General features: G+C 38.9%; 7 protein-coding genes and 1 long non-coding RNA gene across 17 annotated transcripts; 5 read left to right on the top strand and 3 right to left on the bottom strand.

Moving 5' to 3' along the window:
- Positions 1-13,705: 13,705 nt before the first annotated feature.
- LOC149851416 (uncharacterized) lies at positions 13,706-18,001 on the bottom strand. Of its 2 annotated transcripts, XR_016433411.1 has the most exons (11): positions 16,764-18,001; positions 16,588-16,663; positions 16,383-16,480; positions 15,675-16,242; positions 15,499-15,574; positions 15,294-15,391; positions 14,831-15,148; positions 14,583-14,740; positions 14,407-14,482; positions 14,202-14,299; positions 13,706-14,062 (listed from the first exon to the last, which is right to left on the bottom strand). It is a non-coding gene; the product is annotated as an uncharacterized LOC149851416 (long non-coding RNA). The 2 variants fall into 2 exon arrangements; XR_016433410.1 differs by having other exon boundaries at positions 14,583-15,148.
- Positions 18,002-19,144: 1,143 nt separating this feature from the next.
- LOC149851417 (protein VERNALIZATION 1-like) lies at positions 19,145-85,118 on the top strand. 4 transcript variants are annotated; one of them, XM_090000642.1, is made up of 3 exons: positions 19,145-19,902; positions 39,501-39,573; positions 85,062-85,118. In XM_090000642.1, exons 1-3 carry the CDS (start codon positions 19,718-19,720, stop codon positions 85,101-85,103), a joined length of 300 nt encoding a protein of 99 aa, XP_089856768.1. In that variant the 5' UTR covers positions 19,145-19,717; the 3' UTR covers positions 85,104-85,118. The 4 variants fall into 4 exon arrangements, with proteins under 4 accessions (XP_089856768.1, XP_089856756.1, XP_089856762.1 ...); XM_090000630.1 differs by lacking the exon at positions 85,062-85,118 and adding an exon at positions 78,194-78,606; XM_090000636.1 differs by lacking the exon at positions 85,062-85,118 and adding an exon at positions 78,200-78,606.
- A 5,239-nt stretch (positions 85,119-90,357) lies between these two features.
- Positions 90,358-100,563, top strand: LOC149851418 (uncharacterized). 6 transcript variants are annotated; one of them, XM_090000601.1, is made up of 2 exons: positions 90,358-91,075; positions 91,308-91,707. In XM_090000601.1, the coding sequence occupies exons 1-2, from the start codon at positions 90,706-90,708 to the stop codon at positions 91,376-91,378; spliced, it is 441 nt and encodes a 146-aa protein (XP_089856727.1). In that variant the 5' UTR covers positions 90,358-90,705; the 3' UTR covers positions 91,379-91,707. The 6 variants fall into 6 exon arrangements, with proteins under 6 accessions (XP_089856727.1, XP_089856745.1, XP_089856741.1 ...); XM_090000619.1 differs by lacking the exon at positions 91,308-91,707 and adding an exon at positions 100,427-100,563 and having other exon boundaries at positions 90,359-91,075; XM_090000615.1 differs by lacking the exon at positions 91,308-91,707 and adding an exon at positions 92,463-92,600 and having other exon boundaries at positions 90,360-91,075.
- On the bottom strand, positions 94,530-94,736 carry LOC149851419 (uncharacterized). Its single transcript, XM_090015021.1, has one exon. It carries the CDS (start codon positions 94,734-94,736, stop codon positions 94,530-94,532), a length of 207 nt encoding a protein of 68 aa, XP_089871147.1.
- LOC149851420 (uncharacterized) lies at positions 99,338-99,788 on the top strand. Its single transcript, XM_090001750.1, has 2 exons — positions 99,338-99,358; positions 99,519-99,788. The coding sequence occupies exons 1-2, from the start codon at positions 99,338-99,340 to the stop codon at positions 99,786-99,788; spliced, it is 291 nt and encodes a 96-aa protein (XP_089857876.1).
- A 3,163-nt stretch (positions 100,564-103,726) lies between the features above and the next one.
- On the bottom strand, positions 103,727-104,292 carry LOC149851421 (uncharacterized). The gene has a single exon (XM_090015034.1). It carries the CDS (start codon positions 104,158-104,160, stop codon positions 103,951-103,953), a length of 210 nt encoding a protein of 69 aa, XP_089871160.1. The 5' UTR covers positions 104,161-104,292; the 3' UTR covers positions 103,727-103,950.
- A 2,616-nt stretch (positions 104,293-106,908) lies between these two features.
- LOC149851422 (uncharacterized) lies at positions 106,909-107,166 on the top strand. Its single transcript, XM_090015046.1, has one exon. It carries the CDS (start codon positions 106,909-106,911, stop codon positions 107,113-107,115), a length of 207 nt encoding a protein of 68 aa, XP_089871172.1. The 3' UTR covers positions 107,116-107,166.
- A 26,625-nt stretch (positions 107,167-133,791) lies between these two features.
- Positions 133,792-134,001, top strand: LOC149851423 (uncharacterized). Its single transcript, XM_090015056.1, has one exon. The coding sequence runs from the start codon at positions 133,792-133,794 to the stop codon at positions 133,999-134,001; it is 210 nt and encodes a 69-aa protein (XP_089871182.1).
- Positions 134,002-144,179: the final 10,178 nt, after the last annotated feature.

Raw genomic sequence — 144,179 nt, forward strand, 5'->3', positions numbered from 1 at the left:
AACCAAACCTCACTCAAACCCATAACCAGCTTATCCAACACCAAACCTACCCACAACCAACCTATGTTTAAAACTTATCATATCCATTGAACCCAAGACCCATCCAAGCCTACTTCAATCCATGAACCCAAGACCCATCCAAGCCTACTTCAATCCATTTAAGGTATACTTGGGTCTAATTGATTCTAAATGGATCTATATGCCTCTTAAGTTGGATCATCATACTTTATATCATGTCCCATATGAAGATCTGTTTGTTTCTCTGCTACACCAATCGCTCGCTAATTGGATTATCATTTAACACTTGCTTGAGTATTCTTTGGATCTGATATCATCATTGTTTATGGATCTGCATTCTTTAAAGTTGCAACAGTTGTTCTCTACAAGTGGAGCCGAATTGGAAGAAGAGGAAGAGAGATTCAGACTTGAGGGCAAATCTTCTCAAATTGGGGGAGAATGATGCAGGAGCAGAATAAGGGTTCTCATAAACTTAGGTGATGGATTGATGGCCACCATTCCTTGAAAATTGAAAGGGAAAATCAATCGAGTCAAGATAAGTGTTCTCATAGACATAGGTGCTACACATAATTTCATCCAAGATGAATTGGCTCAAGATCCCCAAAAAGGTATTATGGGATTTAAAGAACATGAGTATATCCTTCCAAAAGGGTCAGGGGATGATCACTTTAGCAGCCCCATGCCCTACGTCTAAAGAGAAAAATGAATAGAATTTGATTCTGGACCCCACTCTCTCCCGAATTTCTCTCTTACATTGTTTTTTTATTAGAGGGCCATTAGGCTCAAGCTTAGGCTGAGCTTTGGCTAGAATTGGCAGATAAATCCTATCAAACAAGCTAGATCTGCTAGCTCATTCAATTAGGTGGCTAGAGGCCAATTGAACATTCCTTTGCCACAATTTGCCTTCCTAGTAATTACAGAGGTTATCTTGGATGCGCAACAACAACAGGATCAAAGGCGCAACGTTCAAAGCGTGAAGCAATTGAGCACCCAATTTTTTGGCAGTCATGCGATCATCAAAATCCCTATCGCATTAACGGTGAGCTTCCATTCTCTTTTCCTGTGCTCAATTGCCTAGATCACATGTTTAGTGCCTTGATCAGAGGTCTGGTCACCTTTATTGTTGTTTTGGCATTTATTTGAGTGTGATACTCTATCGAATCTCACTGATTGTATCAGATACATGTTGCAACATTTGCTAGAGTAACCAGAGGCAATTATGATCTTTTGATCATAATTCTAGCCAACTTTGGCTGTGTGAATATGATCAAACCACAGATCTATGATCTCTATCATTGGAGCTTTACGATCATGATCATAGATGAGTAATTGCATGATGTTCACAAATCGGCCTTTTGCACACTTATGGCACAAAGGCGCAGGCATGTGCCAGCAACCAGTGAGCTTCCTATGACTTTTTTGGTGAGTTCACCAGTGGACTTCTCAGATCTACTGACAACTGGGCATATATGAATCCTTTGGATGCAACTCTGATACATGTTACAACTCTGCGCACAGTAGATGCAGCCTGTAGCAAACTGTCGCATGAGCGACATGGCGCATTCGACCTTCCTATCATTCTTCGGCCATCTGCAAGATTTTCACTGGTAGTGTTCGGAGATCTGCCGACAACCACGTCGTTACACACCTTTTGGGCCAGGGAGCGCTGGTGGATTCGTAACCAATAGCTCTAGCGTCGATGACCCCTTAGCACACACGCACAACCATATACGCAGTAGTAGAGTCACAACCACCGATGGCAAAGCCTTTGGAGGCTTCCACCCTCTACTTCAATCGATCAACACATATTTCATGTGCGTTCTCTTGGCAACTAGCACCTTTTGGTGCTTTTAGACATTAGATCGTTGGAGGAAGACTATTGTGCAGGGCGGTTAGTATTTGTCCCTCGATGCACCAGAGTAGGCGCAACATCCATCGTATTAAGTGCAACATCCTGAGCATGGAGCGAACACACTCCACAATGAGGAGTGATCTTGATCCGCTGCAACAACTCCAACCCGCATGCCCGATGTACTGCAACCAGTTATGGCACACTCCATGCACAACAACATTAGCACCACAGCGTGCACATCATCACGTCATGCACAACATGCATGTCATCACACAACACTCATGCTACTGAGCACCACAACACGTGTCACTGCACACATTGTTGCACACAACACTCTACAAAGGGGGCTACAACCCCTGTGTGTGCACTGCGCATAATGTGTTTGTGTGCAATGAATGTGGTGTGCGCAATGCATGCACTCTGACATGCACAACACAACAATAATTGTTGAGACATAGTCCTATGATAGGGTGACCCAAGCCCACTTAGGAGCCCACTCAGTCTGTTTTTCTCATGTGCTTTGAGATATGTTTCATGTGTTCTGTTGCTTGTTGATTAGTCATTGTCGAGGTTCATTTTGGCCCATAGAAGGTTTGTAAAATCGGGCATGCGAGCCCATATAATTTGTGTTTTTACCTAACCAAAGGCTAGCCAAGTGCCCCTATTTTGACTTTGTATTTTATTTTTGTGTTATGTGAGGCCACCTTGTTAGGCTAAACCTATTCTCTAGTGTCCTACGTGCGCTAAGGGCACAAGTACACATTTGAAAGATTTTATATTGCTTTGGCCTAATGTGGTCTATCAAACTATAGTCATGCTAAATGACAAGCATGCACTCACGAACATGGTCCTACCCATCGATCCTAGTGGGGTCCTACGAGTTGGTATCAGAGGCAATGAGGCCTCAACCTCCCATAGCATGTATGAGGAGGAAACGAAGGGACTATATTACTGAAGGATTCAAAAATAAAGAAAGTATGACTACCATGGACCAAACTTTTACAAGAATAATGGATGGCATAGAGACCAGCCTTACGTAAAATATTAAACCCTCTTGGATAAATCCAATGAGAGGGACACTCCAAAAGCTTCACATAAGCCGCCCCCTACACATGAGGCAAGATGAAGCCTCTATACTTGGCGAATACCCACTTAAATTATATATACAAATATTGTATATATATGTGTATATTATATATATGTATGTGTGTATCTATATGTATACATATTCATGTATGTATATCCATGTCCCCAGTGCCTAGGCAAAAAAATAGGGTCCTAGGCCATGGCATTGCATAGTTCAGATTTTGACTATTAAGATCTTTGTCACCCATTTAGGACTTTCTACATGTTTGTTTTGATCCTTTTTTCTTTTTTTGATGCATGACCTTGATTTCTTTATGGTGGTAATGCATCTTCTATTCTTTACAGTCTCACAATATGTACTTGGTTCTTGCTTTTTCACTGTCTCTTTTGAGGACATATATACCCATTGCTCAATGGGTATCAAATTTTTGTAATCTTTTAACCAACTTGTAAATTTAAGTTAACTTTTTCATTTTGCTTTTAGGATTTCTTTTTATAATTATACAACTAGATGGGTGGATACTTCATTTTGATGTCTTTGAGTAGTTTTTGGCTTTCATCACAAATTCATTGGATTACATTCATTCTCATTGTATTATTGAATACATTACTCAAGATGTTTTTTGTCATCTTCAAAGAATTTTAAGTTCCTTTATAGGATTTTTTGGGACGAGTGTCATGAGATACAAGCTAATTCCTTGTAATGAAAATTAATTCAAGCTTATTACTTCTTGATCTTTCATTACCCAGATTTCTTGCATTGAAAGACTTTTAGAGGATGGTAGAATTTTTTTTCATCAAATGTAATATCCTGAGAAATTAGAACTCTTATAACATTCAAAATATCCTATAAATATATAAGGTTTAAGGCTAAAGGACAAGTTTCTCTTTTTAGAAGTTGTTAATACAAACATAGCACATGCATCCAATGTTTTTTAGGTATGGTACTCTGATATCTTTTTAATAAGATGCTTATATAACAATTTATCATAACACATTGAAGGTAATCTATTAAGATATATGTCAGTGTAGAATGCTTTAGTCCATATGAACTTGGGTACTCCACTGTGATATACCATGGCCAAACCAATCTTGGTTACATGTATATTCTTTTTCAACAAATCCATTTTGTTGTGGGGCATTGGGACATGAAACTTGTTACTCAATCCTATTATGCTTGAGGTAGTGCTGAAAAACATAGGAAAACATTCTTTCCACCATCAGTTCAAAGAAATTTAATGGTTTTTCCATAATGCTTTTCAATGAAATTCAGATTTATTTTCAAGTAAGCCCACGAATATCTCAATAATCATCAAGAAACACTACCCAATATCTAGTTCATCTGATATCTAGTTCCAATGAGGTTTGCAGTGAAGGGGGCCTACCAGTTGGTATCAGAGTCAATGAGGCCTCTACCTCCCATAGCAAGTATAAGTTGAAAACTAAGGGACTATACTATTGGAGGATTCAAACATAATGAAAAGATTACTACCTTGGACCAAACTTTCACAAGAATGATGGAGGGCATAGAGACCACCATCAACAGCCTCACCTAAGCTATTAAACCCTCTTAGATAGATCCAATGAGAGGCACTTCAAGAGCTTCACATGAGCCGCCTCCTAGACACATGAGGCAAGAGGATGCCTCTATACTTGGTGAACACTATATTAAATTATATATACACATAATATATATATATATACCAAATCCAAGCCAAAGAAGGTTATACAAACTATGATGATATCATAGAATGGGAGAAGAACAATGCTAAAGTAAAATCATGGCTCCTGAATCTAGTGGAGCAAATATTGTTGTCAATATTATGAAGTATGAGGCAGCTAAGGATGCATGAAGGTACTTAAGAGTTAATAAATGTTGCCTACCCCATTTACACTCATTGATGTTTGGAAGGTTGATTTTGGGAGATGAGATTGGATAGGTGCCTTTTTCAACTAACAACTCCACTCTCATCACCCATTTTCTTCTCCACTCCCATCACCCTTCTCATTTCCTTTCCAACACCAACTCCCAAATAGAACCAGAGTTGTTGGCCATCTCATCTCCCAAGTATATCATGTCTCTCTCTTATTATGAATTTTATTTTTGTTGGTCAAATAATCAAGTTAATTGTAATGTCACATTTTTTCTTGTTGATTGTGTTGTGCAAAATTAGTTACCAGGGAGAAGGATTGGGATTATCCATAGAAGGGGAGATCTGAACTAGCTGGATATGAGTTCACAAAGGAAACCTAGAGTTAGTCTTCATAGATGAGTCTTTGTGGCACCAAAAGCGTGGGCATATATCTAGCTCTAGGTTGCAGTAATTGGTGTCCTTAGAAAGTCTAGATGGTTGTGTCGAGTTATGTACAGGAGTGTGAAAGTTGTAGATGACTTTGAGTGTAAAGATAAAAGAGACTGGTAGTCCTTTTGATCTTGTACACTCGGATGTGAGGGTCCCTAACTAGCTTTCTCTAAGGGTGGTTTTGCATATTTGTCACTTTTATTGATTATTGTGTAAGATATATTTGGGTTTATTTCATTAGAAGTGAAAATGAGTTCACAAGGGAGACCTCACTCTACTATATTAGATCACATGCCAAAAAAAATCTATTAAAAAAACAACTGGAGATAGTCCAACACAAATTCAGTTTAGATCTACTCTATGTAACACAGACTCTTCTAGCAAGGCACTGCATCACACTTGGACACGACATCCTTTATCAGGTGAAGTCAGCCACACTGAGGTCCATTTCTATCTAAAAATAGATTCAGTTAACCCTAACCAAGTCTGCTGTTATCTATATTATATAAATAAATACATAAATTTACACACATACACGTAGTGTTAACTTAAAACTATTAAAATATATATATACCCTTCTTGTACCCCCCACACCCAAGTTTTTTTAAAGTGATGCATTGCCACATTCGCACCCGCATCCGCACCGCACCTACGTGACATAGGATCTACTTAACAAATTCCATACTTTGAAACAAAAAAGAATATTGTTGATCAAATACTTCACATTTTAATATTTATGAATATGATGTAAATGGTGAAGCAACTATGCCGAGTATGAAATCAACACACCCAACTACCAATAATTAACAAATAGATTTGTTGTAACATATTATAATTATATACTACTAAATACCATTGTAAGCAACTGACTAATGGTTTTATACCAGCCAAAACCTCTATTGCTATCTAAATACTAAACATAATAATATCCAAACTTCTTGTTTAAGCTAATCATGTTACACAAGCTGATTTAACTGGCCTTAACCAAGGAAAAGCACTTTGGTTAATACTAACATAAATATTACATCACAATGTCACTCATATTGTAACTTATCAAGTTATTTTCGTTTAGAGTAAATTGACATCCAAAGTGCATATGTTTGCTGTTTTTTTTAGGGCACAGTCAAATCCATTCATAGTTGAGGAGGGAAACCTTAAATTTCCACCTATTAAAATTGTTGATTTCTAACAAAAAAATTATTTTGCTTATAAATGGCTTGTATATGTCTCTCTCAGAATCCATGGCTTGTATATGATAATTAGGGTTGCAAATGTGCCGGATACAGGAAGAGGAATTTTCAAAATTTGGCTGTCCCAGATCCAAACAAACACAATTCCCCAATGTATTTTGGGATCCGAAACCCGACCCATTTACATCCTTAATGACAATCGATGGAATATATGACTCATGCAACCATGATCCTTTACGTTTGTTAAATTCCATGGGTTGTGTAGCAATAGAGATCAATGCAGTCAATTATGTCTCTCTCAGAAGTTGGTTTGCTACCTTTCATGTTCTAGGATTCTTCTTTTTTTGTGACCCATTTGTGGAATATACGTGCCTTGTTTATCTAGCTTTGTTTGTTGGTTTTGTTACCCAGAGGGCATTGGTTTCCTCACTTGGAGTCTTTAAACAAAGCAGATCTGTAATAGTAATGCATTATGGTGATATTAGCTTGGGTAGGAAGGGGAAAAGGAGAAGAGAATTAAGCTAGGGCTCGGAATCAAAAGTTCAACCTTCCTTTCTCTTTTATTACTATCTCTTGACGTCTTTTAGCTTGAAAAATATTTTTCCCTTAACTTTTTAGTTACACCCTTGTTAGGAAAACCACGAGCAAGAGACAACCAAAAGTAAACAAAGAACAAGAACGATCAAACAAAACACAAGAACACAGATTTACGTGAAAAAACCTCTCCTCAAATCCAAGAGAGAGTAAAAAACCACGGCCGCCCAGAGAGAAATATTATTGCGCTTAACAGACAATTACAACTGCGGAAAGAAAAGCGAGAATAAAACAAGGCAAGGGCGACAACCCTAACCCTAACCAAATCGGGTCGGATCCACTAAAAACAGGGACCCACGCCGGGGGGAGCCCCCGGACCCCCCTTCCTGCAAAGGCAAAAACAGTGAATCAGGCTCCACAACTCATCAACCCTACCCTTGCTAGTCAATAAAAATAGTCACCAAGATGTGGTAAAACTTTGCTTCGATAGTCAAATCCCCTTCAAGTTGGGGTGAAGACATCAATAATCTCCAACTTACATAGAATTTTAGTGTTTGGTCTTCCAACTGATTTGGTAAAGTCACTAGCTATATGCAGCTAGGTCTGATTTTAATACTTCCTCATCAACAGCTCTTTACAAACTTTTCTTTCATCTGCTTTTAATATTTGATTTATTGGTGCGGATGTAGACATCAGCCGACGATCCCTCTTTCTAGACTTACTCGATAAATCCACTGCATGTTTCTGCTGAGACAGAAACATTCTTTGCTTATTATTATCCAATTTCACTCCTGGAAATATTTCAATTCACCTAGGTCCTTCGTCTGAAACTCTCTTATTTAACTTATTTTATGGCTAAAGCATGCATGTGTCCATTATCATAATGTCATCAATATATACGAGAAGAATAGTTATGCAATGATCTCCAATACAAATAAATAAAGAATAATGAACTTGGCTTCTTTGGAACCCAAAGGCCTTGATTTCATTTTGAAACTAGGTTTTTAAGGTTTGTTTTAATCCATATAAAGATTGTTTTAACTTGCACACCTTTTTTTACCGGATCACCTTCCACATAACCTAGTGGTTGTTCCATATGGACTTCTTCCTTAAGGTCTCCATATAAGATTGTGTTCTTTAAATTCATTTGAAGCAATGGCCAAATCATGTATTATGGCTAATGATAATACCAACCTATTTGTCCCCCATTTTGTTTATAAGGTTAAAGGTTTCGTGTAATCTAGACCCTATTCCCAAGTATATCCTTTAGCCACAAACCCATTTACACCCTGCTACATTTTTTATCATGGGTCTACTTACTATATCCCAAGTATTAGATGAAAACACAAAGCAATACACATCATATCAAAGGCTTTTTGACATAAGATCCAAAGATTCAAATCTAAATGGATTGGGTCAAATCAAAGGCCTTTCTACATAAGATCTGACATCTATGTAACACGGACTCTTTTAACAGGGCACCACACCCGCACCCAAGTCATCGGCAATGAGGTTCATTTTTGTCCAAAAATAGATTCAGCCAAGTCTAATTTTATCTATATTATATGTATAAATACCTAATGTGCACACACACATACATACATATAGGGGAATGAAAACCTCCCCTACAAAAACGGTCCCAAACATACCAAACAGAGTTTTTTGGTGTTTTTTTCAAAATTATGACCATACAAATGTGTTTGATTGATTTACTAGAAATCAACACTTGGATCATGAATTTTGGATAGAAAAATAGTATTTGGAGCCTTGAAATTATAAAAACCTATTCTTGTATCATAATCAAATGCTCCAAGAATTGATTCCTATACAAACAAGCATATAGATCACATTTGTACGGTCAGAATTTTGAAAAAAATACCAAAAATCCAATAAAATGTCCATTTGGTAGGTTTGGGATGTTTTCCATCATGGAGGTTTTCAAAATCCTATATATATATATATATATATATATATATATATATATATATATATATATATATATATATATATATATATATATATATATATATATATATATATATATATATATATATATATATATCCACACCTTTGCAACAATGTGGTGTCATTTTTTTATTCATGAGGAATATCAATGGTAGATTGTTAATTTGATTTATTGCATGAATTTATGCATGATGAATTGATGATATGATAATTATTTTTATTTTATTAGTGTTAACTTTTTCTTTCCATTGCTATATATATATAGCAATGGTAATGTACTTGACCCGTACCTGGTGGTTTTTTTTTCTGAAAATCCAACCTTACATATGTGCTCATCATGATCGATTCACTAGAAATCAACTCTTGGATCATGCATTTTTGGATGAAAAAATATAGTTTTTGGAGCCTTGAAAGTTTTAAAACATTATAGATCATTGATTTTGAAACCGTATAAAAACCTAGCCATGCAGCAGAATCAAATGATCCAAGACCCGATTCCTATGAAAACAAACATGTAGAACACAAGAATTTTGAAAAAACAGTTTTTTTTTTAAAAAAACCCATTTGGTAAGAGTCAGGCATGGATGGCGTCGGGTAGCTTCCCAATTTCACACACACACACACACACACACACACACACACACACATATATATATATATATATATATATATATATATATATATATATATATATATATATATATATATATATATATACACCCTTCCCGCACCCAAGTTTCTCAACCTCTTTATTGGACCCAACCAACTGATTCCGGTTTTGTGCCTCAGATCCAAACCCAAACTAAATATTATCGAATCCAAACGAAACTCCAATTCCAAATCAGACTGGGTCTAGACCAGACCCATATACATTTTGGATTTGGATCGAGACTAAATCGAACTTATGCCCCTCAAGTCTCAATCTAGTATTTGATCCAACACATTATGGGTCCAACAAATCAATATATATGTTGTCGATCAATTGTGATCTAATCAGATCTTCACCAAACCTGAATCTGATCCATGAACCAAACATTACTTAAACCCATAACCAGCTTATCCAACACTAAACCTACCCACAGCCAACCTATATTGAAAACTTATCCTATCCATTGGACCCAGGCCTCAGCCAAGCCTACTTCAATCCATTTAAAGTATATCCGGGTTTAATTAATTTTAAATGGATCTATGTGTCTCTTAAGTTGGATCATCATACTTTATTCGAGGTCTCATATAAAGATCTGTTTGTTTCTCTGCTACACCAACCACTTGCTGATTGGATCATCATGTATCACTTGCTTGAGTATTCTTTAGATATGATCTCATTAGTGTTCGTGGATCTGCATTCCTCAAAAGTTGAAAGAGGCTGCATGTTGTTTCCTACGAGTGGTGCAAAATTAGAAGAAGAGGAAGAAAGATTTAGACTTAAGGGCAAGTCATCTCCAACTGAGAGAGAATGATGCAGGAGTGGAGTGATGCATATCTATGTCAACTTTCTTTATTAGATCATTTAAGATCCATTTTATTTTAGTTTGAATATCTTATTTTTAGATCATTGTGTTTGATATTCAATTTTTATGCTTGATTTATATTTTAATTAAGATAAGTTTTATTTTTTCAAGAGTTTATCAAATTAAGTAGTTTACTTAGATTGGGATTTAGGAGACCTCATCCATAAAAAGATAGAGCCCCATGTAGAGAGGACAAATAAGAATTTATGAAAATTGTTATTTTCAGTTATTTTTTGTTTTTGTTAAGTTTCAATAATTTTTTATTATTTGCAATGATTTTTTCTGTTTTATGGTTATTTTCTCGTGTTTCCTAGCTTTTCCTAGATATAATCATATTTGATAAATTTTTTCGTCAATCAAGACCCCTGATTTACACCACCCTCCCTACGACGACCCCATGCTCTCTTTCTCTCTCTCTTTCTCTCTCTCTCTCTCTCTCTCTCTCTCTCTTTCTTGAGAAGGAGAGGTTGGTCTGTGCTTCTCTTCCCTATCTTTTGATCCAAAAAAAATAGCAAATTGCAGGTAATATTCTGATGCACATCTACTGATTCATGTATGTTGCAATTTTCTTCTTACTTCTCGGGTTGTTTTGTTGCATCCACCTTTTCTTTAATATATTCTTGTAAAAATTCTATTTGAGGTTGTCTTTTATGGAATTTTGATATTAAAATCCAAAATTTTGTGGTAAGCTTATTTCTGTCTTTGATGTATTGTTGTTTAAGATAGAACTCATAGCTCCATTCCACAAGTTTCATTTTTTTTGTTGGAAATTATTTTATGTATTCAAAATAAAATTCCTTTCATTTTGAGGTTTGTTTTTCATTCACCGCTTCTTTTGATTACAAATAGCACTTGCCTTATTTGGTGGAAATTATGCTTATTAGTTGTTATGTAATATATAATTTTAAAATTTATGGTTGAATTGAATGCTACATTGTAAGGTCATTTTGGGCCGTTAGGAGACGATGCTTCGACCTAGTGATGGATTGAAAAAACAAGCATGAAAAAACAAAAGATAAAAAACAACTATACATAAAACAAGAATTTTACATGGTTCAACAAGAATTTCCTATGTCTATCATTGCACTGAGCCTTCTTCTCTATTGATTGGGATACATGATATAGAGGAGGGGGTGTCTTCTTAAATAGGACGAGTCTACAAATTTTACATGGAGTTTACTATTTGTGCATTAAGCACCTGATCAATCTTCATCTTGAGGACATGGCCTGTCAGGTGTGGAGCCCAAGACCTGATGGAAGGCGATTGGGTGCTTAATGCATAATTTTTGTACAATCATATTGCACTCGATCCAGACTTTTTTAGGAGTGTCATCGTGTCAGGTTTGGTTCGGACCAAGGTGGAACCAGACTTGAACCAGATTTTTTGGTATGGTATTGGTTCCGGACCGGGTCGAATCTAGTCCACCATAAGAAAAAACCATACCTGGACCCAATAAGAACTACATGAACCAAACCCAGATCATACCCTGTAAAACCATACTTTTTTGTCATTTTTATATTGAAAATTTGTGGGTCTTAATCGAAACTTGGATCGGGTCCGAGTCTGGTATGAAATTTAACAAACTATACTTGGACCTCAAATTTACTGAAGACTTTGGACCTCCATTCCTGCCCCATCTCAAATTTACTGAAGTCTTCGTCTCCATCCCCATCTCAAATTTCCTTAGATCATATTTTATCAACATGAATGTATGAAATTATGCTACATTTTGGGTCATTCATGCCCTTGAAAAACTTATATATTACAATCAAAACTTGTTTTCTACTAAACCAACTATCTGGATCACATGATAGTATCTGGGTTGGACTCAAAGGGTGGCATTAATACATGGATCGGGATATGATTTGTGAAATTTCATAACAGACCTGAGCCTGTCCTGAGTTTCGATTAAGATCTATAAATTTTCAATGTAAAAAAAGGTTAAAAATTTATTATTTTATCAGGTCTAGTCATATAATCCTTATAAGATCCAGGTACGGATTTAAATTGGACACAAATCCAGACCTGGTATCGACCTCAAATCAAATCTGGGTTTGGTCTCACCTGGGTCTAAAGCAGATCCAACCCGTTGACACCCCTGAGCTACACACAACGTTTTTATCTATAAACCGAAATGGATTTGAATCAAATCCTGTAGACAAAAGGGTTTTAGTTCGTATTTGATTATTTTAACATTCAACTCGGAGTCATTTGATTTTTTTATTTATATATTCAAATTTAAATCCTGATTGAGACATATCCAACCGGAGCTTAGCTAGTGCACATCACCTTGTGTTGGGTTCAAATCCCTATTTGGGTATCCATCGGGTTATGTCATATATAGGTCATGAATCGATTGACAAGTCCAATACAATATCTTGATTTCTGGTAACAAGGCATCGTAAACCCAAAATAAACATTGTTTGCTAATAAGCGACCTATCAATGTTTATGTTTGGATAAAAATTCTTTTCGTTAAGCTTAACCCCAGCTTTCTCAAAAAAAAAAAAAACTGTCATTTGATTTTTTTATTTGCATATTCAAATATAAATCCTGATTCATTCATATCCAATTAGTCAGACAGAAAGAGACAGATAAGTAATAAATATCCACTTGTCAGGCAGACCCTTAAAAGTTAAACAATACCGCATTGGGTTTTGAACCTGCCACATCCCAAACAAGGTGACGTACACTTGCTGCTCCTACCAGACAAGTGGAGCCCCAAGTTGGTAAGATAAAGCTTTTTTCGTTGCACTCTTCTAGAGCAAACCTCGTAAGAAAAAATGATGCTTACTTGTTAATGTCCCACAAGGGCTCCCCTTGTCTGAGGACAACTTGTTAATGTCCCACCAAGTTGACGGGACGTCACAAGTTCGAAACCTACCCACGGGTGGCGAACCTGCCTCAAGGTCGACTGGGCAGAGGCCAGTCAAGGTGCGGTCTGTGATGAGTTTTGCCCATGGATTATCAATTCTTCACCAGTCTTCAAGATAACCAAGGTTATCAACCAAAGTGTCCAAGTTCCTACAGAAACCAGAACAGGAAGTGGGATTCTTCCCTTCCCTCAATCTCAGCCCGAAAACTTGCCACATTCATTCACCAAAACTGCCACCAAATGATGGATGGTGATGATACAAACACGAGTTACAGGACAAGTCATAGCATTACAACGGCCGAGTAACAAGATAGATTTACAAGACAGATTATATACAGAAATACATGACCCCTCAATGTATTATATCCTAATGAATGCATAGAACCCCCTCTACAACAAGTTACTCCAGCTACATTTTACATTACATGCATGCTTATTCCGCCCCTCAACAAAGAAGGTTGAGGGACAACTTTTCTTGTGACTAAAGAATTGAAGAGAACAGATGTACGCCACCATTGTGTTCATATACAGTATTTACATATCACTACAAAAATAAAAATAAATAGGGGGAAGGATCAATAACAACACTTGTTCACCAATCCTCAGAAGCCGACTGAAAAAGGTTCACTGAAATTTCAGCAAATTTCTTGCCTGATCTAGCTTTTCCATACCCACGTCGAAGCGGAGCATTTGGAGTTTCAATGCCATCTAATTTGGCACCATAAATGCTGAAACAGGAAAAAAAAAAGAGTTAACTCTATGCTATGTTCAGTGCATAGTGCAATCACATATAATAAATCAAAAGCAAACTTTCAAAATCAGCATAAACCGTCTAATAATCAACAGAACAGGGATCAAATTACACACCCAAGAAAGTCTGAAGAATTGGACGGAAACAATCGCGTCTGATGCCATTTTGATTTGGGAGTACTAAATGCAAAATGGTGGTCCTTAGCAATCATGGTCTGCAGATGAATTCCAATAAGAACTGAAATTTTCAAAAAAAAAAAAAACAAATGTCCTGAACGGTAAGAAATTTGATAAGAAATGCATCATTGGTAAGAGTTCTTACAGCGTCTCTGATTGTCTTAGAGACAAGATACTAGCTACTTCAAATCATCATGTTCCACCCCGCACAGAATCCTCACCTAAAACACGCAAACGAAAACAAATTAACCAATCAATAAGCATGCTACGGAGAAGGCTCAAGCAAGGCAAATAAGAGAAGTCAGGGAGGACAAAACTCACTAAAATGTCCATAGGCAGAACTGCAAGATGAAAGCTTTTCTCACTGTATACCGAAACCCCGCATGCCTTCGAATGAAGGCGCTTGAGCGGACGAATTTCACAAGGACGTCCAATGAGAAATATGTCTAATCGATTTGAAATGAGAATTCTCTTCTTCCCTATCGTTCACATACACCTAGTCAGCTCTAATCCATCATCCTGGCTACTGATTTCTGGTAAACACGAGGAAGTTTTTGAGTAATTCTGACCATACTCTGCGAAACTCCAACTCCTTCCCAACAGCATCTTATTTCACTAGGAAAAAGCCCCCTTTTTTTTTAACAAAACCCAACTTCAAAGCCCTGAGAAAACAGAGCACGACTAAATGAGGATTCAATCAAACTAAGAAGTACAAAAACCCCAAACCTGAACTTTCTGGTGAATCCAAACAAATAGAGGAGTTCATGTGGTCTGGAAAAGGGTTCACTGAAATTTCAGCAAATTTCTTGCCTGATCTAGCTTTTCCATACCCACGTCGAAGCGGAGCATTTGGAGTTTCAATGCCATCTAATTTGGCAGCATAAATGCTGAAACAGGAAAAAAAAAGAGTTAACTCTATGCTATGTTCAGTGCATAGTGCAATCACATATAATAAATCAAGATTCAAAAGCAAACTTTCAAAATCAGAATAAACCGTCTAATAATCAACAGAACAGGGATCAAATTACACACCCAAGAAAGTCTGAAGAATCGGACGGAAACAATCGTGTCTGATGCCATTTTGATTTTGGAGTACTAAATGCAAAATAGTGGTCCTTAGCAATCATGGTCTGCAGATGAATTCCAATAAGAACTGAAATTTTCAAAGAAAAAAAAAACAAATGTCCTGAACGGTAAGAAATTTGATAAGAAATGCATCATTGGTAAGAGTTCTTACAGCTTCTCTGATTGTCTTGGAGACAAGATACAAGCTACTTCAAATCATCATGTTCCACCCTGCACAGAATCCTCACCTAAAACACGCAAACAAAAACAAATTAACCTATCAATAAGCATGCCACGGAGAAGGCTCAAGCAAGGCAAATAAGAGAAGTCAGGGAGGACAAAACTCACTAAAATGTCCATAGGCAGAACTGCAAGATGAAAGCTTTTCTCACTGTATACCGAAACCCCGCATGCCTTAGAATGAAGGCGCTTGAGCGGACGAATTTCACAAGGACGTCTAATGGGAAATATGTCTACTCGATTTGAAATGAGAATTCTCTTCTTCCCGATTGTTCACATACACCTAGTCAGCTCTAATCCATCATCCTGGCTACTGATTTCTGGTAAACACGAGGAAGGTTTCGAGTAATTCTGACCATACTCTGCGAAACTCCAACTCCTTCCCAACGGCATCTTATTTCACTAGGAAAAAGCCCCCATTTTTTTTTTAACAAAACCCAACTTCAAAGCCATGAGAAAACAGAGCACGACTAAATGAGGATTCAATCAAACTAAGAAGTACAAAAACCCCAAACCTGAACTTTCTGGTAAATCCAAACAAATAGAAGAGTTCATGTGGTCTGGAAAAAGGTTCACTGAAATTTCAGCAAATTTCTTGCCTGATCTAGCTTTTCCATACCCACGTCGAAGCGGAGCATTTGGAGTTTCAATGCCATCTAATTTGGCACCATAAATGCTGAAACAGGAAAAAAAAAAAGAGTTAACTCTATGCTATGTTCAGTGCATAGTGCAATCACATATAATAAATCAAAAGCAAACTTTCAAAATCAGCATAAACCGTCTAATAATCAACAGAACAGGGATCAAATTACACACCCAAGAAAGTCTGAAGAATCGGACGGAAACAATCGCGTCTGATGCCATTTTGATTTGGGAGTACTAAATGCAAAATGGTGGTCCTTAGCAATCATGGTCTGCAGATGAATTCCAATAAGAACTGAAATTTTCAAAGAAAAAAAAAACAAATGTCCTGAACGGTAAGAAATTTGATAAGAAATGCATCATTGGTAAGAGTTCTTACAGCGTCTCTGATTGTCTTAGAGACAAGATACTAGCTACTTCAAATCATCATGTTCCACCCCGCACAGAATCCTCACCTAAAACACGCAAACGAAAACAAATTAACCAATCAATAAGCATGCTACGGAGAAGGCTCAAGCAAGGCAAATAAGAGAAGTCAGGGAGGACAAAACTCACTAAAATGTCCATAGGCAGATCTGCAAGATGAAAGCTTTTCTCACTGTATACCGAAACCCCGCATGCCTTCGAATGAAGGCGCTTGAGCGGACGAATTTCACAAGGACGTCCAATGGGAAATATGTCTACTCGATTTGAAATGAGAATTCTCTTCTTCCCGATCCTTCACATACACCTAGTCAGCTCTAATCCATCATCCTGGCTACTGATTTCTGGTAAACAAGAGGAAGGTTTCGAGTAATTCTGACCATACTCTACGAAACTCCAACTCCTTCCCAACGGCATCTTATTTCACTAGGAAAAAGCCCCACCTTTTTTTAACAAAACCCAACTTCAAAGCCCTGAGAAAACAGAGCACGACTAAATGAGGATTCAATCAAACTAAGAAGTACGAAAACTCCAAACCTGAACTTTCTGGTGAATCCAAACAAATAGAAGAGTTCATGTGGTCTGGAAAAAGGAAAACGCAAAATGAGGAAAAGAAAAACACCAAAATGCCTTCATAATGGGAAACCAACCCAAAATTTTAAAGAGAAAAAAAAAAACATTAACGCTCCAGAGGTAAAGAGAGAAAAAAACTTGTTTTCTATGGGATTTTTAATTACAAAATGACCAAATATGAGATAATAAAAAAAGCCTATTTTCAGGAAGTTATACACCAAAAAGCTCAAAAATAAAAAGAAAATAACTAAATGGAGAAAATAAAGAAAAGAACAGATCTTAGAACGAAACTACGAAATTACGAGACAAACACAACAAAAAACAATTCGATTTTTGCAATAAAGAAACACAAAAACTCCAATATTTTCAAGATTTACCCCAAAACAAGAAAGAGGGCGAGAGAAGGAGGTGGAGGAACCGTGTAGGGCTTGGAAATGGGGAAAAAAAGGAAAAGCTTTAAGGGGTTAACATGGGCCGTCTGATCATGATACGATCGAACGGTCCAGGTTCATTTAGCTCCATTTGCACAAACGCCATCGATGGCGGAGAAGATGGAATCGTAGTCGAGAAGATCAATCTGGTGCTTCTAGATGCTTTGTCTCCCGCTCGTCCTCTGAAAGATTAGAAGCAAGAGAGAGAGAGAGAGAGAGAGAGAGAGAGAGAGAGAGAGAGAGAGAGAGACGAAAGAAATTCAACATTACCACTCATGAAGATCAACAAAATGTTGAACCCATGAACTGAACAAGAGCAAAACCCAAAACAAATAAAGAAAGCAGAAGAGAAAAGAACATCAGACAGACGAGTGCTAGCCCTAGAAGCACCAGATTGATTACCACTTATGAGAGAGAGAGAGAGAAGCAAGCCCTGCACTGCCGGAGGCGGTGGGTCGTCGCCGGAGGCGAGAGAGAGAGAGGGGGGGGGAGGCGAGTGAACAAAGCCATGCACCATCGATCGTCCTCTTAAAGAACAGAGGCAAGGAAGAAGAGGGTGGGAAAAAGTAAGGGTTTTAAGGGGTTAACCTCTCGGCCGTCTGATCATGATACGATGGGAAGGCTCGGCGGGTTCATTTAGCAGGTTTTGCACAAACTCCATTTCAGCACTCGTGTGTCAACGAAGCATTTGTGGTAAGAATTTTTGAGTCATCCGTTTGGAATCTGTCAGTACAAAAACTGAACTTGACTTACCTGACCTACCTGTCCTATGTCCACTGAGACCAACTACTCAACCCGAGCCAATCAGGAACTTGTCCGCCTTTATCTTCGAACCGAATATCAACCGACTTCAGAGTTGGGAATCCACTTCCCTTGTCATTTGTACACGAATCGACAAGGACAGTGTGTACATCGGACCCAAGGTTGGGTCCAAAACTTTGACCCGAATAAAAATTGGGTCTTCAAAACCCACTTTGCCCCTAGCCGAATAGTCATACTAGGTTCGAAACGGTGACACACATATGGGATCCGACCCTAGTTGGCACGTCTAGAAGTTGTATCCGAATCCGGTCTGAATTTGATACAAATCTGTCCAGGTAGGATCACTTTCAAAATTGGGTATGCCTAAGATCCGGGTCTAGCTCGTCCTAATTTGTTAAACTATATCCCTCACCTGTTTTCAGCAGATCCAGTACTATACCATATCGTAATCGATTCCGGACCTATGCCATGAGGTTCTAATAGAGACACGATCCAGATTCAACCACTCTTGAAATCCAGATCCAAAAGCTGGTCATACCCGACCCATTTGCATCATTTGATTCCAAATCCAGCTGCAAAGGCAAAGGCAAAGGCGCCTTTCCCAACCGCACAATCACACCTACGATGCTGATCGGGGCCAGCCACGGGGAGTCGTACTCGTGGTCGCGCTGCTTCAGGAGGAGATTAGGTGGCGTCCTTCCACTGGCTTATAAAAAGGGCACAGAGGCGGTAGCACGATGACAAGGAGGGCTCGGGCACACGACCAAGCGCGCGAGGCGGTGAGTCGGTCACCCGTGGTCGCGTCGGTGCCGCTTCCGGGGTGAGAGTAGGTGGCGACGTCCCAGTGGTTCTTGGGGAGCGGGGAACAGAGGCGGTAGCACGATGCCAAGGAGGGCTCGGGCACAGGACACGAACCCGGCCAAGGGCGGGGCGGTCGTGGTGCCGCTTGCTGAGGAGAGTAGGTGTCGTCGTCCCACTGGTTCGTGGAGGCGGTTATAAAAAAAGGGAACGGGAACAGAGGCGGTAGCACGATGCCAGCTAGGGCCCGGCACACGACGCGAAATCGGGCAAGGTCGAGGCGGTGAGTCGGGCCGAGGGTATAAAAGAGGGCAGCGGTGACTGGTGAGCAGGCATGGAGAACGGAGGTACCACTGATGGGACGGGTCAGGGGGAGTACGTTGGCTAAGCGCGAATCCATTCTGCGTGCTTATTTAGAGGCGGTCCGTCCCTCTCCCTCACACGCGCTTGCTCTCCTATTGCAAGGTACAGACACTAGAGACAGAGAGAAAGGGACGATTTGCCGAGGGTTTGGGAGGGAGAATGGCGAGAGGGAAGGTGGAGTTGAAGCGGATTGAGAACAGGGCCAGCCGGCACGCGACGTTCTCCAAGCGACGGAACGGGTTGATGAAGAAAGCCCACGAGATCTCGGTACTCTGCGACGTCGAGGTTGCGCTTATCGTCTTCAGTGGCAAGGGCAAGCTTTACGAGTTCTCCAGCCGATCCAGGTATGTTCCCGCTCTAGAGTCTCTTCTCAAGGGGTTCGCGGTGAGACCGGGGGTTGGTTGGTGTTCTTTTCTCCTTTTTTTGTTTTTTTTTGGGGGGAGGGTTTGGCGCTGGTTTTATGGCTTCTAGGTCGGTAGAAGGGATTTTCGAGGGTTTTCCGTACGATTTCTTGGAAGAGGAGGGTGAATTTTGTGTAATTCTAGCGTATCTTGCTTCATTATCCGCGAGGGGTGCTTAATCGGTGAAATCTTGGGTGTAGGTTTCGGACCCGGAGGAGTTTTTCCGAAGAGAATCTTGCGTTTATTGTGTTTTTTTGTTATGTGATGCTTGATCGCATGATTCTTCCGAGATGATCCGGGTTTTTTTTGTAGATCGGTCGCGTTTCTTCGTTTTCTTCCTTTTAGCTTTCTCTTGGTGAGTCTCTAGTGAGGTTTTGCAGCAAGTTCTCCTAGAAATAACGCGAATTTTTGTTCCCGATTTTTGTAGATCCATCTGATATCCCTCTAATTTGGTCGATTTGTCGTTGTATTGTGTCATGTACAAGGAACAAGAACTTTGCGGGGATCTGTTTGGGATTCTTTAGTTGGTATGCCCTCTCGCGTCAGTGTAAATCGTTCCTCGTCCTCTTGGGTTCCGTCAGTGTAAATCAATGGCAAATGTCCACCAGGAATCTGACGGATATACCGTGTCTTTCGTAGAGCGCCGTTTGGCTGGTCGAGCCCACGGAACGCCCTCTGCCAAGTTTTATTACACCGATCCAAGAGCCTACGCGGTTTCTGGAGTGACTATGCGTGCTTGAGTTTATATTTATCTGCTGGCTTCGTGTCAACGCTCTTTTTTTTTTCTTTTGTGGTTTTTCTTTGATGTGACGCTGCATATATCTCGTCGTTGAGAATTGTTTTCTCTGGTTTCCACGTGGAAAATCCGGAGACGACTCTCCAGACTTCAGTTGGTGCGTAGCTATAGATTCGCGTTTTCCCGATTGGGGAACATGTATAGTTTTAACTTTTGAGAGAGAGAGAGAGAGAGAGAGAGAGAGAGTCCTTCACGCCTCAAATTGTTTGGGAACAAGGATATGAGAAGTCCTGAAAAAATATTCCGAGCCTCAGAGCGGTCGTTGCTAATTCCAAAACAAATCTCTCTCTCTCTCTCTCTCTCTATATATATATATATATATATATATGTGTGTGTGTGTGTGTGTGTGTGTTTGTGTGTGTGTACACACACACACGCTTCCTGTTCCATCTCGAAGAGCTTGCCTTGCTATGCCATCAATTGTTATGAAGGTACCATGAATTGCTATAGCCAGAGCTCTCCCTATCAAGTGGAGATGAGATGAACTTGGGGAGCTGACTTAAGCAAGAGCCGGTGGGATTTCAACTATGCAAGAATTGTAGTACAACAGTAGCCGTGAAAAGAAGCCAAGACAACAATGGGCAAGGGCCCAACTCACATCAGCTGTGGTGAGGTTGTGACTTCGTTTTAGTCAGATTTGGTACGGATCGGATGTATTTATGGTTTTGATTTTTGGCTGCCATGCAAATTTGATGGATATCCAAATCTGATTACATGTAAAAAGGCATGGTATGAGATTTTCACCATTCGAGTCCGTATCTAAATCCATGTAGGCAATATTTGAACTGTTTACATCCCTACCACTACTTTTGTATTGTCTCATCTGGCTACCACCTCTCACAAAAATCATTTCATGATATTGTAATCATTGAGAGTGATGAAGCACATGTTTCAATCTGAAAGTTTGTTGCATGGCATGTTTCAGGTGAAAGATTTAAGGTTGCACTATTTCTTGGAATAAAAGTTGACAATCCACACATGCGCCTGGAGCCTTACTTTGAAGCATATATGCAAAAGTATGGCCTCATCTGGTACTATTCATTCACGAGTGACTGCTGTTGCAGATTTTGATGTGAGTTGGCAACTCCAAGGCAAGTTTTTCAGTGTATAAATGTTGTGTACCGTGGGACTGACCAAAGAAACAAAAAACTAATGGGAATGCAAATAAACAAAAACTTCTTATGGTTGTATCCTCCAATGTTTTGACATATCCATTTAAACATTAGATTATAAGCCTTCTGACTTTATTTCGTCGGAGGATTAAAAAATATGTGTTGTGTTGTGATAAAGTGCAATTTAGATATCCTAAAGTCCATTGCAAATGTAATAAAGCAATTCACATTGAAATAGATGAGCACTTCTTACATGAACAAATCAAGGATCAAGAATTAGGGCATTGCACATTGAAGCACAAAACCCACCCTAGATGGCCTCGGACCATGCTTGATTTGTTGGGGGGTTGGTGTATAATGAAAAGTAGCATTAGGAAAAGGTAAGCTATTGTGTAACTAGGAGTCTAGCTAACTTGGTGCCCAAGTAATCTCGATTTGTAAATAAGATTGTGGTGCACCTTGCCTCCGTATAGCCATTTATTCTCCTCTATTTTAAAAATTTTTCATCTTAATTACACAAACATACAAAAATTCTCTTCATAGAATTGGTTCTTAGCAAGTGAAATGTTGACATCATGCCAAGGCAAGGCCCCATATCAGTGGTGTGTACAGTGTAACCTTGCAGCTTGGCAGCAAAGGCAAACCTACCAATTAGAGTGGTACGACCAAACCCATTGAATTGGATCCGATCTAGGAACCGCTCCTCACAGGACCTATCACATAGAGAAACCAGGTCAACCATGTCACTCCTTAATTCAAGTCAATTGGATCTATATCCAAAAATGATAAGCCCTGCTACTTGGCACCCCCCTCTAGTTGGGCGCCACTTGACTATATCCAAAAAGAACAAACCACCTTGATGCTTTCCCAAACCTTCCCTAACAAAAAAGGGAAAGAGTTGCCTGGCACCAATGGGGGACTTCTTGCCACCCAAAGGAGCCAAGCCAAGTTGCAACCCCTACAACCCAATGAGACAAAGAAAAAGGACTAGAATGTCATCCTATTGGACCACTCACAATCAGCCCCCTCAATGATCAATATGTAAGAGTCACGTCAAAAGGAAGTGGCGCCCAAGCTAGATCTTCTTGCCACTCAACTTAGCAACTAGAAGAAGCTGCCAACATCAAGAATGTTTTGTTTGAATGAAATTTCCTCTCTCTCTCTCTTCTTTGTCTCTCTCTCTCTCTTCTTTGTCTCTCTCTCATTCTCACTCTCAATTCCTCTCTTATTCTCTCTCTCTCTCACAAAACTCTCCAAGTTGATGCCTTCAAGGAGGAAGTCTTTCAAGTTCTCAAGTGGACACCTTCTAGCTCTTACGGATCCAACTTGCGAATTAAAAGAATCTTAAGGCCATTCTAGATCGTGTATGCATCAGCCACCATTCCTTGGATTAGGGAACTCACACAAGGGTTGTTGCACAAGGAACTCATCCAGAGTGCTCATCTAGTGATCCAACCAGGAAACTGCATACAACAACAACAACTACGCCTTCATCCCAAAATAATTGGGGTTGGCGATATGAACCAAAAAAGAAAATCATTATGGGTCTTCCATATGAATCCTTGTCCTCCAATCATTTCTATCCATTGCCATGCCCTCGGTGAGGTTCAAAGCATTCATATTCTTTCCTATCACCTTCATCCATGTCTTCCTAGGCCTACCCCGACCTCTTTTAACTAATATATTTTTTCATTTCTCCATCCTTCTAACTGGAGCATCATTAGGCCTTCACCGAATATGTCCAAACCACCGTAAATGATTCTCTCTCATCTTATTTTCAATGGATGCAACGCCTACTTTCTTACGTATCTCGTTTCGAATCTTATCTTTTATTGTATTTTCACACATCCACCTAAGCATACGCATCTCAGCTACACTCATTTTTTGAATATGATGTCTCTTGGCAGCCCAACATTTCGTACCATATAGTAAAGCGGGCTTAATAATCGTCCTATAAAACTCCCTTCAACCGCAATGGCATTCTACGATCGCACAACACTCCAGTTGCACTTTTTCATTTCATCCACCCAACCTTTATCCTATGATTTACATCTTCATCAATTTCTCCATACTTTTGAATGATAAATTCCAAATATTTGAAACAATCATCCATCGGTATTTCTTGCTCACCAAGCTTCACTACACTCCCATCATTACTTTGTTGCTTACTAAACCGACATTCCATGTATTTTGTCTTACTCTTACTCAACTTAAAACCTCTTGCTTTCAATGTCTGTCTCCATAATTCTAACTTAGCATTAACCCCAACTTTAGACTCATCAATCAAAGCAATATCATCAACAAACAACATACACCACGGCACATTTTCTTGAATTGATCTCGTAAGCTCATCCATCACTATAGCAAATAGGAAAGGGCTTAAAGCAGATCCTTGATGTAACCCAACCGTTATAGGAAAATTGGTTGTCACCCCTCCACAAGTGCGGCCATTGGTTACTACTCCTTCATATATATCTTTAATTATTCTAATGTACTTGAGAGAAACATCTTTCTTCATCATTGTCCACCAGAGAACGTCCCTAGGTACTCTATCGTATGCCTTCTCCAAATCAATAAAAACCATATGCAAATCTTTATTCCTCTGTCTATTTCTCTCGATAAGTTGTCTAAGAAGATGTATAGCTTCCATAGTTTATCTTTCAGGCATAAAACCAAATTGATTCTCTGATATCATGGCCACCTTCATCAACCTAGACTCAATCACCCTCTCCCAAAGTTTCATAATACGACTCATGAGTTTTATACCACGGTAGTTTGTGCAATCTTGTATATCACCCTTATTTTTATATAGAGGCACCAAAGTACTCTTCCTCCACTCATTAGGCATCTTATTTGTCTGTTAAATCTTGCTAAAAAGATTTGTCAACCATTCCAAACCTTTCTCTCTCAAGCATTTTCAAGCCTCGATAGGTATACCATCTGGGCCAACTGCCCTTCTTGATTTCATTTTCTTCAAAGCCTCTGCAATTTCTTTCTTTTGAATCTTGCGCATGAAGACACGTTTCAGCTCATGAAAAGGAATAGAGAAGTCTCCAAGATCCTGAGCATGACTTTCATTAAATAGTTTATCAAAATAATCTTTCCATCTCTCCTTAATCTCCTCATCTTTGACTAAAACCCTTTGTGTTTCATCTTTGATACATCTAACCATACCCAGATCCCTCGATTTTCTATCTCTCATCTTTGCAGACCTATAAATATCCTTCTCGCCTTCTTTGGTATCCAACTTGTCATAAACCTCCTTATATACCTTATCTCTCGCGTTTCAAACTACTTTTTTAGCTTCCTTCTTTGCTATCATATACTTCTCCAAATTCTCCTTATCAAGACTCTTACTTAGATTTTTATAACACTCTCTTTTAACCTTAATAGCTAATTTGACACCCTCGTTCCACCACGATGTATCCTTACCTAGCGGTGCACCGCCTTTAGACTCACCCAATGCCTCCTTAGCCACCTTTCTTATGCCACCCACTATCTTATTCTACATTGATTCTGAATCCTCCTCGAGACACCAATCAGCTTCCTTAACTACCTGCTCTACAAACATTCCTTGTTTAGCTCCTTTCAGTGTCCACCACTTAATTCTAGGATCTATCCTATGTCTATCCCTTTTGCGGCATTGTCTAATTCTAATATCTAAAATTAAGACTCTTATGTTGTGTAGCTACACTTTCTCCCGGTATAACCTTATAATCGATGCAACAATCCCTATCTCTCTTTCTAAGTAGGAAAAAATCTATCTGACTCTTATTAACCCCACTTTTAAATGTTACTAGGTGAGACTCCCTCTTCCTAAACCAAGTGTTTGCTAAGATCATATCATAGGACAAACCAAAATCTAAAATCCTTTCTCCACTTTCGTTTCTTTCTCCTATACCATAGCCTTCATGGATACTCTCAAAACCATCTCTACTAATGCCTACATGCCCATTACGGTCACCGCCGATGAAAAGCCTTTCTCCATACGATATCCCTTATACTACTCCATCTAAATCTTCCCAAAATTGACGCTTAATGAAATCATCTAAACCTACTTGAGGAGCATAAACACTAATAATATTAATAATATATGTACCTAATACTAATTTAATAAGTAAAATCCTATCACCCTTCCTACGGACCTCAACTACATTATCTATAAACTCACGACTCATAATAATCCCTACTCCATTCTTATTCCTATTTATTCCTGTATACCAAATCTTATATCCCCAAGGTTCTATCACTTTTGCTTTCTCACCTACCCATTTGGTCTCTTGTAGACTTAAAATATCAATCTTTCTCCTATACATAACATCTACTAGCTCTACCAACTTACCAGTTAAAGACCCTATGTTCCAAGAGGCTAACCTAATTTTATGGTCTTGGACTAACTTCTTTACCCCCACCCGTCCAACAAAGTGAGGGAACCCTTGCCTATTTGACACCACACCCGGGCGTCTGTGTGACGCGTCGCTTCCGGGCGACTATCTAGCAATCCTTGCCCATTTATCACTGCCTTCGGGCCTATAGAGTACAGCGCGTCGCTCAGTAGGGAACGCCCCAACGAAATTCTCATATTGGTTCATATTCATAGGGTATGACTAAGTTTGTATGCTGGTTGTCACAGGCCTACCGCAACCCTCCTCCTTTATCCGGGCTTGGGACCGACAGTGTATAACTAAACAATTATACACAGGCGGAGTTAACCAGAAATTTATCAACTTTAAAATTTTTGAATGCCCAAACCACAAGGAGTTGTCCCTTTCACTTTACCACGTGTCTTCCCCTACCTTTACCCATCTTTGTCTAGTCATTTGGGAGAAACAAAATCTTTTTTGTTAAATTGATTGAAGTCAACCCAAACCAACGTACTAGTCAAAAACATATCTCTGCATCCCTTTGTCCAAGTATTGAACTTTGTCATAACCCAATCCGCGAACCAAAAATTGAATCCATCGCGTCAATGTGTATCCAGTCTCATTCAACCCATCAGCTCGTACCCTGCAATCCACATCCTCTATTGTCTCCCAAGAAGAACCAAACCCCTGAGGTGCCTCAAAGGTTGAGAAAACTTTTAAACCTCCGAGTTGGTAGGCCAACACCTACAATGATTGTCAATGGTGAAACATTTGATGACTACTATCAAGAACCAATTGGACTTGGTGTTGCAACAACCTCCCATGCCTGACCCAATGATTCTCTCATGGAGTAAGACGAAGCGGGCAAAATGTGCATTGATGTTACCTCTTGCGTCTGGATTTTAGAAGTGAGGTTGATTCTTGGAGCTCCCCTACGCCACAATCACTTGTTCACAATTAGAGAACTTGAAACCGGTTCAAGAGGCATCAAATCAAGCCTGAAAAGATTCCTTTCTCTGTGTTTTCAGGAAAGGATCCTCTGTATTGAATGTATAAGGCTAAACGGTAATTTGTAAGTCAAAATGTGAATAATGAAAGTAGACTAGGCTTCATTGTAGCCCATCTTGAAAGTGAGGCTCTTAGGTGGTTTGGATGGTGTGGAGTTCGTCATAGGCACCCAAACTGGTTTGAATTCGAATATGAGCTCTCTAAGTGGTTTGATTCATCTCCCTAGACTAACCATTAGTGTGGAGATGAAGATCATCAAATAAAAGGGGACCATATCCGAATACCAAGCCGAGTTTGAAGATTTATACATTGTGTATGGGGATTGGTATGAAAGTGCTCTAATCAGTGCTTTTAGGGGATCTTCGTATCAAGTTGTTGTCTATGGATACTTTGTCCTTAGAAAGTTGGGGTGTTCGAAGAGCGAATCAAAAGGTTGTATTTTGCAAATAAGTTGGATTGATCTTTCGACAGATATAGTGGGTGCAAATTGGGTCTAGACCAGAGTTGTCAGTCGATGAAGCGAGAAGCGATTCAGAAAGTAGAAGCGGGGAAGTGAGGTACTTCTAAAATTTTAGGAAGCGAGAAGCGTATGATGATTTAGAAGTGAATCGAGAATAATCTCGGAAGCGAGAAGGGAAGTGAATCAGAAGCGCCACCTAGGAAGCGACCTAAGAGGAAACGAAGAGGGAAGTGACCTAGGATTCTAGTGGGAAGTTAATAGGAATAAAGTTTTTTCAATATTGGACAAATAAAATTTTAAAAGCTTCAAGCCCTCCAAAAAAAGAAAATTCAGTTTCTGATATTGGTAAGCGAGCGGGAAGTGAGTAGGAAGCGATTGGGGAAGTCTGTGGGATGCAAAATGGGAAGCGCACTTCCCATTTAAAAGGGTTGCTTCCTGCGCGTTTCAGAACCCAAGTGTTTTGCGCTTTTGAAATGTGTTTCGGGGCCCTGAGTGCTATAGCTAACCGTGGATTAGACCAAGGTTGTCAGACAAGGAAGCGGAAGCGAGAAACAAAACGGGAAGCAGAAGCGAGAAATGATGCATTTTAAAATGTATCAGAAGCAAGAAGCGAGAAATAATATATATATATATAAATATAAATATATATATATATATAAGAATTGAACGAGAATCAAAATAAAACACAAATAAAATCTAAAATGTGTATTAAATTTCATGATTTTTTAGTGTAAAATAAATTTTAACAAAATCTAAAAATGATGACTAAAAACACATGAAAGTGAGAGAAGAGAGAAAACACATAAAAAGTTAAGAGAACATATAAGAAGAACAGATGAAGTGTGTGAAAAGCATAGAAGCGTGGGGAATCGAGGTTTTCATCAAGTTTCAGAAGCGAAGAGTACCATTCTTCGTAAGCGAGTTTTCGAGGAGTGGCTTCCCACCTATCTACGAAGCTTCCGGTAACTCTAGTCCAGACAAGGATGTCATGCTCAAGTGGGATGCTGGTATTCATGTTAAAACTGATTACATCTCCAATGCACAAAATGTCGAGCGTAGGAAGAAAGCTTAATGCTTCACATGCAATGAAAATGGGCCCAAGCCACAAATGCGAAGTCCTAAAGTTGTTTGTGACTTGCAAAAGTGATAAAGAAGAAAAAGAGGAACCGGTCTACAAACCAGATCCGTAAAGGGGTTGGATCATGACATTTCGTACTATGTTTTGACCGGTGCTTTAGTTTCGAAATCCATTAGGGTGGACAGTTTTTTTAAATGACGCAAGGTTAATGTGCTTGTGGACATGGGATCACTTCATAACTTCATTAGAGAAGATCTTGTGCACACGCTCAAATGTGAATACAAGAAACATCATCTCTTTGATGTGATGGTGGTCAATGGCAACCACCTCAAGAGCACTCACATGTGTGCTAATGTAAATCTCAATCTCAAGGGGTCCAAGTTCAAATTGGACTTGTACGTGCTGCCCATGAAAGCATATGATGCTGGTCTAAGAGTCATTGATGCAAGAAGGGCACCCCATGGCGTTTCTCAGCAAGCCCCTTTCAAACAGGGCCAAGGCATTATCAACTTATGACAAAATGCTCGCCATCATGCTTGCCTTAGAGAAGTGGAGACCATACTTGTTTGGCCGCCACTTTGTGGCCCAAACTGATCACAACAATTTGAAATGCCTTATAGACTAACACATATCCACTCCACTTCAACAAGTGGGGCAACCAAGATGATGGGGTACAAGAGTCCTAAAGATGTCTGTGACTTGCAAAAGTGATGGAGGAAGAAGCGGAACCGGACTCCGAATCAGATCCGAAGGAGGATGAAGGGTTGGATCATGACATTTCATACTATGCTTTGACCGGTGCTTCAGTCTCAAAATCCATGAGGGTGGACAATTTTTTGAAATGAGCGGACTCCGCCTAGGCACGAGGGTAGTTTAGTCATTTATTATTCTTATATGTAATTTTATGTTTTTTCATATATGTATAATTACATATATGTGCATGTGTGATTTGTTATGTGAAATCATGAAAACATGCTCATTTATTATATACACACACGTGTGTGTGTGTGTGTGTGTGTGTGTGTGTGTGTGTGTGTGTGTGTGTGTGTGTGTGTGTTGCTTTGCTTTTGGGATTTTTCTAATTTTAATTGATTATTTTTTTTTATGTGTGTGTGTGTGTGTGACTTTGTTTCGGATGAATTTTTCTAAAAAAGCCTGAAAGCATGTTTTGTATTATGAATTATGTAATATGTTATTTATATATGTATGCATTATTGTTCTTCTTAGAAAGGTTGGAAGCATATTTTGTTGATTATATTGAATATGTTTTGAATATATATACTTTGTGTTTATAAGTATATATATGTATATTATGGTTATGTATATTAATATATTTTGTGAAAGCATGTGTAATTTTGTACTTGCGTAATGAAAACATCTTATTAGTAAAAGAATTAAACATATTTTTATGTATATTTTGTGTACTTTTTTATATTTTAATTGGGGTACCGACTAGTCCCACCTAGTCCTCGACTAGTTTTTTTTAGGGGTCTACAAACTAGGCTCCACTTAGCGCTTTTTTATTATATAGGGCGCACCACAACCTACCTACGTAGCATCCACCTCACCAACTTTTGCACCCCGCGTGTGGAGCGAACACACTCCATAGCGGGGAGTGATCTCGACCCACTGCAATAGCTCCAACCACACGTGCGACATACAGTAGCCAAGTAGCCAACCACGCTAGCTACGACACAACATGCACAATCGCATTGGCGTCAGAGCGTGTGCGTCATCACGTTGTGCACAACCACAATGCCTAGGCTACTGCACACCATAGAGAGCGTCATTGCACGTGTTGTAGCGCGTGATAGAACCCACACACCACCTTTGCACACACATGCATAACCCCACACACACGGCTATAAGCGCACACACATGAGCACCGCACAGGCACAATGCCCACGTGCGTGCACTTGTGCGCCGTGACATGGCGCCTTGGGTTATTTCCGCACCACCTTGGATTTCCATCCAATAAGGCTTAGTTGGCCAAGTTGTTAGATCAAACCACACTCCATTAGTGGTTTAGATCTAGTGGTTTTGGTTGCATGGTTTTGACTTTTGGAATGCCTATAAATAGGCTATAAGCTCACGCACATGAGCGCACAGGCACTATGCCCACGCACGTGCACTTGTGCACCGTGACATGGTGCCTCGAGTCATTTCAGTGCCATCTTGGATTTCCATCCAATAAGGCTAAGTTGGCCAAGTTGTTAGATTAAACCACACACCATTAGTGCTTTCGATCTAGTGGTTTTGGTTTTATGGTTTTGACTTTTGTAATGCCTATAAATAGGCCTCTCTAGTTCATTTTGTATGATATAGAAATCTTTGAAATTGAATTGAATATTTTACGGAGTCTCTCTCTTAGGCTACTTAATTAGAGTAGAGGGCTTTCAAGCGTTAGGCCAGTCGAACTGGTTGGAGAAGTTAGCTCATATTTGAGCTACCTTCCTTTGCCTAAGGGAGGCTTGTAAACCGGGCCTGCGTGCCCTGGTAATTTGTGTATGTACCTAGCCAAAGGCTAGCCGAGTCCCCCTATTTTGGCCTTGTATTTTATTTTTTATTTTTTTTTGTCTGTGAGGTCACCTTGTAAGTCTTAACCTATTCCCTAGTGTCCCACGTGCTACAAGGACACAAGCACACACTAGGGAAGTTTTACACTGCTTTATCCTAGTGTTAGTTCATCAAACAATAGCCGAGCAAAACGAAGAGCGTGCACTCATAAACATGGTCCTAGCCATCGGTCCTAGCGGTATCCCACCAATTGGTATCAGAGTCAATGAGGACTTTGCCTCCCTTCACAAGTATGTGGAGGAAACTAGGGGACTGTTTGAGGATTCAAACATAAGAATGATGGAAAAGATGGCTATATGGATCAAACTTTCACGAGAAGGATGGAGGGCATAGAGACCATCCTCACCCAAGCTATGCAAACCCTATTAGATAGATCCACTAAGAGGGGCACTCCAAGAGCCACCACCTATACACGAGTTAAGAGGAAGCCTCTATACTTGGTTAACACCCATGGGAGCATGATGATTTTGGCTATAGCCTGTGCAACATCCATCGTACCCTGAACATGGAGCGAACACACTCCACAACAGAGAGTGATCTCGACCCACTGCAGCGGCTCCAACCACACTTTTGACATATCGTAGCATACATTGTGTCAGTCGGGGCACATCCCGTGTTAGCCGCGGCATATCCTGTGTGTGGCAACACATCGCACATGACGACTTTGGCACCACAACATGCATGTCATGATACTGCTCACCCGCAACATCCAATCTACCGCGCACCACAGTGTGTGGCACCCTACAAAAGGTGTTGTAACCCCTGTGTGTGATTGCACACAGCGAGGGCGCGCTCTGTCATGCATGGCATAGGACACCACAAGTCCAAGGTTGTGACTGGGTGACTATAGCCTAGTTTGGATGCACCTAACTTGTTTCACTCATGTATTTTGAGATCTGTTTCGTGTGGTGGGTTGCTTGTTGATTGGGCATTGTCTGAGCCCATTTTTTGCTTAATGGAGGCTTGTAAACCGGGTCTGCGTGCCCTGGTAATTTGTGCTTGTACCTAGCCAAAGGCTAGCCGAGTCCCCCTATTTTGGCCTTGTATTTTTTTTTGTGTGTGTGAGGCCACCTTGTAAGTCTTAACTTATTCCCTAGTGTCCAACGTGTGCCAAGGACACAAGCACACACTAGGGTGGTTTCACACTTCTTTATCCTAGTGTTGGTTCATTAAACCATAGCTGAGCACAATCAAGAGCGTGCACAAATTAACATGGTTTTACCCAACGGTCCTAGCGGTGCCCCATCACTTTGTATCAGAGACCATGAGGACTTCACCTCCCATAGCAAGTATGTGGAGGAAACTTGGGGTCTATTAGAGGATTCAAACATAAGAATCATGGAAAAGATGACTACCATGGAGCAAACTTTCACAAGAAGGATGGAGGGCATAAAGACCACCCTCACCCAAGTTATGCAAACCTCTCTTGAATAGATCCAATGAGAAGGTTACTCCAAGAGCTTCACCTGAGCCACGTCATGGACACATGAGGCAAGAGGAAGCCTCTATACTTGGTGAACACCCATGGGAACATGATGATTTTGGCCATATGACCATGCATGAGCTCTTCACTTTTGGAGGTGGAAATCCGCGAGAATGGTTGTATAAGTCCCAACACTAGTTTATGTGTCATAATGTCCCCATGGACATGCACGTGGATGAGGTCATTGCCAAGTTTGAGGGTAGTGCACTAAGGTGGTACCATTGGGTGGAGTTGATGAAGGGAAAACCCACATGGCCCCAATTCCAAGGTCTTTTATCTTGTTTTGGCCCCACCCCAATGATGAACAATGATGTGACCCTCAAACAACTCAAGCAAAAAGGGTATTTGGAAGACTATCAAACTGAGATTGAGGAGTTATGTGCTCTCTTGCCACGTGGATCAAAACACACTTTGGATCCTATGTGGGTGGACTTTGAAAAGACTTAGCCACAAATGCAATAGTCTATGTATTTTCCAAGTGTTTGATTTCGAAGAAGAGCCCAATGCTCTAAGTCACACTGATTTCACAAGTGAAAAAGAATATGACGAACCAAACAGAGAGTATAATGCCTTATCCTAAATTTTGGGACCTCATTCTATGAAAATTGGAGGGAAAATCAATGGAGTCAAGGTAAGGGTTCTCATAGACATGGGTGCTATACATAATTTCATCCAAATGAGTTTGCTCAAGACCCTTGGAAAGGTATCATGGGATTTTAAGAACATGAGTGTATCCTTCCAAAAGGGTCAGGGGATGATCACTTTAGGGGCCTCATGCCCCATGTCTAAAGAGGAAAATGAATAGAATTTGATTTTAGACCCTTCTCTCTTACGTTGTTTTTTTATTATTAGAGGGCCATTAGGCGCAAGCTCAGGCTGAGCTTTGGCTAACGTTGGCCGATCAGATTGATCAGACAAGCTAGATTGGCTAGCTCATCGAATCAGGTGGCTAGAGGCCAATTGGATATTCCTTGGCCACAATTTTCCTTTGTAGTAATTACAAGGGTTATCTTGGATGCACAAAAGCAAGAGGATCAGAGGTGCAGTGTTCACAGTGAGGAGCAATTGAGCACCTAATTTTTTGGCGATTGTGCAATAAGTGGAATCCCTACCACATTAATGATGAGCTTTCGTTCTCTTTTCCTGTGCTTAATTGCATAGATCACATGTTTAGAGCTTTGATCGCATTTATCTGAGCATGATACTCGATCAGATCTTAGTGATCATATCAGATACACATTGCAACATTTGCTACGGTGATTAGTTGCAATTACGATCTTTTGATCATAATTCTAGCCAACTTCGATCGTGTGAGTATGAACGAACCCCAGATCTATGATCTTCATCATTGGAACTTCATGATCACGTCCTTAGATGAGTAATCACATGGCGTTCACAAATCAGCCTTTTGCACACTCATGGCACAAAGGCACATGCGCGTGCCAGCAACCATTGAGCTTCCTACAACTTTTTCGGCGAGTTCACCAACAAACTTCTCAGATCTGTCAGCATTTGGGCACATGCATATCCTTTAAATGTACCTCTAACACGCTACAACTTTGCGCACAACAGCTGCAACCTGTAGCATAAGGTTGCCAAACTAGGAAGCGGGAAACGATACGAGAAGCGGAAGCGAGGCATTTTAAAATTTATACGAAGCAGGAAGCGAAGTTTCAATTTAAAAGCAAAATATGAATAAAAAATGAAGCAATATGGAATCAAACAAGAAACAAATAAAAACTAAAATAAAATTGATCATTCTTATATTTCATAATTTTTTTGTAAAAGAGTTAAATTTTTTGTTAAAATCTAACAATGTTGGTTACCAATTTAAAGAAAGTACATGGAAAGTGAGTGAAAGCGTGAGAGAATATATATGAAAAAGATGAAAAGAAATGTGAGAAAAGTATATAGCATAGATAGACCATGGATATGAGAAGCATAGAAGAAGCGTGGGGGAATCGAGCTTCCCATGAAGTTTCGGAAGCGAGGAGTATCGCGCTTCCGAAGCGAGTTTCGGGGAAGCGGGCTTCCCACCTACTTAAGAAGCTTCAGGTAACTCTGTTGTAGCATATTGTTGCATGAGCAGCAAGGCGCATCCGACCCTTCCTAGCGCTTTTTAACCATCTGCAGGATTTTCACTGGAAGCGATCGGAGATCTGCCAACAACCACACTCTGGAACACCTTTTGGGACAAGGAGCGTCAGTGGATTCATCACCAATTGCTCTAGCGTCAGTGACCCCTTATCCCACACGCACAACCCTGTGCGCAGTAGCAAAGTCACAACCACCTGTGGCAGAGCCTTTGGAGGCTTCCATCCTCTGCTTCGAGCAATCAACGCGACTCTTCAATTCCTCCAACAACTAGCACCTTTCAATGCTTTGACATTGGATCGTTGGAGGTCGACTATCGCGTCAGGCGGTTAGTATTTGTCCCTCGACGCACCACAGTAGACGCAACATCCACTACACTAGCTGGAACATCCCGGGCATGGACCGAACACACTCCACAATGAGTGATCTCGACCGGCTGCAACAACTCCAATCCGCACGCCCGACGTACTGCAGCCAGTTATGGCACACTCCGTGCACAACGGTGTTGGCGCCACAACATTCTTGTCATCACGTAATGCCCATGCTACTGTGCAGCACAACACGCGTCACCGCACACATTGTAGCACATAATACCCTTAAAAGGGGGCACTCTGCCATGTGCGACACACCAACAAAGTGTGTGCACAACAACAATTACAGGGTTATAGTCCTATGATAGGGTGACCTGAGCCCACTTAGGATCCCACCCAGTCTGTTACTCCCGTGCGTTTTGAGATATGTTTTGTGTGTTGGGTTGCTTGTTGATTGGGCATTGTTGAAGCCCATTTTGGCCCATAGGAGGCTTGTAAAACAAGGCTTGCGAGTCCATGTAATTTGTGCTTGTACCTAGCCAAAGGCTAGCCGAGTCCTCCTATTTTGGCCATGTTTTTTATTTTTGTGTTGTGTGAGGCCACCTTGTAAGGCTAAACCTATTCTCCAACATCCCATGTGCGGCAAGGACACAAGCACACACTAGGGAAATTCTATGCTGCTTTGGCCTAGTGTCTCCCATATCTAGTATGAGTTGAAAACTAAGGGACTATACTACTGGAGGATTCAAACATAACGAAAAGATGACTACCTTGGATCAAACTTTCACAAAAATGATGGAGGGCATAGAGACTACCCTCAACAGCCTCACCCAAGCTATTGAACCCTCTTGGATAGAACCAATGAGAGGGGCACTCCAAGAGCCTCGCATGAGCCGCCTCCTAGACACATGAGGCAAGAGGATGCCTCTATACTTGGTGAACACCATGTTAAATTGAATATATATATATATATATATATATATATATATATATATATATATATATATATATATATATATATATATATATATATATATATATATATATATATATATCCCCACCATCTAGGCAGGAAAATAGGGTCCTAGGCAGTGGCATTGCGTAGTGCTGATTTTGACGATTAAGGTCTTGCCTTGAATCCTTCTATGCTTTTGTCACCCATTTAGAGCTTGTTACATGTTTGTTTCGATCCTTTTTTCTTTTTTTGATGCATGACCTTGATTTCTTTATGGTGGTAATGCATCTTCTATTCTTTAGTCTCACAATGTGTACTTGGTTCTTGCTTTTTCAATGGACATATATACCCATTGCTCAATGGGGTGTCAAATTTCTGTAATCTTTTAACCTCCTTATAAGTTTCAGTTGACTTTTTCATTTTGCTTTTATGATCTACTTCATCTTGAAACTTGTGTGGCATTATCATAGTCATCCTTTCTTCTTATAATTGCACAACTAGATGGGTGGTCCCTTCATTTTGATGTCTTTGGGAGGTGTTTGGCTTTCATCACAAATTCATTGGATTACATTCATTCTCATTGTCTTGTTGAATATAATACTCAAGATGTTCTTTGTCATCTTCAAAGAATTTAAGTTCCTCCATAGGATTTGTTGGAACGATTGTCATGAGATATAGGCTAATTTGTGTTGCTGATGTGGTCATCATTTGTATGACTGGTAAGGGTTTGGTTGATTTAGGGTTTTGAACAAGCTCGATTTAAGGAGTTGTTTGAATCAAGAATCATGACGGTCAGTGAAGATTTGGATTTATTACACATTCTTCTTCTTTTTTTTTGGAAATGGTATGAAGATTTGGATTTATTACACATTTTTCTTTGATTTTTTGGAAATAGCGCTATTTTGGCATCAGATTTAGATTTCTGCTTGCTGTGACTAAATTGGTAGTTTTTTATGGCTGCAACTTGATGCAGTCAGGTTGCTTTTGTTTTTGTGTAAGGAAGCCTTTAGAAGTGGTATTTTGACCTAATTTGGTGATATGTTGATATTTGGTTGAGTTTTTGAAGGTGTACGTGGGACGTTAACTGCATTTTTTGGGTATCAACATCTCTTTTGATTACTGTAGTCATATTGCCGGCATAGTTTAGCCTTTGTTCTGTTATGAGAGACTGTGAATCTGAAAATAGTTGTGCATATGTGTGATTTTGGAATTTTCTTGCATAGGCATGAATCTTGAAGTCTTTGGTATATTGATTTGTGCCTTTCAGTATTGTGATATTAGGACAATGTGATAGCCATTATTCTTGGTTATCTCGCTGCTGTTATTGCTGGTTGTGTGAAGGGATTTGCTTTGTAGTTTAGGGGTTGGTGTGAGATGGAGGAATCTATCCAAATTATCCCAATTAAACTAAATGAAATAATTTATTCCTATTGGGCTAAGTGTTTGGATGGTACCAAACCCAAGCCAAAGAAGGTTATACAAACTATGATGATATCATAGAATGGGAAAAGGACAATGCTAAAGTAAAATCATGGCTCCTGAATCCAGTGGAACCAAATATTGCAGTCAATATTATGAAGTATGAGGCAGCTAAGAATACTTAAGAGTTAATAAATGCTACCTACCTCATTTACCCTCATTGATGTTTGGAAAGTTGATTTTGGGAGATGGGAGTGGAGAATAGAGTGGAGATGGGCCTTTTTCAACTACACCCTCACAAGGATGTAGTCGACAACTCCACTCCCATCACCCATTTTCTTCTCCACTCCCATCACCCCTCTCATTTCCTCTCCAACACCGACTCCCAAATAGAATCTGAGTGTGATTGCTATAAAGAATATGGTCATATGTAGATTTCATGTCCTTTGAAGAAGGAAGCAGGAGCCTTTGTGGTATCTTCTAGTGGAGAGGACTCTAAACCTATGGATGGTGGTAGTGGTACTCAAGGCACCACTTCTTCTATGGCAAGCTCCTAAGATTACAGATTTTGGAGCAAATGCATCAGTAATCCAACAATTACAGCCCTTGGCTCAGTCAGCTATTGTTACCCCTTTTTTTGCACCTACTTCCTCCTCGGGTATTGCCTGTGCAGGTATCTCTGATATCTATGATGTGTAAATTTTCGCATTTCTGTTGGGTTATTCATGTATCAAAGGTTGGATGCATTGGATGCATTGTGTTTGCTTCATATCTTGAAAGTAAACTCCCCTACTTCTTTGGTAATGCGTATGCAGGTTTCTCTGATAGTTTTTTTGGTTGGCTGATAGACTCAGAATCATCATGTCATATGATTGCTCATGAGTCTTGACCTAATCAATTGCTATCTATGCAATGGCCCGTTATGAGAAGGAAAGTTGGATGTATTACTTTCGGTTCATATCTTAAAATATTGTGTTGTGCAAAATTAGTTACCAGGGAGAAGGATTGGGATTGTCCATAGAAGGGGAGATCTGAACTAGCTGGATATGAGTTTACAAATGAAACCTGCAGTTAGTCGTCCTAGATGAGTCTTTGTGGCACCAAAGTCTTGGGCATATATCCAGTTCTAGGTTGCTGTAATTGGTGTCCTCAAAGAGTCTAGATGGGTATAGGATGGTTGTGTCGAGTTATGTACAGGAGTGTGAATGTTGTAGATGACTTTGAGTCTAAAGATAAAAGAGACTGATAGTCCTTTTGATCTTGTACACTCGAATGTGAGGGGTCCCTAACTAGCTTTCTCTAAGGGTGGTTTTGCATATTTATCACCTTTATTGACTATTGTATAAGATATATTTGGGTTTATTTCATTAGAAATGGAAATGAACCTTTTGAGATCTTTAAGAAATTGTGTTATGATTGAAACTCAATTTGCTGCTAAAATCAAGATTCTTCGCACTGATTTTGGAGGTACGATTCATGCTTAGATGAATTAGGAAAATTCTTGTTCTGTCACACTTCCAGCCATATGGGAGCTTGATCACTACTTTTTAGTGGCTATAATGATTAAGTGTCTTCATAATGGTTAATTGATGAGGATAGTAAACAAAAAACTTTGTTATGTTTAATTGATGAACATTGTAATTAAACCTTATGGTTTTCACATTAATAGTTCATGCATGGATTGATTGGCCTTTACCTGTATAACTTTCAGTTGCATTATATATCCTATTTGCGAAGAAATTTCATTTCATTTGTGTGAATATCTACAAAGCGCCTTTTTTCCCTATGTTTACTTTTTCTTGTTATTTTGTTATACCATTATGGCTCTAGAACTTATCGACATAAAATAATTGAGAAGCTAAAGATATACTTCTTTTGTTACAGTATAGCAAAGACAATGGAGCGTTATCAAGCTTACATAAATCATGAAAAGGATCTGATCAACAATGAAGAAGAGGTAAGACTTTAATAGCGGTGTTGCTTTGTAAAATAGCTTGGTCCCTTAGTATATTCTTATTTCAATCTGTTATACTCAAAAGGAATTATTAAATTATTATGGTTACACAAAGAAGTGTTTATTAATACATTCAAAACTACATGTGTAGCACAATTCATGATTACCAGGTTAGGTGGATTATTTGATCTTAGGAGTTTAATCATTTCTTGATGTGTGTGTTGCAATATATCACCACCATAGTAGCATTGTGGTGCGCATTTAGTACCTTTTATATGCATTTTGATGAATTTGTGCTTGTCACATGAGACTATTAAACATGCCTCCCTAGAAAACACTTTCTATTTGCTAATTAGTTGTCATAAAATGTTAAGAAGAACCATGAAAAAAAATTGCAGAAGTGAGTTGACTGAGTCAATGTCTTTAAGGCTGTTAGTGTTCTTCAGTTCATTTCTTTGAGCACAACATTATAGTCTAAATTTGGAAGTAATGCAAAGAGTGCTTTTTTACTATGTGCACAGGTCGACTTCTGTTACAGTTTATAATACGATTAACCGAAAGAAGAATGTTGTTTGTAGATAGAGGAAGCTTTTGTCTGTGGCTATTGTTTGAAAAAAGAGACCTCCTAGACTTAAACACGTGAGTAATATATATGAAGTTGCCAACACAAAGATAAAGCATCATAGCAGTGTATGACGTTTACTGTAGTTGGCATAACACAACACAAGACATCATAGTGCTGTGTGTAGGCACGGAGGAGAAAGCTAAACAACCAACCTTTTGTGTTGATTGTAATATAATGTCTATTGCTCCTTTTATAGTGAAGTCAAGTAGCTTTCTAAGAACAATGTCTAGTTATTGTAATGGATTGCTTAAACTATTTTTTAGAAATTAGCTCAACTTTTTGCAGTGTTTAGGTTTCACATGTCATAAGTTATGTCAGAGCAATGACTCACGACAACGCAAGTGGGCGGATTAGAAGTTGTGGGTCACAACCATACACGCCTTGAGGATGAAGCATGCAAGAAACATATCGGAGTGTTAAGATTAAGATAGGAAGTGGCATGCAGTCTGTAAGTGGTGGATCTGTTCCACATGGTAGAGGGTTTGGGAAGAGCAGAATAACAGGATTTTCCATGGCCTTACCTCCCAAGACACAAAGGTCTTGTGTGCGATAGCACCGATGTCATGTTGACCATCAAGGCGGTGTGGCCGTGGTTACAGGCCATGAGTGGATCAATACTCATAGTCGCCATCATCTGTTTAGACGAGATGTGGAACCCGATTCACACATATTTTCTTGATGTTTCCCTGCTCTTGTATAAGGAATCTCATCCTTATACTTGAATCATGTGTGATTCTACTACTGCTGCTTACCACTCTTTAATGAATTCTTTTCCTTTCCTTTCTTTAAAAAAGAAAAGATTAAGATAGGATTGGAGTTATGCCAAGTTTGATACACATAATGAAAAAGCAAAAGGGGAGCCATTGGGGGCTCCCACATGGTGTCGTTGGGGGTCCCAACGACTCTATGTGGGACCCCTAATGCATGTACGAAAATATTTAAATAAAAAGAAAAGGAAAAAGATAAAAATAAACTATCTATTAAAATAGTTGTTTATAGAAACAACTATGTAAAATAACCAAAATACCCCTATTATATATATGCATATATTTTAACACCCCCTCAAACTTTACGGGGAGATGATCAAAAGTTTGCTAAGAAGAAAAATAAAACGGGGAGTAGGAAGAGCTTTTGTAAAGTTCGCCAACTAATAATATGATGTGACATATGGCAGGGTAATTGTTCCTCTCATATATTCATCACTCATAGTGGCAGTCCATCTCTATATGTTTGGTGCGCTCATGGAAGTTGTAATTGCACTTTTGTTATCGTAGCATAGCTGCGAAGGATCAGAGATGACTACAGATATCTTTGAGAAGGCTTCGTAATCAAACGAGTTTCATAGTGGTAGTTGTCATAGCCCAGTATTCAACTTCGGTAGAGGATAGTGAAACTTTTTGTTGCTGCTTGTATCTTCAGGCAATCAGAGAATCTCCTACAAAGACAAAAATCAGTAGTTGAGATTCTATCATTAAGGTTGCCTCTCCAATCAACATCAGTATAAACTAGTAAATTTAATTATGAGGATGAGGATAAAAATAGCCCTTTAGTGATTGTATTTTTTATGTATCTGACGATTCTTAGCACCGCACTCATGTGAACAATTGTAGGAGCATGTTGAAACTGGCTAGCAGAGTAAACAACATGAGCAATATCTGGTCTGGTAATGAACAGATAGGTGGGAGAGTCAATGAGTTGTCTGTAGGGTGTAGGATCTTCTAGATGAGTCACATCCTCCAGTTTTAATTTAACATTGATCACTTTAGGAGATTTTACCTTTTTATCATTTGAAATTTCAGATTTAGTACATATATCTGCAGCAAGTTTCATTTGAGAAAGTATATATCCTCGGGAAGAGTATGCAACTTCAATTCCTAAAAAATATCTTAAGAATCCTAAGTCAGACATATCAAAATTATCTTTTAACATATTTTTAACATTACAAACACTAATTTGATTATTCCCTGTTATAATCATATCATCTACATAGAGGAGAAGAATAACAATACTAGTTCCTGCATTTTTCATAATGAGAGCAGTGTCGGTATGGCATGAACGAAAATCATGACATCACTAAATCTATCGTATCAAGATTTGGGGGCTTGCTTAAGATCATACAATGTTTTTAAAAGTTTAAGAGTTTTTTTTTGTTCAATGTTAAATCTCGGCGGAGGATCCATATAGACTTCTTCATTTAGTTTTTCATTAAGGAATGCATTTTTAACATCCAATTGATATATAGGTCATTTTTTAGTTGATATCACAACGATTAGGGTCCTGACACTAGTCAGTGTAGCCACGGGTACAAAGGTTTCCTCATAATCAATACCATATTCTTTTGAGTATTCTTTAGCTACTAATCTTGCTTTACATCGTTCTAAAGTTTCATCACTTTTAGTTTTAACTTTTAACCCACCAGCATCCCGTAGGTTTCTTGTTGGGAGGAAGTTTAACTATGTCTCAAAGTGTTAGCTTTCTTAAGAGCATCTAGATCTATATTCATGGTTTCAATCCAATGTGGTATATTTTTGGCTTGATTATAATGTGCGGGCTCATAATGGGAGTGTAAAGTTATTGAGCAAGCCTTATAATTAGGTGTTAGTGTTTTATGGGACACAAACCTATTCGGTGAAATGGATTATCTAGTAGACCGTCTAAGCGAGGTTTCTTTTAGAAATTCATTGTTTTGAGAAATTTTTTTTAAGGCACTAATAGGTTTATATTGCTCACGCCGAGTATAAACTTGAAGGTTTTTATCAATGATGTCATCACTACTTGGTGATGTTTCAATATTCGAGTTTTCATGATGTATGTCATCTATTATTTCAAAATGATTCAATTAATCATCAATAGAATGCATATCTTCTGTTGGGAAAAGATCATATAAAAACATATAGTCAATTTTGTCTTTCTTATCAAGACTTTCAAGACCATTTTCACCTTTCAAGAATGTCACATCTTTGGAAACATAAAGTTTGTTATTTTTGAAATCAAAGCATCTATATCTTTTTTTATATTCACTGTATCTAAGAAAAACACACTCAATTGCTTTTGGAGACAGCTTATGTCTTGTTTAAAAAAACAAAGCATTTGCAACCAAAAACAAGTAAGCGATTAAAGTCTGGTGTCATGTTGAGCATACAATTTATAAAATAAGTTGAGGTTAAAACGGCTTCGGCCCAAAAAATTTGGGGATATTTTTAGAAATAAGTAATGTTCTAGCAGTTTCTACAATGTCTATGTTTTCTTTCCTCTAGCTAGTTTGTTGAGGTATTGTAGGACACGATCTTTGATGACAAATTTCATTTATCTTTAGGTAATTTTAGAAATCATTAGATAGATTTCTCCACCCGAATCGGATCTAAGAATAGATATATGGCTTTGAAATTGATTTTTAACTTTTATGCAAAACTCTTTAAAGGAGAAAACCTCCAATTTAAAATTAAGAAAATAAATCCATACATACCTAGTAAAGTCATCAATGAATGTTACATAATATGAATAACCTCCCTTGGACACCTCATGCATCCGAGTGTACCAACTCAAAAGGTCTTGTTGAAACAAAGGTTCTAGTTGAAAATGGAATAGATTTTATTTTTTTAAGAATACAATCTTTTTAATTCATATCTTTTTATTTACAAAACTTGTTTCTAAAAGGAAAAAGATACATTTTTGAGTAGCTTAGATGTCGAAGTCTTTTATGCCAAGTTTCAATGCTCTTGTCTTGGACATATATAAAAAATGAGTTTGAAGGAAAAGTCAAATAATCCATAATGTAAAGGTATCCCTTCCTGTGGCCTTGCCCAATCCGCTTCTTGGACTGGAGATCCTGCACAAAGTAACCATTAGATGAGAAAGATATTTCACATCCATGGTCGGTAATTTGAGAAACTGAAAAAAAATTAAGTTTAGTTTTGGAACAACTCTAACTTTTGGGACAATTTTTTTGAGAATTTTTGGGATCTAGTGTTCCTATACCTTTTATTTTTAAAAAAGTTTCATCGGCCGTAGAGACACAAGATAGTTTTGAATTGGTGCATACATTGGTTAAAGCATTTTCATGGGGAGTCATATGAAAAGATGCACCCAAATCTAATATCCAAGAATACGTACCGGGCGGCGATGTAGAGGCAATGGCGGCACCCGATGTAGAGGAGGTAGCTTTGAGAATTTGTTGAAGAGCCATGAAAATTTGTCCAAGTGTATGTTTAAGATCTCCACTCTTGCCTTCATCTTCCTTTTTGGTAGTTGATTCTTTAACAGAAGCAACCTTAGGCTTGAAAGTTCCATTCAATTTTGGGCAAGCGGGTTTAATGTGACCCGACTCATAGCAATGATGACACACAATCATCTTTCTACCTCCACCATAGTTATTATTGTTGGTATAGTTACCTTGCCTCCCAAAATGTGGAGGTTTATATGTTTTAACATTGTTGTCGGGTTTAGACACAACTAAGACCTCATCAACATTCTTAATCATGCCAAGCCGAGTTTCTTCTTGAATAATTTCGGCAATAGCATCCTCCAAATGAGGAAGAGTAGATATATGTAAAAGGGAGGATCTAACTTGCTCAAACTCGGGATGAAGCCCAAATAAAAATTTTAAAAACCTTGTTCCATTTGCTTTTGCCTAAGTTTTACGTCCTCAATAGCAACCCAATTAGGATCTAAAAGTACTAATTTATCTCATAGAGGATTTAAAACATTATATTAATCTTGAATGCTTAAATCACCTTGTTTGGTGGTTCTCACTTTTTCTTGTAAAAAATATGCTCTTACAAGATCTTTTTGAGTATACATACCCTTCATAAAGAACCAAGCCTCATTGGATTTATGAAATTTGCCAATGTTAGCACGTACCTTGAGTTCTACATTGTTCATGAACCATGCAAGAATCTTTGCATGATTGCTCTCCCATTCTTCTACCCTTTTTTGATGTTCTTCAATGGCCTTGAGGTGAGCATCTCCCTCAAGAGCCTTCTATTGACCTTCTATCTTGGTGAGTTTTAGTTGAGGTTCGGAAATAGAACCCATTACATAACCCCAAAGTTTTTTCCTTTGAGATTATTCTCCATTGCAGATACCCACATCATGTAATTTTTGTCATTGAACTTGAAGGAAGGATAAATCTTGGATTCCATTGTACAGACAAAAAGAGAAGAGAGAGAGAGCGTTGTCATGACTTCAACTCTAAGAATCGTATGGCTCTGATACTATGTAATGAAGTATGCGAAAATATAATACAATAATGTTAATGCATTCACAATGGGGTCGTCGATATGAACAATTGGGGTGAAGCCCCTACTTATACAACAACAACAACTACGCCTTCATCCCAAAACAATTGGGGTCGTCGATATGAACCAAAAAAGAAAATCATTCTGGGTCTTCCACATGAATCCTTCTCCTCCAATCATTTCTATCCAATGCCATGTCCTCGGTGAGGTTCAAAGCATTCATATACTTTCCTATCATCTCCATCCAAGTCTTCCTAGGCCTACCCCGACCTCTTTTAACTAATATATTTTCCCATTTCTCCATCCTTCTAACTGGAGCATCATTAGGCCTTCACCGAATATGTCCAAACCACTGTAAACGATTCTCTCTCATCTTATTTTCAATGGATGCAACGCCTACTTTCTTACGTATCTCCTCGTTTCGAATCTTATCTTTTATTGTATTTTCACACATCCACCTAAGCATACACATCTCAGCTACACTCGTTTTTTGAATATGATGTCTCTTGGCAGCCCAACGTTCCGTACCATATAGTAAAGCGGGCCTAATTGTCGTCCTATAAAACTTTTCCTTCAACCGCATTGGCATTCTACGATCGCACAACACTCCAGTTGCACTTTTCCATTTCATCCACCCAACCTTTATCCTATGATTTACATCTCCATCAATTTCTCCATACTTTTGAAGAAGCCCCTACTTATACACAAAATGAAAAAGGAAAAGGGGAGTCATCCCAATGACTATGTGGGACCCCCAATGCATGTACATCAATATTGAAATAAAAAGAAAAGAAAAAAAAGATAAAAATAAACTATCTATTAAAATAGTTGTTTCTAGAAAACAACTATGTAAATGACCAAAATATCCCTATCGGGTATATATATATATATATATTAACATTTGACTCGTAGAGTGCACGTGAAATAGGCTCCTGTGATCCGAACACAAGCAACAGTTGTTCAGCTTGAGTCGGTTTGTATAGGTCCATTAACTAGTAATTTTACATATATTTTATATCATATAATGCAGATGGTTGAAGTGTTTGGCTTATAAACCATAAGTTTAGATTTCAAATCTTATTGCTTACAATTTGAAACAATGTATTTTGTAAATGGGCCAGTTTAAGCTTGATTTAATAGGTTTAGAGTCCAAATTCTATCATTTTTAACTTCAAAAAGATGTTTTTGTATGTGAGCCAGCTTGAGCTCAGCTGGCTTAACTCAGGCTCAACATGAGCTCGAACCTGGCTTGGCTCACCACAAAACAGAGCCAAGCTTGAACACCCTTTGTTCAGTTTGTTCAGATCATTTACCATCCCTAGCTAGAGCAATTCAGAAAAGGAGGCCAGGGTTCCTCAAACCCCCCAAAGCACTCTTCTCTTGCTTTCCTCAGTATGATTCCTGAGATCATAACACCATCCATGTCAACCTCGCACTCTACTGATATTAGATCACATGCCAAAAAAATCTATCCAAAAAACAACGGGAGATGGCCCAACACAAATTCAGTTTAGATCTACTCTATGCAACACAAACTCTTCTAACAGGGCACCACACGCGACACTTGGACACGACTTCCTTTGTCAGGTGAAGTCAACCACACTGAGGTCCATTTTTGTCTAAAAGTAGATTCAGTTAACCCTAAGCAAGTCTGGTTTTATTTATATTATATAAATAAATACATAAATGCACACACATACACGTAGTGTTAACTTAAAACTGTTAAAATACATATGTATATACCCTTCCTGCACCCCGCGCACCCAAGTTTTTTTAAAGTGCCGCATTGCCACATTCGCACGCGTATCCGCAACCGCACCTATGTGACATATGATCTACTTAACAAATTCCATACTTTGAAACAAAAAAGACCCAACTACCAATAATTAACAAATAGATTTGCTGTAACATATTATAATTATATACTACTAAGTCAATACCACTATAGGCGACTAACTAATGGTTTTATACCAGCCAAAACCTCTTTTGCTATCCAAATACCTAACTCAATAATATCCAAACTTCTTGTTTAAGCTAACCATGTTACACAATCTGATTTATCTGGCCTTAACTAAGGAAAAGCACTTTGGTTAATACTAACAGAAACATTACATCACAATGTCACTCATATTGTAAGTAACTTATCAAGTTATTTTGCGTTGAGAGTGAATTGACATCCAAAGTGCATATGTTTGCTGTTTTTTTTAGGGCACTTTCAAATCCATTCTTAGTTGGGGAGTGAAACCTTATATTTCCACCTATTAAAATTGTTGATTTCTAACAAAAAATTTATTTTGCGTATAAATGACTTGTATATGTCTCTCTCAGAATCCATGGCTTGTATATGATAACTAAGGTTGCAAATGTGTCGGATCCAGGGAGAGGAATTTGCAAAATTTGGCTGTCCCGGATCCGAACTGACCTGACTCCCAATGTATTTTGGGATCCGAAACCTGACTCGCTTGCATCCCTAATGACAATCGATGGAATATATGACTCATGCAGCCATGCTCCTTTTGGTTTGTTAAATTCCATGGGTTGTGTAGCAATAGAGATCAATGTGGTCAATTATGTCTCTCTCAGAAGTTGGTTCGCTACATTTCATGTTCTAGGATTCTTCTTTTTTGTGACCTATTTGTGGAATATACGTGTCTTATTTATCTAGCTTTGTTTGTTCTCATATATAATTCTACGCATATGTTTGTTGGTTTTGTTATCTTGGGGTTTGGGGTGCATTGGTTTCTTCACTTGGAGTCTTTAAACAAAGCACATCTGTAATAGTAATGCATTATGGTGATATTAGCTTGGGTAGGAAGGGAAAAAGGAGAAGAGAATTATTTATGACCTATTTGTGGAATATACGTGTCTTATTTATCTAGCTTTGTTTGTTCTCATATATAATTCTACGCATATGTTTGTTGGTTTTGTTATCCTGGGGTTTGGGGTGCATTGGTTTCTTCACTTGGAGTCTTTAAACAAAGCACATCTGTAATAGTAATGCATTATGGTGATATTAGCTTGGGTAGGAAGGGAAAAAGGAGAAGAGAATTATGCTAGGGCTCGGAATCAAAAGTTCAACCTTCCTTTCTCTTTATTACCATCTCTTGGCGTCTTTTAGCTTGGAAAATATTTTTCCCTTAACTTTTTGGTTACACCCTACCCTTGCTAGTCGATAAAAATAGTCACCAAGATATGGTAAAACTTTGCTTTGATAGTCAAATCCCCTTCAAGTTGGGGTGGAGACATCAATAATCTCCAATTTACATCGAATGTAAATGTTTGGTCTTCCAATTGATTTGGTAAAGTCACCAACTATTTGAAGCTAGGTCTGATTTTAATACTTCCTCATCAACAGTTTTGCACACAAAATTACTTTCATTACTTTTATTTTCTTGGAATGCAGGATTTGATGCATGCCATCAAAATAGTGGATGATTAAAAGCTTTTGCATAGCTGCCTCACTATTCCTTCTTGGCTCATGGCTAGACTTTGTCTCTACATTCTTTTTTTGTGCTTGACCAAAAGACCAAGTTGCCTCATGTTGGACCTTACAAAGTCTCTAAATTGCTCCACAGGTGAACCTGTTCTTTCTATGATGTGATCCTTTGAGCTTTTCCTTGTCACTAGCACTTAAAAATTATCCTCACTCTCCTCCCTAATTGGCTTCACTGAGACCAATAATAATCAAAGGATTATCGTGTCTTTTGTTGTACTTTAGCCAGTCATTTAGTGTTCCTTTGAGATGTATCATAATACACTTTACGACTTTCATGTCCTCTCTTGGATCATGCACAAACTATGATACTTGGTTAACAATATATGAAATGTTTGGGCGAGTGAAAGTTAGATATTGCAGTGCACTCACTATGCTTTTGTAGGACCTTGGATCTTTACAAACTCTTCTTTCATCTGCTTTTAACCTTTGATTTATTGGTGCGGGTGTAGACATCAGCTGACAATCCCTCATTCCAACCTTACTCAATAAATCCACTACATGTTTCTGCTGAGGCAGAAACATTCTTTACTCTTTGGAATCCAAAGGCCTTGATTTCATTAGAAAATCTCTGAAACTAGGTTTTTAAAGTTTGTTTTAATCCACATAAAGATCTTTTTAACTTGCACACCTTTTTTTACGGGATCACCTTCCGCATAACCTGGTGGTTGTTCCATATAGACTTCTTCCTTATGATCTCCATATAAGAATGTGTTCTTTACATTCATTTGAAGCAATGGCCAATCATGTATCATGGCTAATGATAATACCAACCGAATTATCCCCAATTTGATTATGAGGTTAAAGATTTTGTCGTAATCTATACCCTATTCCTGAGTATATCCTTTAGCCACAAACCCATTTACGCCCTGCTACATTTTTATCATGGTATCTACTTGCTATATCCCAAGTATTAAATGAAAACACAAGACAATACAGATTAGATCAAAGGCTTTTCGACATAAGATCCAAAGATCCAAATCTAAATGGATTGGGTCAGATCAAAGGCCTTTCAGCAAAAGATCTGACATCTATGTAACACGGACCTTTAAGAGGGCACTATGCCTGTGTCGCACTCGCACCCAAGTCAATCACATTGCGGTCAATTTTTGTCCAAAAGTACATTCAGTTAACCCTAACCAACTCCAATTTTACCTATACTATATATATAAATACACAAATCTGCACACACGTACAGAGTTTTTTGATGTTTTTTTTCAAAATTCTGACTGTACAGATGTGTTTGATTGATTTACTAGAAATTGACACTCGGATCATGAATTTTGGATAGAAAAAATGGTATTTGGAGCCTTGAAATTTTTAGGCTGTTGATTTTTGAAGCTTATAAAAACCTATTCATGCATCGTAATCAAATGCTCCAAGAACTGATTCCTATAAAAACAAGCATATAGATCACATTTGTATGGTCGGAATTTTGAAGAAAACACCGAAAATTCAATAAAACGTCCATTTGGTAGGTTTGGGATGGCTTTTCATTGGAGAGGTTTTCAAAATCACACACACACACACACACACACACACACACACACACACATATATATATATATATATATATATATATATATATATATATATATATATATATATATATATATATATATATATATATATATATCCGCAGCTCCACAGCAGTGTGGTGGTATTTATTTATTGATGAGGAATATCTATCTATTGTAGATTGTTAATTTGATTTATTGCATAAATTTATGCATGATGAATTTATATGATACTTGTTTTTATTTTATTAGTGTTAACTTTTTTTTGTCTTTGCTATATATATATAGCAATGGTAATATACACGACCCGTTGGGCTTTTTTCTGAAAAAAACCTTAAAACACAAAAAATTTCGAAAAACCCCACCTGGTGCGGGTCGGGCATGGATGGTGTTGGGTAGCTTCCCATTTTCCTCTCTCCCTCTCTCTCTCTCTCTCTCTCTCTATATATATATATATATATATATATACTTTCTGCACCTAAGTTTTTTTAAAGTGCTGCATCCTATGTGACATAGTCTGAGACTCTGACATCTACACTCCAATATATTCAATATTGAAATCCAATAAATATAAATGGTTCAAAGGCCTTTCAATGTAAGATTTTGGCCCCAAGGAAAGGTCTAAACAGCCACAAATCCAAAGAACCAAGGGTCTTTCTCTCTCTCTAGAACGATCTCAACAGTAGAGAGGAAAAAGCCTACTGCTGGAATAATGGCATAAAGAGAACAAGGGGATCCAGATCTGGTACCGGAAAGTAATATGGAGAGAAAAATCAGATCTAATTGGATTGGATCTGATATAGAAAAGAAAAGTGTGACGATGAGGGAAACATATCAGATCTGATTAAATCAATTCTGATTTTCAAGTGGAGTAGAAATGACGTTAAGGAAAGGAGGATCAATAGATCAGATCTGATAGGACTGCAAGGATATGAGATGGAGAATCGTCAGGATTAAGAAGTTGATGAATGGATCAGATCTGATGCAACCACAAAGAATAAAGAACATATATATCAGATCTGATATAATGAGAAGGAAAGTAGATGGAGAAAAAATGAGGTCAGATCTGATGCAACGATAGGGAGAAGAAGAAGGACATATCAGATCTGATATGATAAAGAAGGAAACAAGACGAGTGGAAATGAAATCAGATCTGACACAAATAAAGGGAAAGAAGGAAAGGAGAAGAGGAGAGAAGAAAGAAAAAGAGGTGGAGAGATCGGATCAATAGAAACACCCGAATAAAAGAAGGGGGCTATGATACCGTGAAAGTTTTCCCCATTTGACACTAGGGATGCATGCAAGTTTGAGCTGTGCTTAGGCTGGCTCGAATAAAAAACTAGTTGTTCAATCTCTTGCTCGAGCCGAGCCTGAACAGCTTTTGTTCAAACTCGGCTTGAGTCGAATCTGAGCTTGGCTCGGCTCAGCTCAGCTCGAGCCAAGCATTTGTATATGTATTTTGAAAGGAGGATGAATAGATCAGATCTGATATGACTGCAAGGATATGAGATGACATTAAGGAAAGGAGGATGAATAGATCAGATCTGATATGACTGCAAGGATGTGAGATGGAGAATCGTCAGGATTAAGAAGTTAATGAATGGATCTGATATGATGCAACAACAAAGAATAAAGAACATATATATCAGATCTGATATAGTGAGAAGGAAAGTAGATTGAGAAAAAATGAGGTTAGATCTGATGCAACAATAGGGAGAAGAAGAAAAAGGATGTATCAGATCTGATATGATGACAAAGAAGGAATCAAGATGAGTGGAAATGAAATCTGATCTGACACAAATAAAGGAAAAGAAGGAAAGATGGAGAAGATGAGAGGAGAAGAAAGAAAAAGAGGAAAGAGAGGTGGAGAGATCGGATCAATAGAAACACCTGAATAAAGAAAGGGGGCTATGATACCATGAAAGTTTTCCCCAGTTGACACTAGGGATGCACGTGAGTTCGAGCAGAGCAGGCTGGCTCGAATAAAAAACTAGTTGTTCAATCTCTCAGCTCTAGCCGAGCCTGAACAGCTTTTGTTCAAACTCGGCTTGAGTTGAATTCGAGCTCGACTCGACTCGAGCCAAGCTTTTGTCTGTGGCTATTGAAAAAGGAGACCTGCTAGACTTAAAACACGTGGGTTATGTATATATATATATATATGAAGTTGCCAAAACAAAGAAAAAGCAGCATAGCAATGTATGACGTTTACTGTAGTTGGCATAGCGCAAGACGTCATAGTGCTGTGTAGGCACGGAGGAGAAAGCTAAACAACCAACCTTTTATGTTTAGAAGTTGTGGGTCACAGCCATACGCGCCTTGAGAACGAAGCATGCTAGAAGCGTAGTGGAGTGTTAAGATTAAGATAGGAAGTGGCATGCAGTCTGGAAGTGGTGGATCTGTTCCGCATGGTAGAGGGTTTGGGAAGAGCAGAATAACAGGATTTTCCATGGCCTTACCTCCCCAGCCACAAAGGTCTTGTGTGCGATAAGCACCGATGTCATGTTGACCATCAAGGTGGTGTGACCGATTACAGGCCATGAGTGGATCAATACTCATAGTCGCCATCATCTGTTTAGACGAGATGTGGAACCCGATTCACACATATTTTCTTGATGCTTCCCTGCTCTTGTATAAGGATATCTATTGATGAATGCAATAAATACTAGCACTGCATTGTGTTTTCAAACAATGAATATAGTCCTTTCTCAATCTAGAGTTAGGGCTGGCAAATGAGACGAGATGCTCATGGCTCAGCTTGTGCTTGGCTCATAGAGAGCACAGGAAATAGGCTCCCGCGATCCGAACACAAACAACAGTTGTTCAGCTTGAGTCGGTTTGTATAGGCCCATTAACTAGTAATTTTACATATATTTTATATCATAGAATGCATATGGTTGAAGTGTTTGGCTTATAAGCAATAAATTTAGATTTCAAATCTTATTGCTTACAATTTGAAACAATGTATTTTGTAAATGGGCCAGTTTGAGCTTGATTTAATAGGTTTAGAATCCAAATTCTGTCATTTTTAATTTCAAAAAGATATTTCTGTAAGTGAGCCAGCTTGAGCTCAGCTGGCTTAACTCGGGCTCGCCATGAGCTCAAACCTGGCTTGGCTCACCACAGAACTGAGCCAAGCTTTAACACCCTTTGTTCAGTTTGTTCAGATCATTTACCAGCCCTAGCTAGATCAATTCAGAAAAGGAGGCCAGGTTTCCTCAAAAGCCCCAAAGCACTCTTCTCTTGCTTTCCTCAGTATGATTCCTGAGACCATAACACCATCCATGTCAACCTCACACTCTACTGACATTAGATCACATGCCAAAAAAATCTATCCAAAAAACCACTGGAGATGGCCCAACACAAATTCAGTTTAGATCTACCCTATGTAACACAGACACTTCCAATAGGGCACCACACCCGCATGGGTGCGCCCATGTGGGTGCGACACTTGGACACTGCTTCCTTTGTCAGGTGAAGTCAACCACACTGAGGTCCGTTTCTTTCTAAAACTAGATTCAGTTAACACTAGCCAAGTCTGGTTTTATCTATACTGCATAAAATTATAAATAAATACACAAATGCACACACATACATGTAGTGTTAACTTAAAACTGTTAATATATATATATATAGAGATAGAGAGATAGATACTCTCCCTGTACCCCTGCACCCAAGTTTTTTTAAGTGCCGCATCGCCATATTCACACTCATATCCACACCTGCATCTGCAACCGAACCTATGTGACATAGAATCTACTTAACAAATTCTATACTTTGAAACAAAAAAGAATATCGTTGATCAACTACTTCACATTTGAATATTTTTGAATATGATGTATATGGTGAAGCAACTATGCGGATTATGAAATCAGCACACCCTATTACCAATAATTAACAAATAAATTTTCTGTAACATATTATAATTATATACTACTTAGTCAATACCACTATAGGCGACTGACTAATGGTTTTATGCCAGCCAAAACCTCTATTGCTATCTAAATACCTAACACAATCATATCCAAACTTCTTTTTTAGGCCAACCATGTTACACAAGCTGATTTATCTGGCCTTAACCAAGGAAAAGCACTTTGGTTAATACTAACATAAACATTACATCGCAATGTCACTCATATTGTAAGTAACTTATCTGGTTATTTGCGTTGAGAGTGAATTGACATCATATGTTTGCTGTTTTTTTAGGGCACATTCAAATCCATTCATAGTTGGGGAGGGAAACCTTAAATTTCCACCTATTAAAATTGTTGATTTCTAACAAAAGATTTATTTTGCTTATAAACGTCTTGTATATGTCACTCTCAGAATCCATGGCTTGTATATGATAATTAGGGTTGCAAATGTGTCGGATCCAGGAAGAGAAATTTGCAAAATTTGGCTGTCCCGGATCCGAACTGACCTGACTCCCCAATGTATTTTGGGATCCGAAACCTGACCCATTTGCATCTCTAATGAAAATCGATGGAATATATGACTCATGCAGCCATGCTCTTTTTGGTTTGTTAAATTCCATGGGTTGTGTAGCAATAGAGATCAATGCAGTCAATTATGTCTCTCTCAGAAGTTTGTTCGCTACCCTTCATGTTCTAGGATCCTTTTTTGGTGACCCATTTGTGGAATATACACATCTTATTTATCTAGCTTTGTTTGTTCTCATATATAATTCTATGCATATGTTTGTTGGTTTTGTTATCCTGGGGGGCATTGGTTTCTTCACTTGGAGTCTTTAAACAAAGCCGATCTGTAATAGTAATGCATTATGGTGATATTAGCTTGCGGATGCAGGTGCAGATATGAGTGTTAATATATATATATATATATATATATATATATATATATATATATATATATATATATATATATATATATATATATATATATATATATATATATATATATCCTTCCTGTACCCCTGCACCCAAGTATTTTTAAAGTGCCGCATCGCCATATTCACACTCGTATCCGCACCTGCATCCGCAACCACACGTATATGACGTAGAATCTACTTAACAAATTCTATACTTTGAAACAAAAAAGAATATCGTTGATCAACTACTTCACATTTGAATATTTTTGAATATGATGTATATGGTGAAGCAACTATGCGGAGTGTGAAATCAGCACACCCTACTACCAATAACTAACAAATAGATTTTCTGTAACATATTAGAATTATATACTACTTAGTCAATACCACTATAGGCGACTGACTAATGGTTTTATGCCAGCCATAACCTCTATTGCTATCTAAATACCTAACACAATAATATCCAAACTTAATCGCAATGTCACTCATATTGTAAGTAACTTATCAAGTTATTTGCGTTGAGAGTGAATTGACATCCAAAGTGCATATGTTTGCTGGGTTTTTTAGGGCACATTCAAATCCATTCATAGTTGGGGAGGGAAACCTTAAATTTCCACCTATTAAAATTGTTGATTTCTAACAAAAGATTTATTTTGCTTATAAATGTCTTGTATATGTCACTCTCAGAATCCATGGCTTGTATATGATAATTAGGGTTGCAAATGTGTCGGATCCAGGAAGAGAAATTTGCAAAATTTGGCTGTCCCTGGATCCGAACTGTCCAGACTCCCCAATGTATTTTGGGATCTGAAACCCGACCCATTTGCATCCCTAATAACAATCGATGGAATATATGACTCATGCAGCCATGCCCTTTTTGGTTTGTTAAATTCCATGGGTTGTGTAGCAATAGAGATCATTGCAGTCAATTATCTCTCTCAGAAGTTGGTTCGCTACCTTTCATGTTCTAGAATTCTTCTTTTTTGGTGACCCATTTGTGGAATATACACATCTTATTTATCTAGCTTTGTTTGTTCTCATATATAATTCTATGCATATGTTTGTTGGTTTTGTTATCCTGGGGGGCATTGGTTTCTTCACTTGGAGCCTTTAAACAAAGCCGATCTGTAATAGTAATGCATTATGGTGATATTAGCTTGCGGATGCAGGTGCGGATATGAGTGTTAATATATATATATATATATATATATATATATATATATATACCCTTCCTGTACTTCTGCAACCAAGTTTTTTTAAAGTGCCGCATCACCATATTTACACTCGTATTCGCACCTGCATCCACAACCGCACCTATGTGACATAGAATCTACGTAACAAATGCTATACTTTGAAACATAGAAGAATATCGTTGATCAATACCACTGTAGGCGACTGACTAATGGTTTTATACCAGCCAAAACCTTTATTGCTATCTAAATACCTAACACAATAATATCCAAAATTCTTGTTTAATCTAACCATGTTACACAAGCTGATTCAAGGAAAAGCACTTTGGTTAATATTAACATAAACATTACATTGCAATGTCACTCATATTGTAACTTGATATGTTATTAAAATTGTTGATTTCTAACAAAAAAATTATTTTGCTTATAAATGGCTTGTATATGTCTCTCTCAGAATCCATGGCTTGTATATGATAATTAGGGTTGCAAATGTGTCGGATCTAGGAAGAGAAATTTGCAAAATTTGGCTCTCCCGGATCTGAACTGACCTGACTCCCAATGTATTTTGGGATCCGAATCCCGACCCGTTTGCATCCCTAATGACAATCGATGGAATATATGACTCATGCAGCCATGCTCTTTTTGGTTTGTTAAATTCCATGGGTTGTGTAGCAATATAGATCAATGCACTCCTATGTCTCTCTCAGAAGTTGGTTCTCTACCTTTCATGTTCTAGGATTCTTCTTTTTTGGTGACCCATTTGTGGAATATACTTTCTTATTTATCTAGCTTTGTTTGTTCTCATATATAATTTTGTGCATATGTTTGTTGGTTTTGTTATCCTAGGGGCCATTGGTTTCTTCACTTGGAGTCTTTAAACAAAGCAGATCTGTGACAGTAATGCATTATGGTGATATTAGCTTGCGGATGCAGGTGCGGATACGAGTATTAATATATATATATATGATGCAGCGGCAATACGTAAACAAGAACAAAATTCAAACGAGCACAATCGTGCAATAAAACTTTAAAACTGATAGAAACTCAGAATTTCAATTAAGGAAAAGAACAGGAAGGTTCAAAGAAGTTTGTTTTTCATCATCCTCTCATCTCACGGTATCCAACTGAACACGTTCATGATCTGTATGCTCGCCCCTATTGAGCCTTTGCTCACCTCAAGTACCTACGCAGAGGTACCTCAACATGTCTCAAGCCCACTCCCGAAGTCTCATCCACCACATACATCCGCTCGTCTACCCCGGAGGGGCGTGGGACACGCGGTGCCGACCCTAAGTCCGGTATAGTCTGGGCTTCATGCACTGCATCATTCTTCCCTCGTTGGGAAGAAGTCGCCTTTGACAACTTATTGTCACCACAGTAGGCGTATAGATCAGACAGAAGATAGGCGAGATGTGCCAATCTTTTTGCAAGTCAAGCAAATATGCATTCGTACCCAAATGTTGGAGGATCTTAAAAGGACCATGCTTCTTGGGACTCAACTTACTGTAGGTTCTAACTAGGAAACGCTCAGGAGGAAGGTAAACCCACACTAATTGAGCGACTTTAAACTGGACATCACGACGACATTGGTCCACAAAGGCCTTGTAAGTCTGGTAACGTTTGTGAATATCACGTATATATTCATCAGCATGATTGGCATCAAGGCCTGGGTCAAAAACATTCGACAGAGGGTCTAGGTCTATCACATGAGTAGGTGAACGACCATACACTACTAGAAAAGGGGTTTTGCCCGTCGACCTGTTAATAGAGTTATTATATGCAAAGTCGGCTTGAGGCAATACTAAGTCCCAAGTTTTGATGTTTTCCCTGACAAGACTCTGAAGCAAATTCCCTAAAGTATGATTCACGACTTCAGTTTGACCATCCGTTTGTGGGTGATATGCACTACTGAATTGAAGCTTGGTTTTCAATAAAACCCATAAGGATTTTCAAAAGTGACTCAGAAAATGCTTATCACGATCTGACGTTATATAATGCGGCAACCCATGGAAACGTGCAACATCCTTAAAATAATAAGAAGCTACAAGATAGGCATATGTGGTACGCTTGCACGGGACAAAAATAGCCATTTTGAAAAACTGGTCAACCACAACTAAAATAGAGTCAAATCCATGCACGATTTTAGGAAGATCCAAATTGAAATCTATAAAAGCATGCTCCCAAAGACATTCAGGAATAGGCAACGGTATGTACAAACCATTATTCTGGCTATGACCTTTAGACACTTGACACACACGACATTGAACAAATTTAACGACATCCTTACGCTTTTTGGGCTAAAAATAGTGCTCATCCAACAATGCAATAGTCTTGTCATGTCTAAAATGCCCAGCTAATCTCCCTTCATGCAATTCTGAAATCAACTGTAGCCTAAGCGAGAATGTCGGAATACACAACTTATTTTCACAAAAAAGATAATCATTATGTATAAAAAATTATGAACTTGATAATCCTTTTGAAGAGAGGCATTCTTCCCAGACTTGTTGAAAATCAGGATCAGTCGGATACAACTCTTTACATTGTTCAAAACCAATCACTTGCACCGACATAGTCATCAAAAGACTGTTCTTCCGACTAAGGGCGTCAGCTACCTTGTTGAGAGTACCAGACTGATGATGAATAGTAAAAGTGTACTCTTGCAAGAAACTGACCCACTTAGCATGTCTAGCACTTAACTTCTTTTGACTGTTTAAATATTTTAGTGCCTCGTAATTCGTGTACAAGACAAATTCTTTATAAATAAGATAATGCCTTCAGTAACGAAGGGCTTGTACAACGGCATAAAATTCAGCATCATATGTAGAATATTGTCGCTTTACCTGAGTCAATTTTTCACTAAAAAAGGCAACAGGTTTACGATTTTGACTTAGGACAGCGTCAATCCCTACTTTAGAGGCATCACATTTCACTTCAAAAACCAAGTTAAAATCTGAAAGTGATAGAATAGGGACGCTAGTCATTTTTTTCTTAATGAGAATGAAAGCCTTATCAGTCGTCGAGGTCCATTGGAATTTAGCTCCCTTAAGGCACTCCGTGATGGGGGCCATAATGGTGCTAAAATTCCTAATGAAGTGACGATAGAAGGTAGTCAATCCATGAAAACTATGAATTTCAACCATAGTCCGTGGGGTCGGCCATTCTACAATTGCTTGTACTTTGGCAGGATCGACTTTAACACCAACAGACAATACTATAAAGCCCAAGAAAACCACATTAGAAGTAAAAAAAGCCACACTTTTTGGCATTTTTAAAAAGCTTTTCTCTTCTTAAAATTTTCAAAACTCGACGCAAATGCACTAAATGGTCAGACAAAGAACTGTAAATCAAAATATCATCAAAGTACACAACTACAAATTGTCTTAAACAAGGGCCTAACACTTGGGTCATCATGTTCATAAAGGTACTAGGGGCATTCGACAAACCAAAAGGCATAACCAACCACTCATACAACCCATCACGTATCTTGAATGTCGTTTTTCATTCATCCCCTTCTCGAATACGAATTTGGTGGTACCCACTTTTTAAATCAATTTTTGAAAAGACAGAGGCACCCACCAACATGTCAAAGATGTCATTCAACCGGGGAATAGGAAAACGGTATTTAACAGTGATGCGATTGATGGCCCTACTATCAACACACATCGCATGAATCCATCCTTTTTAGGTGTGAGTAGGGCAGGCACTGCGCAAGGACTAACACTCTCACGAATGAACCCCTTTTGCAACAACTCCCCTACTTGTCTTTGCAATTCGGCATGCTCAGACGAATTCATGCGATAAGCTGGCAAGTTATGTAGACTCGACCCAGGGATAAAATCTATTGCATGTTGCACAACCCTCATTGTAGGTAACCCATCAGGAAGGTCTTTATGCATGATATCCTTAAACTCTTCCACAAGAGGGGCAACCTCAGCAGGGATGGACAACGAAGTACTCAAAACAGGTTTGGCCAACAAGGCATAGCAATAACCCTCATTCCTACATTGATTCAAAAAAGTTTTGTAGGATAGGCCTGCAAGTCTAAGGAATCGCTCCAGCTTATCTACAGTCGGAAAACCTGTTTATTTTATAGGGAGTAGGATTATTTTATGTCCCTTGAATGTAAAAGAGTACATGTTTTTTACGACCATCATGAGTAGTCTTACGATCGAACTGCCAAGGTCGCCTTAAAAGAATATGGCATGGACTCATAGGAGCCATATCACACCAAACCTCATCTTGGTAATGCTCCCCCATTAAAAACTTGACTAGACAACATTGGGTGATGGGAACTTCATTATTTTTTTTAAACCAAGTCATCTTATAAGGATGAACACATTTTTTCGTTTTTAAATTGAGGGTTGACGCAACACTTTCAGAAATCATATTTTCACAAGCTTCAGTATCAATAATGACATCACACACATGACCCTCACAATTATACCTAGTTCTAAAAATATTATTTCGCAACCACTTAGATGTAGTTGACTCATGAGGGATAGTCAAAACATGACGAATGGACAACATGTTTTCAACGTCACCATCAAATTCTATGACCTCCTCTTTGTCCTCTCTCTCAACAGGTGATCCACTCTCACTAGATGACTCAGACTCAGTTGCAGGCTCAACTAAATGGGTTTTCTTAGTCATGGTAGGACACTTTGATGCCACATGTCCTAACTCTTGACACCTAAAACAACGAATGGTGGAATCAGCAAGCTTAGTTTTGGACCTAGTGTTGTAGGCTGGCCATGACTGGTTAGACTTGTTGGAATTAACTTTGGTGGAAAATTTTGAGTCTTCCTTCTTTGAGGAGCTTGCTTCCCTAGTTGGAAAACTCGACTTAGATCGACCAAACTTGTCATTCCTAGAGGCCTTGAACTCTTATTTCCTTTTCAATTTTTCCTCCACATTCATGGCATAATTGCTTGCCTGATCTATTGACTCTACTGTAATGCAACTAAATTCGTCAGAAATAGCACGGCAATGGCCAGAAATATACCTAGTAACCTGTTGTCGTGCAATCTCCATAATTTGCACTTATAGGGATAGACGGTGGAATTCTACAGTGTACTCCGCCACGGTACGGGTCCCTTGACACAAATTCAGGTACTTCTTGTAAGCTCTCTCTGCGTGGTCTTAAGGCACGAACTTGGCTTGCATCAGCTTCTGCATTTCATCCTAGGTCTGCACTCGTTCATGTCCCTGTCTCTCCCTCGATCTCTGGAACTCGACCCACCACGTTTATGCTAGGCCCCTCAGTTGTGTGGACGCCAAGGAGACACGTTGGTGCTCAGCCACATAGTGATAATCGAAGAAGAATTGTATTGCCTAGGCCCAATCAAAAAATTGCTCTGCATCAAATTTGCCCACGAACTCCGGAAGGTCCAACGTCACTTCATAAGTGGTAGAGTGCTCATGTGCTCTGTGCTGACGACGATCTACAATTCCTGGAGGGTGCTCATGCCAGAAGGTGTCATCTTCCAAGTCAAGAAAGCCCTCTTCATTGTTGTCTCGATCGACGTGCTGCTAGGGGCGTCGATCTCTATCACCCTGTGGCAGGTGCTTAGGGCACGCCTGCTCATGTTGTACCTATACTGGTGCTATTGGAGGCGGTCTTAGTCGGTCCCTAGCAGGAGGTGGAACCGGTTGAAATTGCTACTGAGGATCTGGTGGAGGGATTGGGTGTGTAATAAGGTTACAGTGTGGATTTGGATAATGGGTGGTTTGGGTTAGGATTTGGGTTTGGATAATAGTTTTGGGTTGGATTTGGATAAGGTATTTGGATTGGATTTTGGGTTGGATAAGGGGTTTGGATTTAGGTAGGATAATGGGTTCGGATTTGAGTTGGATTTGGGTTTGGGTAGGGGGTTTGGATTTGGTTTTTATTGTAATTTGAAATTGAACTCGATTGGATTTGGACCGGGTTTGAACCTAAACTAATTTGCGGACCCCGATTTGAATAGGTTGGATCTTGGATCGAGTTGTGGGGGTAAAAGCCTTGGTTTGAACTCAATTTATGATCCATATTATTATGGGTTTGGTTCTGACCCGGTCCAAAATGAAACGAAGGTTCCGTCTGGGTCCGATTTAGGTCTGGGTTGGTCTCGGATCGCATATTTGGACCAAAAATACTTTGTTGGACCTGATTCAGGAGTAGCCCCAAGTCAAATCCAACTGGGTTAGCTGAGTAAAGGGTCTCGGACCCTAGACCCGATCCCCAAAAATTGGTCCTTGGGGTCTAAATCTCGCCCCAAAAGCCCCATAGACCGGTTTGGGTCCAATTGGACCCAGGTTGGCCCAAGGGGGGGTGCGGTTTTCCTGACTGTTGGGGATCTGCGGGTGGCCCTTCAGAGAACTGAGCCTCCCGCGGGACTTGGCCCATCAGAAAGCTCTGGTCGGTGCTGGAAATTCCATCATCGGTCGTTCCTTGTTGTAGGCAGCCACCGCCGGAAAGATCTGGTGCTGGAAAGGGGGGCTGACCACTCGACATTGGGGTTGTCGGTTTTGGAAGGACAGGCTGGTCGGCGTCCCTGCGCAGGCCCACTCCGGCGTGTTCAGAGTTCACGATCGGGGACGGCTCTCCTATTAGTTGACCACTCATCGCATCTGGTTCGTCTTGGCATTGTTTGGAGGGCGTCAGCCACCATCGTAGCCATGTAGTTGACGGCATCCGGTGATCGTACGAATCCCGCATGGTTGAAGGCTGCCGAACTTGAATCGGGGGTGTCTCCCAAATCAGTTTTTTTGTGATGCATCGCTGCCTCATGCGCTTCCACCGACAATTCAAGGTTCGATATTTTGTCATCTATTCCATCCAGCCATTTCGACATACCTGCCATCATGACAAACATGCGCATCATATGATCTTCGTTGTTTGTTTTCGATCTTTCTTTTTCTTTTTTTCTTTCGCTCATAGGATCATCCCTTGCTTCTTGTGCCATGACAACGAACAAGGAGAACAAACCTAAGCTCTGATACCACTTTGATGCAGCGGCAATACGTAACCAAGAACAAAATTCAAACGAGCACAATCGTGCAAAGAAATTTTAAAATCGAAAGAAACTCAGAATTTCAATTAAGGAAAAGAAAATGAAGGTTCAAAGAAGTTTGTTTTTCATCCTCCTCACATCTCATGGTACCCTATTTCCTATATATATATATATATATATATATATATATATATATATATATATATATATATATATATATATATATATATATATATATATATATATATATAGGAACAACTACGCCTTCATCCCAAAACAATTGGGGTCGGCGATATGAACCAAAAAAGAAAATCATTCTGGGTCTTCCACATGAATCCTTCTCCTCCAATCATTTTTGATCCAATGCCATGTCCTCGGTGAGGTTCAAAGCATTCATATCCTTTCCTATCATCTCCATCCATGTCTTCCTAGGCCTACCCCGACTTCTTTTAACTAATATATTTTTCCATTTTTCCATCCTTTTAACTGGAGCATCATTAGGCCTTCGCCGAATATGTCCAAACCACCATAAACGATTCTCTCTCATCTTATTTTCAATGGGTGCAACGCCTACCTTCTTACGTATTTCCTCATTCTGAATCTTATCTTTTATTGTATTTCCACACATCCATCTAAGCATACGCATCTCAGCTACACTCATTTTTTGAATATGATGTCTCTTGGCAGCCCAACATTTCGTACCATATAGTAAAGCGGGCCTAATAATCGTCCTATAAAACTTTTCCTTCAACCACAATGCATTTTACGATCGCACAACACTCCAGTTGCACTTTTCCATTTCATCCACCCAACCTTTATCCTATGATTTACATCTCCATCAATTTCTCCATACTTTTTAATGATAGATCCCAAATATTTGAAACACTCAGCCACCAGTATTTCTTGCTCACCAAGCTTCACTACACTCCCATCACTACTTCGTTGCTTACTAAACCAACATTCCATATATTCTGTCTTACTCTTACTCAACTTAAAACCTCTTGCTTCCAATGTCTGTCTCCATATATATATATATATATATATATATATATATATATATATATATATATATATAAAGTTTCCTGGATACGGATCCAAGATCCGTTACAAAGGATCCAAATAAAAAAAGAAACAAAAAACTGGATAATTATCCAAATGAACACGTTCATGATCTGTATGCTCGCCCCTATTGAACCTTTGCTCGCCTTGAGTACCTACGCAGAGGTACCTCAATATGTCTCGGGCCCACTCCTGACGTCACATCCACCACATCCATACGCTCGTCTACCCCGGAGGGGCGTGGGACCCGTGGTGCCGACCCCGTGTCCAGTATAGTCTGGGCTTCCTACTCCTGCACTGCATCTATCTATATATATACCCTTCCTGTACCCCGGCACTCAAGTTTTTTTAAAGTACCGCATTGCCATATTCACACTCGTATCCGCACTTGCATCCGCAACCGCACCTATATGACATAGAACCTACTTAACAAATTCTATATTTTGAAACAAAAAAGAATATTGTTGATCAACTACTTCACATTTGAATATTTATGAATATGATGTATATGGTGAAGCAACTATGCTGAGTATGAAATCAACACACCCAACTACCAATAATTAACAAATAGATTTGTTGTAACATATTATAATTATATACTACTAAGTCAATACCAGTATAGGCGACTGACTGATGGTTTTATACCAGCCAAAACCTCTATTGCTATCTAAATACCTAACACAATAATATCCAAACTTCTTGTTCAAGCTAACATGTTACACAAGCTGATTTAACTGGCCTTAACCAAGGAAAAGCACTTTGGTTAATATTAACATTAACATTACATCACAATGTCACTCATATTCTAAGTAACTTATCAAGTTATTTTGCATTGAGAATGAATTGACATCCAAAGTGCATATGTTTGCTGTTTTTTTTAGGGCACATTCAAATCCATTCATAGTTGGGGAGGGAAACCTTAAATTTTCACCTATTAAAATTGTTGATTTCTAACAAAAAATTTATTTCGCTTATAAATGGCTTGTATATGTCTCTCAGAATCTATTGCTTGTATATTGATAATTTGGGTTGCAAATGTGTCGGATCCAGGAAGAGAAATTTGCAAAATTGGGCTGTCCCGGATCTGAACTGACCCGACTCCCAATGTATTTTGGGATCTGAAACCCAACCCGTTTGCATCCCTAATGACAATTGATGGAATATATGACTCATGCAGCCATGCTTTTTTTGGTTTGTTAAATTCCATGGATTTTGTAGCAGTAGAGATCAATGTAGTCAATTATGTCTCTCTCAGAAGTTGGTTCACTACCTTTCATGTTCTAGGATTCTTCTTTTTTGGTGACCCATTTGTGGAATATACACGTCTTATTTATCTAGCTTTGTTTGTTCTCATATATAATTCTATGCATATGTTTGTTGGTTTTGTTATCCTGGGCATTGGTTTCTTCACTTGGAGTCTTTAAACAAAGCCGATCTGTAATAGTAATACATTATGGTGATATTAGCTTGGGTAGGAAGGGGAAAAGGAGAAGAGAATTATGCTAGGGCTTGGAATCAAAAGTTCAACCTTCATTTCTCTTTATTACCATCTCTTGGCATCTTTTAGCTTGAAAAATATTTTTCCCTCTACTTTTTAGTTACACCCTACCCTTGCTAGTCAATAAAAATAGTCACCAAGATGTGGTAAAACTTTGCTTCGATAGTCAAATCCCCTTCAAGTTGGGGTGAAGACATCTATAATCTCCAACTTACATCGAATGTAAATGTTTGGTCTTCCAATTGATTTGGTAAAGTCACCAGCTATTTGAAGCTAGGTCTAATTTTAATACTTCCTCATCAACAGTTTTGCACACAAAATTAGTTTCATTACTTTTACTTTCTTGGAATGCAGGATTTGATGCATGCCATCAAAATAGTGGATGGTTAAAAGCTTTTGCATCAACCTTTGACATGCTATAGCTCTCTATTGGGGATCATGATTAGCCTTTTCAAAGTCCCCACGTTGCTCCACAAGAATACCTGTTCTTCCTATTATATGGTCCTTTGAGTTTTTGCTTGTCATTAGCACTTCAAAGTATTCACCTTGCCTTTTGTGTGATGGCTGCCTCTCTATTCCTTCTTGGCTCATGGCTAGACTTTGTCACCACGTTCTTTTTTGTGCTTGACCATAAGGCCTAGTTGCCTCATGTTGGACCTTACTAAGTCTCTAAATTGCTCCACAGGTGAACCTGTTCATTTTATGATGTGATCCTTTGAGCTTTTCTTTGTTACTAGCACTTCAAAGTATTCAGCCTTGCCTTTTGTGTGTTAACTGCTCAATCTATTCCTTCTTTTCTCAAATTTGTCAGACTTAAAAATTATCCACTCTCCTCCCTAATCGGCTTCAGTGAGGCCAATAATAATCAAAGGATTATCGTATCTTTTGTCGTACTTTAGCCCATCATTTAGTGTTCCTTTGAGATATATCATAGTACACTTTATGACTTTTATATCCTCTTGGATCATGCATAAACTGTGATACTTGGTTAACAATATATGAAATGTGTGGGCGGGTGAAAGTTAGTTGGTGCAGGTTTAGACATCAGACGACAATCCCTCATTCCAGCCTTAATAAATCCACTTCATGTTCCTGCTGAGACAAACATTCTTTGCTCATTCTTAACCACTTCCACTCCTAGGAAATATTTCAATTCACCTAGGTCCTTCGTCTGAAACTTTCTTTTCTTTTACTTATTTTATGGCTCAAGCATGTGTCCATTGTCATAATGTCATCAACATATATGAGAAGAATAGTTATTCAATGATCTCCATCGCAAGTAAATAAAGAATAATCCACTTGGCTTCTTGGAATCCAAAGGCCTTGATTTCATCTGAAAATCTCTGAAACTAGGTTTTTAAAGTTTGTTTCCATATAAAGATCTTTTCTAACTTGCACACCTTTTTTTACGGGATCACCTTCCGCATAACTTGGTGGTGGTTCCATGTATACTTGTATAGACTTCTTCCTTATGGTCTCCATATAAGAATGCGTTTTTCACATTCATTTGAAGCAATGGCCAATCATGTATCATGGCTAATGATAATACCAACCGAATTGTCCCCATTTTGATTATGAGGTTAAAGGTTTAGTCATAATGTGACCTTATTCCTAAGTATATCCCCATTTACGCCCTGCTACATTTTTATCATGGGGTCTACTTACTATATCCCAAGTATTAGATGAAAACACAAAGCAACACAGATCAGATCAAAGGCTTTTCGACATAAGATCGAAAGATCCAAATCTGAATGGATTGGGTCAGATCAAAGGCCTTTTGACATAAGATCTGACATCTATGTAACGCCGACCTCACTGCCCCTGTGTCGCACCTGCACCCAACTCAACCACACTGCGGTCCATTTTTGTCCAAAAGTAGATTCAGTTAACCCTAACCAAGTCCAATTTTACCTATATTATATATATTAATACATAAATATGCACACATACATAAATATAGCGGAATGAAAACCTCCTCCTGTAAAATTGGTCCCAAACCTACCAAACGAAGTTTTTTTGGTTTTTTTTTTTCAAAATTCTGATCGTACAGATGTGCTTGATTGATTTACTAGATCAAAATTCTAACCGTGATTTTTGAAGCTTATGAAAACCTATTCATGCATCAGAATCAAATGCTCCAGGAACTGATTCCTATAAAAATAAGCATATAGATTACATTTGTACGGACAGAATTTGCTTATTTTTATAGGAATCAGTTCTTGGAGCATTTGATTCTGATGCATCAATAGGTTTTTATAAGCTTCAAAAAACAACAGTGTACGGCCAGAATTTTGATCTTAGTGTCGATTTCTAGTAAATCAATCAAACACGTTCGTATGGTCAGAATTTTGAAAAAAACACTAAAAATCCAGTAAAACATCTACACCAAAAATTTAATAAAATGTTCATTTGGTAAGTTTGGGATGGTTTTCCATTAGGGAGGTTTTCAAAATCTTATATATATATATATATCCGCACCTCCGGAGCAGTGTGGTGGTATTTATTTATTGATGAGGAATATCAATTGTAGATTGTTAATTTGATTTATTGCATAATTTATGCATGATGAATTGATATAATTATTGTTTTTATTTTATTAGTGTTAACTTGTTTTTTTTGCCATTGCTATATAGCAATGGTAATATACTTGACCCGATGGGCATTTTTCCGAAAATCCAACCTTACGGATGTGTTCTGCATGATCAATTCACTAGAAATCAACTCTTGGATCATGCATTTTGGTTGAAAAAAATGATTTTGGAGCCTCAAAAGTTTTAAAAAATTGTAGACCATTGATTTTGAAACCTTATAAAAACCTATCCACGGATTGGAATCAAATGATCCAAGACCTAATTCCTATGAAAACAAACATGTAGAATGCAAGAATTTCAAAAAAACACAATTTTTTAAAAACCCCATTGTACGGGTCAGGATGGATGGTGCGGGGTAACTTCTCATCTTCCTATATATATATATATATATATATATATATATATATATATATATATATATATATATATATATATATATATATATATATATATATATATATACCCTTCCCGCACCCAATTTTTTTTAAAGTGCCACATCTTCACCCGCACCTATCTGACATCTACACTCCATATTCAATATTCAAGTCCAATAAATATAAATGGTTCGAAGGCCATTCTATGTAAGATTTTGGCCTCAAGGTCTAAACAACCACAACTCCAAAGAACCATAGGTCTCTCTCTCTCTCTCTAGAACGATCTCAACAGTGGAGAGAAAAAAGCCTACTGCTGGAATAATGGCATAAAGAGGGGATGATCAGATCTGGTACGGGAAAGTAATATGGAGAGAAAAAACAGATTTAATTGTGGATTGGATCTGATATAAAAAAGAAAAGGGTGACGATGAGGGAAATATATCAGATCTGATTAAATCAGTTCTGATTTGCAAGTGGAGTATGATGCCATGAAAGTTTTCCCCAGTTGACACCAGGGATGCACGCTAGTTCGAGCAGAGCTTAGGCTCGCTCCAATAAAAAAACTAGTTCAATCTCGGCTTGAGCTGACCTTGGCTCAGCTTGGCTCGGGCTCGAGCCAAGCATTTTTCTATTTAAAAAAAAACTGAACTGCACTGAAAACAGTGGATTTTGAATTACTCACCTCCTCCGTAAAAGGCTAATACCTTACCCGTCTGATCAAGCCCATTCAATGTGCTAAATTTGCAAACATAAATTGTACATATACTATACTATGTTCAAGTGTGCATTATGTAACTACGCAAACCGATTTTAATTGCCTGGTCAAACTCTGCTCGTTTATCTACCTTAAGGTGTTCGAGCTGAGTCTGAGCTACCTCAGCTCATTGTGCATCCCTAGTTGACATACCTGAACATATTAGGTCCCATTTTTTGTTCTGCCCCATAATTTTAAAGTGTTTTATGATAGATCTGAACCTTTGGATGTGTTTAGCATGCTCGATTGAGTGAAAATAGACTCTTGGATCATGTTTTTTGGACAAAAAAACATGATTTTATTAACCAGGGAAAACTGGTACGTTCATAGCCATTTATTTTAGATCACCGGAAAAACCTGTATACAGGTCAGATTACCGTGATCTAAAAGCCGGTTCCCACTAAACAAAACTTGTAGATCACATCTATGGTTTTAGATGTGAGGAAAAAAACCCAAAAGGTGGGCGTACACACACACACACATATATATATATATATTAGGGTAACATGGTTTTGATATTTTACCAAAATACCCTTCACAAATAATGTAAATGTAATACATAAAATACAAACATATCCCCTTCCTAATCCAACATGTTTTCCTAATAGATACCTCATCATACCCAAGGTTGTGAGTATGATATCGTAACCGGTATCAGTCGGGCTCAAAGTAAGTGTTGAAGGTAAGGTGAGATGTGCAGCAACCGAGGTAGAGAGAGAGAAAGAAAGAGAGAGAGAGAGAGACGGCTGGAGAATAATAGAACTTCATACTTTCAATTAGGGCTAATCTCTATATTAAATAGAGATAGTCCAAGGAACGCAATTACACCCAGGTCCCTCATTAAAGAATAAGATTCAAATAACCTCTAGTTTAGAAAAACTTATTTACTAAAAACCTCTTAGTCTCAACACTCCCCCTCAAGCTGGAGCATAGATATCAATCATGCTCAGCTTGTCACAACACTTTGAGAAATTTGGTCTCGCCAAGGCTTTGGTAAAAACATCAGCTATTTGATCTTCGAAAGATACATGATCGGTGCAGATATACCCAGCCTGAACCAAGTCGCGGATATAGTGACAGTCAACTTCAATATGTTTAGTCCTTTCATGAAACACTGGATTGTTGGCAATATATGTAGCAGCCCTATTGTCACACATCATCAACATAGGTAGGGATACTTTCTCCTGAAGCTCGGTCAAGACTGATTTTATCCACATAATCTCAGTTGTAGTCTAGGCCATTGCTCGGTATTCAGATTCAGCACTCGACCTGGCTACAACGGTTTGTTTTAGACTCCTCCAGGTAACAAGATTTCCTCCCACAAACACACAAAATCCAGATGTTGACTTCCTATCTTCAACAGATCCTGCATAATCCGCGTCAGTGTAAGCAACAACATCCAAAGATGGATTTCGTTTAAACAACAGACCTTTACCAGGAGATGCCTTTAAGTACCGAATAACCATCATAGTTGCATCCCAGTGAACTTTTGTAGGTTTGTCCATGAACTGACTTATTTTACTCACAGCTAATGAAATGTCAGGTCTAGTAACAGTCACATATAGTAACTTACCCACCAAGGATCTAAAGCTGGCACTGTCCACATACTCAGACTTTTCATCGAACATGTGAGTTTTGGGATCCATTGGAATATTAGCTGGCTTGGCTCCTAGCATTCCAGTCTCTTTTAATAAGTCCAACACATACTTTCTTTGAGACAACACTAAGCCCTCTTTGTTTCTTGCAACTTCGATACCCAGAAAATATCGAAGGTGACCAAGATCTTTAGTAACAAAGTGTTTCTGAAGATGATCTTTTGTGGTAGAAATATCTTGGGCACTGCTCCCTGTTAATATGATGTCATCGACATATACCACCATAACAACAATTCCAGCAATGGTTTTCTTGATGAACAAGGAGTGATCTGAAGCTGACCTGACAAAGCCAAAACTCGACATTACTTCAAATAATTTGTGAAACCATGCCCTTGGACTCTGCTTCAGGCCATAAATAGCCTTCTTCAACTTGCACACCTTCTTACACTCCCCCTGAACCTCGAAGCCTGGGGGTTGTTGCATGTAGACAGTTTCATGCAAATCCCCATACAAAAAGGCATTCTTGACATCCAACTGAAACAAGGGTCATCCATGGTGCACAGCAACAGAAAGAACAAGACGAATAGTGCCAAGATGAGCAACTGGGGAGAAAGTTTCAAAAAAGTCAACACCATAAGTCTGAGTATACCCTTTTGCAACCAACCGGGCTTTGTACCGTTCAATTGACCCATCCGAGTTGTATTTAATGATATATACCCATTTGCAGCCAACAATATCTGCATCAGTTGGAGGATCCACCAAATCCCAAGTGCCCCTAAAACATAGGGCATCCATCTCATCCTTCATAGCCTGCATCCATTTGGGGTCGAATAAAGCCTGACTGTGATGAAGCGGAACAGAGGAGGCAGACAAAGCCGAGATAAAATTCTTCATAGAAGCCCCAAGATTAACTTCAGAAACAAACTGAGAAATGGGATGAAGGGTGCACTGTCTTTTCCCTTTTCGCAAAGCAATAGGAAGATCCTCATCAATAGCAGAAACTTCAGTATGCTCAGAGATACTTGCTTTAGGAGAAGGAGATAATGGGGGCATGGAGGTAGGTGGTAACCTGTGAGTATACACTATAGGAGGGTTTCTGTATCGAGACTCCCCAGAGGATGGAGCCACATGCTTTGGAGTGAACGACTCTAAAGGAAAAGGGGGAATTGGCAGAGGAAAAACATCACCCTGACTATCTTGTAACCTTGGAGTAGTACTCGAAAATTAAGGAATAGACTCAAAGAAGGTAACGTCCGCACTGACATACTCTTTATGAGATATAGGGTCATAACAACGATATCCTTTTTGGTTCTTAGGATACCCAAGGAAAACACATTTAATAGATTGTGCAGCAAGTTTATCTCGATCAGGACCCAGCTTATGCACAAAACACACACATCCGAAAACTTTAGGGGGGATAGGAAAGAGAGGAGACTCTGGATGGAGAATTTGAATTGGGATCTGGTCTTCTATAGAACTTGACGGCATGCGATTTATAAGAAACCCGGTTGTCAAAACCGCATCGCCCTAGTATGTAGCAGGCATATTGGATTGAATCATAAGGCACCGAGCAACATTAAGGATTTGTCTATGTTTCCTCTCAGCCACCCCATTTTGCTGGGAGGTATGGGGACATGTAAATTGAGGTTGAATCCCATTAACAGAGTAGAATTGAAGTAAGTCTTTGGATTTGAACTCAAGAGCATTATCAGTGCGAACAATTTTAACACATGTCAAATTGAGTTTTTATCTCTGCAATTAAAGATTTAAGAATGATAGGACCTTGAGACCGATCTTTTAACAGGAACACCCACGATAGTCTCAAGAAGTCATCAACAATAACTAGATAATAACGACATTGAGACCTATTCGGAATCCTACTCGGACCCCACACATCTACATGAAGAAGATCAAACAATCCTTGACTTTATGGACTCTGACTGGAGGGAAAAGAGCTTCGACAATGTTTTCCCAATTGACATGTTTCACATTGAAAAGAAACTGAGGGAGGTATATGAGGAATGACACGACGAAGTTTTGTCACTGGAAGGTGACCCAAACGATGATGCCACAATAGAGGACTTGAGGATGATGTAACATCAGAATAGGCTGAAACCTCTGGTTGGTGTAGGTAATACAGACCACCTTCCTCATAGCCACCACCAATCCTTTTCCCCGTCAGCAGGTCCTGAAAGGTGCATCCCATAGGATCAAAAATTACTCTACAATTCAACTCTTTTGTCATTCGACTGACGGATAATAAATTTTGTGGAAACGAAGGAGCATGAAGAACATGCGACAATTGAAGAGTAGGGGTAATAGACATGTTTCCCTGCCCTACAATTGGGGAAGAGCTACCATCAGCAAGACGTACCCCTTTTTGACCTGTCACAGGTTTTAAACTCACAAAGTTGCTCGAGTTTCTGCACAAGTGACCAGAGGCTCCAGAATCAATGACCCACCGACCATCTTGAGCAGATAGGCCATCACCTGGCCGAGCACACAACCTCCGCAACAGAAGACTTCGAATTGGATGGTCGTAAAGCAAGGAGCTCGTCATATTCAGCCCTGCTAAGAGTTACACAATCATTGGAGGAATCTGCATCTGATTTAACCACTTGAGCCATAATATAAACTAATGGGCTTGATTCACAAAATGCAGGAGCAACCACACGCGCATACCCACAATCAACAACAAGCCCGACTATATCAAGTTTTGACTTCACCAATGAAATCTGAGAAACACGACCTTCGACTGTTCAGATCCAAACTTCACATATAATTTTAAAGAAACTTGACCAAAACCTTCCACCTCAACCAAGGATGACTATAGGTTGTAAATCAAGATCACACATACAACACAACTTAAAATGTGTTACCATCACACATCCGCCACTACGACAACCAGTAGCAGCCCCCAACACAGAACCTCACTTCAAAAGACAAGGTTCCCACAAACAGAATATTTTTCAACACAGCAGGAAATCACACCTGCTGATTCCAAAAAAAAAAAAATTCAAACATCAACTGAGTCAAAAGGATCACGACACAGCACCCAGCTGCTTGTTAAATAGAATCTGAGCACAACCAGCGATAACATGAGCAGAAACAAAATAATTTTTTTTACGTCATCTGCTCCCAGCCATATATATCATGACAGCAAAAAAAAATCAATTTTACGACTGTATTTTCTGATCAGCAGCAGCCTCAACGCAATACAGTCACAGCACCAGCACACACGACCTGTGCAAAAGTTTCCCTCCTGCTTCACACTTCACGACCAACATCATCCACGACCACGACAGGCTGAATACCACGACTACAATAGGTTGTCTACTACGACTATACATCCACCACTATAGAGATGCATATCACAACTACGATAGAGATGCATACCTCGACTGCACATCCACCACGAATATGCCTCTGATTCATGCTAGAAACTGGAGACTTATTCAACATCCACTCTATCCCCATTGACTCACTTTGAAATCACATCCAACACAGTTGGATCACCATATGAAGAACCCGATCCAGACTGCAGTTTGGATCGATCGTATTGCTTGCTCCTTCCACGCACAAATACCTCGACTTTCACAAGTTGTAGATGTTGACAACGATCACCATCTAATCTGCTTCAGATCACTGGTTCACTGGTTCACGATGATAAGACAACTTTTTTTTTGCAATCACTCGAACTTGGCGCAGGGCACGAGATCACGCTCCCAAGAACGATGGCTCTGATACCATGTTGAAGGTAAGGTGAGATGCGCAGCAACCGAGGTAGAGATAGAGAAAGAAAGAGAGAGACATAGAGAGGCGGCTGGAGAATAATAGAACTTCATACTTTCAATTAGGGCTAATCTCTATATTAAATAGAGATAGTCCAAGGAACACAATTACACCCAGGTCCCTCATTAAAGAATAAGATTCAAATAACCTCTAGTTTAGAAAAACTTATTTACTAAAAACCTCTTAGTCTCAACAGTAAGATTGTATCGTATTGTAAAATATCATAAATTTTTAATATAAAAAATCTAAAACAATAAAAATATTAGCAAAAATCTTTAAAAAAATTATATCATGTGGAACAATGATGAATTGCATAAAATACAACCATAAAATCACATATAAAGCATTTACGTTTCTATGAAGCCGCACAAGACATCATCAAACATCAACTAATATAGAATCATAGATAATATTGCATGCATATCTCACAAGAACAATGCAAAATATTAAATATAACATGCCACAAGACTCATACTTTCAAATTATATAAAAAAATAAAATAACCAACTTTATGAACAATTTAGTATTAAATAACCAAGTTTTTTTAAAATATATGTAAAACCTCAATAATCATTATCATTATCTTCTTATTCTTATCTTCCTTCTTCGACATTATGTGGGTATTCATCATCCACCTCCTGTACTCCTTTCATGTTAATCTACTGAATGTCCTTTTTATTCAAAAGAGTTATTGCTTCTTCTTCAATCCATGCATCTAATTCATTAAAATATTTCAAATTGATAGGATTGAATTGTTCTTTGTGCCTATTTGATGATAACTTTTCGATTTGGGTAAAAAGATGACATAAAAAAATTAAAATTAGTTGGGTTTTGAATTATAAAAAAGAAATTAAATAAACCCATGACAATGATAAATAAACTTTATAATTGTATATATCTCTACCTCAGTCGTAAGTTGTAGCGAACGTAGATGAGGTCATTGAGCATTTTATGCTCCAATTTATTTCTTCTTTTAGTAAGGATTTGCTCAAAGACTCTAGTTTCTCTCGCATTTACTTGCACTACATGTTTGGTTAAGAATACGAATGACAAAAGCTCTCAAATTTGAAACATCACTTCTAAACTTGGCCCACCACATGTTTGAAAAAAAAATAAGAACATGAGAAATCAATACGACAATAATAGGTATAATCATACAAAACATGATAACTAAATAACAATGTAAAATTAAAATCTAGCAATTGCACTACGAATCAATTCAGCACCACCAGTGTACTTTCTCATTAGGCTCAAAACCCATGCATGATTGTAAATAAATTTAGTATTTTTTTTGCAGCATTCAATTGTCCGTATTATATGATATATGCTATCGACACGCATGAAATCTATGCAATGGGCAGCACACGGGGTTTAAAAGAATCACTCAAAATTTTCTATAAATTCTTTACATGTTGCCCTATAATTTGTTGCAACCTCTTGCACGACCTGATAAAAAACTCTAAGTAATACATCTGTTGTCTTGGACGTATGTCTTCACTTTTACGTTAATATCCAAAACTTTTTTCTCTTAAAGCATGATATGAATGCACATTATATCTAGGCCTGATACTTGTTATGACATCTGTCATGACCTGAAAATAAACGAAATGTCGCATTGAAAGGAATGCAGATATCATGGAATCATCTTTCAAACTCTATATTTGTCTACTCGACTGAATGTTGAGGAGTCATAGTTGTACAAATGTCGAGTTGCTCTCAGGGGCAGTCCTAAGAGGGAAAAAACTCTTAATAGATCCTTTAGCTTTACCTTTCTCTCGAAGAACTTTTTCTTCCTCTTCTTTCTCCTCGTCCTTTTCTTTTTGTGCTTGTGGTGGCACTACTACTGGCACCAGCCACACCTTTTCTCTTCGCTAAAGAACTTATGATTTGCCCTGGCTAAATGATGCCTCAATCGAGCGATACCATTCGAAAAAGAATTTTGACAATAGTGCACCTGATTTTTAATTGGTTTTCACTCACTACTTAGAGTGCCCCATATCCTTTGATGCTATCTTTCTCCTAAAAAACTCAATAATAAGCAAAAAATAGGGATTTTTTACCTCAACCCACTTGAGTGAAAACATGATGGAAATGCACTCTTGAGAATATCGCAAAAGTCTTCTTCGTTGTGCATGAATCGGCTCTCAAATCGATCTCACGGCTCCCCTAGGGTGTGTGGGTTTCCTTCTAACGACCTCTAGACAAATGGAGAAGTCGGACCTCAAGAGGCCTTTAAAACCCAAAACTTAAAAAGTTTCATGTCCTTTTTTAAGTGCGCCACACCTGTATCATACGATATGGCACGATACAGGTACGATACAATCATATCACGATACGAGTGTGTATTGTATCATATTTTTTAAAAAGTAATGATACTTATCGTACCATCTCATTCGACAACACTAATCATACCTTTGTTGCTCAAGTTTTCTCAAACTGCATGTCTCCTGGATATTTATCTCTGCTTCTATGAATCCATCTCTCAAGTTCTTGGTAACTTTTTCTTCTTTTGAATCTTAAAGGCATAGGAGGAAAAGTATCACGGTCAGTAAGTTACCATTTCTTGTCAAGATTCGTCAACGTTATCTAGTTTGATATTTTAGTGTGGTTGTATTTCTAGCACAAACTACTTTCTGGGCCATGCTGGATCCTAGTGTAGCTCAGCCAGCATCCCACTTTGGTTTTCGGTCCAAACCCATGGCTATTGGCTCAGTTCGAATTTGGCCTAAGATGTAGTCCTCTGCCTCAGCCTGCGGTACTTGAGACCTCCATGTGCACCTTCAGTCTTTGAAGTGGAGGTGTTCTGGGTATGATCACTGTGGATTTATCCTATGATGCAGATGTCGGAATTAAGGCCGAATGGGATGGTTACTAGCCTCCTGGTCAATGTAGACAGTATTAAAATAAAGTTTTGCTTCCATTACCAAAATAAAAAGAATAGGGTATTTAATGTGATAAGTTGATGAATAAAAGCATGCATTCAGGAGTTCACCGACTGGCTATCATGCTTGTGTGATTGAAAAACATTAGCACCCGATTTCTTAACTTCATTTTCATGCTTTTATTCCATGAAATCATCAGCAACAGCAGGAAGGCAGAGAATTAGAGAGTCTCACACAAAATGAACCTTCCGACAACTTTCTCAGCCTTGGGCCCTCTCCTACAGCTCCTGGAGGTTGCTTCTAATTTCAGCAAGGGAAAGACCAGTTAGGTTTACGAAGATGCTATCAAGGAAATATGAAGGGGGGAACCATTTGACGCATTTTGGTCCTCGCCTATGATGTTGTACTTCGTCAATAAGCACCTTGCATTGTCTGTATTTATTCTAGTGAAGCTGTTAGATGCTCTACAATCGGTGTGCCTAACCGGTTCGACTCTAAGTGTGATCAAATTAATCACCAACCATCTCAGTCCGCCCCTCCATAACTTGGTATGTTTTATGCTTGTAATAGAGATCAGAAACATGCATAATAAAGTGTGCGATGTTTGTTTCATCCCTAGTGTGAACCTGCACCATTTTTGCTGTATTTCTCACAGGTGAACATGTGTTGGCAAGGATTTAGGGGGCAACCCTGAATCCTTCTAATCACACGACTTTGTGCTCTGTACCGATAATGTTTATCGTCATATTAACAAACATGGATCCCATAATTTGAAATATGATGGGTTCTATCATACATTCAATCCTAGCCATCCAATCAATGGGTAGATGGTTCTTCTGGATGGCTAGGATTGAATGTATGATGAAACCCATCATATTTCAAATGATGGGATCCGTTTCCCATAATAACTGGAGCCCTCCCCACAAGAGGTGCGGCCTGCAATGCCTTCAACTCTAATTTGTTTCGCTTACTTGCATAGATGCTTCTTGCTTCAATCCAAAGAGCATGACCTTGTAGAAGTGGCCCTTAACAGAGTTTCATTTTGTTTAAATGTGTGGTCATTTTATCCTCAAAAGAAATCTCTCTTTTGATAGAACGACAAATTCTAAATTTTGGGTTTGTCATTTGGCATCAGATCACTGATCCTCTGAGTATCCTTTTTTTTCTTTTCTAATAAAAGAAAAACTTCATTAAGGTCGATAGAATTAGCATAGTAAAGGCGAAGAGAGATCACCTTCAGTGAATGAAAGACAACAAAGCAGACAGAAGAGTAAACGAAAACTCAGCAAAAACAAGAAGCGGCCAAAAAACTACTCGTTGAGTTGATCGACTTCGTTAAAAATTAGAACGGTAAGTAGTTGAGTTGAAGCCCTTCCAATAGGAAACTACAGACCAAAAACAGAGAAAACATTCATGGGGATTGCATTGTTCACTAATATATAAATTAAAGGGTTATTGTTAGTTCTCCAAGGGCTCCTACCCTATGAGTCTTGTGCATCCTAATCATGAGACCATAAATGGTGTTCATGCAGGGAAGTGACAGCTAAAAAGTAGTACGAAGCTAAAGCGGTATATGGTTGTGATGTGATTATTCAAGTGCATGAAAAATGAAAAGGAAACAGAGAGTAATATAAAGCACAGTCAAAAGCTAATAAAAAATGACAAACATGTGTAAAAATCATATAAAACCAATGTCTAAACTTGTATGTATGAAAAAATGATATAAAGTAAAAAATTCATACGATTTTCTGATCTTTACAAACGAGAAAAAAAATCTCTGAGTTTTTCTAAAAAGTATACTTTTTGATAAGAAATATTTCTCTAGGCGGGATCGAGGAATGTTTTTAGAAAAAATTTGTGAGCTCTCTCTTGATCATCACCACCATCCATCTCACCATATGTGAATTTCTTCCCTTCACAGGAAACTCCAATCTTGCAAATACCGGAGTTACAACCCTTTAAAATTTATCAAATTTGTATATGTGCAAGCAAACTTGTTTTGGATTCTACAAACATCTTAAATACTTAAGTTACTTCGCATAAAAAAAATTAAATTCGCATAAAAAATCTATGAATTTTTTTTTTAACTTGAACCAACAAACATCACAAATACTTTAGTTATCCTGCATAAAAAATCTTTAATTTTTTTTAACTTGAACTAACAAACATCACAAATACTTGAGTTACCTTGCATAAAAATATAATAATGTCGCATAAAAAATCTATAATTTTTTTTAACTAACTGACAACCATCGCAAGTTACCTCACATAAAAAATGTATTGTCGCATAAAAAAATTTGCAAATTTTTTTTAACTCGAATCGTCAAACCTCGCAAATACTTGAGTTACCTCACATAAAAATATAATAATATCGTATAAAATATATGCGAGCGAACTTTCTTTTAAACTCGAATCTGGTAACTTAGCAAATGCTTGAGTTACTTTGCATAAAAGGTTCCTAAATCCGCATAAAAAATCTACGATTTTTCTTTTTAAGTCAAACCAAGAAACTATGCAAATACTTGAGTTACTTCTCAAAAAAAAAAATAACGCATAAAAAATCTATAAATATTTTTTAAAATTTAAATTGTGGGCATTTTTTCTGCATTTGAGATCAAGATTATTTTTTACCTAACACCAACATCTTAAAATTTTCGGTTCTTTTTAAAAACAAAATCTAGGGTTTTTCATGGTCCCCAATATGCGGTCCCTAAAATCTCCTCTACACAATTTTTGAGTTTTTCTTATCTCTGACAACTTTTCTGGTGATTTTGATAAAGTTGCGGCATTTTTTCTATCAACTTCTCTTGTTAGATCGAAAGGTGGGTTCTTTTTTGTCCCAAACCTGTGGGCCCCAAAATCTCCTCTACACATATAGTTTAGGGTTTTTTTTTAAAGAATATAATATGTTTATTTTGAAGATTTGTGTTTTCTTTGAAGATGCTTTATCACATAAAAAATTAATATTTTTGCTTCTTTGAAAATGCTTATCCATTATTATATGATTTTTTATTTTTCTATGTATATGCAATGGGGCTTGGGTTGATCATGCACAACGTGTTAATGTGGGTGTAGTTGGTTTTGCATAGTGGTTGTTGTATGTATTTTATTCTTAATAGATATTGTATATGTGTAGGTATTAAGATGACTTTAGTATCTGCTAAAGTGCATTACTATATCGTTGATGATCGTAATTAGAGAGATCTTTTGTTATCCCCAAAAACATTAGCTTTAATAAATTAGTGGCTAGGTTGTCTCAAAAAATAAGACTAAGTAAAGAGTTAATCAACCTTCAGTATACATATTTGTTGTTCATAGGTGATGAACTAGGATGCAGAGATGTTTTTGACGATGATGATGTAGAAGGGATGTTATTTAGTGGCGACGTTTACTCAGTGCTTCATATAATGCAACAAGAAATAGTAGAAAGCGATGAAGAATAATCTATTGAGGTCAGTGTATTGTTGAACATCAAACTGTCTCAAGTAGTGAATGATGTTGATGAACCAAACATGCAATTGTCCCGAATAATAAATGATAGTAATGTTGTATAAGTGGAGAACATGCAGTTGCCCGAACCGATTAGGAATATAGATGTTGGACCTTCAGACAATGAAAAACTTTCACGAACAATTGATGGTGTACATCAACAGAAGATCACTAGAGAGGATGTGAAACCACTTGGGCACCCCACTTTTAGTGATTTGCATCCCAGCAATGATGCACAAATGACTTCTCAGAAGCCCAAACATTGATATGTTGTGTGAGTTTTGTGAGCATTTGTTGGGATTTATAAATGTTTTAGGTTTATACACTAATGTTTAGGGTTTACTAGGTTATCGTTGGATGGATTCTCTTTTGCGAAAGAGCAATTGACAATCTTTGATGCAGATACATCTCAGTTGTATGAACAATTGCGTAATAAAAGACTTGATGATTGCGAACAATTTCAGTGACTATCAACAGAGTCCAACGATCAAAAGGTTGCTATCGGTAAAAAGTTTAATGATGTCTATTATTGCCATGAATTTCTGAAAGATCATATGATCAGGAACAACTATAAAACAAAATTCAAAAAGAGCTGCAACATTGTCGTATGCATGTAAAAAATCCTACAAACTAAGATTGATTGTACTTGGAGGATCTATTTTACAAAGGTGCGTGAAGCAACATTCTTTCAAGTGAAGAAGTATCAAAGTGAGCATACATGCAGTGGATCATTAGGCAACCTAGTAGTAAAAATTGTATCTTCTAAGTGGGTTTCACGTATTATTCATAAACGATTGCACGATAACCTAAAGTTGACTCTTAGGGAAATTATGAATGGCATAAGTCATGAAAAAGGTGTAGAGTTTAGTTACAAACAAACATGTTGTGGATGAAAAGTAGGTAGGGAGGAGATATATGGTTCATTTGAAGACTCTTTCAAGTTGCTTCCTGCTTATTGCCATCATCTAAAAATGATTAATCGATGATCGAGGGCGGTCATTAAAACTAGTACGTGAAATTGATTTATATACTTGTTTTTATCTTTTTATCTATGCATCGATGAGTTTATTAAAGGATGTCCTCCGGTTCTTCTCCTAGATGGAATCTTTCTAAAAGAAAAATGCATAGATATATTATTGTTTGCTCATAATATTGATCCTTATGGTCAGATATTTTCAGTTGCCTTTGCAATTTTGAATAAGGAGTTAAAGGATTCATGGGTGTGGTTTTTGTCACATGTAAAGCGATAATTAGATTGCTATGACGTTGAGAACCCCATAGCTAAACAACGATTGACAGTCATCTCAGATAGGCACCTAGGGCTACAATATGTTATTCCTCTCGTATGGCCTAATTGTCATGTTGGATATTTCATGAAGCACTTGATTGACAACTTTAAAATTGCTTTTGGCCCATCACTTGTACCATTTTTGTGGAGTGCAGCCACGACAACTCAATATACTTATTTTCTTGACAAGATCGTCACAAAAAATGTTGCAAAGAAACATTGGGTTAATAATGAGTTTTTAGCTAACAAGTACGGAGGTTTAACCTCTAATATAACTGAGAGCTTCAATGCGTGAATTCTCACAATATGTGATAAGCCCCTAATTCCTCTTATTATCTCATGTTGATTAAACTTTATGAACAAAGAAAGAATGATGGGCAAAACATGTTAGGAATTGTTGTAGTGTCCAATGTAAAAAAAAATAGCTCGAAAAAGGTAAGAAAGATGCACAAAGGGCATGTGTGCAAGTAGTGCATTGCCTCGAGCGCCGATATGAATAGGGGTGGCAGTGGACCGGGGGGAAACGGGGCCCCACCCCGTATGGACCGGGGATGAAGAGCATGAGGCAGGGATGGAGGCAGGGATGAAGGTCAAAATTCATCCCTGTGCGGGGATGGAGGTGGGGATAGACTTACACTTTCCCCCACACCATCCCCACCCTCACCCCATCCCCGTTAATAAAATTACTAAAATATTTAAACTATATTACATAATATTTAAAAGAAGATAGCAATGATCGTTTTGAGTATGCTTCGGTTCCCAAGCCTAACCTCTCTCAATTCCTATTATATGTATACATGACCGGAGGCGCTCCTGGTTGACTGCTAGGGTTTTCCTCTTCTTTTTTTCTCTATCTCGTTAGGGTTTTCTCTGTTCTTCTTTTCATTTAGGGTTTTTTTTAGGGTGCAACATTTGGGTCTCCTTTATGTTTGTGCCACTTGATCGCTTCGTTTGTGTTTTTCATCTTTCTTTAGGGTTTAGGGTTCTGCAGCTCAAGTCTGTTTTTTGGTGGATTTTTGCTCCTAAAAGGTTTAGGTTTGGTGTATTCATTTTGAATATGCAAGAACTCTTCCTCTGAAACTGTTAAGACCTATAGATTTATTTTTATTGCTTTCAGTTTTGTCATTTTTTTTTTGGGGGGGGGGGGGGGGGTAAATAGCCACTGCATTGGCAGTATTAGTGTGGTGTTTAGTTATTTATGAGATTTGATTGTTCCGGGGTTTATTGTGCTTAGGGGTAATGTTCTATCTATTCTATAGATTGATTGGTTATCTTCATGTTTTCGTTATTAGTTCGTTCTTGTTATTTGGCTTTATGTGTGGTGTCTGATGTCTGTGTTGCCTATTTTATTATTTATTTATTTTAGAAGGGTCTAGTTGATTATAATTTTGTGCTTTTACCATATTCTTGTGATTTTCTCTGTTAGTATATCTTATTACGCCTCAATATTCTTGTGTTTTGAATACCATATTACTATACTGCGTAGACGGGTCACTGGATTTTGTGATATTGTTGGTTGCAAGCTTCTGTGTAGCTGAATGATGTAATTCGTGAAATGTTAATAAGGAAAAAGTTCTTTTTTTTTAGCCCTGGGAAAATCAGTTTCCAAATCGTTTTAGGCTAAACTTTTATTAGCAAACAATATGTGTTGTTGGCGGGGATGGGGTGGGGCAGGCCGGGGACGGGGATGGAGTGGGGATAGGGGCAAGAATGGAGATAATCCCCCCCCCCCCCCGCCACGAGGATGGACCGGGGATGGAGGTTAACTTTTTGAGACGGGGCGAGGGTGAAGACCTTGTCCCCCACCCCCTCCCCGGTCCACTACCATCCCTAGATATGAAGCCCACGATCGAGATTGGTTATGGTGTTAATCTCGTGAGTCAAAAGTGCAGTTGTAGAGAGTGGCGGGTTAGTTGTATTCCATGCAAACATGCGATCATTTACATTATGTACGAAGGCAACCAACTAGATGAATACTGCGACAAGTGGTACATTGTTGATTTGTATCACACTGCATACAATAGCTATCCATTCATGTCATTGGCGAATAATGTGTCACACGTTGCTCCTCTGAACCCTACTCCCCTCTTACCACCAAAAGTAGGTTCTAAACCAGGGCGCTCAAACAAGAATGTTGTGTCATACAAGTGCAATATCTATGGTGAGCTTGGCCACAACAGGCGGAAGCACATTAAATCGTATGTTTATTGTGTCATCTGTATTCATTAGTTTTTTTTAATAAATTTTGTTTCTTTATATTTATGTAGTCTTTGCTAATGAACAACTTCAGTGTCGTATGTGTTGTATGTATATCTTAGGTAGTTCGCAATGAGTACAATGACAACAAAAGGAAAAATGAGATATGGCATACATCAAGCCTACAAAGCCTTATCCTCAACGCTAGTTGTTGTGCCCGAGCTACAAGATGTGTAGGAGACTGACAGGGAGAAAAATGAATTTGATTTTGATGAAGAAACTTGGATGACAAGTGATGTAAGTGTGAAGTTTGCATGTTTGTTTGTTTGTTCTTTTGTATGTGTACTCATTCAAATATAATATGCATGTACCACATATGTAGCATTTAGCAAGATTCATAAAAAGACTTCAAGTAAAAGACAACCGCCTCATGAGAAAGGGAGAAAATTGCCTCAATAAAACACATGTTGTTGACTTGGATTATGATTGTTATAGGAAAGATTGTTTTTTTTTGTGATCGCTTAGATGTCACTCTTAGGGCATGAAGCATGAGAGAATTTCACCCAGGTACGTATTTAAATGTTCTTGTTTGTTATGAGCATCAAAAGATTGATAGTTATTTTTATAAAGAACATAAACGTTTTTGTTAGACTGATATTATGAATGACAGAAAATAAATGATCGCTTACAATAAGCAAGTTAGCAAAGATAGATGAAGCAAAAAAAGCAATGAGAACTACAATAGTGCAGCCAACAAGATCAAACATTGTTGTGCTACATAAAAGTACAATAGGGCAGCCAACAAAAAAAGTAGGGCTATTGGCATTGCTAAAAGAACACACTCCACTAATGGCAAAGGTCATGCAAAAGAAATCTCTACAATCAGCAAAGGAAAATGAAGTGCAAATCAATGTCCAGATAGTAACATTCACACAAAAAGGAGGGGCAATGCTCAAAAAAAAAAACTGTTGACTGGGAAGGAGGATAATGACAAATTGTGGGGTGAATTTGATAATATTTTCATATAGAGATATTGAGATGAATGTATGGATGCTATTTAATTTCTAGATACTGTTTTAAATTTAAATTAGACAAACTTTATGATAAATCTGTGAAATTTTATTTTAGACTCAAGCCTCAAAACCTCGCAAATACTTTAGTTACTTTGCATACAAAAAAATGGCAAAATTTGCATAAAAATATATGAACTTTTTTCCAAACTCGAACCTTGAAATTTCGTAAATACTTGAGTTACTTTGCATAAAAAAAACTATGAAATTTCTTTTAAACTTGAACCTCAAAACCTCGCTAATACTTAAGTTACTCCTCATAAAAAAGTAATAACTTTGCATAAAAAATCATAATTTTTTTTTAAACTCGAACCTCAAAACCTCGCAAATACTTGAGTTACTTTGCATAAAAAATATAATAACTTCACATGAAAAAAACTGTGAAATTTCTTCTAGACTCAAACCTCAAAACCTCATAAATACTTGAATTATGTCTCATAAAAAAACTGCAAAATTTGCATAAAAATGTGTGAACTTTTTTTCAAACTCGAACCTCGAAACTTCACAAATACTTGAGCTACTTTAGATAAAAAAATATAATAACTTTGCATTAAAAAGCTATAAAATTTCTTTTAGACTCAAACCTCAAAACCTCGCAAATACTTGAGTTTAATGTAATAAATTTGCATAAAAAAACTATGAAATTTCTTTTAGACTTGAACCTCAAAACCTTGCAAATACTTCAGTTACTTCACATAAAAAATATAATAACTTTGCATAAAAAAACTGTGAATTTATTTTTAAACTTGAACCTCAAGACCTTGCAAATACTTGAGTTATTTCGTATGAAAAATATAATAACTTGGCATAAAATATAAATTATGAAATTTCTTTTTTAACTTGAACCACAAAATGATAGGCGTGAGGGATCAATAGCAACTTTATTTCAATGATTTACAAAATAATCAAAAACAGAAATCATTGTCCTAGATCCCTCAGTCGTGCTTGTAGCTGCTCATTTACCTTAGTGGTGTTTTCTATGATCGTAGCTTGATGTTGTATAATGGTCGAATACATTATAGCAATTGTTTCCTTCAGCACACTCATTTCGGTCTCCTTTACAGTAAGTGTTTCCTTCAGCACACTCATTTCATCATCCTTTACAGCAAGTGTATCCTTTAGTTGCCTGATCTTTGTCAGCGCAAGAGCCAATTGAGTATCTACTCCACTTGCATTTTTTTTTGCGCTTTTGGCCATACTCCTCATTCTCCTCCTCCTCCTCCTCCTCCTCCTCCTCCTCCTCCTCGGCTCTCCTTTCGAAGGGATTGCCTGTATCATGATGGGAAGCTACGTCTTCATCATTACCGACAACTACCATGGAGGACAAGCAGATGTCTTGGCCACCCTTGCACCAGTCTGCAAATTTCAATTGAAATAGGGTGGGGTAATTCTTTGACTTATCCTTGATTGTCATCAGGACAGTTTTGCTAATTGTGTCAGGGTGATTGGTTCGTTACTAAACATAGCCAAATTGTCGGACTACTCGGTTGGCCATTGGCATTCCACTTCATTCATATTGTGCAACCAAATGTCCTTCATTGCCATAATCTTTGCTTGCATAATGACATCCTGATTTTCTTCTTCCTCATCTGCATCTTCATATGAGCACCACTTTACTTACATAATGAAGTTTTATTCATGGTTAGTCTTAAATTTTTTATGTGCATTTTTGAATTTTTTATATGAAGTAACTCAAGTATTTACGCAGTTTTGAGGTTCGAGTTTGAAAGACATTTCACAAATTTTTTATGTGATGTTAAATTTTTTATATGAACTAATTCAGGTATTTGTGTAGTTCGTCGGTTCAATTTTAAAAGAAAGTTCATAGATTTATTATGTGAATTTGAAGTAACTTGAGTATTTGTGATGTTTTGATGTTCGAGTTTAAAAGAAAGTTTGCAGATTGTTTATGCAAATTTAGTAAATTTTTATGTGGAGTAACTCAAGTATTTGCGAAGTTTCGAGGTTCGAGTTTAAAAGAAAAATCGCTATTATTTTATGCAAGTTCACACATTTTTTATGCAAAATTCATAAATTTTATTTGCAAAGTAAATTACATATTTGCACAGTTTATGCGGATTTCGTAGGTTTGCAATTTTTACCTTTTAATAGTTTATGCAAATAAAAAAATGGCAATGAATCCAATTTACAAATGGATCGAATTAACAATGAATCAAATTTATAATTAATCGAAAAATGACAAAGTGACTCAAATTTACAATGAATCAAATTGATTTTATTCATTAACAAATGAACTTGCTCATTTAATCATTCATTCTATTGATTTGTCAATGAATCAAATTGATTTCATGCATTAAAAAATGAACATGCTCAAACAATCATTCATTTCAATGACCTAGTGAGGCAATGATGCACCCTTTAAACTTATATTGACAAGTTTAGGAAAAATTAAGCTTTTGTTGTCCTGTGATTCTTCTCATACAAAGTCTGATTTGTATAATGCGTTAGCATCATATGCTCTTTCAATTTTCAGAACGAGTTGTTTTGAACTATGTAGACGGTATATGACAAAAGAAAAAAGTTAACCAAAAAGCACCAACACATTCTAGGCAAAGGCTTGGTTTTGAGAATAACTGTAATGAAATTGATTACTCAAACCAACCCTTTGCCTGTAATGTGTTAGCATTTTTTTGTTAACTTTCTTTTTTTTTCTTTTGACGTAGACCGTCTACACCGTTCAAATCAACTCGCTCTGAAAATTGGGGGAGTATTTGCTCTAACGTAAATGTGAAAATCGTATTGTGTATGAAAAGAGTTATAGGATAATATAAGCTTAACTTCTCCTAAACTTGTTGATGCAAGTTTAAAAGTGGCAGGAGCACCTCACAAGGGCATCAATCCCACTATTTGACTACTGCCCTTTACTCCAATAAATGGTAGTTTCCGCTTCATCATCCTCATAAACTTGCATAAAGGTGACGTTCAACTAAAGAGAGAGTGATGAGCATTACAATCATTTTTTATTTCTTGTCTTATGCTAACAATGAGAGCCCCATTTTATAGACCAAGGGAGGTTCTATAAAAGCTTCACAAATTACAAAATATTTCGTAAATGAAATTGCAAAGTCTCAAGAGGATCAACCCTAATTTTGGTTAGGGCATTGAAGAGGGGAGGTCGACCGATCGACCTTATCTCCTTGTGCACGTCCACCTAGGACATTGAAGATTCCTATGAAAATACTTAATACAGATATGTTGGATGAACTTTTAAACTTTTAAACTCGAGCATCCGAACATTGCAAATACATGAGTTACTTGATATAAAAAAATCTTAAATTTGCATAAAAAATCTGCAATATTTTTTTTAAGCTCAAAATGACAAATTATGCCAATACCTAAGTTACTTCGCATAAAAAATATAATAACATCGCATAAAAAATTTGTGAATTTTTTTTAACTCAAACTTTAAAACCTTGCAAACACTTGAGTTACTTCGCATTAAAAAATCCAGAAAAGTGCATAGAAATATATAATTTTGTTTTTCAAACTCGAACTGACAAACTAAGCAAATACTTGAGGTACTTGACATAAAAAAAACTGTGATTTTTTTTTAAAACTTGAACCTCAAAACACTGCATATGAAGAAAATTCGTACCAAAAATAGCAGACGTATTTAAAAAAATTTAAGACTTTGCAATAAACGTATCGTTTTGGTCGTAGAGTAAGTTCATTTTATGTTTTTGTTTCTAAAGAGAGTTTTCCCACGAAGCAAGAAGCTTGCAGGTAACTATGGTATGCATGCAGCTTATTTATCATCCGGCCTACCGTTGCCGGACCAGAAAGGGTGCACAAGTTAGGTAGAGAATGGGACACATAAACAGTTCCTTCCTCCCTACCCAACGCCAACAACTTTGTCTTGTGGGGTGGGGTGCGGGCGTGGAGAAGTGCTGCCTACTGTCATGGTTCGGCAATCTTGGCAGAAAAGGGTGGAGTCGTTATCCACAACTAAATCCCCAAAAAAGGAAAACTTGTAACGAATCTGCCGTCCTGCCATGTAAAAAAGCAAAAAACTCTGCTGGATAAGGTTGCCACACCAACCACACTCTCTCTCTCTCTCTCTCTCTCTCTCTCTCTCTCATAATGTCAATTCTATCTATCTGCAAATCCCAAATGTTAATCATAGCTTATAGCTTGCCAATACTACCATCTCTCTCTCTTAAATGTCAATTCTATCTGCAAAGCCCAAATGTTAATCATGCTTATAGCTTGCCAATATTATGATCTAATAGCTCTCTCTCTCTCTCTCTCTCTCTCTCATCTATATAAATGCTATATACAAAATTCATGTATCGTAGCTGCCCATCTCTCTCTCTCTCATAAATCCACTAAACAAAAAAATTTCTTCGTAAACTCGTAACTCTTTCTATATATATATATATCTACGAGGCTTTGTCCGTTATCCCACAATCCACCGATTCTCCAACCGCTGTATAAACAGAGACCTCCAGGAAGCACAAAAACCGAGACGATGGCGCCCTTGCCGAGCGTCCCATCCACATCCACCCAACACAAGCTACCGTCTATCCTAATCCACCCCACTCCCCTCTATTAAGGGAAGCTCCTTCCCTCAGTTGGGTATCTTCCTCTTCCCCTCTTTTCCCCTTCATTTGTTTAGGGGGTTGGGGTTTTCGTTTTCGTTTCAGGAGGATGAGGGGCCAGGATCACCACTCCAGAGCCCTCTGCGAGCTCTGCGCTCTTGTAGTCAGCATCCTCAGATCCCCACCCTTACCCCTCCGCTTCTCCCCCTCAAGCGCCGAGATCGCAGTGCCGACGGTTTCATCCCGGCGGGCGGCGATCACGCCTTCCGGGCTCGCATCGCTCTTGCTCGGGGTGTCGCTCACTCTCATGCTCTGCGGCTCTCTCACCTTCGTGATCGGGTTCATCTTGATGCCGTGGGTGCTGGGGTTGGTCACCGTGCTCTACATGGTCGGGATCGTGTCGAATTTGTCGGGATTGGGCCGCGTCGTTCTCACTCTCACGGCCGCTGCGCCTGTGAAGAAGGTTAAGGATTTTTCCGGTAAGATGGGTTTCTTTATGATCTTCTGTTGATTTTGAGTTCCATTTTGATTGGGTGATCTTTGCTTGTTTTCTTTATGGCTTGGTTTTCTCTAAGAAGGAACGTGGGTATTACCTTCTCTTTTTCCTCCTCTGATTTGTGTAATTGCTACTTGTTATTGATATTTTGTTGCTGTTTCTGTGCCAAAGTTTCTCGAATCAATGATTCGGCTCCTGAAATATGTTTAGTTTAGAGATTGCAGGATATGGCGTATGGTTTTTCTCTTATGCGTTAGATCTGGGAATTGAGTTCAGAGTCATTTGAGCTTTTTGTGAATTTGAATTCGGTATTTAGGGTGAAGGAAGATCTTGGGATCTGTTTCTGGTTGAATTGCGGATTCAGGGTACAAGTTAAGCGGTTAAAAGAATAAAGGAAATGATTTCTTGTAATAGTTACAAAAAAATCTTTATTGTTTGCTTTCTTTAAGAAGCTATTCGAGACACTCTATCTGTTATTTGGATGTATTCTTAGATATGCTTGTTGGATTGTACGCAAGAATGAGCATGCTCTGTCTCTCTTTCTATTGTAGCTAGATGCCATAGGTTTGATTTCTACAGAGGTAGCAGCTTAGGAAAAAATCTAGCTAGAGATTTTCTTTTTCTTTTTTTTTTATGACGAAGTTCCCTGCCAAAGCAGGTAATCTCCGGGTGGGGGTCATCGATACCCAAGCCCTTACGAAATGTTAGGTCATGATGCCTCTGATACTTCTTGTAGAATAAAGAGAAAGATATTGTATATCATTCAGTTCACCATTTCAACATGCTTAAGAAAAAAATGATAATTGTTGGACAGAAAATTACATAAGAAAACACCAGGTAGATCAGTCAAAAATCATAGCTCAAACTTTACCCACATGCTACTTGAGTTGACCCAAATAATATTGGGGATGGCATTCACATACCTGGATTTGTTGGTTAAGGTCAGGTCGGGTACCGTATCAAAATATGAGAACCATGGAGCTTGGTTTTTTCAGATCATTTTGTGTATTTCAGAATGTCAGTGCTCCTGATAGTCCATCCTGTTCCACCACTCTGTATTGAAGCCCTGGTAATAATGGAAATGTTTGCAACCACACTCCTAATGTTTGAAGGAACCATCCTCAAAACTAAACATAATGGATAATTAAAAAACAAGCACATTTCATCAACTGAGGGGGCCAAAATCCTCCCTTTAGCTAAAAGTGAAGTGATTATGTAAATTCATATTTCAATTCCTTTAAAATGTTGAACTAGTTTTTTTTTTAATAAAAATAAATCTAGCCAGGGATGGTAAAAAATCAAGAATGTTGATCTTTGATTTCCTCCCTAAGGTACTTTCCTCAACATTATGTGTTTATTTTCCAAGTAAGGTTCTGTTTGGGAGCCACGTGTTGGAGGGAGCTGAGCATTGGAGAAATAGGAGGCCATCCAATGTGGTGTATGTCTTGTATTGTTAAACATCTTATACTGGACCATTTGGTGTGAATTTATGTAAATCGAGACTTTTCTGGTTCCTCTGTCCTTTGTATGTACAAATCTTCCAAGATTGTGGATTCTTTCTGTTCTAATATTAGTAGAAGAAATGGAGTTTCACAAATTAATTCAGTTTTTATGTTTTCCGATATAGCATTGCAACTTTAGGACGATAGTTGGAGTCTGCTCTCCTAGGGTTACCTCATCTGGAATCCCTGGGGAAGAGGATCTTTGGATACTAGATATGACCCCAAAACAAAATAAGAGGGGTTAAGGTTGGCCACTGAGACGATAGTTTTAAGGTGTTTTATTAAATCAATTTGAATAAGCTTTAATTTCAGTTCGATTTCAAACCCTCTGGTCGATTGTGAAACGACATTCTGTGTAACAGTAATAGCAATTATTTATCTATTGTTTTCAAATTGGCACACCTGTGGTTATAAGAGCATAATAAGCATGCTCATCTTAATATGAGAGAATATCAGCTAATAAACTATGGAATAAAAAATCTACAGTGGGGAGTGTCCCCAATTTTCTTAAAAAAAAGGATTCTTTTACCATTAGTTCGGCTCTTCACATTTTTCAAGAGACATGGGTATTCCCAGCTATATGATATCATTCAACTATGTGTATCAAAATGGTTTACTTGATGTGATCAATTGTGTTTCTAGCAATTCAGAATTATAGAGAAACTATCTTTTAAGTTGACCATGCTTCCTACAGTTTTTGCATGAGTTACTCCAAGGTGTCTGCCGCATAATGCTGCTATAGAGATGAAGACAATGTGGGCCTTGTGATCGCTTCTTGCCTATGCCAACTCCAAGGCTTATGAGTCTAAAACCTAAGTGTTTGTGCAGGTAAGAAGCAGCAAAGCTTTGGAATCTCCAAGTAAAGGGCTATACAAGGTGGAACTTTTTCCCTTTTGTTCCCTTGAAAGATGCAACATTACCCTGCAGTAAACACTGTATTTGATGCAAGGAAAGAATCTGTACCAAAGAAATACATTTGTGGCACTTGTTTCCCTTATATTGATTTTGGATTAGCCTCATTTGAGCTTTGTGTGGGGGGGGAGCATATGGCCTGAAATTCAGGCTAGGCGCTTTGTTGTTTGCTTTGTTGGGAGCAGGAATCCATTCACTTTGTGTATAAATCTCATGCATCAGAGGTTTAAAGAAAAAATTTCCAAAGTGGTGCATTCTATGTATGTATATATATCTGTATCATATAAGAGACCTTTTGCATAGATATGGTAGGGGGTTGTTTGTTTACTTGTTTCCTCAAACCAGAGGAGCATATGGCATGAAATCCCAGCTACAAAAGGTGCTTTGTGGTTTGCTTTGTTGGGACTTGGGAGCAGGAATCCAATCACTTTGTGTATACTTGACCCTTGAGTTATAAATCTCATGCATCAGAAGTTTAAAGAAAAAATTTCGAAAGTGCATTCTATGTATCTGTATTATATAAAAGATCTTTTACATATAAAGGGTAGGGAGTTGTTTGTTCACTTGACCGCTTGAAAAATTTTAGATAAGTTTTTTATGCCCTTTTTGGTTTTTCATATTTTCTTTGCTGCCATTAACCCCGTAGCTTTGCCAGTGTGTGTGAGTGTGAGGGAGAGAGAGGTTTCTTCCTGCTAGAATCCTTTAAGAAACCAGTATTAGTCCCTTCTGATTGCTCAACCCCCCCTCAGAAACCATACTTTTTTTTATCGAATAAACAGAAAAGGGAAAGCAACAATATGAAACAATACCACTGCTACAACATCCCTCTGATATTTAATCAAATGTCACAGAATTAACTATATATCACACAGACCAGAGAGCCACAATAAATCAAGCCGCAGATAAAACCATAGATGGGAAAGAAAGGAGATCAACAAAGAACCATACAAAAGGTGTACCAAAAAGAAGGTCAAAGTATTTAAGGGGCAAAAAACAGAAAAAGAGCTTTCCTGCTTAGCGCTTCTATCCTGTGTAAATATGAACACCGATGGCTATGAGAATGATGGCCACCAGGCCGAAGTAGATGATTGTGTGAACAAGGATGGATAGCCCACTTGTCTGAAGATTTGCAAACTCTATCATTCTGTTCCTCCCCGGGAACTGAAACAACAACCCGGGAGAGAGCAACACGAAGAGGACGGTTACCACCACAGGACCCCAGTCTGCCATCCTTGGCTCTCCAACATCAACAACCCAGATAAGAGCAGATAAGAGAGAGGAAGCAATAGTAGAACCAAGAGAGAGAGAGAGAGAGAGAGAGAGAGGTGGTTAGAGAGCCGAAAGTAATTCAACATTACCACTCATGAAGATCAACAAAATGTTGAACGAACTGAACAAGAACAAAAGCCAAAACAAATAAAGAAAGCACAAGAGAAAAGAACATTAGACATAAAATGGGCTCACGCCGGAGCCGCTTGCCCAGATTGCGACAAAGGCTAGGTAGCATCAGCAAGAAGGAGTGGAAGATCACTAAGATGCATACGCAAGATCGCATAAACATCTACCAAGATTTTATGCACCAGGTTTTGAATGTTAACTCGAATATGACGAAAATGAGCATCGTTTTGCGCCATCCAAATAAACCACCAAGAAGTAAGCAACCACGTCCGCCAGATGAACCTCCACCTCTTGCTGCGCCTAATACAAACCGGCCCCAAGATCCTGCTAAAGATTTCTATAAATATTGGGCAAGACCAGAACAAGTGAAACGTAGATTCTTCTGCAGCTTGACAAAGCACGCACCAACTCGGGAGTTGAATGCCCCACTTCTTTAAATTAGTGTGGGTCTGGATCCTATCGTGCAAAATTAACCAAGCCAGGACTCGAGAACGGGGAGAAGGACCCTTCGCCCAAAGCACATCCTCGGGCAACCAATCAGCCCCTGGCGGTAGCAACGATCTATAGACTTTTTTGGTGAGAAACTCCCCGCTTGGTGCCAACGCCCACTGCAACCACTGACCAAAATTTTTGGAGACCTCAAAATGGTCTCTAAAGCAGGCTAAAGACCTCAACCACAATTTACGCAAGTGCGAGAGCGCCAAACCTCGGGTTCCCAGACGAACCGGAATAAGAGTTGGATCCCCATATTTAGCAAGAAGAAAACTAGCACAAGGGTTATCTGGTTGGTGGGCCAACCAACATTGCTTGGCGACAATGCTTCGCAGTCTGGGCACCGGAATGCCTAAACCACCCATACGTCGAGGTAGTACCACCGAACGCCAACCAATCAAGTGACGCTTACCTTTGAGTTTACACCCAGACCATAGAAAGCCTGCCAGCAAGCGCGACAACTGCTTCTCTACTCCCACAGGCATCACAAACAGAGACATGAAAAATTTTGGAATAGTTGAAAGAACATGTCTGACTAAGGTTAGACGTCCAGCGCTAGAGAGATAAGACGACTGCCACGAAAGCAATTTGCGCTTCACTTTTTGAAGTGTCGGAGCCCAAGGCGCTGAAGAGAGGGGCTTCACTTATAACGGCAAGCCAAGGTACATAATAGGCAAGTCAGAAGTAGTGCAATTAAAAATTCTCTTTCCAGCTGCAAGCATATTGGCATTAACATTGAACATGGTAATAGAGCATTTGGTCTCATTTAGAGAAAGCCCGGACATGGAGAGAAAGAACTGAATGATAAGCTTGAACCTAAGCATCTGTTGAACATTTGCACGACAAAAAATGATCATATCATCAGCATAAGTAAGAATATGACCCGAGACGTCGGAAACCTGCAAAGAATCAATGAAACCCGATACAACAGCCCGCTTAAGCAAGACCACAAGACCCTCAGCAACTGCATTGAACAACAAAGGTGATAAGGGGCACCCTTGCCGCAAACCCCGCCCTAGCTTGAACTGGTCTCCTCTAATACCATTGATATTTAACATGGCCTGGGCATTTGAGACCAACTCTCTCACCCAACCAGAAAAACGACGACCAATACCGAAATTTGCTAACATTTGAAATAAGAATAGCCAATGCACAGAGTCAAAAGCTTTATGAAAGTCTAATTTAAGGACAAAGTAAGGTTGACCGCTATGCTGCAAGGAATGGACCACCTCGAACGCTATGATGAACGAGTGTTGGACCCTCTTATTACGGATAAAGGCGAACTGAGAGTCTGAAAAAAATTGGTTAGCCACCGATTTCAGCCTATTCGCCAAAACTTTGGCAAACATCCGATAGAGAGCACTCATAACTGAGATTGGTCAGAATCGAGAAATATCATTGGCCTCATCATCTTTCAGAATGAGCAAAATAATAGCAACATGCAAATGATAAGGCAGACTGGAGTTACGATGAAACTCATCAAACATACTCACCACGTCTGATTTAACACAGTCCCAAAAGATTCTAAAAAAGTCAACATGAAACCCGTCAATGCCAGGCGCTTTCCAACCCGACAGATCCTTAATGGCCGAAAAAATATCATATTCAGATAACCTTCTTTGCATAGATCTGGCTTGCTCTGGCTGAATTGAGCCAACTAGGATATTACCAAAGACACCCTCCACAGTTAACGAAGCAGAATATAAGTCCTTAAAGTATAGCGAAACTGCCGAATTAACGTGTTGATTGAGATAAGAAACACCCTCAATGGAGATAGAAGGAACAACCTTCCTCCTATGACGATAGGAAGCATATGAGTGAAAAAATTTAGTGTTACCATCACCAGCCGCAAGCCATTTCATCCTAGACCTTTGCTTCCAACGAATTTCCTCTTTGATCCTCCAGTTTTTCAAGAGCATAGTTAATTCTAAGGACCTGACCTGAAGATTGAGAAGTTGCAAATCAGAAAGAGAGTCAGGAGAAAACATAGAGTGATACAACTCAGAAATCTCTTGATCCCATGCGGCTATTTGAGGTGGTTAGAGAGAGTGAGGCAGTTATATCCACGGCAGACCCAAGTGGAGAGGGAAGAGAAGGGTAGTTAGAGAGAGGGAGAACCAGACTGATGTTTTTGTGAAAAAAGGGTTTCCCCCAGATTCAAAACCACGTATATTGCAGGCTGAGAGTAGTAGCGACACGTATATCCCTACACTACCTCGTTTGCAATTTGTTCGGTGTTGGTGGCCTCAATTTTGGGCTTATGGAAGTGACATTGGTGATTCTTCCCTATGAACGTTTCTGCAGTAGGACTTAATAATGACTGCCACCAACTCCGTTAGGGCTAATGTAGGCAGCCACTATAGGATGAATATGATTAGCAATTACATGAATCGGTACTTTGATCATGGGTGCAACTGGGACAAGGTTTATCTTGATGCTGGACCCAATACCTTAAACCAAGAACTACCACTTGATCAACGCGAACAGTAAATTTCAAGACTAGATGGTCAAAACAAATAAAATTATAGCTGGCATTAGGGGTGGCAATTTCTGACACGACCCGCCAACCCGCCTCTTAGGCGGGTTCGGGTTGGGCTTAAGCCAACCCGTTTAATAAACGGGTCGACCCGCGTAACCTGTTTATTAAACAGGTCGGGTTCAGGTTGGGGGTATGCCAACCCGCCAACCCGGCTGACCCGTTTAATAAACGGGTTAGGCGGGTGGGTCAACCCGCCAACCCGTCTGCCAACCCGCCAACCCGACCCGTCAACCCTTCAACCCGACCCGTCAACCTGACCCACGAACCTGAGAACCCGTTTACCCGACCCAACCCATTTATTAAATGGGTTGGCGGGTCGTGTCGGGTTACCCGTTTATTAAACGGGTCGGGTTCGTGTTTGCCACAGCCGACCCGTTTAATAAACGGGTCGGGTTCGGGTTGAGGTATGCTGACCCGCCAACCCGTCTGGTCGACCCGCCAACCCACACGATTGCCACCCCTAGCTGGCATGACAAAATACAGGTATGACAGGATATTTTCATGACAGAGGGCTTAAGGAATAAAATTATAGCTGCCACAGTTCATTTACTTCCTGACATTCAAAATCAAATTATTTGGATACTGAAGTTTTAAAATTGGAATGGACCTTTTACAAAAATAGTTTATAACGTATAAATCAAGTAATTCAGCAGATAGCTACCATTAAATAGAGCACATAATTATGAATTTCCTTCATTAATTTATATGTTCATTTCTGTTCTTAATATATAAGATTGTCCGATATACGATTTTTCATAGTTAAAGCAGGTAGAAAGAATTCTAAACCGGCCGTGTCCCTTCATGGCTAATTCCATAGCCGGGCAGAAGAAAAAAATAAGTTTGTTATCAATTGTTTGCTTGGGTTATATTTACAAGGAATAAATCGCATGGGTTTTACCATCTTGGGTTGCACACATGGGTTTTACCAACCGGAGGCCAGCCAAGGTGAGGTCAGTGATGGGGTTTTTTCCCTTGGATTATCCAAAAAAAATCTTGTTGCACACATTTAAAAAAGAAAAAAAGTGATGTGTGTGAAAAAGCACCAAGGTATCAATTAATTCCTCACTCATTGTTGATGTTTGAGGTTTCTGACATGAACAAAAAATCAAGCTCAGTGGGCAGCAACTGATGCTTTTTAACCAGGCTACTTCTTGGGAATTAGAATAACAGCAGCTACTGGTTACAAATGAAAAGCATTACCAACACTTCATCTTGTAACAAACAACTCATAAAGAGGCCTAGCGTGGTGTGAAAGAGGGCAGATCAGGAGCAATCACATTGCACACTTTGAGTGTGCTGCTGCACCTGACTGCCCTCCATCTCTGGGATACAGCCTGTCAGCTGTGGGGCCCAACAAAAGATGGAGGGCAGATCAAGTGCAACGGCACACTAAAGTGCAGGAATGTGGTTGCACCGGCCGTTGGTGTGAAAAGCATAAGCTTTTTCCCCCAAAGAACCCTTCCCTAAGGCCTAAACACCACTCACCTCTTATTCCTTTGGTACCCGTCCTTTTTCCTCTTTTACTTTTTTTTTTCCTTTGGGCATCAACTAAAGAAAAGTATAACACCAAACCATTCTTCAAGGGAACAGTTCCTGCACCTCTCATTACTCAGAGAGAGAGAGAGAGAGCTGCTGATTGGGGACTCGTGGTGATAGCAGTCGTATTCTTTGTTCTTCTATCACCAGGCCTTTTGGTTCAAATACCAGGAAGGTCAAGGCTGGTAGAGTTCGTTTACTTCAGCACCAGCGGTACATCAATCCTAGTTCATACCATCATCTTCTTTGATCTGATTACCATTTTTCTGATAGCAGTAGGTGTGCATATACACAGGCTGAAATTCCAAAGGTCCTAGTGTGCATGCATGCATGTGTGTGTGTGTGTGTTTTGGAATAAGACCAACAATATTTATTGGTTTTGAGTTGCATGAATGTGGGCTATTAAGAACCATAAGGCAATGATTTAGTGCAACTTTTTCTAAAGAGAAACAGCAGGTGTTATGCAATACGTTCTGATAAAGATATAAACGTGTTGGTTAAGTTGTCAGTGGTGTTTAGTGGGCTGGTTTACAGATTCTGCTGAAAGAAACCTGTGGTCTTTTTAGATGGATTTTTTGTTAACAGTGTCGTGATAAGCTTTTGTATTTTATGTCAACTCTTTTTCCTGTTGTAATTTCACTTCGATAGTAAGATAAAGTGTGTTCCAGTTGTGGTTCAGGAATAAGGAGGCTGATGATATTCTTGTAAGCTATATTTGAAAATCTTGAATAAATAGAACAAGCTGCTGTAAAAATCAGACATGTATACATATTGAGATAATTGCTAGCTTATCTAGTATAGCATTCTTGATGTTTGGCTAAGCACTAGTGATCATTTCATACATTTGTGATGGATCCAATCGTGTATTTTTATGTCATTCAAACCATAGTAACTACAAATTTGTGGATGGTGTCGGCAATTGAAGTTTTATGTTGTACCCCTGATTTCTGTGCAGTTGGTTATCCTCTGATATGCTCATAGCAGTTCTTGGGTCCAAGTTTGGTTTATGCTACTTTGAGCTATGTAAGCTAGTCTAGACAAGTTCTCTCCAGCAGCACAGAACAGGCTAGGCTCCACCGTAAGTCAGGGGACTCATTTGAACCCATACAACTAAACCAGACACACCATTCATGAAAAGATTAAGCATTGTGAAACCTTGGTTACTCTTGGGATATAGTTTGCTGTATGAACCTTATTTTCCTAAGAATTGTGAATCTGAGACACCTGTCGTATCTCACTGAAGTAGCATTTATAAATTATTACTGAGATATATGGGTGAACATGAAGAAATCGATTTTACCATCAATAATTTGATTTCAGTCAAAGAGGAAATATGGAAATCCTAGCCCGGTTACAATTATAACATTTCCAAATCCTGTGAAATGAGACGGTCTCTGTAGGGCTGCCTTGATTCAAATGAACATATTCTTTTAAGAAATTATACAACTATTGCATATGTTTATAACCAACACTGAACATAACAAAAAATTAACATTGTGAATCTCATTATCAATCAAAATAAGTACCAAATGACCGTACAACAAAATTCTCCAGAATGTCATGTAAGAGCTAAGATAAAAAAACAACCTCCAATGCAGCAACAATCAGTGATTCTCAGTGTCATCCACCACAAAGATTGTCCAGGCTTAATGAATAGCAGTTGGCTGTCGTTTACAGACTAATCACCTCAAGCATTAAGCAGCATTCATGTAACAATATTGTAAGGTGCAACGCCACTCCAGGATAATTCTCATATAGAAATCAACCTTATGGTCTTTTGCCCCAATTACATGCCAAACCACCCCTTGACAATTTAAGATAAAAGCTATCCAATAAGGTTTGAAACTTGGAAAAACAGGGGAAAAGAGTACTTATTACTAGTTTCTTCTAAATAGGTTTGAGGTGCAAGCCTAGACTTGAATTGAGATGGATGACATTAGCAAAACCAAGGAGTTCAGTTCTATGCACTACCTTCTCTTCAGTGTCATGCAGGCCTGCCTAGGGGCATGTTTGGTCAGGCATGTAAACGAAAACTGCATGGTGCACAGACCACTTGGTTCTGTAACTGCTTCCCACACATTCGTGCCAATGTGAGAAAATTAACTTTTACTATGATCAGATCCCATAAACCAGGCATATGCTTGCATGAATAAGTTTCCACTCACCTGACTTGCAGGGCTAGATACTCGATCATTAAGAAACTTAAATGCTTATGTTAAAAAAAATCAGAAAACAAGCAGTAAAGACAGGAGTGAAAATTTAATTGCGATTCCCACCCATGAACGATCAAAACCAAGTGTCTTGAGGCAACATGTGATGGCCGGATGCTGGTAATGCACCCATAGTTGGCAAACTCGTGATTCAGAGTCGGATCGTTGAATCCTTGACTCGCAAGTCAGCGGGTCGACTCGGTAACTCGGACGAGTTAGGACTATGCATTTTCTAGTGTTAAGATATGAAAAAAATCAAAATTCATATTGTATAATCACTAAATTTAGCACATGACATCAATGACTAAGCTATATAAGTATTCAACTATACATAATTGTTAATATTTATGATTTAAAAATATATAATTCTTTATAACAAGTATTCTTTTATGGGAATTATGCATTAAAATCACAATATTTATGATTTAAAAATATATAATTCTTTATAACAAGTAATCTTTTATGGGAATTATGCATTAAAATCACAAAATGCATGAAAAAAACACATAAGAGGCATGTGGATCGGCAGTCCTGAATCGGTGACCCACTTGGGGTCCGATCCGGGTCGACTCGAGAGATTCCCGAGTCGACTTGCCGGGTTTGCCAACTACGAATGCACCAACTTTGCCAGGCCATGCTGGGTCTGTACCCCTTGTGTAATGGAAAACAATATCTAAACATAGAAATATATAACCCTGAATCATGATCAAATTAATCTAACAGAAGAAGTCAAGATATTACTTACTCGAGAAACAACTTTCAAATTTGCTATCTACTATCAAGCACACCAAGATAGAAGATAGACCATTAAGGCTGAGATGAACAAGGCAATAAGGTTGACATGAATGTTATTACTATTTATGAATAGCTCGATGCAGCCCCACTGAGTTATCAATAATAACAAATGCTGACCCAGCAAACACTAATGAGTTTAAACCATAGTTACCGGAAGCGCCTTCTTAAGGAGGGAAGTGCACTTTCAAAGTGGGAAGGGGAAACTCTCTTCCCATTTGGGGGAAGCGCGCTTCCCACTTGCTTCCCTCTCACATCCTTTTTGTTTCCCACTCATTTCCCTTTCGCTTCCCCTCACTTCCCCATAGTTTCCACCTTTTTTGTGATTTTAATGTTGTTTTTTTTTGCCTTCCCCTCGCTTCTCACTTGCTTCCCCTTTGTTTCATTCACGTTTCTTTGTTCACTTCTCACACGCTTCTACAATCGCTTCCAAAACGATTCCAACATACCGCTTCATACTACTTTTTCACAATAGCTTTCCTGCTTCCGCAACGCTTCCCGTATACATTTTGCTTCCTGGTAACTATGGTTTAAACCTAGTTGCCACTAATACTTGCATGCTTCACACTCTTGTCACAAACGGAAATTTGGTTAATTACGCTCATTATCCAAGAAATTGAACACAAATTGCCTATTACAGCTACACATATGTCTCACTTTGCCAACTCACTGGGGAGTTGGATGCACCTGCTTACCAATTAAAACGGGATAATTTGGAATACTGTGTCATTTTCCATAATCTAAACACCCCAGCTTTTCCCAGTTTTCTGGATAAATGGTTGCACCCTAGCACCCACTTAAGCAATTGTTTTAACTTTTAATACACTCTGCTTATCCGTTAATATGAGATGATTTGGGACACTGTATTTTGTTCCATAATCCAAAGACCCCAACTTTTTTACCAGTTTTCTAGATAAAAAGTTACACCTATTAGGCAATTGTTTTGTCACACTCATTTATCCTGAAAAAAGGGATTGGCTCCAACATATACGATCCATCTCTGGTTATTCCACCTTGATGGACAAGGAGTTGTTCCAAACACTTAACTATTCGCGCAAATTATGAACTTCACATGAAACAAACATTACCTCTCCAAACCTTTCCCAAAACTCCCCCATTCTTGACTCTTCCTTTTCCTAAACTTTCCACAACATATTCAGAAATCAAAAACCGGATTTTCATTTGTTAGTAGAGATCAAAATTTGGTGACCAAATTCTCCCAAAAAAACTCAAGAACAAATCTAATTCTAACAACCACTAATGCATTTCTTTAGCAAAATTACAAAAAATGATTAAAAAAAATAAGAGAAAATATTGAAAAAGAAATATTGTCATTAAAAAAAAGAGCAGAACACCCTGACTTTGTGGTTGTGGTTGTGGCTGTGGTTGTAGTTGTACCACTTTGTCAAGATCTCGACATACCCAAAAACCCCCAACAACAGAAAATTAAAAAAGAAAATCACAGAGGTTTACCGGTTCAGCCGGTATAGATATGAACACCAAGGGCGAGGATGAGAATGGTGAAGGCGGTGAAGAAGAGAAGGGTGTGGACGACGATGGCTTTGCCGTTGGTCTTGAAGCTCCCGAACTCCACGGGGCGTTCGTTCCCGGGCAACTGGAATATGAGGCCCGGCGAGAAGAGGATGAAGAGGACGACGCCGATCAGAACGGGAGCCCAATCCGCCATTGCTCGAGGAATCGCCGATCAGAACGACAGGGACAGGATTCGAGTCGGCGAGTGGGACGTCGAACGCGTCTGTTGGAGTAGGGATGGAGGACACCAAGCAAACCTGTAGCTCTCTGCGTGCTTTCCCCGGTAGGGAAAATCTTCAGATTGGCCCCTAACTTTTTATCATAATTCGAAATCTTGCTTCACGACTTCTTTTTTTTAAGGGGGTGGGGGAGTTTCATTTGGGCCCAACCTTTTGCCTCTAGTTTCATATATGGGCTTCACGTTTATGAAATTGCATATATAGACCTATATTTTTCTGAAAACTGGTAAATAAGGGCATACATTTTATTATTATCTTTTAACAAGGAAATTCATAAGTCAATTTACTGTAATAACCTTTTCCATTAAGAGTTCGAATTGTTTACTTTTTTTTTAATGAGGATGAAAGAGTATTTTCAGCTCCCAAATAAGAATACCGAAACCCAAAAAAAAAAATATGACAAGGGAAAAATAGCCCATCCCTAACCAAGCACCCTTTAGTGTGCTGATCGGTCCTTCGTTTTATATTGAACCCCACAGCCAGTAGGGATGGCAGTGGACCTGGGGAAAGTGGGGCCCCGCCTCGCCCCGTTTGGACCGGGGATGAAGGGTATGAAACGGGGATGGAGGCAGGGACGAAGGTTAAAATCCATCCCCGTTCGGGGATGGAGGCGGGGATAGACTTACACTTCCCCCTGCCCCGCCCCGCCCCATCCCGGTTAAAAAAATTACTAACTTACTAAGTTACTAACCCTAAATCATGTGCAGCAATAGTACCACGTTCATCTGCCTTCAGCCCTCTCTCTTTGTCCACCATCGGCGACCATCATCGTCGAGGGACGGGGGAAGCGATGTCGGACGGTAGCAAGAAGGCGTTGCTTCTGAGGATAGAGGACGATCGCGACTGCGAGGAGTTGCCGACTTCCACCCCATCCGTCGACGGTGGCAATGGTCACCAATCATCATGTCCTGAAACAGGCGCCACCATTCTAGAGACTCGTTCTTGGGTGTTTCGATCGTGGCCCGACGATGTGAGCTCCAGTGAAAATTACCCTGCCCCGATGACATCTGTGATGACACCTCTCAGCAAATTCTACCCACCGACACCCGGTAAAAGAGAAACTAAAAAAGGGTAATCTCTATTTTTTTTAATATTAGAAACAAAAATACAAACGGGACAGGACGAGATGGGGACGGGGCGGGGACGGGGATGAGGACAGGGACAGGGGCGGGACGGGGACGGGGATAATTTGTTTGAGACGGGGCGGGGGTGAAGGTCCAAAGTCCCTCCCGCCACGAGGATGGAGGTTAGCTTTTTGAGACGGGACGGGGGTGGAAACTTTGTCCCCCGCCCCCGCCCCGATCCACTGCCATCCCTAACAGCCAAGTTGTACCTCAAAGATAGAGGGTGATCAACTACATCGGCACATTCAAAGTGTACAATGTGATTGCACTTGATCTGTCCTCTCACTGACTGCATAGGCTCCGAAAAAATGGGTATCCATTCAAATCCACTCTATTTGGAGCAGGAATAGAGGGCATGAAACGGGAAATGAACCGAGGATGGAGGTGAAAGTCAAGACTCGTGTGAGGATGGAGGTAGGGATAGACTTACTCTTCCCTCGCCCTGCCTTTGATCTTCATTAATAAATTGACTAAAATATTTTTATTTATTTTATAAAATTACATATAAATCTTATATATATATATATATATATATGTTTCAAAATTTCAATGTTTGCCCGGCTTGATATATAAAATACCCAATTCTTTATATATATATATATATATGTTTCAAAATAAATTTCAAATTTAAATGTTCAAAAGTTCATTTGTTTATTAAACTAATCAAGGCGAAAACCGGGCAAGGTGGAGGTCCAAAGTTTTCCCTGCCATGGGGATGGACAGGAGATGGAAGGCAATATTTTGAGACAGGAAGAGGATGGAGACCTTGCCCCCTCTTCCTGCACCCGCCCCAGTCCACTGTCATCCCTAGGCTCCGGTGGTAAAAACCCTTAAGAGTCTCCTTGTTCACACAACTTTGCAGGGACAACCCCTCGTGGGTTTCAAACTATGTTCCCTACCAGATGAAGGGAGCCCTTATGTGCAGGTTTAAAATAAAATTATCAATAGTAATCTCCACAAAGCTCTCCTCCCAAACAGAGCCTCTTCGTAAAATGAGCTGTCACTAATAGAACAGGTTTATGATGCCAACTGCTCCAGCCATGTTACCACAATGGCATCCAATGTCTCAAAAGTACATTTGAAGTCAACACGAAAAGACCCAAAGATGGGGCACTACTTGGAATCTTTACTGAAAGCTGATCAGATTATTCCCCTGCAGAACCTGATACGCTTCAAAGAAGAATGTGTCTTTTTATCACAGGCTTATCTTAAGCACATGAGCATAGGGCTTGTCTAATCATGATTCATGACTATTATAGTGAACTTTATTGGATTCCAATTTCAAAAGCAAACCAACGCTCCTTAGCATCCATCCAAAGTCTTGTCACTTATAACATTGGTGCATTTTTCTTGAAGTTTCTTTCTGGGTATGAATCCAATTGATTGGTTGATGAGAAAAGTTATTTTCTTTCAACCCCACTACCTCCATTGGCTCTCCACTTGACTCTTTTTAGAGAGAGAGAGGGTTATGATTTGTCCTGACAAAGCAGTGGAACTGTGGCTTGTTGCAGGTTTGAGCTCTCTGATTGAGTAGGGAGAATGAAAGATTTAGCATCTTCAGTTGCTGCTATAGTGCTTTTTGCGTTGCTTACTCCAGGGTTGATATTTCAGTTGCCGGGCAAGTATCGACCGGTTGATTTCATGAACATGAGGACGAGTTTGGTCTCCATTTTGGTACACGCCATAATCTTTGGGCTCTTGATGATGCTGTTTACTGTTATCCTTCATCTTCACCTCTATGTATAGGGACCAAGCAAACGAAGCAGACTTTCATGAAATTAATGGAAATTCTTTTGCTACTTTCGTTTGACACTTAAAGAGTTTTACGATGAGAGGATATATGTGGCGAGCTTGCCCTCTGGATGAGTTTCAATTTAATTACTTTTTTTCCTCAACGCTTTAGTTTAACTGTATCAAGGGCATGATCTCTCTCTCTCATATATATATATATATATATATATATATATATATATATATATATATATATATATATATATATATATATATATATATATATATATATATATATATATATATATATATATAGTAATGAGTAGCTCCAAAACCGTTCTAAATGGCTTCAAAGGGGCGATGGAACTAAGTTCCTGGTGTTTGCATAATCCAAACTCATAGATGTATTGTCTGTAGCTTACTTAATTGAAAACACATTAGATTAGGCAATTTTCATGTTTAAATACATATTGAGAACGATTGAAAATCAATGGCCCATATCACACTGAAACTTGGTAAAATAGAAATTGAGGTTTCTCATAGAATCGATTCGATCAAAGCATGGTTTTTGTAATAACCATGAATTTTTGCCATTTATTTCAATAAAATAAATATGTTTTTTTTTGTGTAATTATCTGGTTGAGGATTAATTTGGATTTATTGCAAAAAAAAATTTAATGACCCAATTTAATTTAAAATACTGGGTTAAATTTACAAGTGAAAGCAAAGATCAATTTAAATACGAAGGGGTAACAATATTTCGAGTTTTAAGTTCGAGGTTAATTTTGGCTTGAAATAGACATAAATTTAATTACAAATCCAATTAAATACTCAATATAAATTTGGGTATCCATTTGGGTTTAATTGGGTAAATTAGACCCATTGAGTGGGATGCCCCCTATGTGGGCCCCACTATGGCAATTGGATCCCTATACATTTTGGATCAGGTTTAAAAAAAAAGAGAAATCCAAGTACGGTGGAACGTCCCCACCGACTTGATATATATATATATATATATATATATATATATATATATATATATATATATATATATATATATATATCCAAATTAATTAGTTAGAATAATATATATAGAAATATTTATATATACATATAATGCAAAATGGGTAAAATCCTAATTATCTAGGGTTTTATTAAAGTGAAGAAGAAGCAACTAGGGAGAGTTGCCATGTTTAGATTAGGGTGAGAATTTCTTTCCAACCCCCATCCAACGTTTTGGAAAGGTCCTAATGGGTAGGGGATCTAATTAAAATGAGAAAAAAAAAAGAAATCAAAGAACAAAATAAATTGGTAATTTGAAAACTTACCCCTTTGTAGTTCTCATGTTTGGGAAGGACTCAAAGGAAATTAAGAAAAATTTCCTAATTTTTTTCTTGAGAGTTACCTATTCCATGAAAGCTGGTGGGTAAGGGTCTATAAAAAAAAAAAACCTTCACACGCCTCCATTCCCTTTTCTTTTTGGTTCTTTATTTTCGTTGTTTCTCTTTGCTTTCTTCTCCTCATTCCACCAGTTTGAGGAGGCAGAAGACAAGATGCAACAACTGAACCTTGTGGGAGTTGTGGCTTGGAGGAGGACGATAGCCGACCTCATACCCACCATTTATTTTTTGGATTCTCGGTTAGGTACATACAAACTTTATGTGTATGAATCGTGCTAAGTGGTGCAAGCATACTGTACAAGGGTTGGATATATGTATTAGAATACATATTTATTTTTGTCATGAACATAAATCATGGCTGGTACAGTATGAGACACGAATGAATGAGGTTCACCAACATATTGATGTGGAGCACGGTTTAAAAAATAACAATAATAATATACAAAGAGAAGAGGACTTAGCCATAACCAGCAGCTACCGTGCAAAAATGTAAGGCCAAACCTGGAGTGAATGATTCTTGTGACTCTTAAAAGTTCAAACATATTTCTTTTTGTAGTCGTATGTTGTAAGACAGGTACCCAGAAGCCAACTATGAAGGGTGCTTTTATGGTTTGATGCTCATAGGGAAACTATCTTAGATGTTTGTATTCATCAATTAGTATACTCTAGCAAAGATGCAAATTATTTGATGAATTTTAATAGGTTGAATGTTATGTCATTCATAAATGTTGTTAGACCTCAAAATCTTGGACAGAGTAGAGTAATTTCAAAAAAAAAAATAATAATTTACCTTACTCAACACTTGCAGAATGAGGCTTATAACATGTTCATTAAAAAAAAAAGACCACAGTTATTCTATTGGTTCATTGTTACATACCAAAATTTGTTGGTTTGTAATCAAATATCAATGGTGGTATATGCATGTCTTAAAGAGTTAAGTTTAATATAAAAGTTGTTTTTTTTACTAATTGAAAATAATATATGTTTCAAGGTTGGCATCTATCTTGATTGTTTTTTTTTTTAGTGTTTTCAGAAAATTTCATGCAAAAGATTTTGGCATTTATAATGGCCCTTTTTTCCTAAGTTCATGCTTGATGCAAAATGCAGTAGGTTGGGTTTAGCCGGCCCAGCCTGTTGGCTTTGGGGCTGCTACGTGCCAGCTTGATGGGCGTGGCAGGCTGGGTTCGTCTGACCCCAACCTTCCCTTTTCTTTCTGGTGAACAGCAGGGGTGTACCACCCTACTGGTATGCTGCAAGTCCTGACCCAATGATGTTGCTTATTAAGTACATGTAAATGTTTGTACTTGTGATTTTGATGATTTTCATGAAATGAATTGGACATCATAATTAATGATTAGGTGCAGTGCGCTATATATCAATTGTGACACAACCTGTATCATATAAAATGGTTTGCTGAGATATGCTTCTTGTTATTACATGTATGCATGCACAGTTGTTCGGCTCGTGTATGAATCTATGGTTTTGAGAAACCATTGTGGTGCCTTATGTGCATTGGATTTGATTCTGTATAACATGATAGATAATTGTGCTATAAGACATCGAAAGGTATGCATGCATATAGATTGCCTTGGGTTCACTACAAGAAAATACGTTGTTAGCGACGGACGTTAGCGACGGCATCTTTCCGTCGCTAGTTAGCGACGGATTAGCGAGCGACAAATATTCGTCGCTATAATTAATGAATCTTATGAAAATAGCGACGGAAGATAGTCCGTCGCCTAGTCCGTCGCTAATTAGCGACGGATGTTGCGACAGACTGTTTTGTCGTTACGATCGCACCATTTACCGACGACGTTAGCGACGGAACCTAGTCCGTCGCTAAATAGCGACGGATGTGGCGACAGAATATAATCTGTCGCTATTTTCGCGAATTTGATTTTACGTTGGCTTAGCGACGGAATTAATCCGTCGCTAACTTTCGAATAACCCTAATCCCAGGCAGCTTTCCCTTTTCTTCTTTCGCTGCTCCTGCCATTCGCCGCTCCCGCCGTTCGCCGCTCCCGCCGTTCGCCGGTCCCACCGTTCGCCGCCCGGAGAAAGGTAACTCCCTCCCGTTTTCGGCAGGGGGTTAACCCCCTGCCGGAAAACGCAGGGGGTTAACCCCCTCCCGTTTCCGGCAGGGGGTTAACCCCCTCCCGGTTCACACAGGGGGTTAACCCCCTGTCGTTTCCGGCAGGGGGTTAACCCCCTCCCGTTTCCGGCAGGGGGTTAACCCCCGTTTTCACGCAGGGCCCCTCCCGGTTCACACAGGGGGTTAACCCCCTGTCGTTTCCGGCAGGGGGTTAACCCCCTCCCGGTTCACGCAGGGGGTTAACCCCCTGCGTCCCCTGCCGTTTCCGGCAGGGGATTAACCCCCTCCTGTTTCCAGCAGGGGGTTAACCCCCTTCCGAAAAACAGAGGGGGTTAACCCCCGCGTTTTCCGATAGGGGGTTAACCCCCGCGTTTTCCGGAAGGGGGTTAACCCCCTGCGTTTCTTGCAGAGGGCTAACCCCCTACGTTTTTCGGCAGGGGACCCTTGCCCCCTGCCTTTCCGGTAGGGAGTCGACCCGGGCAGGGGGTCGACCCCGGCAGGGGGTTAACCACCTGCCGTAACAGGCTGGGGGTCGACCCGCTGCCCGAACAGGGGGGCAGTTAACTCCCTACGTTCTGTAAGGGGGTTAACCCCCTATGTTTCGTAAGGGGGTCGACCCCCTGCCGGAACAACAGGGGAGTCGACCCCTTGCCAGAACAGTTTTTTTTCCATGGTGACTTCATTTTAAAACAGTGTTTTTTTGTGCAGATTTTTCAACGGAACTCGTTTGTGCCCCGCCACCCGTGGTAAGTAAGTGACAAAAACAATGTAAATCGGGTAAATACCCGTGGTGAGTAAGTGATGCAAGCGCATCACATGTTATTTAATTTATTGAATGTAACACTTTATTGTTCACACACTCACTTAGTTGTTGATATCTAGGATTGCTTTGTTGGAGTTCGGAGATCATGCTGAGCATGATTTTAATGTATGAATATGGAAGTGTTCTTATTTTTGGAGTACGGAGTCCATGCTAGGCATGGTAGTAGTTAGTGAGATATTGAAGTGTGTTTGTTGCAGATACATGTTTGACATTTGTTTGATATGAATTATTTCGATGTATTGCAATGTTTGATGTGATTGTATTCATGCTTACATGTAGTTACTTTCAATTTGATTATGTCTTCCATGTGAAATTGTATACTGAAAGCATGCTTCAAATGAATGTATCGTGTCATGAATAGTTTGCACATGAAAATATTAAGTTATCAATGCATGCATCATAATTCTTGTGATTGTATGACATCATATATTGCATGATAAATTTGATATTTTCTTCATCATAGCATTCTGATGGTTCTCTTTTAACTGGTTAGGATACTATTCGTAACATCATACAACAAAATGACTGCAAACCGTGAATGGATGTACCGTAGGATAGTGGACAATGAGTTATCGCATGAATATATGGATGGTGTTGACAGTTTTATTGAATTTGCAATGACAAGTGTCAGTACAGTAGATCCCACAGGTCGGATTAGGTGTCCCTACAAGATTTGTAAGAATAATCGATTTGTAGAACCTCATGGCGTTAGACATCACCTATACAGGAAGGGTTTTGTGAGTGATTATCAGAACTGGACGTTTCATGGAGAAGAATTTAGAAACGATTTTGATGCACAGGTGAATGTGGTGCACGATAATCCATATACGAATTTGATATTTGATGCTGCAGGAATCTTATACTAGTGACGAGGAAGAATTCTCAAGCTAGTGAGCAAAATCTTATACTACAAACCTCTATTTAAATGCATTGTAATACTTGATGTGAGTTGTATTGCAATACTTGGTGTGAATGATTAAAAATTTTATTTGAATGTATTGTAATACTTGATACGAATGATTCGAATGCATTGTAATACTTGATGTGAATGATTTCAATTATCTGAATGTATTATAATTTATGCAACGAATGATTTGAATTAGTGCAATACTTGATGTGAATGATTTGAATTATTTGAATGCATTGCAATGCTTGATGTGAATGACTTGAATGCATTGTAATACTTGATGTGAATTATTTGAATGTATTGTATGACATATGTTATTTGTTAGAATATGGTTCGTGGAGGTTATAGTGGTCGCTCATCCAGTAGTAGCCAGGCTCAGCCTTCATCTTCACGGGCTCCTGTGATAGGTATATCATATAACTAATTAGATGCTTGATTAGTTCAAATGCGCATTCTGAGAATTTCTAATGTATTTTTTTACAGATAATGTTGCACCTGTACACGACCCACCTACACCAGTTGATCACACAAGTCAACAGCCAACACAGGAAACAGGGTCTTCTCTGGCTGGCACAAGAAGACTCATTCGAATAGTGTATATCGATAATCGACCGTAAGTATTTTGTTTTCAATTATTGCATATCTTTTAAATATTTTATATTGATATTTACTGTGTAACAATTCATGTGCAGCACGAGCTTTGAGTCACAAGAAGTAGTACGGAAGATTAGGAATTCACTTCTTCAACATCTATCAGGACCAGTTGCTCAATGGAAAGAGTACCCAAAGGAGGTGTTAGACAGATTGTGGTCCTCATTCATGGTATACAGTTGTTTCTCATAGTTAATGTGTTTCATATTTAATTTATTTAAGCAATGTCTACTAACTTTCTGAAAATATTTGTAGGCTTCGAATCGCTTCGCAACTACAGTGGAAGAAAATGATGCAATGAAGGTGTGGTAGAAGGTGGCTGTCAATCGATTTGCAGACATGCTGCACACTATGAAGACTGCAGCAAAAAAAGCATCTGGCGTAGTAGATGATCCATTACTGTGGAAGGGCCATAGTCCTATTACTATCAGGAGAGATTACTGGGATGAAATGTGCGATAAGTGGGCGGGAGATGCATTTAGAAATCGCTCTGCGAAGGCTGCACAAAATCGATCGAAGATGCCCGAAGCCCATCTACACACAGGTGGATCTAAGACATTTGGGTGCCACCTAAAGAAAATGGTAACTCATCAATATATAATATTAATTTTATAAGTATTGTTGCAAACTTGTGTATTAAATCTTTTGTCATTTAACTTCGCAGGAAGCAGAAAAAAGAGGCAGTGTACCATATAAGGATGTGTTTGTAGAAACACATAAACAGAAGACCACGGGAGTCTTCGTATCAGAGAAGGCGAGAACGACAACGGTATGTATTAATTCTATTAATAATCATTGCAATATATATGCAAGTTATCATAATGTTATCATTAATTATTAATGAATACTTTAAACATTATTTTGTAGGAGGCATATGAGCAACAGATGGTAGAGCGATATGGCGATGACGCTACTCAGCATCCATCATTTGATCCTACAGCATGGGTGACTACAGCAGGTGAACCCAAAAAAGGTTGCGTGTTCGGGTTTGGGAGTAATATGAACACTTCACCAGTTATTGGTTCTTCCAGTTACGGCTCACCGACTTCTTGCGCCGACATAAGCTCCAAGCAGCCGACTATTCTTTCTGGTGATGATGTACGCCAGATCATTAATGAATCACTGAATAACTACTTTCAATACACCGTCGCCCCCTTTCTCCGAAATGAGATCAAGACCGCTGTTCAGGATAGGGGATCTTCAATTCCAGGTCCCTCTCAGGTATAATCACATATTCAGTTTTTTGTCTGCCTTAGAACACATATGAGCATAATCGAATCACATATATAACTTTTTGCCTGCCTAAGAACACATATGAGCATGTTATAATCACATATTCAGTTTTTTGACTGCCTTAGAGCACATATGAGCATGCTATAATAACATATAGAGTTTTTTTATTGCATTAGAGCACATATGAGCATGCTATAATCACATATAAAGTTTTTTTGCCTGCCTAAGAACACATATGAGCATGATAGAATCACATATAAAGTTTTTTTGACTGCATTAGAACACATATGAGCATGCTATAATCACATATTCAGTTTTTTGACTGCCTAAGAACACATATGAGCATATTATAATCACATATTCAGTTTTTTTACTGCCTTAGCACACATATGAGCATGCTATAATAACATATAGAGTTTTTTTACTGCCTTAGAACACATATGAACATGCTATATATCATTTATGATAGAATCACATATAATTTTTTTTGCTTTGCCTGCCTTAGAGCACATATGAGCATGCTATAATCACATATTCAATTTTTTGACTGCCTTAGCACATATACGAGCATGATCGAATCACATATATAGTTTTTGCCTGCCTTAAAGCACATCTGAGCATGATAGAATCACATATAGAGTTTTTCTAGATGCCTTAGAACACATATGAACATGCTATAATCACATATTCAATTTTTTGACTGCCTTATCACACATATGAGCATGATAGAATCACATATATATATATAACTTTTTGTCTGCCTTAGAGCACATATGAGCATGATAGAATCACATATAGAGTTTTTTTATTGCCTTAGATCACACATGAGCACATGATAGAATCACATATAGTGTGTAATTTATTTCATTATATTTTGTTTATCAATACTGGCTTTTCTTTTCTTGCGTAGGCTGCTAGCGATAATCAGCGTAGTGGAGCTGAAGGGACAGATAAAGACAATGAACAAGAAGATGCACAAAATCTTGGCGATGATTAGAGGACTGTGTTGAAGAAATTCTATTTTTTTTATGTTTCCTAATTGTAATTGTTGAATTATAAATAATTAAACTTCTTAATTTTAAAGTGGAACGATTAATTATTGTAGATTCTTGTTATATGAAATTTTTTGTGTGGTTTGTTTTTTATTTACAGGAAATATAAATTGTACAAGAAATAGAAATTGCTCGGTATTTAATTTTCAAATAAATTTTTTTTAATTTTTTTTCGTGTTTGCGACGGATTAGCGACAGAACCATCCGTCGCTATTCATATTAATCTAGTGATGGCATAGCGACGGAAGTAAATCCGTCGCCAAGCCGTGGTCGTCGTTTAGTACCGGTGGATTGGCGACGGAATATAGCGCTCGTTATTCCGTCGCAATTAGCGACGGACCTGGCGACGGAATAATTCCGTCGCCAGTTAGCGTCGAAATATTCGCGACGTAAGCATACTGTCGCCTCGTTGTCCCTAATTCGTCGCTAACTATGTTAGCGACGGAATGTGGTCGTCGCTAATCTACTGCTTTGTTGTAGTGGTTTGGGCTTGGGGTTGTGATAATCTCTTGAAGTGCTATGACTCACATCAAGAAATAAATAAATTATAATACATGCACACATAACCTAAGTTTTTGGATTTTGGGTATACCTGAAAGATGGTATATGTTACCGAATTCTCTAGATTTTGAGTATACCTGAAAGACGGTATATGTTATTAGACCCGTGGTCTACCTTGTAGAGGATAGATGATACAAACTATGTGAGACATTTTTATTTTTGTGAGAGTTATGCTTCTCACTTGTTTCTCAGTCCTCGGAGTTAGGTAGTCAGGACTACTAATGTGTCATGTTTTAAAATTGTAACGCCCTAAAATATTTAACTTAATATATATATATATATATATATATATATATATATATATATATATTTTAAATCACAGAAAAATTTTCTTATTAATAGTTTGGTTAAATATCTTGGGCGAATTAAAGGTGATTAACAGAAACTTTCATGCCATAAAGCAAAATATCTTAAACATCGTTTTGATCAATTACATGCCAAACAAAATCTTAAGCGATGAATAAAATTATTAAAAATATAGTTTTGCAAGACATAAGTATAAATTGTATGGTCTCATGATGTCACCCAAAGCGATGCTCTCATCCGCTCCATGTTGATCATTCTTTATTTAAAATTTGTTAAATATTGGGGTCAGACTACAACCAATTTAAGTAAGTAACATACAAGCAATATCTATGTTTATCATGTTAAGGGTACACAACCTACATTCATCTTTCTAGTATGCAATAAATATTTTCATTCATGGATGCATGCAATTCATATACAAGACAAGCAATAAGAACAATTAATTCACTCAACAGAAATTTTTTTAATTTATGATTAATATATTGCATAAATAAATTACATCACCCACATTATCCAAACACACATCTAATTTCACAAAAGAAACTATTTAGTTTTCTCTGATTAACCCTTTTCGTGGGTACGCAAAGGATGAGACATTGTAGCAAATCGAGACCACATAGGAGTTCATTATGCGATAGTATTTTTCTCTTTTATTTAATCATGCAACTAGTTGTATGGATACCCTAAAGAGGATGGTTCATGACCGAGAGAGCACTAACCAAAGGCACAAACAAGAATATGATGCATCTCGAGACTTTTATAAAAGACATGGATCTACACAATATAGACTTATTCGATTTTGTAATTTTTCTTTTTGTACCAACTAAGGTTTGATGTTGATGTGAACCCAACCAAAAAAGACCTAGATCTGAGTTCAGAGGTCAAACGCTTGATTTAGATCCAACTTCTACAAATCCATATCCAAACTCCAAGCTCCATTTACTAAAGCTTACAGGACCCATGCCAGGCATCCTTAGCAACTCAACATTGAAGAGCCAAGTGGGACCCACTTGGGGATGCCCCTTATATTTCTAAAGGTTAAGGTCATGTAAGAACCACCCCTTGGGCACCCTAGTCGATTTTTGGCTCCAAGGAACCCGTGTAGCCCCATTGATGACCGCCTTTAATTGTAGTCAAGCGGAAGTCCAAGTGTGAGCCTCTTTTTGTTTTGTTGACTTTATTTTTTGTGTGGTCCAAATAGGTTTACCTAATTTTAGCGGAGGGGTCTTAAGGTTTACCTAGTTTTAGCTTTTGTCTCATTATTTCAACTTATAACTTGTGAAGGCTTTAAGAGCCCTCTATTGTCCTATATATAGGCATGAATGAAATCTAGAATTGTTTTTCTCAAAATTTGTCTCACTCTCTCTCCCACTCTCTAGTTCACGTCTCTCTCTCTCTCTCTCTCTCTCTCTCTCTCTCTCTCTCTCTAAAGGTTCATCACTTCTCAATTGAGCAAGTTGACCCCCAAAGTGGGTATGTTCTTCCAAGTGGACCAACACGGTGCAACCTAGGCCCATCTGAATCGATACAGTCAACATCAACACCTCACCGTTGTCAACTCTCTCAAACCCCAACTATGGAACTAAGACCTTCTCTAGTTGAACCAGAATTGTAGCAGACCCTATCCTACTCTACCCAACCTCAGTAAGTTCTCCCAAACCTTGCCTTATCCCCTAAACTCAAATCTGCCCAAAACTGAAAAACTGACGAACTCAGTCTTGGTCAAAATTAGAAAAATCACCCTGCCTAACTAGTGAGCCTTTAGGTCTAAAATTTGGACCAAAGCTTTCTTAGGATATCTAGTTTAACCCTTTCAAAACTCTCAATTTTATCATACCTTAATTCTGAGATATTAATTTTTCAAATTGAGTCTATTTGAACCAAACCTAGCCCTGCCTGCAGAAAAATCATAAAAAATCTGACTTGTCTTATTTGTTTATCTTAAAATATAAACCCTTTGACATTGAAATTTTAACCCAAGCTAGTCCAAAGTGTTCAAAACCTTCTCTAAAATTTTGAAAATTTTTTGTGACATCATTTGGGCGTAGTAGATTTTCTACTGCAATTTGTCAGAAATGGCCTACCTTGTCACCCGATTTTAACTTAGACCTAACTGAGTCCATCTAAGCCCTCTAAAACCTAACTTTAAGTCTCAAAGCAAAGTTTTTATGGCTCTCAAAACGAACCAAGACCAAAATCTCGAAATTAACATCGAAATCTTCACCCAATTTGTGAAAGACACTAACATTAGAATAAAAAATATCAAAAACTTGATAGCCACCTTCTAGACTAGCATAACCAGCCACACCCAGGTGGTGCAGCAGTTATAGACCTCCATGCAAGTCGCCTAACAGTACCAGTCATTCAACATCGGAGGCGAAAGTGGCAATGACCACGAGGAGGATGATAATCATGAGGAGGAGATGCATGATTTAATATTTGGACAACACCCAAAAATTGTGGATCTGGTTCAAGAGCTCATCATTTTGGTGCTTCTCTCCCTAGTTCTCTTAAAATCCCTTTTCCTATTTTTTCAGGGAAAGCTCTCATAACTGGTTGTACAAGGCAAAGCAATACTATATAAACCAAAATGTACTCCACGAAAGTAGGATAAGATACATTGTTGCTCACCTCTAAGGTGAAGCGCTTAGGTGGTACCGTTGGGACAAATAATGCCATGAAACCCACACTTGGGTAGGGTTCGGAAGAGAATCTTTTGAAGAGTTTTGAACTCTCTCCATATATGAATCCGTTAACAAAATTATTTATAGGAGAAGATCCGACTTACCCAGATTACGTAAAAAAAATTTCAAAAACCTTTAGAATGCATGAGGACTCTCATTTCAAGCCCTAACCTTCTTTTTTCATAAAAAGGTAAAGTGAAGGCAGGTCTTTCGATTTTTGTAGTTCGATGCTCACCATCACAGATTTAGATATGCAAATAAAGATCATAACGTGTATGAGTGTTTGATAAACATATATTATAAATTCAAAAGAAACAAACATATTGATTTGAAAATTACCTTTTTCAAATTTTAGGGTATGTTGGTTCTTTTTTGGACTCCTCTTCAGTTCAGCAGCACATCTACGTAGGTATGAGGGTTGTTGCAATAGCTTTGGCAACACCACCGCATGGGTATGACAACTTAGGGTTCAAGCCAAGTGAGGCTAAGAGCGAGGGCAAGGCTAGGGTAGATGTTCTTTCTGGGGCCAGCACTCGAACATGGCATTTGTTAACCCCCACCACTTCCCCCACCACTTTCTAAAGAGTAATAAACAATGTCTTCAGACCAATGCTTAAAAAGTTTATCCTCATGCTATTTGATAATATACTTGTCTACAGTCAAACATGAGAAGAACATCTGTAGCATGTTAGAATATTCTTATATTTCTAAAGGAGCATCAATTTGTGGTCAAACGAACCAAGTGAAGCTTTGGACAACCCTCTGTCTCCTACCTTGGCCAATGAGCACAGTGTTATCAAGAACATTAAAAAAATTGAGGCAACTCTCTCTTGGCCTAAGCCCGCCTCCCTTAAGGCTTTGAGAGGGTTCCTTGGACTCACCAAGTAATATAGGAGGTTCGTGCAAAATTACACTCATTGATGCCTCCTTAACAACAATGTTGAAGAAAAATGCCTTTGCCTGGACGAAAGAAGTCGAGCTTGCTTTCAAAAAACTGAAGCAAGCCATGTGTGAGACCTCAATGATCGCCTTGCTCTAGTTTTCTAAAGTCTTCATCATAAAAATTTATATGTGTGACATTAGTATTGGAGCCATGTTAATGCAAGAAAATCATTCATTGGCTTTCCTTAGCAAGTGCCTCGCAAACTATGTCAAGGCTCTCTCAACATATGAAATGAAAATGCTCGCAATTATTCTAGCCCTTGAGAAGTGGAGGCCCTACCTACTCATAAGGTACTTCATGGACTGCACTTACCACAAAAGTCTTAAGTACCTCATGGAGCAAAGCATCATGATCCCGTTGCAGCAGAAGTGAGTCGCTAAGATGATGAGATATGACTTCAAGCTCAAGTACAAAAATGGCCTTGAGAATTGTGTCATCGATGCTCTATCCTGGCGAATAGAAGAAGCAAGCAGGAAGGAAGGGCAAGCAAAGGAGATCATGCCTAGTGGACTAGACAAATTTCAAGGAGGAGGGGATGATGTAGACTCAGTTGAGGAAGACCCAGATCCAAGTTTAGAGGTTCAAACACTTGATGTGAACCCAATTCTTGCAAATCTAGACCCAAGCTCCATTTACTGAAGCTTATGGGACCCATGTCTAGGGTGTCACCTCAACAACTAAGCATTGAAGAGCCAAGTGAGACCCACTTGGGGATGCCCCTCATATTTCAGAAGGTCAAGGTCATGTAGGACCCACCCCTTGGGCGACCCAGCCTATTTCTGGCTCTATGGAACTCGTGTAACCCCATTAATGACCCCTCTAATTGTAGTAAAGAGGAAGTCCAATTGTGAGCCTACTTATGTTTTGTTGCTCCATTTTTAGTGTGGTCCAAATAGGTTTACCTATGTTTAGCCTAGGGGTCTCAAGGTTTACCTAGTTTTAGCTTTTTTCTCAATATTTCAACTTATAACTTGTGAAGGCTTTAAGAGCCCTCCCTTGGCCTATATATAGCCTTCATTTTCAATCTTATGCATGAATAAAATCTGAAACTTTTTCTCTCAAAATTTGTCTCTCACTCTCTCTAGTTCGCCCCCTTCTCTTGAAAGTCTCTTTCTATCTCTCTTCTCTCTCTCTCAACTGTGAGTCACTGTCCCTTAGACTTTTTTCTCTCAAAGGGTTTAATTATCCCTTCTCAATTAGGTGAGCTAACCCTCTAAGTGGGTATGTTCTTTCAAGTGGACTAAGGTGCAACCTAGGCCCACTCGAACCAGTGCAATCAATATCAACACATCGACGATCTCAACTCTCTCAAGCCCCAATCATGGAACTCAGCCATTTCCTAGTTGAACCAATACTATAGCAGACCCCAACCTAATCTATCCAACCTTAGTAAGTTGTCTGACCTTTTCTTAGCACTAAACTCAAATATGCCTAAAACCAAAAATTTGATGAGCCCTATTTTTTGTCAGACTTAGAAAAATCACCCAGTTGTAACCAGTAAGCCTCTAGTCTGAAATTTGGATCTAACCTTCATTAGGATATTTAGTTTAACTCCTCCAAAAATCTTGATTTTATCGTATCTTAATTCTGAGATTAAATTTTAAAACTGGGTATCAAAATCAAACTTAGTCATGCATGCAGAAAAACCCTAAAAACTCTTTATTTGTCCTATTTGTTTCTCTAAGAATATAAAGTTTTTGGCCTTGAAATTTTAACCCAAGCTAGTCCATAGTGTCTAGAACCTTCTCCTAAATTTTGGAAATTTTTTGTTACGCCATTTGGGTGTAGTGGATTTTCTACTGCAGTCTATCGGAATCGACCTACCCTCTCACTTGAATTTGACTTTGACCTAAACTTAAACCTAACCGGGTCCACTTAAGCCCTCTAAAATCTAACCTTAAGTCTCAATCATGAATCATATGTCCATCTTTTTTATAGCCACCTCCTTTTAGAGTTTGGTATGAGAGTTTTGTGTGTATTGGGTATTAGGGTTTTGAAAGCTTTGTATCTTCTTATTTTGCTAATGGAGTTTTGCTCCTCCTTTGCTCGTGGACATAGATCTTGCTGTTGAACCACGTAAGTCTCGGGTCTTCTTTGTTTTCTTTCATCTCTTTATCTTGTGGTTTATTTCATATTTGATTAAGATTTGCATAACTATATATATATATATATATATATACATATATATATTAGGGGTGGCAATCGGGTCGGGTTGGCGGGTCGGGTTGGCGGGTCAGCATACCTCAACCCGAACCGACCCGTTTATTAAACGGGTCGGCTGTGGCAAACACGAACCCGACCCGTTTAATAAACGGGTAACCCGACACGACCCGCCAACCCATTTAATAAATGGGTTGGGTCGGGTAAACGGGTTTTCAGGTTCGCGGGTCGGGTTGGCGGGTTGACGGATCGGGTTGGCAGGTTGGCGGGTCGGGTTGACGGGTCGGGTTGGAGGGTCGGGTTGGCGGGCTGAGAAGGATTTGGGAGTCGGGAGGGGATTCTCGGCATCAGGTAGGGCCTCTTGCGAAGGGAGCGAAGGGATCCTAGTGATACGTCAAGGGAGGAAAATGGGAGCAGGGGGTCGGGTTGGTCTCCGCTGGCATGAGGAGGGGTCCCAACGAAGGGGAGCCCAACGAGAGGGGGAAGAGGACGAGGATCGGGAGACAGAGAGAGATAGAGTGACTTAGCTGAGGTTTTGGGGCATTGAGTTCTGATGCAGGAACACACACACACACACAGAGAGAGAGATTCCTTCCCCACTGTTCTGCAAGCCGATGTTGGACTCGAGGGTATTTGATGGAGGAGACGAGGCCTTCATACCTGATCTCGGACTTCGAAAAGGAAAAGGAAGAATATAGAAGGGGTTTTTTTTAGGGAACCAAAAGGAAAATGGCGGAAGCCCTCCCGAAAGTTATTCAAACAATTTTGCCACCCGCCTAACCCGTTTATTAAACGGGTCAGCCGGGTTGGCGGGTTGGCATACCCCCAACCCGAACCCGACCTGTTTAATAAACGGGTTACGCGGGTCGACCCGTTTATTAAACGGGTTGGCTTAAGCCCAACCCGAACCCGCCTAAGAGGCGGGTTGGCGGGTCGTGTCAGAAATTGCCACCCCTAATATATATAGAGAGAAAGATATTATCATCATTATAGTTTTATATTCACTAGTTGAAATTGACCTTCTATTCTGGTAGTTTAATGCAAAGGGTTGCTATAATTTTGGTACAGGTTGTGATGATGTGCTCTCTCTCTCTCTCTCTCTCTCTCTCTCTCTCTCTCTCTCTCTCTCTCTCTCTCTCTCTGTGTGTGTGTGTGTGTGTGTGTGAGATTCAAGGCTCGAGCTTGAACATAGTAGTTAGTGTTAGAACAACTGAACAATTAATACAATGAATGACCAGCTGCTCAACGTTAAATAACAAAAAGTTATATAATATTAAGTGGCATAAAAATTTATAAATAAATAGTTTAGATTTCATGCTCTATAACATCGAAAAATACTGTCAAAAATATCTTCTCTAGCTGACAAATAGTAGTGACGACAGAATCCTCGAGATTTTTTACCTCAGTTAGTACAACTTTTGATGCATACAATGTTCTAAAAAATCTACTCAACTCGGATAATACCCCCCATATAGGTTTGTCTAACATATCATGGAATGCTAGGAGAATCAATCGTTGTATCATGACATGATAATCATGGATCTTCAACCCATATAATTGTCCATCGTCTATCTTCACAACTTGAGCAATGTTAGAGACATATCCATCTAGAAATCTCAACTGTCTCAACCATTGACATGCTTGTTTTACTTGATCTGGTCCAAGCACGTACCTTGCTTTTGATTTTAGTACTTTGCCATTATACTCTTTGAGTTTCAATTCTGATCTTTTACACATTACTTTTAAATCCATACAGGCCTTCGGATTATCTTTCATTTTTCCTTTGACATTCAATACCATATTGAACACATTATCAAACACATTTTTCTCCACATGCATCACATCCAAATTATGTTGTATCAATAAGGTCAACCAATATGGTAGTTCCCCAAATATAGATTTCTTTGTTCGATTGTGATCCTTTCAAAATCCAAGGAAGGGCGTCGGACTACGGGCATCTGTCAGTCTATATGGAAAGTATCACAATCGTCCTAAAATCTCTATGCCAGACGATCGTGCAGGTGTACCTTGCATTTCAGTTGTGCCTGCTCGGAACACATTCTTTTGTCATCGAAATGGATGGTCGCTGGATAGAAATCGACGGTGACAATCAAACCAGCACGACTTCCTTCCATATGTCAATCTAAAAGATTTTGTGTTCTCCATGCAGTACGAACGTGTCAACCTCCCATGTATGCTCCAACCAAATAGCATATCATATGTAGGGAAGTCACTGATTATCCATAGAACAACAACCTTCATATTGAAGTTTTGTTTTTTGTGTGCATCATACGTGAGAACACCATCATCCCACAATATTTTCAGTCCAGCAATCAATGACCTTAAACATACATCAAGATTTTGGCCCAGAGAGGTCGGACCAGGGATCAATAGAGACAAGAAAAGATTTTGACGCTTCATACACAAGCTTGAAGAAAGGTTGTATGGGGTGACAAATACTGGCCAATACGAGTATGAAGTTGATCTACCCCCAAATGGATTAAATTCATATGTACATAAACCTAACCTAACATTTCTCACTTCCATTGTGAAGGTCTGATGAGTACGATCAAAGTGCTTCTAAGTTTCTGCATCAACAAGATGCGTGATCTTGTCTTCATCATGTCGAACTTTATTTGCATGTCATCTCATGTGTTAAGCTGTCTTCGAAGACATATACAATCGTTGCAATCTAGGAGTGAGAGGGAAGTAGCAGAGTGACTTGTATGATACTTCTTTTGATCTTGTGTTACCATTACCTCTTGTCTTTGCCTTGAACTGAGGATGCCCACATGATATACATGATCTGTTATTTTCTTGATCTTTGAAATACTACATGTAGTGATTTGGACAAGCATCTATCTTTTGATACCCCATACCTAGAGCGTTGACCATAACCTTCGCACGATAGAAATTTTGTGACAATTTTTCATCTTTGAGCAACATGCTCTTCACAATAGAGCACAGATGACCAAAACATGATTGACTCAAATTATACTCGAACTTCAAATTCAGTAGTTAAAGAACTACAGACAAGATAATGTGACTCTCGCAACCATTCGAAAGTGGCTCATCAGCATCTCTAAGTAAGTCATAAAATTTACTGGCTGCATCGTTTGCTACTTTTTCCTCTACCCAAGTTGGTACATTACTAGGACCCATAGCAGAACCTAGTTCTGGTCCTGCGGCATTATATATCAAATCCACATATGGATTATCGTGCACCACATCCACCCATGCATCAAAATTATTCCGAAATTCTTTACCATGAAGCATCTAATTCTGATAATCATTCACAAAACCCTTCATGTATAGGTGATGTCTAATACCACGAGGTTCTACAAATCGATTGTTCTTACACATCGTGCAGGGGCACCTGATCCGACCAGTGGGATCCACTATACTAACACTTGCCATTGTAAATTCAATAAAACTGTCAACATCATTCATATATTCAAGTGATACCTCATTGTCAACTATTCTACGGTACATCCATTCACGGTTCGCAGTCATTTTGTTCTATGATATTACGAATATTATCTTAACCAGTTAAAAAAGAATCATAAAAATGCTATGATGAAAAAAATATCTAATTTATCATGCATTGATAGTGGATGCAATAATTTGATATATATATCACACACACAATCATATATATATATATATATATATATATATATATATATATATATATATATATATATATATATATATATATATATATAATGTCATTCAATCACAAGAACTATGATGCAAACATTGATAACTTAATATTTTTATGTGCAAAACCATCACATCATATTTATAATCATCACAAGGATATTTAGAATGATGAAATCACATTCATCAACACGATACATTCATTTGAAACATGTTTTCATGATACAATTTCATATAAAAAGCATAATCAAATTGAAAATAACTTCATGCAAGAATGGATACAGTCGCATCAAACATTGCAATACATTCAAATCACTCATATCAAAATAATGTCAAACATGTACCTGCAGCAAACACACTCCAATATCCCGCTAACTACTACCATGACTAGCATGGAATCCCAACTCCAAAAATAAGAGCACTTCTATTTTCATACGTTCAAATCATGCTTAGTATGATATCTGAACTCCATCAAAGCAGTCATGGGTATCCACAACTAAGTGAGTGTGTGAACAGAAAAGTGTTGCATCCAAGAAATTAAATAATCTGTGATGCGCCTGCATCACTTACTCACCATGGGTATTTACCCGATTTGCATGCTTTTGCTCTTGCATTTTTCTTATTTCTTTTTGCATGGCATTTTTAGCCGCATGTGATGCTTAGCATTAAGCATCGCGTAATTAGCTCAGTTATGCACCTACAAAGCACAAATATACAAACAGAGGATTGGTCTGTGATGCCTTTTTTATCGGTGTGTCATCGGCTGAAATGTAGGCTCACGGCACGATGCGGTGAGGCGAGCAGGGGATTACCATAGTCGTGCACTCTGTGTGCGGTGGATTACCATAGCTCGCATTAAGCGTTAGTAGTTTGCTGGAACTCTAAAGGCGATTACTTGTCTCAGCTTAGCTACCCCAGGTCAGGTGAGACTACCTGTTGAGTTTAAGCATATCAATAAGCGGATGAAAAGAAACTTACAATGATTCCTCTAGTAACGGCGAGCGAACCAGGAATAGCTCAGCTTGAGAATCAATAGGCTTCGCCTACCGAGTTGTAGTCTGTAGAAGCGTCTTTACCGACAGACTGGACCCAAGTCCCCTAAAAGGGGGTGCCAGAGAGGGTGAGAGCCCAGTCGTGTTCGGACCACGAGGCGTTGTGAACGAATCGAGTTGTTTGGGGGTCGTCGACACACAACAACGTCGATGCTTGGGGGACGTCGACGGTGGCACATGGTGCACGGCGGTGTCGGTGCTAGGGGGTCGTCGGGGGTGACACACGGTGGTGGGAGATGGAGTGGGGGAAGGAGAGTGCGGCGGTAGACGGGCGACGAGAGAAGGAGGAGGTGAAGGAGAGTGCGGCGGGCGACGGGTGGCGAGAGAAGGAGGAGGTGAAGGAGAGTGCGGCGAGCAACAGGCGGCAAGAGAAGTAGGAGGTGAAGGAGAATGCGGCGGACGATGAGCGGCGAGAGAAGGAGGAGGTGAAGGAGAGTGCGGCGAGCGACGGGCAGCAAGAGAAGTAGGAGGTGAAGGATAACACGGCGAACGACGAGCGTCGAGAGAAGGAGGAGGTGAAGGAGAGTGAGGCGGGTGACAAACGATGGGCAGCGGACGATGGGCGGGGGGCGACTGTCGACGACGACAGACGAAAGAATGAAATAGAGAAAGAGAAAAGAAAGAGGCTCGCATTAGGGTTTTATAGGAAATTTAGTGATATATTAGCGACAAAAAAATTTTGTCACAAATTTATGATGGAATAGCGATGAAAAAATGGTGTCGCTCATCCGTCGCGAAGTTGCGATGGAGTGTGAGACAAAATTTGTTTGTCGCTAATCCGTCGCAAATTAGCAACAACATTGATGACAGAATTTTTTCGTCATAAATTTCGCAACTAATTCTAATTTTAGGGACATATAGTTTCCTCTTGCTAATCTGTTGCAAACTTGCGACGAATTATTTTCGTCATAAATTTTCATCGCTAAATAACGTTTTTCTTGTAGTGTCTAATTCACAACATAGGACTAAAAATTGTCATGCTAATACCTAAACAAATATTATTTCATTAAATAATTTAAGGCAATGAACTATAAGACTATGTAATTTTTTTATAAAAACAAAAAAATGAAAAGAAAGTAGTTTTGTCCAACTTGGGCTTTTGGTCATGGAGGATCCTTCCATAGCCATGTATTTTATATTTTTCTCTTTAAATATTAAAACATTACAAAATTTAAAACACACTCTATCTTTTTTTATTTTCTCTTTTATTTGATTATTTTGTGACACGCTCTGACTGGCTAAAAATTTTTGAAAGGAAAAAGGAGGCCCCTCCAAAATAAGAGGACCTAACCAGTGGCCTTAAATTTCAAAGAGGCCAGCCGGCCTCGGTGACATCCCATCAACTTGGTGACATTCACAAGTCACCCCTACCAGATGAGTGAAGCCCTTGTGGGCACAATGCTTCTTTTTACTTCTACAATAAATATGGTTTTGAAGTAACATATAACCAACGTAAAATTTTAAATGGCTTCTTATGGTAAAGAGTTGATACCATAAACCAGGAGCATAATGCCAAAAGACAAGACTGTTTACCAGGAGATCCAAGAACAGTGACAATAAATTGTTCTAACTATATGGAGGCGTTTGAACCTTGAACACAGCCCCCGAGCACCTGCTTTTATTGGGGAACTATACAACACATTATCTATAGATCATACTATTGTTACATGTAGGGATGGCAGTGGGGCGGGGCGGGGGACAAGGTTTCCACCCCCGCCCCGCCTCCGCGGCGGGGATGGATTTTATCCTCCACCCCGCCTCCATCCCTGCTTCATACCCTTCATCCCCGGTCCAAACGGGGATGAGGCGGGGCGGGGCGGGGCGGGGATATTGCAGGGAAAAGTGGTCAGGGCGGGGTTGGGGCGGGGATCGTGGCGGGGACGGGGTGGGGCGGGGAAAAGTGCACGTCCACCCCCGCCCCGCCTCCGCGGCGGGGATGGATTTTATCCTCCACCCCCGCCTCCATCCCCGTTTCATATCCTTCATCCCCGGTCCAAACGGGGCGAGGCGGGGCGGGGCCCCACTTTCCCCCGGTCCACTGCCATCCTAGTTACATGGAATAAACATACGAGAAGAAGAGAAAAAAAAAATCACACATGAAAAGCAAATTTTAAGTGATTCTGCAAGAGTTACCTACATTCACGACCGTTCTGAGATTAATTAGATTGAGAAAAACTACACGTTACAAAAGGCAAATTATAGAACTACCTTAGAGTTGGATCAGCAAAAATTAAAAATTCTGACCTAATCTGAACCCAAATTTTACAAATAAGCATAAAAAATGGTAACCCAAGTCCGACCCAAACCCGACCTCGATTGTATGCAGGTGGGGTTTGAGTTATGATTTGTGCCCAACATCTGGCCTGACCCGGCCTTTTTGTCCGATATCTGACCCGACTCAAGTGTTTTGTATGTAATTTTACTAAGAGTAAGCTTCTGAATTATGAAATTATATAGAACCGGATTTAGAATTTAATTTTCTTGACCTGACAAAACCCAAAGCCAAACATGAACCCAATTACTTGGCCGTATACCCTGTTGGGTCGGATACCCTACCCAGTGACAGTCCTACTGTCAATTAATTCCTCACTGTTGATGATGTTTGAGATTTCTGATATGTTGAACAAAAGATCCTTTTAATGGTTGGGGCACATAAAGTTGGGTGGTCGTGTTCTCAAACCGGAGTTCAAACTTGAAGGGAGGTAGGCCAATTAAGTGACCTGGTTCTCGGTAAGGATTTTCCGTCATAAAAAAAATATATACTACTGATGGCATCAAACCACATAAAGCCCACAATATAATATTGTTAAAAACTAAACCAAGTTATTAAGTATTTAGGGGAGGCAATCGGGTCGGGTTGGCGGGTCAGCATACCTCAACCCAAACCCGACACGTTTATTAAACGGGTCGGGTGTGGCAAACACGAACCCGACCCATTTATTAAACGGGTAACCCGACACGACCCGCCAACCCGTTTAATAAACAGGTTGGGTCTGGTAAACAGGTTGGCGGGACGGGTTGGTGGGTTGACCCACCCGCCCTAACCCATTTATTAAACGGGTCAGCTGGGTTGGCGGGTTGGCATACCCCTAACACGAACCCAACCCCTTTAATAAATGAGTTAGGTGGGTCGACCCATTTATTAAACGGGTTAGTTTAAGCCCAACCTGAACCCGCATAAGAGGCAGGTTGGCGGGTCGTGTCAAGTTTTGCCACCCCTATTTGGAATAAGTGAAACAGTTCAGCTAAGGATTTACCACTTCCACTTGTGCAGCTGTTTGGAATGCAACTGAAAAGTTGAAATTATAACCGGAAGAGCATTGGGAAGGTCGTCGGAGTAGGCACCGGTGCGGGAACTGGTGTAGCATTTGGGAACTACCACCTTAGGTAAGTGGGAAGTAAAATGCGAAACTGGAGATGTCAAATCCCATCCCGGTTTCATCATTTCCTACAACTGCATTCATCCCAAACGACTTTGGCGATGGATATTCCACACTTCCCACTCCTGCTACCTCCAACGCCTAGATTCCAAACAGGGCCTAATAAACTTTCTAATACGATACCTTTGCTTTTATTTGGAAAGGAATATTTTTTCTTGTAGAAAGAGTAAGAATAGATCTTACAGTTCCCACAAGAAACATTCTTTAACTTTTCTTTACCCATTCTCAAAAAAAAAAAAAAAAAACTTTTCTTTACCAACCTTTCCTTAGTATCTGTCCCATTGTTTTGAGCTTAATTACAGAATTAATCCATGACCTGCACCATAGTACCAATGTTTTGAAAAATGGCCAGATGAAATCAAGTCAAGTCTGGATCTGTAAATGAAAGATGGCCCAATTGAGAGTGGATTCGAAACAAAGCACTTGGAGATCCAGTCCAGTCTGCTAGACATTTTGAGAGAAAAAGAAAACATGAAAAAGGATTAGATCCATTCAAATTTCTGTATCTATCTGAATTTGCATTTGGGTCTTGATCCATAAATTTAGACCTGCTCCATCTTTGGGCACTGATCGATCTTCTTCTTTCCATTTGGACATAAATCTTGAGTCTGGCCTCAATCCAAACCAATGTCAGCAGTATCAGTGTGTATGATACACATAGTATTGGCAGAAAATCGATAGGATGCAAGCCTGAATCGGCTATTTTTTTAATAAATATAAAAAAATACCAAAAAAACAATATTATTTTGAAATTATTTCAATGATTTTAAACATTATGATGGTCATGCAATAATTTTTTAGTATTTTTGGGCCGATACAAAATGATTTACTTGAGTATCAGTATCGGGGCCGATACAGCTGAATACGGTGGTCAAATGATTCAGGGTCGATACCGATGCTGACAACATTGATCCAAACTAACCACCACCTCTACCAACATCCACACCATGGCTGCTGAAAATTCATCAACACATCATAAGAGTAGATATCAGGACAGGGTACTCAATGAGCAATCTGCTTTCCTGAGTTCGGACTGAATAGGTTCAACATGAACCTGTCTTGACACAGTATCCACAGTTGACCAGCCATATTTTATGACGCTTTAATTTGATAAAATTTTATTTCGTTTTAATTACCAAGATTTTTTATGATAATTTTTCAAAACACTTTTTTGCGAAACATTGAAAAATATATTATTCAATAATACATTTATATCCATTTTTATTTTTTATATGAATATCAGCAATGAGGATCTATAACCATAGTTATTAGGAAGTGAAATGGATAAGCGGCGAAGGAGTGTTAAAAGTTGTGTAAAGCGGGAAAGCATGATTTGTTTTGGAAGCTATTGTGGAAGCGTGTGAGAAGCGAAAAAGGAAGCCTGAAGGAAACAAGTAGAAAGCAAAAAAAATAAAATAAGTATGAACATAAAAAACACAAAAACAAGGGATCAGCAAGGGAGAAACTAAGAGAAAGCGAGTGAAAACCGAAAGGAAAGCGTTTTGAGAAGTGACTGGGAAGCCCGCTTCCCATTTACCTCAAGCGCGGCGCTTCTCGCTTCCGAGAAAGGGGGGGGGGAGCACAGGGCACTTCAGGTAACTATGTCCATAACCATGAAAAAAAAATTTGGAGGCAGAACTATGTAACATGGATTCGATCCAAATGCAACAAACATATAAGCAGATTTTCTGAGAACTAGGAAATTAACGCCGTTTTTTTTTTAACTTTCATTGATAAAAAAGGTATATATTTGATATTTTAATATATAAAGTTATCAATTATTGAAAACATTATTGCTAAAAATATTAAACCGTGTCAGTCCGGGAAAACCGTTAGCGTTGATATTGTACCTCCAAACAGTCCCTACCCCCTTGTTAGGTTTGACCATTTGTATTTTACAGTCTTTTTCTTGTCACTATCATGAAATTATTGATCTCAATCCACTTTTAGGCAAAATTCAAGTCGATTGAGATTGCTGGTGATTTGGTCACATTATCATAACTTAGGGGTGGGGTTGGAAAACCCCATAGTTATCCTTAGGGGTGTCAACGGGTCGGGTTTACCGGACCCGATTCAAACCAAACCCTATTGGGTTCTGGGTATTGTGCCAAATAAGAAGACTCTATTAAGACCTGGGTACAGACCCCGAGGTTCCGATTAATACATGAATCCGGGTATAGTTTGTGAAATTTTATACCAGACCCGGGCCTGACCCGAATTCAGATTAAGACCCCCAATTTTTCAATGTAAAAATGATAAAAATTATTATTTTACCGGGTATGGTCCGAGTCTGATTCATGTAGTTCTTATCGGGTCCAGCTGGGCTCCTATAAACTCTATAAGCAGCAATAAATATATTTTACATCATACAAGTTTTTGCGACCCTATTATTTACTAAATCTGAAACTGTTTTCTTTTTTCTTTTGTGAAAAAAATTAGTGTTGGGCTCCTTTGGCTTGAGCTTATTATAAGCTCGAACTAGGCTTGGGTTACCGCAAGAATGAGCCAAGTTTAAACCAAGGTTGTTAAATGCGATGAGGCGAAGCGAGGCGTTGAGGCCTCAGGTATTGAGGCGTACGCCTCTCACAACTGGTATGAAAGTGAAGCGGTGGGAGGGGAGGCAGTAAGAGAAGGACCATGCGCCCAGCTGGTACGGAAGCGAGGGATATGCCGGTCGTCCGGTGATCAGAGAAGACTGAGCAGCAGCTGCAGCACAGCAACTCCGGTGGTCGGTGGTCACAACTGGTCGGAGGTTGATGAGGGGCGGCGCATCACAGCAACGCCTCAGTACTTTGAGCGTGCGCCTCACCTCTGAGGCGTACGCTTCAGGTACTGAGGCGTGCGCCTCACCTCTGAGGCGTACGCTTCAGGTACTGAGGCGTGCGCCTCACCTCTGAGGCGTACGCTTCAGGTACTGAGGCGTACGCCTCTCACAACACTGGTTTAAACACCTGAAAGGATAAAAAAAAATGGCAGATCCCTCCTAATTAGGGCTGTCAATGGGTCAAGTTAATTTGTATTGGGTACCCGAACCTGACCCGGGTAATATGCATGCTGAGTTTGAGTGATATTTTTGCCAGGTACCCGACCCGACCCGGATTTCTTGCCAACCCCAGTATTTTATAATATTTATAATAAAAATAAATTTCTGAAATTATGCGAATCCAGGTTTGCGATTATATTTTTGTAACCCCACAAAACTCGAATCCGGTTATTAGTTATATGAGCTGATCCGGGTCAATTCTGACCCGACCCATTGACAGCCCTAATTTTAATGCTAAATTCAAAAAAGTACTCGACTCCCAAGCATGCTTGAATTCATGCAGAAGACAACCGTTTCTCCTTCACTTGCTTGATTCCTTCACCTTCTTTTTTTCTTTCCCCCTCTTTCCAGCAGCCTGTCTGCTCGTTTCCTTCTCCGCTAAACCTTCCTCATTATATTTCTCCACACTGTATCAAACCACTGACCTCACCCATCATCACCATCATCATCTTTCTGCATAAACCAAGCATTTTTCTTCATCACACCACCGGTCCCAATACTCTCCAGACCCTTCCAGTGCGTTATAATCATCACCTATCATCTTCTTCTTCTTCACAACCCCAACATTTTCCTTCAGAAAACCAGCATTTACCAATACAGTGTAGACCCATCTAGAGCTTAACTCTCTTCACCACCACCACCACCTTCTACTTCCCTTCTCTGGAAGAGGAAAGAGTAAGAGAAATGGCGGATTGGGGACCTATACTCATTGCTGTTATCCTCTTCGTATTGCTGAGCCCAGGGCTCCTGTTTCAGATCCCCGGCAGGGGCCGCTGTATCGAGTTTGGCAACTTTCAGACGAGTGGGATATCGATATTGGTCCACGCCATTCTGTATTTTGCATTGCTTTGTATCTTCCTGTTAGCTATTGGGGTTCATATGTATATTGGTTAATAAGGGAGTTCGATGAAGTTACTTGGGGAGACCTTTTTGGTGAAGGGTAAGGATGTATTCCTGTAATAAGAACAGTGTTTTCATTTGTGTTGGTTTTTTCGGGGTTTATGGTTACATTATTAACAGTTGAGTTTGAATTGTTGATGTAAGTTAACTGTTATAATTTGAAATTCCTTTGTTTTGATTTCCTTTAATGGTGGAATGATAGTTGTGCTGTGAGAGCTGTGTTTTTGTTTTCTTATGGAAAATGGGTTTATGATGCATATGCAGATGTTTGATGTTGTCCTGGGATTTTAGATTCTTTCTTTCGATGTTTTTCCTTTTGTGGGTATTTCCTGTTTCAACTTAATCTATGATTCTTGGGTTGTATCTTTTTTTAAATTGAATTTGAATTGGCCTTTGTTGAACAATTTCTGATTATTTGATGTGGGTGGAATCTGTTTTCTCTTTTGGTCCTAGTTTCTTGATTTCTATGGAGCTTGTATTTTCTTTATATTGGTTGTTTATAGCATTATTTTTTGGTTTGCACTACTGGGAAAGTGTATAGGATAAGTGTAGTGGAATCACATGTTTCTCCTATGCTCCCAGTTGAAAGGTGGAACAGGGGCTGCGCTTACTTTAGAAGAGAAAATATGACATATGTCTTCCACTTTCATCAAAAACTGGGTAAAATTTGTTACAAATTCATGTTCAAATCTGCCTGCTACTTAATCCTGCTGATTAGTTATTGGTCAAGTATATAAAAATAATCAAATCAATTATTGTTCATGTAGACTGGTTAGTGGTTACTGACACTGATAGAGTCGTTTTTACAAATATATCTGGATGTTCTGGTTGATGGGCTGAATAGTACCAATCTTATGTTCCTTGAATGGCATTGATGGTGTTTTTCCATAAATATAGTGCACATGCGTTTAATGGTTTCCTCTTTTATTCTCAGTATCAAATTGTACTACTCAAGCAGATGCAGAACAGTCTAACCATGTGACCTTAGGATTATGTAAATCATCCAAATCCTTATGTTAGCATCAATAGAACCATCGAATACAAAAGACTAAAGTTGCATGGAAACAAACAGCTTTTCATCAGGTTTAGATTTATAGCTACGCCTGGTATAGGACTCCCAATAATAGTAGCAAACCACTGGCCCATTCTCTTGTGTCAAATGATATAAACAACAGGAACTATGCTACCAATGTCAGTTCATCATATGCAGATTTTAGAAGTGTTTAAGCATTTAAGCAATTGCCATATTCATTTTCTTTTCAGTTAAGAGATATACAAGGTATATTTGAGGACAAAACATTATTTTCCTTGGGAATCGTTAAATATGTAAAGCATTGCAACTTTTGTGGACATCTTGGCTTTCTTTCCTGTACTTTGCTCTTCCTCTAGTTGAGAGACTTGAGAAACAGAAGCCTTGTCCTTGATTCCCACGAGTTTTTTTCTTTCTTTCTCCTTCTTCGGTTTGCTTCTGTTTTCTAGATGCTATTTACTCAGCAAAGTCTGCCTTTTTTATCTTCATATCCGGCCTGGTACTTCCCACTGTTTTTCTGAAACTTGCATTTCTACTACATTATAGTGCATCAGTTGCTCAAATATGGATATGGCAGCTAGAAATGTCTGCTTCTTTATTTTGATAAGATTAAACATTCTGAAGAAAACATAGTGACTGCCAATTCATGCCTTCTTCTATTTGAAAATGTTATATGCTGTCCATTGTCCAATAGTCTGTGTTTGAGCTCTTCCACAACGTAAATTACATCCTGGCAGTTCTAGATTCTACTACTTGTCTGGTGTGGTGAACTACTTGACTCTTTGAATGTTGTACCTGCCATTTGCAGGGAGGTTTTTGTCACACCGGTTTATTTCATTGATCAATGTGTTCATTGATAGGGATATGCACCACCTTTGAGCTTTGCAATGTGACATGTTTAACTGCAGCATAAGCTTGCATTTGGAGCACTCTAGTGCTACCATTTAAGATGTGCTGCTGTACTGCTTTGGCATGTCTTCTCATTCCATCCAGGCTCGCTAATATTAAACGACCTGAGCTTGATCAAGTAAACAGTTTTGATTAAGCCTGATAAGTTTGATTAGCCTCAGGAACAAGTATATAGATAGGTTCTCTTAAACAAGAGAAAAAAAATAAGGCTTACCCTAACAGGTAGTGGTTTGTCATTTAAATTCATGAGGCCGTAGATTCAAATCCTGCCCCTCCAAACACATTCCAAATTCTTTTTTGTTTGATAAAACTAACTGGCTTGTAATGAAATATGCGGAAAAGAAATGTATGTCCTACAATGGACATTCACACATAGAAATCAAAGAACAAGTCCAAAAGAGGACATACACAAAAGCCAATAATGGCTAGAAAGCATAAAATCTTATAAATGCACTAAAGGGCTTGAAGAAGCCACACGTTACAAAGGGGGAGACCCCACTTATTTATAGGCAAGAGAGGAGTGAGAGAGTGTTTAGAGAAAGGAGAGAAAAGGCACCATTGGGAGACCCAACAAGGTGTCGTTGGGCTCCCAACGGTCACAATTGTGACCGTTGGGGGCCCAACGACTCCTTGTTGGGGCCCCCAATGAAGGTGCATTTAATGCACAAAAAAGAAAAAGAAAAAAATAAAGAAAAAGGAGAAAAAGGAAAAAGAAAAGAAAAAGTAAAAAAAAGGAAAAAGACTATATTGCCCCTATTGGGCGATTTTACAGAAATACCCCTTATCGGGTATGGGTGAATATATTTATATATATATATATATATATTTATATATATATATAAATATATTGATTACATGTATATTTTAACAGAGTTGAGCCCTCAAGGTCAAGCGTCTTACTTTTTAGATGAGCCTAGCTTGGCATGACCAGGCTCGCTCGAGCTCGGCTCATGTCCAACCCTAAAATTGAAACTTTAATGACCTGAACTCGTTTTGCCTGTTATTAGTTTGAGCAGGACCAAACTTGATCTGAACTTGAGCCTAGCTGAAAACAAACATTAAGGAAATGGTATGTGACAGTACCTAAAGACCAGTTAAACTAGGGGCATGTTTGGTTTGTAGTGGCTGGAAAAAAAAAATCGGAAATGGTATTGTTTCGCCTGTTATTAGTTTGAGCAGGACCAAACTTGATCTGAACTTGAGTCTAGCTGAAAACAAACATTAAGGAAATGGTATGTGACAGTACCCAAAAACCAGTTAAACTAAGGGCATGTTTGGTTTGTAGTGGCTGGAAAAAAAATTAGGAAATGGAATAATTTTTCATGGGTGTGTTTTCAGGATAGTTTGGATATGCTCATTAGCGCTATCATTTTCCATTAGTTATATGATACGTGTAGGCCTTCCTGCAAGTTGCTGAAATGGACAATACCATAGTGATCATAGCACTAAAATTAAATGCTATTGCTCTTAAACTTATTTGTGAAATTTATCAATTGGTCTTTGTGTACAAGTGCACATTGGAAGGTTTTTACTTTTTTCCTGCAATTTTCCTTTTATTTCTAGAGAGAAACAATCTGTACATAGAAACATACATATTTCAGTGAAGCAATCTTGATGACATATTTCAGTCCAACACCTATCCTGCTATCCATATGACAAGTCCTACCAATGGTGATGCACTCTTAAAGTTTAATGCTTGTTTCATGCAATTACTTAGGCAATGATTTATCAATATGGTGTTCATGTACCATATATGAGTCCTTCATTGCCGGTCATATGGTAAACTAACAAAGTTGTTGCTCACAAAGGCTCCACACACTTAGCTGAAGGGCATCGAGAGTTCGATACTTGGGGTATGTGTCTCTTATTATAAGGTCAAAGCCAATGAAAAACTATCCTCAGTAGGCAATTGGCAAGGGAGAGTACTCGGGGAGTTTTACACCACATAAACCAGAACAAGGCTACAATCAACATCATACATCTTGGGCCTTTGTATGACTTCTCTTTCTTTCGGAAGAAAAAGTCGAAGGGATACTTAAGTCATTATTGATTTGTCGGCCGGCAACCTTTTTCCCGCTCCGCAGCAGTTAAGCCTTCCATATCGAAAGGAAGGTAAAGAACTTGAGAAAGAAATTGGAATAGCCCTTGAACCACTTTTTCTTATTATCCCCACTAAAAAAGACTATTCTTCTTGCCAACAGCGAAGGGTGCATCTACTATTGTTTTGAATCCATCCCCCACATGGGGCTTAAGAGATATCTGGTAGGGGTCTGCCTAACCCCAGCCTTGCCTTTCAAAAAAAAAATCACCACCAGTGATCAATTATTGAAAAAAAATTGTGATTTTCAATATCACCTGACCTGATCTCAACCAATGTTATCAGTGCTTATCGAGTGATACACATTGTATCAGCAGAATTTCGATACGCTGCAGGCCTGAATCGGCTATTTTTAATAAATGTAAAAAATAAAAAAAACATTTTTATATTATTTTAAAATTATTTTAATAGTTTTAACATGTGTCACGTTATGATTGACACATAATAAATTTTTAATGATTTTGGGCCGATACAAAATGATTCAGCTGAGTATGGGTATCAGCCTATACAGCTGAATTTTTAATAAACAGTTGAATTTGGTAGTTAAAACAAATTCTAGAAACAAATTTAAGGCTTTGGAAGCAAACTTATAGAAGGCTTTCTTCTCTTGATAACAATTTCTGTCAGGTATGAATCATTGAATAAATGTTTAAACTTCAAATGAATTATAAAAGCTTAACAAATCCAGTTTCTTGTTGTTTGGCACGGAGGGGTGTTATATCACAATCTCACTCAGCTTGGTTAGGTTGGGCTAGAACAACTTAATGCACTCACTGAAACACTTGGTCAGGCACAGAAATAGGACACAGTTAACCTTTTTTTTTTTTTAAGGCAAGCTGGGGTGAGGCAGACCCCTACCAGTTATACACTACATTGGGTTTTGAACCTGCAACTTCCCAACACAAGGTGACTTACACTAGCTATCAGACAAGCGGAGCCCAGTGACACAGTCAACCTCTCACCTCTCAACCTGCAGTAACATAACGTCCAAGTCATGAATTGAGATCAGGTGCGATGTGATGGAACAATTCAAGTGTGCTCTGCTCCTGGTTACCCACCATCTGCTATTGGGCCCAAAGCTGACAGGCTGTATCCCAAAGATTAGCGAACATCGGCATGCTAAAACACAAGGACACGGATTTTTTAATTAATAAAATACTATTTTTTGTTTTTTAATATTAAACATATTTTCTATTTAAATACCATTAAAAAGTAATAAAATTAATAATAATAAAAAAATATCCATATGAATTTGTGTCCGAGCCAGCATATCATAGTGTGTTCGGTTGTGTCACCAAAGGACGTAGTCAAAATGGTGTGTTCATGGCAGGGAGAAATAGCAAAGAAACCGGGTTGGGATCAAGCAAGTGGTGATTTTCAATACACATCCTGTAGGGAGGCATGTACCACCAAAAACCCTAATGATACTAAAATGCCCTTGAAAGGAGCTTAAAAAGACTACTCATGTGGTGTTCCCTGTCACCATTAGGGGCGGCAAAACCTGACCTGACCCGACCCGCCAACCTGCCTCTTAGGCGGGTTCGGGTTTGGAAAAAATGAACCCGTTTAATAAACGGGTCGACCCGCCTAACCCGTTTATTAAACGGGTCGGGTTCGTGTTAGGGGTATGCCAACCCGGCTGACCCGTTTTAATAAACGGGTTAGGCGGGTGGGTCAACCTGCCAACCCGTCTGCCAACCCGCCAACCCGACCCGTCAACCTGCCAACCCGACCCACCAACCTGACCCGCGAACCTGAGAACCCGTTTACCCGACCCAACCCATTTATTAAATGGGTTGGTGGGTCGTGTCGGGTTACCTGTTTATTAAACGGGCTAGGTTCATGTTTGCCATTCGGGTTGAGGTATGCTGACCCGTCAACCCGTCGGGTCGACCCGCCAACCCGACACGATTGCCACCCCTAGCCACCATAATGTAGGTGATTATTAGAAAAATAACCATAGATAGTGATCGGTGTTGTTAAAAGCAGGCCTTGTGGTGAGGCCCTTTGCACCTAGCTCAAGGCGCCAGCCTAAGGCATGATAGTAATAATAATAATGATAAGAAAATTTTATTTATTTATTTGTAATTTTAGATATATTTTATAGTTTTTTATGAAGAAAAAGAAAAATATTTTTTTTAAATTTTTTTTTTTTTAAATTGAGACTTAAGCTTTACACCTGGCCTCAATTTTTGGTAGAGTGCCTAGCTTAGCCTTGACGCTTTTCACAAGGTTGGTAATGATTTTCAATATCACCTGATCTCAACCCCAAGCAAACGTACACTCCAAATCTCTTGCAGCCAACCAGACAATAGGTTGAGTTTGAGAAAAAATGACTTTATTCCAATGAAAGGATGAGCCAAAAAAAGGGGCACTTCATTCTTTTCCACTACCAATTAATAGTGGCATTCAACAACTACTTGGAGTTGAGATCACTATTAGCCTATTTTATGAGTGTGGGTTTGAGATTCCATACCAAACTAAAGTTTTTGGTTCACATTTTAGTGGAAAGGTAAAGGCAGAAAAAAAGCTTGACACAACATGCAGCACAATCATTGTTTTACCAAAAAACAAAAGGCCCATGCTATGTATTCTTTTCTCACAACTACGTCTGATCAAATTCAAGAACTCCAATGGTAATACAGTAAATAGACGGATTTAATTAAGTTGATCATGTTGATCAAACCCCACTGCCGCACCAGTGTGTCCGTAGCTTTCAGAGGTGGGCTACCTAAGATAGGGTGGTCATGGGGCCCCACCCAAGGTTTTCCTCGCTTTGGCGAAGGTTCATCGTCATAAAAAAAAAATAATAAGTTGGTCATGTTTGACATGGTCACCAGACAGGCATAAAAAAAGTTTTTTTTTTTTTTTAGGACCATAAAGAAAACCCCACAGAGAACCGGGTCACTTAATGAACCTGCTTTCCTGCAAAATAAGACTTCAGGTTGAAGACATGACCACCCAGCGTGTTTCAACCATTATAAAGCAATGTCAGGCCAGGATTCGATCCTGGGCCTTCAGCTTGACACAAGAGCCTGACCACATGAGTAACACTGCCGTGGCAAAAGAGTCATATTGTCATAGTTGAACATTTTTAACATTAATAATTCTCATCAGTGTTGTGAGAGGCATACGCCTCAGAGGCGAAGTGAGGCGTTGCAGTGAGGCTTTTACCACTTTGTGCTTTTTGTAACATTCAGATTATTCGTGCATCATCCATATTTTCCTGTTAAAGCAAATATTTTTGGGATATGCACTTGCTGATGTACAAATAAGATGAAATAGCATAACATGGAGGAAATTCACGAGCTAGCTGATTTATGTATTGCATCTATTCTTACAACCAACAATCCTGTGAGTTCAGTTTAATTTTCCAGCTATTTTCTTTACAATTTGAATGATTTTAACTGTATTTTGAAATTGTACATCTTGTTGCAGTATCATGGATCTGTTGTAGTATTGGATGGGTGTCCGCAAGTATCACTTATTGTAAATGTCATCTTTCTGTTATAGAACATTTTTTTCCTTGTATATCGTTTTTCTTTTCTCCTCACATGCTCTGCTTGTGCTTGTAATCATCTTTCTTGAGGTTTGGATGTACAGCCTTAACAGTTTGTGTCCTATATATAATAGAAGGCCACCCTGCATGTTGGCGTAATGTTTCTTATCGTCTCAATGTTTTCATTGAACCATTAGACAGGGAATAGATAATTCGAACTGATTCTTTGTTGGGACTCTGATCAGAGCACTGCATCATAGCCATAAGTAACCTGGGTGATAACAAACCCCAGAAAGGACAACCAATTACTCATGAATGGAGTGGTGCGTAGAAATGAGAGTCTGATTAATATGTTATTGTTGGAAGTCGATAAGGTTGAAAAAGGTGGACTTAACAAAAAAATATTGCCAACTTAATCTTCTTGCCAAATGACCTTATAGATCGCCAATTGAGCTAGCAGAGCTATTGACGCCACGCACGCCAAGTGTTTGATGGTATGTGTGAGAGGACAGTGGTCTTGAAGCTTATTTTATTATTTTGATAATGAAGCTTACGCTCCAACGCCTCGAGGCTTACACCTCGCTTCATAACATGCTAACGCCTCGCTTCGCCTCATCACATTTAACAACCTTAATTCTCATCATCTTAACCTCGATCCCCGTTTCATGTCTTTCATCCCCGGTCCAAACGGGGCAAGGCGGGGGCGGAGCCCCGTTTCCCTTCAGCCCATTGCCATTCCTTAGAAGGATTGGGGCCGGGGCATGGCGGAGACCAGGACAGGGCGGGGAAAACGTAAGTCCATCTCCACATGGGTTTTGATTTTAACCTTCATCCTTGCCTCCATCCCTGTTTCATGTCGACCTTCGTCCCAGGTCCATTGCCATCACTTCGTAAACTACTCGCCACACAAAACACAGAAAATCGCTACAAGTACAATGATTTTTGTTGTTTTTGTGTGGCCCTTCATTGGATCTTATCTGATATGTAAATTAGTAGAATGTTTCTTCATCTACAAAGAAAAGCTCAAGTTGAGTTAATTTAGTTCCTTCATGTATGGACCGTAACCACGACCCAAATCACCAAGAATCAGAGAGCAAATCATGTCATATCACATATAATTTTTATTTTATTTTTAATTATGTTCAATCCTCACCACACATCTCACCTGATGAATATGTGCATGGGCCCCACTCTCACTGTTCTCGAGTGAGATAGATGGCCTCCAATCCCGATTTTGCATTGGGGATCAAATACAATCAACAATCAATTATATACAATATGACCAAATCAAGTGCGCTTGGATAGTATATTAAGAAATATCAGATACTATTGACAGTATGGTATTACCTAGTAGACTCCACTAGTAGGGCTTTCAACGGGTTGGACCTTTGGTAGATTTTTGAGGTCCAGACCTACTATAAGAAGAACCATACCCGGGTACAATCAATATTATAGAAACATGACCTGGCCCATATTTGGTTTGTTCTTCACATTGAAAAAAGAAACAGTCCTAAAGATACAAAAATTTAATAATGTGCAATGCTGCTAAAAATACTTCTTTGTAATATGAATTGACTTGTTATGCTAAAAAGACTACTCTGGTTCAGATTCTCATGGCCGGATTCAGTAGGCTTAGAAGTGTACAACACAGTGGCTGCTGGTGCTGCACTTTTTGCTGGACTTGGTGTGATGTCATACTTGAGGAGAAACAACTCCTGAGTGAAGAATCCATTCAGATGTGTCTTGCTGTGAGGGATATGAGAAAGCTCCAGCTATGAGAGACCTTGGTTCAGTGGCTTGCAGAAAGAGTAGTTGTATGAGCATGCTGGACCTGCATTTTTGCTATAGATCATTTATACCTGAAATCTTTCTATTTATCAAAATAAAAGCTTGCATTACATGAGTAGGAAATATGGCAGCTATTTGTTGCAGCATTATTCTGTGTTCAACTTGATAAACTTGTACTGAATGTTGTGATGATTTTTCAGTTAGAACAAGTGACAAAAAATAGGATTTATAAAAATCGAGATTCCAAGCTTAGAGGCATGTTCTCAAGATCGTTATCTTTAGAACTTCAATCGCTCCGCTTTAAAAATTTTGAAGATGCGAAAAAGGATTATTCACGACTGAATTCTCATAATACAATTAGGCATGAACCTCAAAAGAGTCACCACATCACAAAATCAGGTGACCTCTTCCATACTTGAACCTGGCAAGCCAATTCGAGAACAAAATAATAGAAAGATAAAGCTTGAGAATTAAAAAATCTGATAATCTAAAAAATAAAAAACAAAGTAATTTATAGACTTTAAGAAGGTCAAGACATTTTTGTGATAAATGAAATTAAAGGCCATAAATTTAACGGTTTGAAAATTGAATTAAAATAACCCTGAACGACCATTCATCTTTGACTAACGATCAAGGACCTCCAAAACTGTCCAACAATAACAATGCTCCATAAATACTATATAAATATATTTTTAAAGTCTTTCAAACAACCAAAACATTAGAAAAATGAAAAGTCAAAAGTCAACTTGATCAAAACATATCTCAGCACCTCACATGCACCTCGCGCCATTGCAAAGTGCAACATCAAAATGCCACATTGTGCACACACACACGTGTGCACAAACAAT

The sequence above is a fragment of the Nuphar pumila genome, chromosome 1 (assembly GCF_984573655.1).
Source record: "Nuphar pumila chromosome 1, dmNupPumi1.hap1.1, whole genome shotgun sequence".
Taxonomy (NCBI): Eukaryota; Viridiplantae; Streptophyta; class Magnoliopsida; order Nymphaeales; family Nymphaeaceae; genus Nuphar; species Nuphar pumila.

Bases quoted from the DNA above. Each gene is read 5' to 3' on its own strand.
- LOC149851417 (XM_090000630.1), top strand. From the start codon at position 19,718: ATGGCGAGAGGGAAGGTGGAGTTGAAGCGGATTGAGAACAGGGCCAGC. The intron at 19,903-39,500 runs GTATGTTCCCGC...CTTTTGTTACAG, and splicing joins GAGTTCTCCAGCCGATCCAG to TATAGCAAAGACAATGGAGC. The intron at 39,574-78,193 runs GTAAGACTTTAA...TGAAATCATCAG, and splicing joins TGATCAACAATGAAGAAGAG to CAACAGCAGGAAGGCAGAGA.
- LOC149851418 (XM_090000601.1), top strand. From the start codon at position 90,706: ATGAGGGGCCAGGATCACCACTCCAGAGCCCTCTGCGAGCTCTGCGCT. The intron at 91,076-91,307 runs GTAAGATGGGTT...TGTTTAGTTTAG, and splicing joins GAAGGTTAAGGATTTTTCCG to AGATTGCAGGATATGGCGTA.
- LOC149851419 (XM_090015021.1), bottom strand. From the start codon at position 94,736: ATGGCAGACTGGGGTCCTGTGGTGGTAACCGTCCTCTTCGTGTTGCTC.
- LOC149851420 (XM_090001750.1), top strand. From the start codon at position 99,338: ATGTGGTTGCACCGGCCGTTG. The intron at 99,359-99,518 runs GTGTGAAAAGCA...CCATTCTTCAAG, and splicing joins TGTGGTTGCACCGGCCGTTG to GGAACAGTTCCTGCACCTCT.
- LOC149851421 (XM_090015034.1), bottom strand. From the start codon at position 104,160: ATGGCGGATTGGGCTCCCGTTCTGATCGGCGTCGTCCTCTTCATCCTC.
- LOC149851422 (XM_090015046.1), top strand. From the start codon at position 106,909: ATGAAAGATTTAGCATCTTCAGTTGCTGCTATAGTGCTTTTTGCGTTG.
- LOC149851423 (XM_090015056.1), top strand. From the start codon at position 133,792: ATGGCGGATTGGGGACCTATACTCATTGCTGTTATCCTCTTCGTATTG.